The sequence below is a fragment of the Heterocephalus glaber genome, unplaced genomic scaffold (assembly GCF_053883595.1).
Source record: "Heterocephalus glaber isolate CG9 unplaced genomic scaffold, H.glaber_assembly_v1.0 deba00000943, whole genome shotgun sequence".
Taxonomy (NCBI): domain Eukaryota; kingdom Metazoa; phylum Chordata; class Mammalia; order Rodentia; family Bathyergidae; genus Heterocephalus; species Heterocephalus glaber.
The window spans coordinates 831,401-933,966 of NW_028258175.1; the positions used below are offsets into that span (position 1 = coordinate 831,401).

Below are 102,566 nucleotides of genomic sequence, written 5' to 3' on the forward strand. Positions count from 1 at the left end.
CTGGGTCCCAGCTCTTTCCCGTATTAACTCTATGCAGCAGGCTACTTAACTATGCCAGAGCTCCCACGGGAAGAACAATAGTACCAAACTCAAGGGTTACTCTAAAAATTAGATGAGATGATACAAGTGAATGGAGCAGTGTCTGCTATGCAGTAGTGCTGTGCACATGTTTGCTGTTGTATGATAGTGATGGTGGTGATGACCAGTGGCTGGATCTCCGTGTTCCACCCGCACCTGGGGACTCGCCTCCATCTAGTGATGCCTGCTTCAGGCTCTCTGGGGAGGGCAGCCTACACGCCTGACCCGGCCTTCCTCCCTGTCGAGGGCCTCCCACACCTGGGGCTTGGGACTGCCTGCCGGCCTGTTGTTGTTCCTCTTCCCTGTCCCTGTTTTCTTTGTCCCCAGAAGCCAAAGATGTCCACACATGTCTCGTGCAAGGGCCTGCATTCACCCTATGGACAGCTCCGAGGCCATCTCTGTGGCGAGCCCCGTGGGCCATGGAGACGGCACCTGGTGGGCCTCATCTCATGAGCATGTGTTTTGGTTTGGTTTGGTTTTGGCAGGGTCTTGCTCTGTAATCCAGGATAGCCATGAACTCAATATGTAGCCCAGGCTGGCCTCAAACTCATAACGATCCTCCTGCCTCAGCCTCCTGAGAACTGGGACTACAGGTGTGCGCCACCATGCCCAACTCATGAGCATGTTTGAGCCCTGAATTTGACCATTCCCTAGAGTTCTGAGACTTTCCCCTCTTCAAACTCTACACACATACTCACACTTTTTCTTTTAGATCTAACTCATGGGGTTCCCACTTAGCTACATCCCACCCCTTTTTATTTTTATTTTTTCCCCCTTTTTATTTTTTATTTTGAGACAAGGTCTCCCTAGACTGGGCTTGAACTTGCAGTCCTCCTCCTTCAGCCTCCTAGAGTACTGGGATTAAAGACATGCCACCATGCCTGCGTTCTACACACAGTCTTGTGACTGATGTCCCTATGGTGGTCTCCGAGTCTGTGTCTTCACCCCAGACTTTCTCCTGAGCTCAGACCTCCAACTCTGTTGGCTTCTGAGAGGTCATGCAGACATCTTGAGCTCACCAGGTACCAAACAGCTCCACCACCTTTCCTCAGAAACCTCCTACACTAGCTTTTCTTCCTCCTGTGCTTCTTCCCCACATGGGTGACACTGGGTCACTCACACCAGTATTTTGACTTTGAATGTTCGAAGTGAAAGGGGTTGGGGTGTAGTAGCCCAGCTACACCTAGTGTGTTGCCTGGCATGGGCAAGACTTTGGGTTCAATCCCAGCCTGCAAAAAGAAAAGATAACAGACATGAAGTTTGTCAGGGTACATACCTCAAGAAAATAAGGAGAAAATCTTTCATGGCTCTTGGAGTGAGGAAGGCTATAAGAGAAAAGATTAATACATTTGTCTCAACTAGACATAGTGGTGCAAGGCCAGGGATTTAGCTCAGTGGTTTTGCCACCTGCTGTGCAAGCGCAAGGACCTGAGTTCGATCCCTGGTACCGCAAAAAAAAAAAAAAAAAAAAGACATAGTGGTGCATGCCTGTAATCTCAACACTCTGGGAGGCTGAGGCAGAAGGATTAAAAGTCAGACCCCAGTTTGGACAACTTAGTGATTTAGCAAAACCCTGTCACAAAATTTTAAAAATGTAAAAAAGACTAGGGATATAGCACATTGGGAAGGCCTGAGTTCAATCTCCAGTAGCCCCCCCCCCCGCCCCGAGTACATTTGTCTGTAAAACGTTCTGTGTATCCAAAACATCATAAGCAAAATCAAAAGGGCCGGGGATTTAGCTCAGTGGTTCTGCCACCTGCCTCTCAAGCACAAGGTCCGGAGTTTGATCCCCGGTACCAAAAAAAAAAAAATCAAAAGACAAACTAGGAAAGATATTTGCAATTCTTTTTTTTTTTTGATGTTTGCAATTCTTATCATATACAAACACCTAATCTCCCTACCAGTTAGATTTTCCATATATTGATAAGAGAGACCAGCAGTGTACAGGCAAAGAACATGGCGGGTCCGGCATGGTGGCTAACACCTAATCCCAGGACTCTGGGAGGCCGAGGCAAGAAGGCCGCAAGTTTGAGCTCAGCACGAGCGATTTGCCGACAGAGCAAGGCCCTGGTGAAAATTTAAAAATAAAAAGGGCAGGAGGAGGGGCCGGGGATGTAGCACAGTGGTTCCGGCACCTGCCTCATAAGCACAAGGTCCCGAGTTGGATGCCCTGTACCAAACAAAAAAGGGCTGGGAGGTGGCAGAGAAGGGCTGGGGGTGCTGCTCAGCATGAAGGGCCTGAGTTAAATCCCCAGTACTACAAAACAAAAAACAAACCATGAGGCCTTAAACATAGGCAGATGTCTTTTTTTCAGTACCAGGAATCAAACTCAGGACCTTGAGCATGCCAGGCAGGTGTGGTGCCACTGAGCTACATCCCCGGCCCTCAACTACTATTTTTTATTGATCATATTAGTTTAAGTCTGTAAGTTTGAAAGACACTTTTTGTGGTAAAGCAGGTACTTTCACACATTGCTGGTGGAATAGCAAAATGATACAACCCGGAAGATCATGCACGTGTGCTTGAACCAACAGTCCCACTTCTGAAACCCTAGAAGATCTTCCTGCTGGGTTAGTTAGTTACTGCTGCGTAAGAAATCACCCCCCAGATTTGGAGTGAATTACTGGACTAAAACTACCATTTACTGTTATTCCAGATTCTGAGGATGGCTGTGTTTTCCTGCTGGTCTGGCCTTGATTATGCAAGTGGCTCTAGTCAGCTGATGGCTCTGCTGGGGCTGGATGACCCATCACGGGCCCAGGAACACTCATGTGTGGGCTCTTGGCTAAGCTGGCGGGGTGGCTGACCCACTCTGTCCATGTGATCTTTTATCCTGGGCTTATTCACAGGACAGTGACCTCAGGGTTCCCCAAGGGCAGAGGAGGAAGCTGCAGTACCCTTGAGACCCTGCTCGGAGTCTACACATTACCTCCAATGTACTGCATTCAAAGAAGTCACAAGTCTATGCCAACTTCAAGGGGTGGGGAAATAGAATTTTAACTCACTACATCTATTTGTTTGTTTGTTTGATTGGTTGGTTTTTTGAGACAGGGTCTCCCTGTGTAGTTCAGGCTGAACTTGAACTCACCCTGACCCAGGCTAGCTTCAAACTCATACTGATCCTGTCTCAGCCTCCTGAGTGCTAGGATTACAGGCATGTGCCACCATGCCCAGCTTTACTACATCAGTATTTTTTATATTGTTTGCAATACCAGAAACTTGTCCATCAGTAGATACAAAGATTTGTCAAAAAGAATTAGGGTTGGATATAGTGATCCATGCCTGTAATCCTAGCTACTCAGGAGACTGAGTCAGGAGGATCACAAGTTCCAGTCTGGCTTGGACAACTTAGCAAGTGTTGTCTCAAAATAAAATAAATAAAAAGAGATGTGGGCCGGGGATTTAGCTCAGTGGTTCCTCTGCCTGCCTGGAAAGCACAAAGTCCCGAGTCCAATCCCTGGTACCAAAAAACCAAAAACAACCAAACTAAACCAAACAAAAAAGAGATGTAACTCAGTGCTCCCTCGGTTAACTCCCCAGTGCCCTCCCCTCCCAAAAGAATGAGAAACCTCACTAGGTAAAGGGCCAGGTGTGGTGGCACACACTAGGTATAAACATGAAATATTTGCTAAATATGAAGGTGCAGAATAAGTATATCATGTCTAGTGTGGCAAGGGAGAAAAGCTGTGTGCTCTATGCAGGGGAGCAGGTCAGGCTGGGGGCAGGCGCTCCCAGGAGGGCGGCTTTTCTCCTTGTTCCGGGCCTGCACTGTCCTATCCTCAAGACTAGAAGATGCGTTCTGACATGAATGTGCAAAGAAGGTGATGAAGACTCATGGGCACTGTAGCAGGTGAGGAGAAGCTGCCTGGTTTGAACACACACTAGCAGGCCAGAATATACCCCCAAGATAGGGCACTTTTGCATATGATATTGAAGGCAATTGCCAAGAAGCAGTTACAAGGAAAGCTGTCTGCCTTCCTGCTGTTTGCCAAAAAGCATGGCGTGTTTACACAGGTCCTCCTCCCTTCTCTACCGGAAGGACAAGTGGCGGGGAGAGCCTGCAGCTAGATTGCCTTGCACCCCAGTAATCACTGCACGGTGCTCCAGCCATCCTTGGGTCCCCGCTGCCTCGAGGACAGACTTATTAAGAATTGAGCTAATAGAGTACAGTTCAGTTTTGCTTTAATTAATAGATCTTTTTTTTGAACTGGTTTCAGGTTTACAGAAAAACTGAGCTGAAGGCATAGAGTCCTCATGATACCCCATCCAGCTTCTCCTGTTATTAACGTCTCGCATTAGTGTACTACATTTGTTTTTTTGTTGTTGTTGTTGTTTTTTTGGTACCAGGGATCGAACTCGGGTCCTTGCGCTTGCGAGGCAGGCGACGGAACCACTGGGCTAAATCCCCGGCCCTACATTTGTTACAATTGAGCAATCAGAAGTAATACATTACTAAAAAAAAAAAAAAAGAAGTAATACATTACTACTGGCTAAAGTCCATAGTTTATATTAGGTTTCATTCTTTGTGTTGTACGTTCTGTGGGTTTTGACAAATATATAAGGACTTGTATCCAACATAGTATCACACAGAATATCTGTACTGCCCTAAAAATCCCAATACTTCATTTTTTCATTCCTCTCCCAAGCCCTGGAGACCTTGTCTCCATAGTTTTGCCTTCTCCAGAATGTCATATACTTGAAATCACCCAGTATGCGGTCTTGGCAGATTGGCTTTCACATGACGATATGCACTTAACTTTCCTCCACGTCCTTTCATGGCTCGATAGTTCTTTGCAGTGCTGATTAGTATTCCATTATCTGGATGTATCACAGTTATTCATTCACCTACGGAAGCACATCTTGGTTGCTTCCAAGTTTGGGCAATTATTTAAAAAGTTGCAGGGCCAGGGATTTAGCTCAGTGGTTTCGCTGCCTGCTGTGCAAGTGCAAGGACTGGAATTTGATCCCCGGTACCAAAAAAAAAGGTTGCTATAAACTTTTCTTGGGGGGGTACTGGGGATTGAACTCAGGAACTTGTGCTTGTGAGGCAGGTGCGGGCAACACTGAGCTACATCCCTGGCCTGCTACAAACTTTTAAAAAGAGAAAAAAGGTGCATGTGTGTTTGCTTATATCCTCATGAAATCTTGAAAAGTTACATAAGAAACTAATATAACTTCCCTAGGGGTGGTTTGTGGGAACAAAATGGTTAGTACAGTTGTTAGAGTAAGAATTTTACTGCACACCTCTTACATTATTTCACTGTTTGAACCATATAAAAATATGGCCTAATTAAAGAAGGCCCGGTGTGATGCTGTGTACTCATAATCCTGCTTCTTGGGAGGCTGAGGCAAGAGCATTGTGAGTGCAAAGCCAGCTCGACAACTTAGCGAGACCCCATTGGGGAAAAAATAAAAGTAAAGGAGGGGGGGAGAGAAACCCTAGTGAAAGAATGGTAAGGAGAGCCTACAGGTGTAGTTCAGGGGCAAAAGCACAGGTGAGACATGGGTGTGATCCCTACCACTACCACCAAACACAAAAGCAAAAATGAAGTGGTACTCGGAGTAATTGTAAGTCAAGGGATATGTTTCATTCAGCTTGAGCGCTCCTCTAACAAAATCCCATGCACTGGAGAGGTCCACCATACACCACAGATGCTGTCTCTACCAACTCTAGAGACTGGTAAGTCCAAGATCAAGACCAAGGCGACGGCAGATTCACTTCCTGCAGAGGCCTCACTTCCTGGGTTCCAGAGGCCACCTTTCTGTTGTGTCAGCACAGGCGGACAGGAAGCTCTGGCCCCACTCTTTCTTGTAAGGACACTAATCTCATCATGGACACTCCACCTTCACATCTAAACCTAATTCCCTCCCAAAGGCTGAAGCTCCTAATATCCTCACGACTATTCGACTGTCAACATATAGATGGGGGGCCGGGGTTGTGAGCATTCCATCCATGACAGAATATCATCCTCAGGCCTTCCTTTTACAAAACTCCTGCCAGTGGCCACGTGCTGGGTCATCACAGATGTCTGTGGTGGCGTGTGCTGCATGGAGCACACATCGGAGGACACCATTCATGACCTGCGCATTGTGCATTTGAAGATGTGTTAGTTACAACTGTCAGGCCGAGCAGAGCATTGTGAGGAAGGGAGACCTTGGCTAGTTGGCAGAAAAGTGTGCTTCAGGACATGCAGTAGCTCCAGCTCTGTGAGGAATCACAGTGGGAGATCAGTGAGGAGTGGCCCCAGGCCAAAAATAACTAGGCTTACGAGGATGCCTGGAGGAGGAGATGAAACATTTACAGAGGAGATAGGATATAGAAGCTGGACGTGGAGGCACACACCTGAAATCCCAGCACTCTGGGAGGATGAGGCAGGGTAATCACAAGTTCTGAACCCAGCCTGGGCAATTCAGCAACTTAGCAAGACCCTGTCTCAAAATAAAAATAAAACGGGCTGGGGATGTAGCTCAGTGCGAAGGTTCTGGGTTCAATCCTCAGAGGAGGGGAGGGGCATGAAGAGATGGAATCTATCAGACAGGGATGCAGGCTGAAGGTATGAGGAGCAGTCAGGCCTAGGTCACCCTGGGTCTCCGGCTCAGTCTGTGTGTGCAGTTACGTTTGCTCCAATCTAGAAAGATTTTAGATAAGTTTCCTTTATAAGCCATGGCAACAAATTATCAGGAAATGTAAAAGAAAACACACCAATTGTGAATGTATAGCACCTAGAATACATCTAAAAGGACTGGGTTTTATTTGTTTTATTTTTTTATTTTTTTTTTGGTACCGGGGATTGAACTTGGGACCTTGCGCTTGAGAGGCAGGCGCTGGAACCACTGAGCTGAATCCCCGGCCCAGGACTGGGTTTTATTACACTGCCTCAGTCTCTCACGTAGCTGGGACTCATGTATGGCAATGTACCTGGCTGACATTTTTCTACTTTATTGAGAAACTGTAAGGAAAGTTCCAAGTTAGTGGATACACCATGTAAGTGGACAGGAAACTCAGTGTGGTGGGGCATCAGTTCCCTAATTATACCGCAGCAGCAGCACAGTCATCCGGTCTGCTGCGTGATGCTGACTCTGGCTCTGGTGGAGAATCGGCCTGGGTGAGCCCTCAGGGGAGCAGAAGCCAGTTAGCCAGGTCATGGTAGTTTTGGGATTTCTCTTTGGATTGATGGCAGCCTGTGCATCGAGCGTATCACTCACTCTTTGTCCCTTGGTTTCTTCGTTTGTCAGTGGAGGTAATGATTGCAGTAGGCTGAGGTAGTCATTGCGATGGAAAATGGGTCTGTACCAATAAAACCCCAAGGCAAAGCTTGGCATACAAAATTAGCTGTCTTCAGCCTGGTACAGTGGCTCACAACTGTAATCTTGGTTGAGAGGCTGAGGCAGGAGGATTGCAAGTTTTGCTACTGAGGGCACCCTGGGCAATTTAGCAAGACCTTGTCTAAAAATTTAAAAAAGAAAAAGGTTGAAGAATGTAGCTCAGTGGTTGAAAATTAGTTGTTGTTAATGCTATTCACATTATTAACATTATTTTCACTTTACAGGTTCTTGATGATTAGACTAGGCAGTGCGAATACTGAGGGGGGGGATATTCCCAGGGCTTAATGAGATCAAACCTGAATCCTGGATGGGACAGGAAGGGCCACGCACCAGAATATCAGCGCTCATTGAATCCTCCCTCCATGCCTGAGTAGTGGGTTTTAGGGCCATTTTACAGATTTGGAAACTAGGTCACTGGCCCCATGAGGACAGCACTTATGTTTGCTTTGTACACCACATCTCCAGCACCAGAGCATGGTCCTAGCATGGAGTCGTGCCTCAAGAAACACTGGCTAATGGAGAGGTTTTCACTTATTTGTCCCTGGACACAGCAGGTACAATGGGTCCTGTGGCATGGAGGAAGCAGAGATGAACTAGCTGGGTCCTTAAGCATAAGAAGCCAAGCATCCAGCATGTTGGATTTCTGCTTAAATTTCAAAACTAGGAGTAGAGAGTCTTCCTTAAGAACAGGTCCTCTGGGAAGCAAGACAACTGACTACAAAAATAAATCTCTGTTATATTAAATTGCTGATATTTGGGAGATGTGCATTACAATGAGAGCAAAAACTGTTCCCCAGTGTAAAAATGAACAACTGTCAGTTAAATGTGTAACTGTGCTTGCTGAGAAAGATACATTGTAACTGTAGTCAGTACTGTAATGCAAACTCACTAGAGAAAGGCCTCTCAGAAAGCCCTGTCAAACCTCCTGCTCCCCCTTCACTGCCCCTTTGCTTATGTAATTATGTTTAGATTGATGGCTGTTTCCCCGCTGATTACGGCTGCTGTTTCCCCCTCCCATGGAAACATAAAGATATAAAAATGAGAGTAAACTTCTGTTTGACGCTTTCAAGGTGATTCGAATCCCTGGAAGCCGCTGGCAATAAAGCTGATTTTTTTTTTTTGGTACCAGAGTTCGAACTCGGGACCTTGCGCTTACAAGGCAGGTAGCGGAACCACTGAGCTAAATCCCCAGCCCTAAAGCTGATTTTTGCTCCTACTCATGTGGTCAGTGGTCTGTCCAGAGACCCAAGTGGTCACGCTTCATTTGGTGAGCCAGCCAGGAGGTTTTGGGTCCATACAGCCACCCATGGCTGACTGCCTCCCCCCAGGCAAAGCAGTCCTACCAGCAGATGGCAAGCCCACAGACTTCTGAATCAAGGTAAGGTTGAGGGACCCCACTTTGAAGAGGAGATCCAAGGAGGAGTCTCCAAAAGAGGACTGATCACCCCGTGTGTTCCCAGAGTAACTGCCAGGGATCAGTGAACCGGAACACTTTAGGCTACTGGAAGCCGGGTTTGGCCACTGCTGTTGGTGGGTGGGAGTATTTGTTTGGTTAAGTCTGTGAGTGCTTATGTGTGAATGAGATGGACATCGCATTCCTGACTCCAGTCAGGGTGCACAGTGTCGGGCCAAGTGCAGAGTCCTAAACCGCAGTTCCAGGGCTACCTCACATGGCTTACGGCAGCACTGCAGTGATAGCCAGGCTCACTGGCTGCCAGTGCTAAGACAGCCTGAGATATCTCTGAGAGGAGACAGGCCAGGGATGGATGAAGGGCTTGGTGTCCTGTTTGTCATTCATTTCTGTGGGAGAAAACCTATGGGTGGGAACCATAGCAAAAACACTTTAAAAAGAGATTTACTGGAGATTATGGTCAAAAACTTACTCCAGGGAAACTCAAAACCCTTTATGAGATAAAATGACCATCCTTTCAGGTTGGATGGCCCCCATAAGAATCACTAAAAAAACCGACAAAAACCTTAGTCCAAAAAATGTGACTTATCAGGTTATTATAAAAACCCCCAGACACCCAGATCAGTTCTCTTATGTGGACTCAGAGTTACAACTAGTTGTTTGTCCACCTCCTTGGGTGAGGGAACCCCTCTCCTGAGTTCGGGTCGCCACAACAGCCCTCCCAACAGGCAAAGACCTGCCAAAGTTCCGTTCATTTTTGAGGGTGATCCAGATGATTTGGCCTGCGATGTATTGAGCGTCCTGCTCCTGGACCAACTTCCCCCTTACGGGCAGCAGATACCAGCCCCAGCTTCAGGACCCTCGGCACCTCCAGTGTCAGGCCCTTCAGTTCCAGGATGGCCCTGTGCCAGCTGTGTCCTCAGAGCCCCCTCTCCATTCTGACTCGCCTGCATATCTGGTCTGACCTCTGGTTTGGCCCCAAATTCCTGGTCCCTACTGCGACCCCGCTTCTTCCACAAGGCTTCATCGTGCTGAAACTCCCCAGACCTAATCGATACGAGAACGAACCACTCGATTATGACAGTCTCCACTGGGCCTCAGCCATAAGACAACTGACATCAAGGGGGCCTCAGGACAAACTAAGGCATAAGTCTTTTTCCAGGCATGGATTTGGGAAATCGGGGGCCACAAAGTGGTCCATCAGTTCTTGTATATGCCTGACTGTCCAGTTCCCCTCTTAGGGCCGAAATTGATTTTTTGGACAGAAAAATCCATTTTGAACTGCCACTTCCATGGTTGATCCTGGCCCTGACTGTCCCCAGAAAAAATAAAGGCTCCATGACCGGCCAATTCAGATGGCCCCCAAGGGGGATTGGGACTCCATCCAAAACTGGCCCTGGATGTGAACAAAAGACAATTTTGAGAGTTCTTAAGAACATCAGGTGGGGCAATCCAGTTTCCAGTCCCCCTTCTGTCTTTCTTAGGCAGAAGCTTTCTTTCTCCCAATAAATTTTTCCTACTCTAAAGAAAAAAAGAACATCAGGCTTTTGGGTCAGGGATTTAGCCCAGTGGCACCATGCCTGCCTCGCAAGCACAAGGTCCTGAGTTTGATCACTGGTACCAAAAAAAGAGAACATCAGGCTTTTATAAGATACGGATTCTTAACTATGCCATCCTAGCTAAGACCCTCTATAAAGCCACAAAGTGGGGAGAAATAAAACAGCCCCTCAGAAAGCTTCAGCACTCGGTCTCTCTGGCCTAAACAAACCTTTCACCTTAAGCCCTCAAATCAGGATGAAGTCTCTAACAACCTAAGCCCAGCTACCCTCCTTCCCCAGCTAAAAGGGCCCATACATGATTGTGAGGAGGCCATAGAACAGGTTTACTCCAGCCGGCAAAATCTGTGAGACCAACCTCTCCACTGGCCTTAATTGGAGTTCTTTGTGGACAGGAGTAGCCACATAGATGAGACTGGGAAACAGAGGGCTGGCTACGCAGCCCTAGAAGGGATTGTAGAGTCCCGATCACTACCCCAAGGGACTTCAGCTCAGAGGGCTGAGCTTATTGCCCTAACTCATGCATTAGAGTTAGGAAAAGGAAAGAAACTAAATGTCTACCCAGACTCCATGTTCACATTCCTGTGTGTGGTTTTTGGGGTTTATTTGGTACCAGGGATCAAACTCTGGACCTTGCGCTTGCGAGGCAGGCGGCGAAACCACTGAGCTAAATCCCCGGCCCAACGTTCACATTCTAACTCTACATGTACATGGGGCCCACCAAGAAAGAGTTACTTACAACAGAAAAAAAAAAAATATTCACAGGACATACTGTGACTCCTATAAGCAGTCTGGGCTCCTAAGAAAGTTACAGTAATCCACTACTGAGGACATCAAAAAGAAGGGTTCAAGGAACAGCTGGACAATGACAGGGCAGACCAAGAGGCCAAGGCCACAAGTTTATGGCCAGATGCCATGCTTTTTCCCTCGGTACCCTGGGGGGAAACAACGAGAAACCAGCGCACACCTCAGAGGAGATCCAATAGATATCTCAAGAGGGGGAAATTAAGAAAAAAGACAGATGGCCAGGGATTTAGCTCAGTGGTTCCGGCATCTGCCTTGCAAGCACAAGGTCCCAAGTTCGATCCCCAGTACCCCCCCCCCAAAAAAGAAGGAAAAAGACAGATGGTGCCAGCTTCCAGATGGCCAATTTGTGGTACCTTACATGTGGGGCCTCGATCAGTACAAGCTACACGTAAGACCACCCACCCAGGAAAAAAAATTAGAGGCTCTGTTCGACCGTTACTTCTACATCCCCCAATTGACATCCCTGACCAAACTGTCCGTGTATGACTTATGCTCAACATAATCCAAAGATAACATCAGGTGTCCCAGAGGGAGTCCAAAGGAGAGGGCCAGTGCCTTTTAAAGATATCCGAGTCAACTTCACAGAACTGCCCAAATGTAAAAGACTTCATTGCCCCTTGGTCATGGTCTGTACTTACTCCAACTGGGTAGAGACGTTCCCTTGTTGGACAGAAAAAGCCCAAGAAGTGACACGGAAACTGCTACAAAAAATCATCCCCTGCCATGGGCCTGCACTGAACATAGAGTCAGACAAGGGTCCTGCATTTGTGGCAGTAGCAGTCTAAGGGGTGGCAAAGGCATTGGGGAGTAATTGGAATTTACATGCGGCCTGTCGGCCCCAGAGCTCAGGAAAGGTAGAGGATAAATAGAACCCTAAAAGTGGGGTTAGAAAAACTCTGCCAAGAGGCTGGCCTAACCTGTGTCCAGGCCTTACCTATTGTGCTTCTCCACACACATTGCACTCCCCACAAGAGCACAGGCTGTTCACCCTCTGAGCTTCTGTTTGCCAGGGCACCCCTGTCCTGAGAGGACCAGAACACAGTATAGGGACAGTAGGAGAAGCTACCTTAGGAAGACAATTGATTGAGCTAGGAAAGCTCTCCCAAAAGATAACCTCTTGGGCCTTAGAAAGGGCCCCTGTTAGCATTTCTAGTCCACTCCACCCCTTCTCTCCAGGAGATTCAGTTTGGGTAAAGGACTGGAGACAAGGCAGCCTTAACCCCAAATGGAAGGGTCCATTAAGTCATTCTGACTACTCCCACAGCAGTCCAAGTAGAAGGAGTCCCCAGGTGGGTCCACCATAGTTGGGTGAAGAAGGCTGCGACACCAGAGTGGAGGTGTTTGCTCCAGAGACCCTCATCATGGCACCAAGATCATCCTGACTTGGAGGGAAACCAAGAAAAAGCCAGCAGAGGACATCAGCCCTGCTCCAGTCCCTCCGGGGCTGAGTAGGCTACGCACACAGAAGCCTGGGGACCCCGCCAAAGCCAGGACTGCATACCTTTGTTCCTAACTGACATGAGCTGTCATGCCTTGCTTTAAACTGTGTTAGGATTTCTTTCCCTGCTTTTTGCCATAGACTTTGCTGACACTACCCCAGCTGACGGAAATTGGGACAAAAAAAATGTCTGATAGTCCTCACCTTCCTTTTGTGGGTAGGATGTTTTACTGATATTAGTTGCTTTTATTAAGGGTCTTATCTCCTCCACTCCAGGAGTGACATCCGGGGGAGTAATTCCTACAGGGGAACCAGCAGCTGTGACCCCTGCCTGCATGTCACTCGGACAGGAGCTTCTGTTAGACTATTTTGCTTTTCCATACTTACTATGTTTATAAAGAGAGGTCATAAAAACCTGCACCCTAATTTGACTACGGATAAGATCTGTAAGCCTAAAGATGGTACCCCACCCATTTGCTTTAACCCAAAAATAAGAACTGCTTGAGAGTTTAAAATCCCAAGTGTGGGCCGGGGATTTAGCTCAGTGGTTTCGCCACCTGCTGTGCAAGCGCAAGGACCCAAGTTTGATCCCCGGTACCAAAAAAAAAAAAAAAAAAAAAAAATCCCAAGTGTGTCTCACACCAGAGACAAATTGAGATCCTTGATAAATAAAACCACAAAATTAAGGCCTGGAGAGCTAATTTTTTTTGATGCCTCGGCAGCTATCAATTTCACCTTTAAAGCTAATCAAATGGGGCCAGGGATTTAGCTCAGTGGTTTCGGCGCCTGCCTCACAAGTGCAAGGTCCTGAGTTCGATCTCCGGTGCCAAAAACAAAAGCTAATCAAATGTTTCCCCCTAGGTATGGAATGATCCACTTTCCTTTCATGTCATGCGGGGGCACACACTGGGAAAAAAGTATAGCAATAATGACAAGCATATATGTGTCTGGAAAAATAACCTATGGGATTGGTGTAGATCCACCACCAGCCAGTGGTTGCTCCTATTATCTTATGTGAAATGGGGCACCTGGCGGACAGTTTTCTCCTTCAAAGAAACAGAGACCCTCAGCCCCTTGTGGCCCCAGGGTCTGTAATCCAGTCACTGTCAATATCAGAGACCCCAGGACCCAAAGTAGGAGGAGGACAAAGACTTTAGACTACAGATAAACGGGTGAGGTTATGACCCTGAGACACTGACCCACATCAGGAGGTGTGCTTTTGCCCTAGCCAACCTCCAGTTTCAGACTCTTTCATTCCTTCTATAGAGATGGTCCAACCTCTGCCACAGGTTCCTATGGTGACCCAAAACCTGTTCATGGGTCTAACAAAAAACATGGCCCACTCACTAAATGTCACCTCATGCTATGTGTGTGGAGGAACTCTGATGGGGGATCAATGGCCATGGGAGACAAAAACATGGGATCCCACCAAAAAGAACACAGAGTGGTGGGAAAATAAAACATTAACCCCTTGGCTCAATTTCTTAATCTGAGCCTAGGATAGAAAAACCTATCTGCCTCCATCCACTAGTCAGCCCCTAAAAGATTATATTGCATATGCAGAAACAGGGCATATGCCAACTTCCCTATAATTGGGAAAAAGCAGAAAAACGCAAGAGGTAGCCCATGTACCAGTCCAGGCCTGGAAAGGGTGGGATGCCAGAGAAGTGTTTAAAAGATGGTTCTCAGCTCTAGGGGCTTTAGGACAATGATAGAAAGGTTTATCGCTGTTACTGGAATCTGCTCACTTATCCCTTGCTTGATACCCATAGTGATCAGGGCTCTGCACACCATGACAGAGACCACTGTAGAACGGAAAACACCCTCCAAGGTCTTATGGGCTAAAGGATATCAGTCTATAAAAAGTTTATGCAGACAGATTTTGATAATAAAAGTTGATATAAAAAGTGAGGCTCTTCAATCAGAGCCTCAAAGGGGGAAACGAGCAAAAACTGTCCCCCAGTGTAAAAATGGACAACTATGGGTTAACTGTGTAACTGTGCTTGCTGAGAAAGATACATTGTAACTGTAGTCACTACTGTAATGCAAACTCACTAGAGCAAGGCATCTCAGAAAGCCCTGCCAAACCTCCTGCTCCCCCTTCATTTTTTTTCTTTTTCTTTTTTGGTACCGGAGATCGAACTCGGGACCTCGCGCTTGCGAGGCAGGCGCTGGAACCACTGAGCTAAATCCCTGGCCCTCCTGCTCCCCTTCACTGCCCCTTTGCTTATGTAATTATGTTTAGATTGATGGCTGTTTCCCCAGTGATTACAGCTGCTGTTTCCCACTCCCATAGAAACTCAAGGATATAAAAATGAGAGTAAACTTAAGGATATAAAAATGAGAGTAAACTTCTGTTTGACGCTTTCAAGGTGATTCGAATCCCTGGAAGCTGCCGGCAATAAAGCTGATTTTGCTCCTACTTGTGTGGTTGGTGGTCTGTCCGGAGACCACCAAGTGGTCACATTCCAACACAGCATAAGCCAGCCTAGCCTACCTAATATGCTATGATTCCCCAATATGAAAACAAGAATTGTGAGAGGTATTTCCTAAAAACCCAGATTCCAGGCTGAATCTACTGAATCAGAATTTGTGGTAAAGAGGCCCAGTAATCTGTATATTTAAGAGGCTTTCCCTCCATCTTCAGGAGTGAAGAAATCTGCAGCAGCTCAACTTGAAAAGACATGAAGGGGAAGAAGGTCCCAGAGGACAGGAGCAACAGGAGGAAAGGCATGGAGGTGAGAAAATGCAAGGAACGCCGGGCTGGGTGGGCACACCTGTGATCCCAGCACTCAGTAGGCTGAGGCAGGAAGATCGCTGCAAGTTCAAGGCCAGCCTGGGCTACAAAGCAAGACCCTGTCTCAAAAAAATAGAAAATGCAGAGAATGATTTGGGAGTAGAATCGCAGGGTGCATGAGAAACAGTGGCCCGTGCTAAAGTAGAAAGCCATGTTAGGAAGTCTGGGCTTTGTCTACAGGGACTGCCTCAATTTTACATTTTTGTTTTGTTTTGTTTGGTCCCGGGGATCAAACTCAGAACCTTGCACCTTCGACGCAGGGGGTAGAACCACTGAGCTAAATCCCCGGCCTCAGTTTGATACTTGAGAATGCGTAGGAAACCGCTGCATGATTCAGGCTCACCTTGCAAGGTTGTCTGTGAGATCTGAAGCGATAGGTCAAAGTCATGGGGTACAGGTTTTGCCTGCCATATTCGAAGCCTTGGGTTCCATGGCCAGCACTACGAAAACAACAAACCAGCATTAAGATCACTGGACAACAATGGAAATCACCCTTGTCCTGACACCACACGGTCTGTGTCCATCTTCAGAGCCACAGCCAGGTCTGAGTTGTGCACCTTTCACTCATTCATTCATTCACCAAATACTGAGCACCTGCTATGTTCCACAGAGGCTGCCACTGGAGAACTGGCAATGAACAAAACAGATGACAGTCTCCGCCTTCAGAGAGTTTCTTTTCTTTCTTTCTTTTTTTTTAGACAGAATCTCGTTAAGTAGCCCAGGCTCCTGGTGATCCTGCCTCGGCCTCTCGAATGCTGGGACTACAGGCATGCGCCACAGTGCCTGGCCCGTGGAGTTAATTTTCATTGTCTTTATGCCTGGGTAAAGGTGTAAAGAGATACACCATTCATTCATTCATTCATTCATTCAGATTCTTAGCCAACGGGCCGAGGATTTAGCTGAGTGGTTTCGCTGCCTGCTGTGCAAGCGCAAGGACCTGAGTTCGATCCCCAGTACCAAAAAAAAAAAAAAGCAGATTCTTAGCCAGCAACTACTTTGTGCAAGCAGACACTAGTCAGCCCACCTTAGGCTGGTGGGGAAGCAGGCTCAGCCTGCTTGTAGCGAGGCTGTCTGGTGTCTGCCTGCCCAGACTGTGGGCCTTGAAGGATGAAAAGTCTGTCACAAAGCTCAGCCGTATTCCAGGCAGAGCAAAGCGGTAGTGAGGTGTCTGGAGGTGCCTGGAGTCCGTGGTTCGTCGCCATGATTAAGGACAAGGTCCATGGTATGGGGACAGCGGAGGAGAGAAGAGGCGACAGTGGGAGTCAAAGTCAGAGCAGGCGGTCAAGGGTCGGGGCGGTGATAGCAAAGGGTGTTAAATCTATCATGTTTATTTGGGGACAGTGACCCTAGGGGTCAGGAAGGAGGGTGGATATGAAGGAAAGGAGCCTCAAGTTGGGAGACCAGGGAGGAAACTGTCCTGGACGGCACGGCCCCAGGAGCCAGCTCTGGATGTGGCAGCTGAGAGAGGAGCTCTAGCTGTGGTTTTAGGAGTGGACTCCGCGATCAAAAGCTGCAGACGAGAGTCTTCCTGTGAACACCTGGACACGTTACCTAACCACCCAAGGTCCCTGATCTGTACCTTGGGATAATAACAGCAGTCGCTGCTGTGAGCTCAGAGGGTTTACAGGAGCTACCAGTGTCTTGGGTGACACATGGAGGCTGCTCTGAACATGGGAGCGGTATTATGATGGGGAAGAAGTCAACGACAGCCTTGCGTTGGCAGTGAGTGGCTGAGCGGACAGAGCACAGAGGAGCAGCACCGTAGGGAGGCCCGGCCAGCATGGTGTTGGGGCCCCAGAAGGGGCCCGGCCTTGTTCACCACAGGTATGGATCTGCTTGCGTCTCTGACAGCGTGCCTTGTCTCTGTGTTCCTGGTGTCCAGCTCAGACACAGTAGAAGCTTTCTTCTCGTTTTTTCTCTTTTTAAGGACTTTCTCAGAGGGGAGGAATATGAATTGCAGAGACAGATGTGGATACTGAAGGCATGCAGGTGCAGAAAGGTGCATGTAGAGAAAGTGGAGACCCTGGGAGAGAGTACAGGGGCACTGAGGTTGAAGGGTTCTAGGAGAAAGGAGTGGCCTGGAAAGAGGATGGAAGACAAGAGCCAGAGTTTGGGGGCAGCAGGCAGGCAGGGAGTCAAGGAGGGGACGGTTTCGGACAACAGAGGTCATTGGGGTCAAGTGCTGCTGAAAGGTCAAAGAGGAGAGGGGCTGAGCAGTGGGTGATGAATCTGGTATCAAGCAGCTGGCTGGGTACTTAGCAAAAGCACAGTCCCCCATCAGGGGCCAGAGGCCCATTGCTGGGGCAGGGAGAGGATGAGGAGATGGGAGGAAAGGGAAGAGCATGCAGGGTAACTCGGACCTTCCAGGGCTCCCGATTTGCTCTCCCAAACATTTTTCTTTCCTTCTGCCTACTAGGGATAGAACCCAGGGCCTGGCATGGGCTAAGCAAGTGCTCTATCACTTCGCTACCTCCCTGGCCCCAGACAAATTTCATTTTTAACCGTCAGAGCCACCTCAAGACGGCCAGCGGTCCTGTCGGGGCACCTTGTCCCTGGAGGGGCAGGCAGAACTCCCAGACCCAGCACTGCCGGGCTCGCGCGTAGGTTGAGGAAGGCCGTGCCAATAAGCCCTACATCCTTCTCAGCAAGCGACTGGCTGGTTCCTCTCATCAAAAAGCCGCGCGGAGGGTCAGTCTGTATCCCCAGTGTCCAGAGAGCCAGCCTCCTTCAGGGACACTCGCACGGCGGTGGTCGCGCGGCTCCTACCGAGGCGGGCGCGAAACAATCTGTGCGCATCTCTGGGTGTAAGGGACCGCACGCCCTCCCTGGCCCCCGCCTCTGCCCGCCTCCCGCGCGCCCCTCGCGGACTACAAGCCCCAGGCGCCCCCGGCCCGGCTGCGCATGCCCCCTGCCTCCGCCGCGCTCCCGCCCCCCCCCACGCGCGCCCGCGCCCGCGCCCGCGCCCGCATCCCTCATCCCGCGGGTGCCGCAGCCGCATCGCCACCGCAGCCCGGCGGAGCGGATCGGAGCGGAGCGGCCTCTGCCCGGCCCCGCCTCGCCCACAGGACCCCTCGTGACCCGGCCGCCCCGGGCGCCCCAGACCCGGCCTGCAGCACCGCGGTGGGAAGCAGGGAGCAGCGGCGGAGGCCGAGGCCGAGGAGGGGGAGGAGCCGTCGCAGGATGAAGGATCGGACTCAGGAGCTGCGGAGTGTGAGCCTCCGGGGGAGGTGGGGCGGGACCCAGGAGGTGGGGAGCGCGCGGGGGCGCGGAGCACGAGGCGGCGGGAGTCGGCGGGACCGAGCGGCGTCTCCCCCTCTCCGGGCGAGCGCTCCCGGGAGGAGGGGCGGGCTGCCGACGGGAGGGTGCGGCGCTGACCGGCCAGGCCGCGTCTCGGGACCCAGGTTCGGGTGCTGCGGGAGGGCACAGCTGAGACTGAGCCAGCGCCGGGCAGTGAATGAAAGTGTGCGTGTGTCCGTGTGTGCACTCGCATGTCGGCCCCACGGGAGGGAAGCGGCGGCCCCGGAGACCGGCGGGGGGCCGAGGCCCGGGTGGGTGACCCCGGTGGGAGGAGAGGGGGACCACGCTCCCCGGGAACTGGGGCCCCGAGCGCCCGGCAGGCCCGGGCCGCAGGCCGAGGGGGAGGCCGAGGAGGAGGCGGGCAGCTGGGTGTCGGGAGGGGGGCGGCCCGCGGTGCACGGGCAGCTGTCTTCGGAGGGGCTGGGGAAGGGACTCGGGCGGGAATGGCTGGGGAGGCGGGGAGGATGCTGGAGCATTGCAGAAGCGAGGGAGGAGGCAGAGCTGGCCACTTGCTGTGTGTGTAATCGCCCTGTGCTGTTTCTCCACCAAAGTACCGGCCGCGGCCAGCGGCCAGTGTCCTCGCACCGGGTCTCTACCAGCAGCCTGCTGGGTGTTACCCCACTTGACGGGTAGGGAAACTGAGGTTCAGAGATGAGAAGGGACTTGCCCAAGGTCATCAAGCAAATGGGGGAACAGGCTGGAATCTGAGTCTCCCATCTGCTGAATCAGTGTGGGTCTGCTTTTCTTGCCTTAACTAGAAGTCTTGACACTAGAGGTAAAGAGCAATCTTTGGAGAGACCCCTGTATTTGGGGGTGGGGACACAACCTGGAGCCAAGTGATAGCCGTCTCTGCCTTCTCTGGGGAGACAAGCTAGCAAGTAAGAAAGAAAGGAAGGTAGAAGGAGGGAATTGGAAGGTTTATTTTCATTTGTTTGTTTTTTATGGTACTAGACATTGAACCCGGGGTCTTGGTACTGAGCTACATCCCCACCCAGTGTTTTTCTTTTCTTTTTTTTTCGTTTTCGTTTTGAAACAGGGTTTTGCTAAGTTGCGTGGGGTAGCCCTGAACTCATAATTCTCTTGGCTCCCAGAATGCACCTGGGATCCCAGGCATGCATCTGATTAGATTTATTTCTTAACTTTTACTGCATATATACTCAGGCAAAAAGGAAATAATAACCAACACTATTTTGAGCATTTTATACATGTAAATCATTGACTTGGGTGTGGTGGTGCACACCTGTGATCCCAGCGCTCAGGAGACTGAGGCAGGAGGATCGCTGTAAGTGCAAGGCCAGCCTGGGGTACACAGTGAGACACCGTCTCAGAACAAACAAAATCAGTCAGTCATTTTGATCCTCTCAAGTATGAGGCTGGTGCTAGTATTCTCTCTCTCTCTCTCTCTCTCTCTCTCTCTCTCTCTCTCTCTCTCTCTCTCTCTTTGGTACTGGGAGTTGAACTCAGGGCCTCGTGCTTGCCAGGCAGACGCTGTGCCCCTGAGCTACGTCCCCCGCCCAGTATTAGCTCATTTTATAGATAAGGAAACCAGAAAGGTTAAGTAACTTGACCAAAGTCACACAGCAGAAAAAGGGAGGGGAGGGGTGCCAAGGGTGGGAGCTCCCTGAGGGGCCAGGGTGCCTGTCCAGAGGTTTGGGCACTGCTGGCAGGGCTGCCGGGGATTGGGGGGGGAGAGGCCGGAGGGGGCTGAACGCTGCTGGCTTTGGTGTTAGTCACAGACAGCTCAGGGAGGGTGGAAATTTGGGAGGGGGCAGAAAGAAGCTGCCAGATGCAAGAAGCAAGTAAGGGTCTCCCTGCCAGGGCTCAGGGTGGGGGCTGGGGGCCGGTGTGGGGAGCCCAGAGGAGCTCTCTGAGATGGAAAGAAGCCTGCTGGGCCTGTTTGTCTTTCCAGCAGGGCCCCCATCCCAGTGGTGGCTACGTCTGCTGACCACACAGTTATGGCGGGCACAGATTTGGGACCCAGACCGTCTGGGCTCAAACCCTCACTGTGCTCCTTCCTGTGTGACCTGGGGCAGGCACCTTACCCTGGTCTGGCCCAGCCTTCCTTCCTGTGTGTGCTGGGAGCAATGTGAGGACCTGATCCGAGCTGTCCTGAGTGGGATTAAGAGTAGTCCGAGCACAGAGTGCCGGCTCCCTGCAGCTGGCTCTTCGAGGACTCCATGTTGCTCTTGAGCCTCGCTTAGGCCCCTGAGGTGGGCAGGATGTGACCCCTGATTTATTTTGGGGTTAACTGAAGACCAGTGGGAAAAAGAAAGCTGACTTGCTGAAGGTGACACAGCTCTTACTGGCAGAGCTGGGGTCCAACCAGGGTTTCTGTCTCCAGCTCACCAAGTGTCCTGAGCTGGAAACTGGGAGGCCCTGGGCTGGTCCTGCTGGGGAGTTGGAGTAAGCAAGCCTGGGCTGGAGAGCAGAGGGGAGTGAATGGGCCAGAGGAAGCAGAGCGGGAGCGAGGCCAGGAGAGGACACAGGGACAGGCAGGGGAAAGCAGGAGGGGTGGGGTTTCAGCTGCACGGAGCTTCTGTCTGCCTCTCAAGCATATCAGACACATTATACCCTTCTTCAGAGTCTTTGCCCTTGTTTCCTTTGCTCAGAACACTGTTCCTTCCCCCCTAGAATGCTGTTCCCTCTGCCTCATATTCAGTTCCCTCCACACTGTAGTGCAGTGACTCTTCAGGACTCAGCGCAAATGTCAGAAAGGCCTTCCCTAACCCGCCATGTGGCCTGGCATGCTGGTGCACACCCTGGAATCCCAGCACTTGGGAGGCTGAGACAGGATGATTGCTGTGAGTGTGAGGTCAGCAGACAGTACACAGCGAGTCTGGTCTCAAAAACAAAACAACAGAAAACCCAAACTAACCACCCATGGGAAGCCTCCCCACACCTGCTTCTGGTCTCTGCTTCCTGTCCCTCCTGCCATCGGCACCTTGGGGCTCTCTCTCCCATCTCACTGCCAGTCCTGTTCGCCACTACATTCCTGGCTCACCGGGAGGGTGGTGCAGAAGGCAAGGAGAGGCGACAGATGGACTAGGCGGCTGCTGCCTGCACCCAGGAGCGAGGGTGAGTGTGTGTCAGTGTGCCCGGGCACTCGTGTGCTCACACACGCCCCCTGTGACTTCCCCACCGCCCAGTTCCATCTTGGTCGCCATCTGTCTCTCTGGTCACTCACTCGCTGGCTCCGGTTGGCTCTCTCCTCTTCCCATTTGGGAATCTGCCCTTGTCCTCTACACACGCACACGCACAGGAGGGATGTGTCTCCAGGTGCCAGCCTGGCCTGTGAGGGGCCTGCAAGGCGGCTCCAGGAGGTGTTTGCTGCTACCACCTGCAGCCCTCATAAGCATGTGAGCAGCCGTGGGCAGCCAGGAGCAGAGGGCTGGGTCCAGCCCTAGGCATAGCCACCCCCTGGCCCGTGGCTGGGCCCTCCTGGGCAGGTTACTCACTTGCGGCAAACCTCATCTGTCAAACGGGGTGAGAGCAGAACCTGCCGCGGGAGGCCCTGAGGATCCTAGCAGACACAAAGCCCGGGTGCCTGTCTCTACCTCCCCACCCTTCATGGTGGGACAGACAGATCATCCGCCATAGCCCAGTGGGCACATTTGATCCTCTTCCTGGGGTCTCCTTTGCCCACGCCTGCCCGCCTGCTTGCTCTGTCTCTCGCCATCGGTCTCTCTCGCTCTTTCTCTCTCTCTCTCTGGTACTGGAGAGTGAACACGGAGCTGCAGTTCCAGTCCTTTTTTTTTTTTTTTTTTTGGTACTGGAGATCGAACTCAGGTCCTTGCACTTGCAAGGCAGGCAGCGAAACCACTGAGCTAAATCCTCGGCCCTCCCAGTCCTTTTTTAAAAGAAATTTTTAGCCAAGTGTGGTGGCACATGCCTGCGATCCCAGCACTCGGTGGGCTGAGGCAGGAGGCCAGCCTGGGTTACATGGCGATGTTTTTGTTCATTTTGGAGCCGGGGTCTCAGTGGATCCTCGCAATCGTCCTGCCTTGGCCTGCCAGGGTTCTGTTACAAGGCTGTGCCTGACTTCTCTCAGGCTGTCCGACTTCTTCCAGGAATGGGGGCTGTGCTCATGTCAAACCCACGCACCTCAGAGCAGGAAGGGTGTGTGCCGAACGCTTGCCTTGGGCCTGCGAACCTCCCACAGGAGGGTCCAGCGCCCAGAGTGCTGCCTCCAGTCAGAGCAAGGCCGGCAGAGGCAGGAGGCCTGGCTTCCTGTCTGGGCCCTGGGCTCTTCCTACAGCCTTGGCCCCTCTGACAGCTCTCTGCCCTGGCTGTGGAGCGCAGAAGCACTGAGTACACCACAGGGTGGGCCCTTTGGGACCAGGCAGGGACAGAGGGACTCCCATCCAGCAGCAGGATGGGTGGAAAAGCCTGGGATTCAGCAGTCCTGGGTTCAAATTCCACCTCTGCCTTTATTTTCTGTGGCGCCGTAGGCAGGTCAGGCAAGCCTTCTGAGCTCTCCTCGTGTGTACCCTGGGATGGGCAGGAGGTGACAGCCCCACTGAGCGTGTTCTTTGCAGCATGAGGCACTTCCCCTGGTCTCTGCATTATGTCCTCTTGCCCTCCACATGGGTTGGACATTACTGCCACAGCAAATGCACAGACCGACGCCCAGAGAGGAGTCAAATTGTCTGAAACTGCTCATCCGAGGCTGATTTTCTTTTTCTTTCTTTCTTTTTTTTTTTGAGACAGGGTCTCACTGTGTAGCCCAGGCTGACCTCAGACTTACCAGGATCCTCCTGCCTCAGCCCCCTGAGTGCTGGGGTCACAGGCATGTGCCACCACACCCGGCCATGGTCTTGTTCTTTTACCTCTGTCTGTCTCAGTTTCCCTGTCTACAAAAGGGTTTATAAGCTGGGCGTGATGACACAGCCTGTAATCCCATCACTGGGGGGGCTGAAGCAGGAGGATCTCAGTGAGTTCAAGGCCAGCCTGGGCCACATAGCAAGACCGTGTCTCAAACACCAAACCAAAAAATAGATGGGGCTTATAATAATCCCTACCTCACGGCTGTAAGCATGAAATGGATAAATATATATGCAGAGTCCATAAAGCAGCTCATGGCACATTGTAAAACATATTTAAATGTTTGCCATAATTGCCATTAGGTTGGCCAGTGGCCCTTACAGAGTCTTAATGAAGCTTAAAAGAGATAGCAAGAGGGCAGGCGCACTGAGTGATGGCAGTTTGCTCGGTTTCGGGGCTCAGGCCTCTCTCTCCCTGACTCCCTGAGCGGGCTGGGCAGGAGCCAGCCTGGAGGAAGTGGGCAGGGGGCCGACAGTCCTGGGTGCCCAGTGTCCCTGCCCTGCCCCCCGCCTGTGACATGGGGTGATGGTGTTTGCTCATTTTCTCATGGGGCTGTGGTGGAGGATAAAAGGGGTCATGGGTATAAGAGTGCAAATGAAGAGGATTATTAGTCCTCAGCTCTCTTAATAATTATGACACTAAAAGCGACCTTAGGCCCTCTGCCTTCTCTCTCAAGGGCAGGTGAACAGGTAGCCTGGGGTGCTCTGGGGTCGAATCCAAGGGGATAGCTCTGGGAACCGCAGGAGAAGTGAAGAGAGGCTTGGAGAGGACTCCTAAAGTCGGCCTGGGGAAGGGGAGAGGCAGAGCAGGGAGTTCCCAGGTGCCCGGCCACGCGTGTTGAGGCGGTGAGTGGGCGAAGGGAGAAGCGGGGCAGAGGAAGGCTGTGGGCTTGCTCGGGCTCGGCGGTGGGAGGTCCCAGGGCGGCTGGGGTTTGTGACCGGGAAGTAGAGCCACTGTGGGAGGCTGCAGTGCTCACAGATGAGCCCGAATCTCAGAGAAAGCAGCTATGCCCTCCGGGTCCCCAGCACTCACCTGTGCCACCCTCCTGTGTGGGCGGCATGGGTGAAACAGCCACCCTTTCCTGGCAGAGATGGGACGTCTGCGTCTGAGCACATGCTGGCCAGGGGTGGCTCCTGTCTGTCCTGTCCACAGGACGGAGGGAGGCCGAGCAGCTTGGGCCAAATGTGGTGCCGGCTCTCCCAGGGCAGTGGGGCCTGCCCATTCCCATTTGAGTTCTCTAGGCTGTGTGGGCTGCATTCGGGTCCCACAGCTCTGTCTAGATTTAAGCTGAGCTGTCTGGGACCTGGCTGAGCCTGGTCCAGTCCAGCCTGAGCTGTCTGCTCAGTCTTCTGGGTCGCAGCTGGCTGCACCCCAGGCAGAGGCTGTTTGGATCCTGCCTTGGTTTCGTTCAGGCTCTCCAGTCTAGATTCTGCCTGAGCTCTACCCAGATTCTTTCTGGAAATCAGGATGAGCTGTTTAAATTTCCACTGGGCCTGATTAGGGCTCCAGATGCAATTAAGCTTCATGGGCTCGGGTTGGTTTTTTTTTTTTGGTTCCGGCGATCGAACTCAGGAGCTTGCGCTTGTGAGGCAGGCACGGTGCCACTGAGCTACATCCCCGGCCCATGGGCTCGGATTTTGTCCTCAGACCCCTGTCCCAGCAGAGAGGAGTGTGAAGTCAGGCGTGGGAAGCCTGGGAAGGCCTCCCTGCCCCCTCTTCCCAGCTCTGGGTATGCACCGGGACCTCAGCTCATGCGTGTGCATGTCAGCGCACTTCGCCATTAGTCTGTGTGCAAGTGCACATCAGCACGCCAGGGTCCGTGGGCGTCAGGCCTATTTCTGTGCCTGTGTCAGCTCTTCTGTCTGTGTCACTGGTCTGTCTGTCGGCGGTGGTGGTGTGGGTGGGCAAATCCCTTTGTGTCTTGGCTCTGCGGGTGGAGGGCTGAGCAGCTGCAGGTTGCAAGTGGGAAATCCGAACAAGGGAGAGTGGGTGTGTGTGTGGTGGAAGGGGCTGGGTGAGAGTGAGTGAAAGCAGAGAAGAGCCGCTGCCGGGAGGGTCAGGAGTGGGCGGGAGAGGGAGCACTGACAACAGAGCGCTTGCTGCCTGCAGCCCTCCGGCCCTCCCAGCCTGGCTGTGCTTGCTCGGCCTGGCTGTGCTTGCTCACTGGGCCCTGCTGTCGGGCACATGGCTGGGTGTGGGGCAGCAAGGGAGAGAACAGGAGCAAATCAAGACCTGGGCAGGTTTGCTAGAGATTGCCGACGAGGTCCAGGCTCCTGGGACACCATTCAAGGCTCCTTGTTGCAAGGCTGACATTTAGTACTTGGTGGTTAAAATACTGACATGCAGGGGCCGGGGATTTAGCTCAGTGGAGCCGTGCCTGCCTTGCAAGTGCAAGGTCCTCAGTTCGATCCCTGGTACCTGAAAAAAAAATACTGAAATGCATCCATAGCGGTTGGTCAGTGGCAGCTGGTCTGAATACCATCCCCTTCCTGGATAAGTCTGACCCACAAGACAGGCAGCCCAGAGATGATTTTTGCTTAATTCCTCGAGAGCCCTTTGGCCTGAGAGCTGTCTTGGCCTCCAGAGCCTTGCTTCACAGGACAGTCCAGTCTTCATTCTGACTTTTGATGCTCTCAGCGTCCCTCTGCCCATGGTCCTCCCCAAGAGCCCTCTCTCAGCCTGGAACTGAGGGGTGGGTAGCAGGTAGAGGGTTAGCATGCTCAAGTGCCCGTCTTGGGGGTCCGGGTTGGGGCTGCTCACGGATCTAGCCTTCCTTTGCCTCCAGGCGAAAGACAGTGACGATGAGGAGGAGGTGGTTCACGTGGATCGGGACCACTTTATGGATGAGTTCTTTGAACAGGTAATGAGTTCCCAGGGCCCCAGGCCCAGGACCTGTCCCCTCGCCAGCTGCTTCCTTTTCCCCATGCAGCCTTCTCTGCCCCTGCACCCACCTCGGCCTCTTAGAACCCTCTGGGTCAGGCTCGTTTCCCCTTTGGATCCCCTCACCCGACCCAGCAACTTGGCTGAGTGTTGCCAATGTTCTGCCCCAGGTAGAAGAGATCCGAGGCTGCATTGAGAAACTGTCGGAAGATGTGGAGCAGGTGAAAAAGCAGCACAGTGCCATCCTGGCCGCCCCCAACCCGGATGAGAGTGCGTCCCGATGCTGGGCTGCTGGGGGCCGGGGGGCTGGGGTCCCACCCTGGCTCCTCACTCCTGCCCTCCCCACCGCAGAGACCAAGCAGGAGCTGGAGGACCTCACCGCCGACATCAAGAAGACAGCCAACAAGGTGCGGTCCAAGTTGAAAGGTGAGCAGTGTGGGCTGCTGATAGCTCGGGAAGCGCTCGGGCCTCTGGGGGCCACGGTGGGCCTTGCTCGAGGAGAGTCCACTGACTCCCACAGCCAGGCTCCTTGGCAGTGGGGCAGGGCAGCGCTGAGGCCTGCCCGCTGAGCCAGATTCTCTGCAGAAGGACAGGGTGGGGCAGAGGGAGAGGAGGGTTGCTGTCACAACCGCATCTGAGTCCTGCTGGCTCCGAGTATGAAGATCCGTCAGAGAGGCAGGGGATGCAGCTCAGTGGTAGCACCACCTGCCTTGCAAGCACAAGGTCCCGAGTTCGATCCCCGGTACCAAAAAAGTAAAGATCCATCAGAGAAATACTGTCTTCCACGAGGCTCTGGTTTCCTCCTCATTTCTCCTGAACATGTCTGCAGCATACCACTGTGCACCCAGGGGGCTCGGCGAATTCATGAGTTGGTTTCCTCGGCTCAGGACAGATTGGACCACGTGGCTGGCATCAGGGCTGGCAGGCTCTTAGGGGCCTTGCCAGGTGCTCACAAAGTCATTCTCATTAAAGACTTGGGTGCTGGTAATAGCCACCTTCGCCCAGGGCACTGTGGGCCGGGAACCTCCTTGTGGCTGTGCCGGGGACTCACAGCATTGCCGTGGTGCTGATTCGTGTGTGCTTGCTAATTCCACATGAGAAAACAGCTGCCTGGCGCTCACCATGCCGGAAGCCCACTGCCGGGCTTGGGGGAGGAGCTTTATCTGCTGAGCACTGACCTCGGCCCAGGCGGACAGGGACAGGGACAGGGACAGAAGCTCCCGGGCAGGCCGGATGGGAGCCGAGCCTGCTGAAGTGGAGAACACCCTGACCTGGGGCAACGGTGCAGCGGCCCAGGCCTTCCCCGCCCTCAGCTTGCTCCTCAGTGCAGTAAGAGAGACGGAAGCGATTTCAAAGCCCCCCCAAATCTTTTTCTCCAAATGAAATCTTACAGTGATCCCAGTATATAAAACAAACCTGCCGGGCGTGGGGGTGCACGCCTGTAATCCAGCACTCAGGAGGCTGAGGCAGGAGGATCGCCATGAGTTCGAGGACAGCCGGGGATCCATAGTGACTTCAAGGCCAGCCTGAACTAACAGCAAGACCTTGTCTCAACAACAACAAAACCCAGTATATAAAACAGAAAAGCCAGGTTGTTCTGGCTAAACTGGGGTTGGGAGGCCCTGCCCACGGGCCTCCCCTTCCCTCCCTGCAAGAGCCCCTGAGGTCAGAGCACACAATCTGACTACTCCTAGGCTCACTGTTTCCTTGGCCCACTGAGCTCTGGCCTTGAACTCTCTGTAGAAGATGGGAGGAGAGCTCTGTGGTTTGGGGGTTCAGGAATAGACCCAGGAAGAAGACAAGAAAACTGGCAGTAGTTTGAGACGCTGGCCTTCAGGAAAAGAGAAAAGATTCTCCTCTTCTCCGTCCCCTTCCACTTGGTGGCGTGAGCTGAGGTTTTGAGTGTGACCTGGAGAGAGTCGGTCCACTATTTGTAAGCTGGGCTGGTGTCGCTGAGCCCCAGATTGTTGTGGACAGTTGACGAGGTCCAGTAAAGATGCTCCGTCCAGGCTTGGGCTGGGCTGGACCCAGACACTGGCATCCCTGGGTTTGTGAGCCTCAGTCCGCTGGGCCATGACCGCCATTGAGTCGCTGTGCCCATGTCACTGGTGGGAGGCCTTGGGGTGCGTCCAGCGCCACACCTCCCCACTGCCGAGAACAGAGAAGCGAGTTCTCAGGGTGCCCGGGAGGCCCTGAGGTCTCAGCCGCACTGGTGATTTTCTGCTGCATTTTCTGATGTTGCTGAGGTAGATCTCACTGCAAGCTCTTTTTCAGAAAATCTGAATGATAGTGTCAGGAGCACATAGTTCAAAAGCAGGAATCCCACGTAATCTGCACCCTTCTCCCAAGCACCCTGCAGGAGTGGGAGCTCCTGGGACAGGAGTCGCCTGGCAGGGCAGGGGAAGGGCTGTTTTCTCTGTTGGAGCATCCATCCATCTGCCCTGAAACTTCTCAGGAAAAGAGTGACCCCCAGAGCCTGACCAGCTGGAGCCCACTTCCCCCAAAATCACAGGGCCACCTCGCATGGTGGCCCGTGCCTGTGGTCACAGCTACTTGAGAGGTGGAAGCCCGAGCCCAGGAGCTCCAGGAAATAGCAAAACAGAATCCCCACTTGGGTTTTTGCCCCTGTCCAGGGCCGGTGGGGAAGTGGAGACTTCACTCCCATTAATGGACGGGGCCCACATCCCCTCCCGGGCTGGCGCTTTCCAAGAGAGACCCAGTCCTTCCACCAGAGCAGAGAGCTGCTTCTGCCTGGCAACACCTGACCCACAGGCTCTGGCTTCGCACCTGTCAGACACTGCCCCACCCCGCCCTGGCCTGGCGTCTCTTTCTAGGCCCAGACCCTGCCTTGGGGTGTTGCCCCAGACCCCACCCTACAGCCCCAGGTCTCCTGCCAGTCACTGTGCCCTTCTCCTGCAGCGATCGAGCAGAGCATTGAACAGGAGGAGGGGCTGAACCGGTCCTCGGCAGACCTGCGCATCCGAAAGACCCAGGTTGGGGGCCAGGCCTGGGGTGGGGGCTGTGTGTGGGCTGAGGCCCCTCGGGTGGGCCTGAGCCTTCTGGGAGGAGGGTGCAGGCCACACTGGAGGAAGGGCTGTAAACTAACGAGCTGTGCTGTTCCCGCCACACTCCCGCTCCTACCCCAGCACTCCACGCTCTCCCGGAAGTTTGTGGAGGTGATGACGGAGTATAATGCCACGCAGTCCAAGTACCGGGACCGCTGCAAGGACCGGATCCAGCGGCAGCTGGAGATCAGTGCGTGGCTCTCTGCGGCTTTGCCCGCCCTCCCTTTGCGGCTGGGAGGGTGGCGCTCGGGTCCCTGCCCGTCCCCGCTGCACAGCCAGAGGCCCAGGCCCTGACTCCCTTCTCTTCCCAGCCGGCAGGACCACGACCAACGAGGAGCTGGAGGACATGCTGGAGAGCGGGAAGCTGGCCATCTTCACCGACGACGTGAGCCCGGGGCAGGGCTGGCAGAGGGGCATCGCCCTCCTCCCCAAGCCCAGGTTGAGCAGTGGGCAGCCGGACTGGGGCCCGGGGAGTTCCACGGAGCAGGGCAGGAAGGCCGCCTGGATAGGTGCCACACAGCGCCCGACAGCGCCGGCCATGTCGGCCTCTGCAGCCCGAGGGGAGGCTGCTTCACAGAGGGGAAGCCTCGGGCCTCTGGGCAGGGCAGGCTCTGAATCCTGTTCTAGCGTCAGACTCCGCAGGCCTGAGACCCAGCCTGCCCACCCCCTTCCGGGAATCCCAGCATACCCCACGAGACTCATTTGTCTGCATTTCGGAGTTTTTTTGAAAAATCAGTTTTACTTTTGCTTAAGTTTTACACACTGCACTTGTTTACCTGTGGGTGAGTGGACTTTGCCCTGAGTAGAGCTCTTCCTTCTCCTTTGGACTTTTGTCCTAACCCATCTGTTTAGTGCTCTGCTGCGAAATATTTCTGGGTAATGCTTTCACCCAGGTTTAAAGTAGGTACAATGATTGTCTAATAGTACTCAGTGAATTGTTATTTGGATAACTGGTCTTTGCTGAATTAATTTTGGGCAGACTGATTGTGAGCCAGTCAGGGTGGAACCCCCCCAGACACCGCCCAGGCTGTCTTCCGTCTGTGTGGGAATGCAGGAAGCCTGGTGGGCAGTGCCCAGGGCCTCTCCGGTGGACACAAGCTGACCCGAGCCGTTGGCCCACTGTCGGCGTGGCGGAAACCACCCTCATAGAGCAGGGTGGTCGGACCTTAGCAGAGGCTGTGCAGACCGCAGGGGAGACCCAAGTGTGAGTCAGGGCGAGTAACTGTGTTGTCAAGGCTCCCGACGGGAGGTGTCACTGAGCTGCGCCTTGGGAGACAGGAGTTCTGGACTTGGGGACACAGCAGAGCACAGGCTGGGCAAAGACGGGACCCTTGCTAAGTGGCCATTGGGTGCTTTTGGTTCTCATAGGGTGAGCAGGAGCAACGGGCAGAACAGGAGACAGGGCCTTGGCTGCTGGAGTGCAGGTGTGTGGCCCGGATGCTGGGCGCTCTGGCGGGACTCTCAGTAAAGGAGTGGCTCTGAGTGGGCACCGAGAGGAACAGGGAGGCCTGCCGTGACCCCAGGGCCCAGGCACAGTGGGCTCCTCCCTCCCTCGGGCCATAGCCTGCCTGCCGCTTCTCACCCGCTCGAACCCTGGCTGCCTTGGGTCATTTCTCTCGCTGGGTGTCTGGTGTGTGTGCTGGAGGAGGCCTTGGGGCAAGGTGGCAGAGCTCTGAGAGTTTTAGTTCTGGTAATTAAGAGACTTCTCTTTAGCGCCCACTGTGTACCAGGTGGTGTTCCAATTGAGGTGCTCACATAACTCACTCCGCTTGCGTAATAACCCTGTGAAGTGGAGACTGTCATGCCCATATTTTCTAGGTGGGGAAACTGAGGCCTGGAGAGGCTAAATAATTTGCTTGTGGTTACAGCTAGTCAGCGATACCCAGATTTGAAGCCAGAAACTGGCTGCTGAGTTGAAGCTCATATAGGGGCAAAGCGTGACCACTCCCCCCATTGCCCTAGATCAAAATGGACTCACAGATGACAAAGCAGGCCTTGAACGAGATTGAGACGAGGCACAATGAGATCATCAAGCTGGAAACCAGCATCCGCGAGCTGCATGACATGTTTGTGGACATGGCCATGCTGGTGGAGAGCCAGGTACGGGCTCCGGCCTCCCCCAGGTGCCTCCCGCGGCTCCCTCACCCTCCGCCGGCCCACAGCTCCCTCTTCCAGCCCCATTCCCCCTCCCCACCGCTCATCTGTCCCTAGGGTGAGATGATCGACCGCATCGAGTACAACGTGGAGCATTCCGTGGACTACGTGGAGCGAGCTGTGTCCGACACCAAGAAAGCTGTGAAATACCAGAGCAAGGCGCGGAGGGTGAGCCAGGGCCTGGGGGCGGGGCTGTGGGGCTGGGCTCAGACCAGGGCTGAGGGTGAGGAAGCGGGGTGAGGCCTAACCTCCGGCTCTGACCTCTTCCTATTTCTGTTTTCTTTCCCTCCTTTTCCTCACCCTCTCCATCTGTCGGTTTGTCTCCCTTGTCACTCCATCTGTTTCTCTGTCTCACTCTTTCCTACCTGCAGAAGAAAATCATGATCATCATTTGCTGTGTGGTGCTGGGGGTGGTGTTGGCATCGTCCATTGGGGGGACGCTGGGCTTGTAGGCCCCTGCCCTGCCCTTCCAGGCCCTCCCCACCACGCTGGGAGCAATACCCCCACTGCCCGTTCCCTCGCTCCCCACTCCAAGCTCACCCCCAAAACAGACCCAGCAGCCCCTCTCCCTGTTCCCCCACGGCAGACCCTGGACTGCCCTCTGCCCCGCACGTAGATAGCAGCAGGCGTGATTACACATGCACACCAACATGCATGCTGCCGGCACATGCTCGAGACGTGTGGACACCAGCGTGTGTGTGCGTGTGGATGTGTGCAATCCATCTTCCCTCTACCCCCGCCTGGAGTCTGTGCGGCCTGAGCTTCCTCGTCACGGGGACTGTGGTGTCGACAGCCCGCCACACCCCTTGCTTTCTGTGAATAGGTGTGTTCGCGTCTGTATGTGGCCAAAAATCCATGGACACACAACCTGAGTACATGAAGTTTTGTGTTCGAGTGCTTGAAACTCCTGTGACATCAGTTCCTCCCCAGACCTCCTCCCCATCTGCTCTGAAGCAGCGGGCAGTGTGTGCGGATGTCCACATTCTCAGGGGACCCAGGGAGCCCCAGAGACACAGGCCGTCGCAGACACCCCACGTGACGTAGAACAAGCCTCCTGGCCAGTGCCTGCAGGGGCTGCTGTGTGTCCTCGTGTGTGGGTGTTGGGGTTGGGCTGTGGAGGTGAGGGGAAATGGCCAAGCTTGGTCTGTAGACTTGTGTTTTCCTAGCAGATGTGAGGGGCAGTGGTGTACATGTGCATGTGTGTGCTAGCTCACACACTGAGAGTGTTGATAGGAGCCCTCCGCATCGTGCACCAGTCACCTGTGGAGGGTGGATGCAGATATCTCCATTTCTGTGCTACCTAGGACACAGCTCTGACTCGTGTGTGTGTGTGTGTGTGTGTGTGTGTGTGTGTGTGTATTTGGAGGCTGCATATCACACACACATGCCCCAGCACTGAACACTCCAGGGCTGTTTCGCCAGGTTGATTTGACCCCGGCCCCTTTTCAGCGCCCTGACCGGTACCTGATGTTGCTGCCCACACCGCTCCATCAGCATTGTGCAGCTGGAGCTTCCTGGCCTGCCAGATGCAGGCCCTTTGCACACAAGCTTTTGTCCTTATCTTTTCTGTCTGTCCAGGGACAGGTCTGAGTGTGTGTCAGCTTAAGATGGCTATGCCAGGCATGCACACGTGTGCCCTAGGGCACTCACACATACTTTGTCAGTGTGGTGTTCCCGCAGGCCTGCACTCGAATGCCATCTGGAAGGCCTGTTTGTGGAGCTGTGACTGAGGGCAGAATGACAAGGCTGCCCAGACTAGCGGACAGTCAGGACATTGTCCTTCCTGCCTCCCGTACTCTCCTGGGACCTGGAAGAAGCCAGAGTTCTGTCTCACTGCCCCATTCAGTGCCCTAGGCTCTCCTACTGGAGTGGATGGTTGTGGCAGTGGTTGAGACTGAGGACACAAGCCTGGGGTTGGTGGTGAGGGAAGGCCTGGCACCTAGCATGAGGTGGAGACAGCATGCATAGTTTGTGGGTGCAGGGCAAGAAGATGACGTTGAATGCCCCCACTCCATGACCCAGGAGCAGGTGGGGTGAGCACCCGGGTGCGTGAAGTGGGTGGGCCATCCGTATGTACTGGGTGGTGGACTCGTGTATGTGTGCAGCCCCGTCAGCTCCACATATGACATGTGTGCATGCACATGTAGGGAGCAAGGAGACTGCAAGTGTGACCTTCTGAATGCCATTCCCAGCCCCTCCCAGCCAACCTGTCCTGTTGTGGCCGGCGAGGCCCCCTGTACCTGACCCCCAGGTCAGTTGTTCTGAGGAGGGAGGCTGCTTGCTCATCCCCAGGTGCACTTTACAGGGCAGGAAGTCCGGCCGTGGTCTGCAGCCTTCCTGCTCCCAGCCCAGGCTTCTTTGGAGACGTCAGTGTGGGCCCAGCACGCCTTCCTTCCTGCCATCCATCCAGGACCTTTCAGCCCACAAAGGAAGGGCGGAGCTGAAGCTGGAGTGCTGCTCCTGCCCCCGTGGTGGCATTAGGCCCTTAGCTGCCCATCTTGGCCTGAGGTGGACCGGGGGTCCCTGAGGGTCTAATGCCCCAGCTTTCCACAAGTCATGTACATTGTATAATGGGTTTGCTTGTTGATGCTGTGTGCACGTGTGTGTGTCCCAAGTGTGGTCTGGGGCTGGTGTCTTCCATGTTCTCAGACGGGTGTGCTGTCCACCTTCCACGCCTCTACAGCCATCAAGACCAGGTGCACCCCGTGGTGGTCCTGGGCCTGGCCAGGGCGCGTCGCCCTACGCCTCCCTCTCACAAAGCACATTGCGTGACCATCCCATGTGCCCATGGGTCGACCCATGCTCTTGCCACGCCTCGAGCGTGTACACATGATGTGTTCTATGCATTCCCCCTGCCTCCCCAGCCTGCCCCGCAGAGGTCAAGATGGGTGGCCCTGGCTCCCTTCTCCCCTCCCGCCCCTTCCTGCTGTGCAGCCGTGTGCGTTGGCGTGTGTTTCTGTGTCGCTGGTGTGTCACGTGATGTAGCCGTGTTTGCTGACATGAGCCCCTGACCCTTCTGTTTCTCCGTTGGTTTCTAGAGCTCTCTCCCTCCCCTTCCCGGAGGGGACAGGACTCCTGGGGCCTGGTTGGGGGCCAGAGCCACGCCGCCCTCTCCTGTTAGCCCTCAGTCTCATTTCTCTATTGGTGACCAAGTTGCAAATGGATAAAACACAGGAAATTTTGCCCCCCACCCCAGCCCTGCATGTCCTGTCCCCAGAGCCCCCCAACCCCATCTGGGCCAGGTCGGGTCCCATGGGACAGGAGAAATAGCAACCAATCCAACAGCGGGTGTCCTGTGTGCTCACTTCCTTCCGTCCCGTGCGGGTGGCGTCATGAGGAGGCGAGGTCTGTGGTGGGGGTGGAGAGCGACAGACAGATGGACACAGGCTTGGACAAGGATTTTATTCTGGAGGTTGGCCAGGAACACCATCACTGGGGGCTCCTCAGGCAGACAGCCAACACAGCTGCAGGCCCTGAATTGGGTGGAGGGTCACTGACTTCCTCTGCTCTCTGGAGGGGAATTAAAGATACGTTCTAAAGGTGATACTCCTTTTCTTAAGCAGTGGGAAGATAAGCCCGAGGAGGGAGGATGGTGCAGGAGGATGGTGCAGGAGGAGCTGGAGAAGCCTCTTCACTCTGGACATTGCCCTGGCTGCAGCCTGAGGCCCCTTGCTCCCATAAGCAGAGCAGTGGGCAGTGAGGGGAGGTCTGGCCTGCAGGCCTGGGCTGAGTCAGGCTGCTCCTGTCTCCAGACTCTGCCGTGGAACTTGGGAGGTTGGGGCAACTCAGATGCCAGGCTATGGACTTCAGGTGTAGAGGCCACAGGACAGCCAGCCCTGCACAGAGCGCCCAGCTCTGAAAGGAAACCGCCCCTCCCTGGCCTGGGAGCTGGCCCCACTGTCACTGGGCTGAGCCCTCCTTGCCCTGCAGCCAGAGGATGGTGCGCGCCCGGCTGACCTCCCACGAGAACAGGGGCTTGTAGCCAAAATGGCGCTGAGCCTTGTTGGTGCTGACAGTGAAGGTGGTGTTGGCCATGGCTAGCGTGTAGGGATTGAGCAGAGGTGCGTAGAGCACCAGTGGGCGTAGCAGCCACTGCAGCAGGGTGTTGAGGGCAGTCAGGAGCACCAGCAGCCAGTGAGGTAGCAGTGGGCGGGTGCCCACCAGCCGCAGTCCACAGGGGCCCAGGAACTCCATGTTGAAATCCTCGTAGCTCTTATAGGGTGACTGGTCGTAGCAGAAGTACACTTGGCCGCCCATGAGCGCTGCCCGCTGCTCCAGCTCCCGGGCCACCAGCACGTGCATCCAGGCCACATTGCCTGCCGGGCGGGGCGAGGGGGGTCCGTGTGCTCCCGAGGGCCCTTCCCACCCTGCTAGTGCTGCTGTCCCGGCCCACGCAGCTGCCCCACTGCAGCCCGGTAAAGGCCGATTCTCCTGTCATGGTAGCCACTGCACCCACACTGCTAGTCCTGGGAGACACTGCTCCCTCCCGCTGGGGAGCCTGTGACCCAGTGTCCATGTCAGTCCTCCCAGCTTACACAGATACCATTTCCTCTGCGGCCCGTGCAGACCACGCTCACATAACCATGGTCCATGCAGACCTGAGCCCTCTTCTGGCTGAAGCACTCAGGACCCTTCCCAGAGCCGCATGGAGCCTGCTGCTCCCACAGCAGGCCCTCCTGTCCTGTGTGCGGCCTCCCCACCCAGCCCGGTCCTTACCTACATACACCCGGCCATGCTCCACCGAGGCTGGGACAGCCCTGAAGAGCCGGCCACCCAGGCGCAGGCCCTGGCGGTAGAAGTCCCTCATGATCTGATGGCCTTCACCGTAGATGCCCGTGGGGCGGAGGGCACATGTCACCAGGGTCAGGCCCCCGCGGACCTGTTGGCAAAATGCAAGCATTGCCAGGACCTAGGCCCAGCAGCTGCCTCTCAGGCTGCAGGTGGGAGGGAGGGAGGCGACGGCAGAACAGAGCAGTGGGGTGGGCTCCGGCCTGTCTGTGCGGGCCACACCTCGGCTCACTCGTCCGAAGTCTCACCTCCCTTCCATTGGCCTCTAGGACCAGCCGCTCGGCTTGGGCCTTGCTCTGAGGGTAGGGGTGCTTGTGCACAGCCTCATACGGAGTGTCCTCATCACCCCTAAGGAAGGGAAGATGACTCAGTGCTGGGGGAGAACGGGCCCCAAAAGTCACGGGCACCTCCGCTCACCTGTGGAAGGGCTGGCCTTTGATGTTGGGCCCCACAACCTCCATGCTGCTCGTGTGGACCAGGAACCGGGTCCCCATCTGCACACAAGCCTCAATGACGTTCTGCGTCCCTGGGGAGAGCGGTATCCAAGCTGAGGCTCCCTTCTCTGCATCTGTCCTCTCCCGTCCCAGGCAAGATGAAAAACCATGCGGACAGGGCAAGCCATCCCAAAGCCACAAGAAGTTAAGGGCAAAGGGAGGGGGACAGACAGGTAAGAGCAGGCCATGTGCCAGGGGACAGCGGTCCAGGCGGGCGCCTCACCCTGCACGTTGACCTTGTAGATGGTCTCGGGGCTGACCCTCCCAAACACGTCCACCACCCCTGCTGTGTGGATGACTACGTGGGCTCCAGACACAGCTGCTGCCACCTCGTGAGCCTGGGTCACGTCCCCCTGGATGGCGGTCACCTGCACCGGCCCTGGTGGTGTGAGAGGAGGCCAGAGGCAGCGTCAGGCGGGGCACTGCTAGCTTCGGGTTCGGCCTCCACCCTCAGGGCCACATGTTCCCAGTGTGACTCACTCAGCCCTTGTAGACTGGAGAACGTAAACAGGCATCATCTTTTCCAGCTGGGGAGGGTCGGGTGGCCACACCCTCCTTCCCAAAACCTCCCCACCAGTCACCTGTCTTAAGCTCCTCCAGCCAGGGACTCAGGCGCAGGTCAAACACACGCAGCTCACGGAGTCGTGGCTCCTGCTCCAGTAACATTCGCACCACGTGTTCGCCCAGGAATCCACAGCCACCCGTGACCAGGTAGACCAGTTCTGGGGCCTCTGCACACGCGGCCATTCTCGCTGCAGGAAGACTTGGGTTCACCTGGGTTGCCCGGGGCCACCTGTCCCAACTACCTGGTTTTCAAGGGGCCTGGTGGCCTTGCAGACAGGAGCCCAGTGCCACGAGCAGGAGTGAGCTGTTCCTGGAAGCTGCAGCCTCTGGGCTACCTGACCCTGGGCCTGTGAACCCCAACTGGGGAGTCACTGAGGGGTAAGAGCCTGGGCACGGGGAGAGGTCTGGGGTAGCAGAGAAGGGGAAGTGCAGGTGGGGGAGAAGGGTACAGGAAGATGGGAAGGGCTGCCTGGGCTCTGGTGTCACCTCCACCTACCTGCAGCTACTGTCCCAGGACGCCCGCGCTGGCCACTGGAGAGGCTGCCTCCCGGACTGGCCGGCCCTCCACACCGCCGTCTTCCTTCCGCTCGCTTCTCCTCCCTCCTGGCCCGTTCCAGGAACGGAGCCCAGCCCAGCCCCCGTGCCCTCTGCCCCCCGCCCCGGCTGCCGCAGCGCCCCCTGGTGGCCACTTGGCAGTCCACCGGCATCTGGCTCCAGCACCGCACCTGGGAGAGGAGCCAAAGGCTGCTGGGGTGGGGGCCGCAGCAGAGGCCGCAGCGACCTCAGCCCCCTCAGCGCCCGGCGTGACTCAGTCCTCGCCTCCTGCCGATTTCCCAGGATGCCGGAGCCCCGGCAGCAGCTGCGGCCCTGGGGAAGGAAGGCAGCCTGGCCTTGGCCCAGCCCGGCTGGCTTGTGGGGAGCCCTGCGCGGCCATCACGGCCCGGCCCGGCAGCTGGGCAACTGCATCTGCAGGTCCAGGCTCTGGCCTGAGCCCCTCTGCCCACTGCAATCCTCGGGCCGCCCATCTTCTCCTCCGTCGCGCTCCGTCCTGGGTCCTCAGCCCGGGCCCCAGCCTGCTCTTCCCCAGAGATACTGACCAAGCGCTTTTGTACAATAAAGTTTAATCACAATTATAAAAATGTGGTGGAGTCTGCACTATTAACATATGTACAACCCGGCCCGACAAGGGCCCACCCCACCATCCTGCTGGCTGGGCGGGAGCCCCCAGACAACAGGGTGGGAGGGTGACCGCAGGGTCTGGCGGGAGGAGGATGAGGCAGGGTTCCAGGCACGGAGTCCCCGGGATGGGGGCACAGGCCCCCCGGGAAGAACATGGCCACTGCCCCTAGAGACCCCTGAACCGGGGAGGGGCGCACGCGGGGCACAAAGGGAAACCCCCGTAACACAAAGCAAGGGGGCGCTGCAGCCCCCAAGGACAGGGTCTGTACAGGCCGGCACCCAGGTTTCCACAGGAAACAGCTGCTGGCAACTACAACACATTTACAGCTTCTTCTCCGCAAAGAAAAGGGGCGGGGCGGGGCGGGGCGGGGCTCGGCTCCCCGAGGCCCCGCCCACACCCCCCCTGCGACTGGGCCCGCCGAGCCCACTAAGGCCGGGGTGCTGGAGCTCAGCGCACCGAGGGGACAAGTGACCGGGCCCCGCTCAGTTGAGCGAGCCACGGCAGCTCTCGGCGCCGCACAGGCACGGGATCTTGCTGTCCTCCAGCGGGAACTTGTAGTCGTAGGTGATCTCCTCATCCACCCCGATGGGCTGCTTGGAGTAGATCACGATCTTCTTCTGCGACTCGATGGTGATCACCTTGGCGTAGCAGTTGGGCTGCAGAGGGAGGCGCGTGAGCCGCGCCCGCGCCCCGCCCCCACCCCGCCCGGCCCCAGCGCACCGTGCAGCAGTGGTTGATGAACCTCGCCAGGTTGCCACACTTGGTGGCATCGATGATGGTGTCGTGGTCCACCCGGAACAGGTAGCTGCTGCCGATGCCCTCCTGCACGTAGCGCTTCTCCCGCATGTCGGCCACCATCTGCCACGCGGACACGGAGGTCACGCCGGCCTCTCCAGGCCTGGCCTGGGCCCGGCCCTCTTCTCCCAGCGCCGTGGACCGGACGGCCTCCACGCGAACTAGAGCCCCCGCTCGTACTACCTCTGCTTTGAGACCTGTCTTGCTAAGTCCTAGTAGCCCGGGCTGGGCTCAAACTTGTGATTCTCCTGAACGAAGGGAACAAGGGAACTCGGCCTCCCAGAGTGCTGGGTTAGAGGCCTGTGCCGCCACAGCTGGCTGGCCGCCCTTCGGGCTCTGCCACCCGCACGGAGACTCCAGGGAACCCTGCACCAGCTCCTCTGAGACCGTCTGCCTGGCCACTGCGGGGCGGGGGCTGGGCAGTTCCTGAAGGGACACCTGAGCCCCACCACCTCTTCTAGGACCCTCCCTCCCAAGCACGCACACCGCTGGCTGCTGGCGCAGCGGCAGATCACGTGTGTGTGAGGAGAGGCAACTGTTACTTTCCGGCAAGAGACAAGCCGCTCTGCACTCTCTCCTTGGTGACCCCACTCCCAGTGCTGCAGCCACCACTAACAAGTGGGGAGTCCCCCCAAAGGCCCATGTCCAGCCCAACTACTGCAGGTGAGCTGCTGGCTGCTAACCACTAGAGGTCCCCAGGGCTCTGCAGCCTCACACTTGTGACTGGAACTCCTCCTGCGCTTCCTCCTCGCTCATTCAAGGAAGCCCCATCACTCCGAGAAGCCAGCAGCAGCACCCCAAGGAAGGGCTCACCTTCCCCTCTGTTCCCACGCCCCACCACCCCGCTGCTTGGGCCTGCAAAGCCTTGGATCCAGAGCAGACTCCTGTCGCCTCTGTGCCACTGCCTAGTCCAGGCCACCCTCACCTCGGCCTGGATCTCTGCAACAGCCCCATCTTCAGCCCAGACCAGTTCTCTCTCCAGTGTAGCCAGGAGTTTACGGACCGCTAGGTCTCCTGCTTAGCTTCCCAGAAGCCCCTCTCACACAGGCCCACACTACAAATGTGGCTCCTCAGCGCCGCAGATCCTGGGCGCCATCCGCCCCTCCGGACTCCCATCCCTGCCACTGGGCCCTGTTTTTCCGCCTAGCCATACTGATCTCATCCTTACGTGACCGCTCTATCTCCAGGGCTTTGTCCGTGCCGTCCTGACACGGAAGCATGCCCCACTACACGCCTCCCACCCTTCAGCTCTCGGTTCCTAGGATGACCCCCTACTGCCCTTGCCTTCCAAGCATCCCCTTTAATATCAAACACTGCCCTTCACTGCTACTTGTCTCATGTTCCCCACATTCTTAAAGGGAGCAAGAGTTCCAGTGCTGATTCCTGTGGGACCACTGACATGTTTACCTGTACAGGAGATCACTGAGAGTTTGAGGCCAGCCTGGGCTATGCAGTGAGACCCTGTCTCAAAATCAAACAAATGCCCTAATGAAGGATGCAGCAAGGACCCAGGTTTTACTGGCTGCCTTGGAGCTGGAAGGGAAGTGAGGCTTTGTGCAGTCAATTGGTACTTGTGAAATCCCGTGCTGCCCGGTGTCAAAGCACAGTCGGGCCCGGGGCTGGGCATGGAGCCTCACCTGGCGGATGTTCTGACCCACATACTCGATGACCATCTCGTCAGCTGCAATGGGCTCCATGGCAAACAGACCCCATTCGTGGATCCGGCTCCGGCCAAATCGGAGCTTCTTCTTCCGGAACTGGGGAGCAGAGGGAGACTACTGCTGGATGTGGTCTCTGGCACTCGCGCATGGCCTTTCCTGCAGACCTCCCCGGATGGAGGGTGTCTGTGCCTCCCGCCTCCCAATGCCAGGGCACAGGATGTCGGCCTGTCCACGGAGCCTGCTCCCCTCCAGGTCCCACGTCTCACCTTGAGCTGGTTCAGCTTCAGCAGGTCACTGTCCACGATGGCTGAGGTGCCAATGGCACTCAGCAGCCGCCGCTGCTCAGACCGGCGCTCAGAAAGCACACGATTCGTCCCCTGTGAGGAGGACAGGGGAGGTGACTGGCGCGGTGGGAAGGAGGCAGCAGTGGGCAGAGGAGCAGGGCAGGGCCCCACCTGAGTGTCCACTCCTTCCAGCTGCCGGGCTGAGACAGGGCACACATCCAGGTACTTGTCCTTCTCCTTCTTGCTGATGGGGTAATAACCTTCACTGCGCGCGGAGCCTGTCTGGTGCTCTCGGGGCCCATCCTGGGGCCGCCGCTTGCGCTTTGGAGTGCTCAGGTTGGTGAGTGCGGGGCGTTAAGGAAGAGAATGGGTCCCCGGCCCAATCCCTGGGGCCCACTCCTCTCTGTTCACCCCAACCCCGGCTATGAGCTGGTGGGCACTCAGAGTGAGGGGACAGGAGATGACGGAGCTCAGGCTGACTCAGAAACTTGGGAGGCAGAAAAGAGGCACTGAGGCAGAGGGAAAAGACGGTGGGTAGCCAGGAGGGAAACTCGCAAGCGCAACAGGGTGTAGCAAGCTGAAGACGGGGGCTGAGGGATGGGGAGGCCGTGCAGCGGGGACACTGCCCACCCGTCTTCCCATCCTGCACAGGCAGGCCGCACCGGGACTCAGGATATTTGTATGGTGGACCCAGTGGGTGTCATTAAGCCAGTCGGCCCCACTGGTCTGCTGCAGCAGCCGCTCGTACGTGAGCCGCAGGTAGCTCATGTCTTCCAAGTCCAGGCCCGAGTTCCAAATGTCATATAGGATGGTCATCTGCTCAAACTCGCTTCGGGGCTCGAAGGAGGGTGGCGGCGGTGGCGGTGGGAGCACTGGCCGCCAGCGCCGGGCATGGGAGCGAAGGCTGCGCCTCTGGCCACCCCCAGCCCCAGCCCCAGCCCCGGCCCCAGCCCTGGCCCCATCGCTGCTGCTGCTGCTGCTGCTGCTCTCCGAGGACTCGGACTCCTCCTCTTCCTCCTCCTCTTCCTCCCCCTCCTCCTGCTGCACCTGCACTTGCTGCTGTGGCTTTGGCTCCTCTGCTTCAGCCACCACCACCTCAGGGGCCTCCAGGACCTCATCTGCCGGGGAGCTGAAGAGGGCGGCAGGGGCTGGGACGGGCTCCGGGGGCCTCGGGGCCGGGGTGGAGGGTGTGGGCTTGACAGCCAGGGCGTAGTTGTGCTCCAGGAAGATGTGGCTGAGCGGGGGCCCCAGGCGATCAGCTTCATCCGAGGTCTCCGTGGCCTCCGAGTCGTCACCAGGGGGCAGGGCGGCCAGTGAGCGCTGGGCTAGGGCCAGGGCTGGGGCCAGGGCCAGGTCAGCCAGCACAGCCAGGTCCACGTCTGTGCCGGGCTCCACCTCTTCCTCCTCAGCGGGGCGGCCTCGGCCCCCAGCGCGGCTGCGGCCTCCTCGGGACACCTCCTCGGGCCAGCTCCTCACCAGAGACGCGTGGTCCAGGGGCAGGTTTCGAATGGTCCTCTCGGCACCCCGGGGGCCTTTCCGAGACACCGCGCCGGGGGGCTTGGCCTGTGGGAGGGCGGCCAGGGGCGGCTCTGGGGCCCGCACCTCCTCCATGGCAGAGAAGGACACGGTCTTCCGACGCTTCTTGGGTGGAGGCAGAAGGGGGATAGGAGAAGAGGGGCGTTCATCCAGGCAGGGTGGAGGGGCGGGGGGCCCGGCGAGTGGCTCTGGGGGCAGCTGGGGCACACTGCGGGTGGGTTCCTCGGTGGGGCCTGGGGAGGGAAGCACACGGGGAGAGGCCTCAGCTCCCAGGCAGCCTCGGCCTCAGGCTGTGTGCAGTGTGCCGGAAAACTCAGGCCACCCACCCCGTGGCAGACTTCCGCCAGGCACTGGGCTCCCTTCACGGTGTGGATTTCTGCACCTGCACACGTACCGAGCCCTAGCAGGTTAGGGCAGCGGAAGCTCTGGCCGGGGAGCTACTCCACATGCTCAGGGGCTCTTGGTCCAGTGGGGAGGCAGCACAAACCAAGTGCAGACACACTGGAAGAGGGCATGCTGGGCTGAGGCTTCTCTTAGTCCTGCCAGTGGCAGACACGCAGCCAAAGACTAGGCCCTGACCAAGATGGGGTTTCTGGTACTGGGGATCGAACTCAAGTCCTTCCACTTGCCAGGCAGGAAGTGAAACCACTGAGCGAAATCCCTGGCCCTGCTCCTTACTTTCAATACACTTGTCCCATCATTCCTGCCACTTTCTTTTTTTTAAAAAAAATACATTTATTGGCACATTTTAGGTATACAATTACGTTTATCATTGGGTGCTTGTACCTCAACATGATGTATCTTAGTTATTTTTCCATTACCTGTGCGCCCTTCACCCCCTCCACCCTTCCCTATTTACACAGACTTTGTTTCCTTTTTTTTTCTTTCTCATAATTTTTCCTTTCCTTTCTTCCCTTTCCCCTTTCCCTCCCGCCACCCCTATCCCTTTGGACCTTTTCCTATTTCAGATTATCAATTATTCATTTTATTTACATCCTTATTTACACTCTCAGTTTCTCACACTAGAGAAACTATTCGGTATTTACACATGTGTGTCCTATTTATTTCTCTTAAGAGGATGGCCTCAATATGCATCCATTTAGCTATAAATGACTCTAGTTCTCGTTCTTTATGGCTGAGTAGTACTCCATTTTATGAAAAAACCACATCTTCTTTATCCAGTTTCCAGCTGATGGGCACTTGGGCTGCTTCTAAGCTTTAGCTATTACAAACCATGCCGCTATGAACATGGGTGCACATATATCACTGTGGTATGATTCTAATTCTTTGGGGAAGATTCCCAGTAGGTGAATAGCTGGGTCAAATGGGACCTCTAGCCCTGGTTCTTTGAGGAATCTCCATACTGATTTCCACAGTGGTTGCACCAGTCTGCACTCCCACCAACAATGGAGGAGGGTTCCTTTCTCCCCACAACCCCGCCAGCATCATTCCTGCCACTTTCTCAAGTAGCTCTAGAAGTGATCTTTCCTGACAGTCCACCTCACTGTCCTAAAACTGATTTAAAATGTTTACCTCCATGGTCATTTTGACACTGGGGAAGTGCCAGAAGTTGCACAGTGCCAGATCTGGTGATTATGATGGATGAAGACACACATTTTTTTTTGGTACCAGGGATCCAACTCAGGACCTTGTGCTTGCGAGGCTGGCAGCGGCATCACTGAGCTAAATCCCCGCCCCCACCCTCAAAAAAAAGAGAAGTAAGGGGCACACAGCATCGGGCCGGGCCTCAGGGGGCTAGGGTCACCCTGTGTCCAAAGCCCCAAGTGACACCCTGAGGAAAGCCCCTGACCTATAGAGCTGGGCTCTGGATGTCACCTGGGGTCTCAGCTAGTGGCAATCCACACCTGGAAGCTAGCAGAAGCCCATACTCAGTCTGGGCCCTCCAGGTTCTGAGTCTTCTCCCCTTTTCTCTCTGCCAGGCTTGGGCAGCCTGGTCCCCTGTCCTCCAAAAGCCTGGCTGTCGAGGACAGCAAATTCTCCTCTGAGCAAGGGTTTTCCACACACATTTCCCTGAGCTCTTCCACCTGGTAGACGTTTGCCCACCCCTTTCATGTAGGAGATGGGGTGGGGGCTGCCTAGTCATATAACTCCCACCTTTCTGCAAGAGCTGCTCTCCCAGTGCCCTCAGATCTACAGGGCTAGAAGCCAGCTTGTACTGTACAACCAGTAGCTGAGACCACTAAGGTGGGGCCCTGGCCCACCCCTGCCCCATTGGAAACTTCTCGTGCATAGGGACCTAGGAGGGAGGCTGGTGTGGACCCACTGTGCTAGAATGGAGAAGAGGTGGCATCTGCAGCGGGGTGAAAGTGCAGCAGACTGGAAGGGAGGAGAAAAACAGGACCCAAAGGTGCACACAGCTCCTGTCTCCCCACTCACACACACTTGCATCAGGCCCTCCTCTGGCTTCCCAGGACGCCACTTCAGTGGGATCTGTCCCTCTGTCTGTCCATCCACCTGTCCCCTCTTCCCTTCACACCAACATTTCGCCGACTCCGAAAAGCTAAACCCTGCACCAACCCTGCATTTGCTTCCTGCTGTCTCTCCCTAAGCCTGCAGCTTCTCTGTAAAGTAGCAATGGCAAAAACGTCACATGCACTGAACAAGTTTCCAACGTGCTGTGTGTGCCTCAAGCCTGGCACACAGGAAGTACTGCCAAGTGTCATCACGGCTCCCAACTGTTTGCTCGGCAAGGCCAACCTACCTCTCCACAGAGTACTACGTTTGTTACCCCCTCACTCGTGGCTTGGCTTCAATCTGAACCCCTCCAGTGAAATTTGAAGCGCCACATCCAACATTTATCCTGTCTTACACCTCTTGCGACCTGATGATACAGACCACCACTCCTTTTAAATCTGTGCTTCCCTTCGTGTTCAAAACACACTCGCTGGTTCCGCCCCCTTCCCTGATCATGGCTTTTCCTGCCTCCCTGGATTCCTATCCACCTCTTACAAGACTTTCAGGCTCTGGATTTCTCCCTCATGTGCTCGAACACAGGAAGCTCACACCCTTAAGGATCAATATATGATCCAACTGCCAATGTTTCTGCCTGGAGGTCCCAGAGGCACCTCAGACTCAAGCCAACCAAACTAACTTCACCAGCTTTCTTCTTTTGGCGGGGGAGGGAGGGGGAGTACTGGGGATCAAACGCATGACCTTGTGCTTGAGAGACAGGCACGATGCCACTGAGTTGCATCCCTGGCCCAGCTTTCTTCTTAATCCTGGTTTACTTTCCAGAGTTCCCTTTCCTGGTCAGGAGCTTTCCCAAACTCATCCTCTCTCTCCTTCTCTCTCCGTCTCTCCTGCAGCTCCTTAGAACCGCCCTACGTGGTTCCTGCCTGTATCCTACTTGCACCCCATCAAACACTCTTCTCTGCTGGAGACAGGGTCCTGCCATGCAGCTCAGGCTGGCCTCCAACTCTCAATGATCGTCCTGCTGGACCTGAGGCTTGTGCCGCCACAGCCAACCATACACTGTCATCCTGCCTTCTGCCTCACCTCTTCCAAATCTCCCCTCCTGCCAGATGGCCCTTTTCAAACACAGATGTGGCCATACCCACTCCTTCCTGAGAGAGAAAAGCTGCTAAGATGATGTCCTCTGAGCTGCCTTGGCTTCACAGGCTCTGCTGCTACCTGAATAACTGAGTTCCAACCAAGAGAGGCTCAACACATCTTGTGGGCTCTGGACTCAAACAGCGTGCACCAGTACTTGGTCTTCCTGTGGTTCCTGCCCAACTTGGGCCAAGGATTCTCAGTGACATCCAAGTATGGAGGCCTCGTGTGTCTCTGAAGTGCATCTTAAGAGTAGGCAAATTTACTGGGGAATAAGAATGTGGAATAAGAATAGCTCCTTAAGGGCTGGAGATTTAGCTCAGTGGCACCACGCCTGCCTGGCAAGTGCAAGGTTGAATTCAATCCCAGGTACCACAAAAAAAAAAAAAAGCAAAAACTCCCGAAGGGGTGGGGGGTGTACACACCTGTAATCCCAGCACTTGGGAGGCTGAGGCAGGAGGATTGCCTCGAGTTTGAGGCCAGCCTGTACTGAACTTCATCCTGAGACAGGAGGGGTCCCGAATGGGCTGCCCTCTGAAATGTGTCTTGAGAGGTAACTTATTTCTTTCCTTACTGCACAGCCTCTGAACAGGCCCTTCATTAAACTAGCCCCTCTCCAACTTCTCTGCACTGCATCTTTTCAGATCACAAACCTAGTCATGTCGCTTCTCCAGGGCCTTCTAGTGCTCTCGAGACAAAGACCAAATTCATACATAACCTACGCACTTGGCATGGCCTGGCCCTACTCACCCCCCAAGTTCTAGCCACCTCGTGTCGCTAACCCTACCTCTCAACCCACTTTCTTCCCACTTTCTTCCAACCTGCTGGTGATCCTGCCTTGGGGCCTTTGTACCTGATCATCCTTCCTTCCTATCTGCTTTGTCTGGATTTCACCCCAGCTATGCTTCAACGGGATGGTGTTAAGAGGCTTGCAGATGCACCCAAGTTCTGTACCCTGTGCTCTTCCTTCATGAGAGTTACCAGTTTGCAGCCACAGATTTTCCTATGCATTTACTATGAAAGTGTCCTGTCTCTCTACGTAGACTGTACGCTCTATAGGGTGAGAACAGTGTCTGCAGGAAACATCATCATATCCCTTGGACTACTACTAGCTGTGCTAAGTACTCAATATCTACTGGCCAAACAAACATTTTCCACAGTAGGATACACTTCATGCATGTGGTATGTACAATGATATGAAGAAAGCAAAAGTATTTGATCCCCGGTACCAAAAAAAAAACAAGAAAGCAAAAGTAGAACTAAATTCTGAGATGTTAATATTTGCCCATTTAATAGCCTGCACATAAGCCCACTGAAGGAATGGGCTTAAGGAAAATGAGGGGTAATTTATTAAATTGGAAATTTTTCTACCAAACTTACTTGGGAAGAGACGATCCTGTTTTAGGGTAGCAGGAGCCAAACACCGTAGTTTGGCTCCGTAAATCACTATGGCAAAACAATTTGAGTGTTAGGCCATTACGTTCCCAAGGAGGGAAAGGACAAGAGAAAATGACTTTCTTTGTATGTTTTCAAATCACGAATCTGCTAACACTCCTGAGGGCTTTCCACTGCTCTCAATATAAAACCAACAAAGTCACACACACTTGTATAAAATTAATTACAGCAAGTTCCACTGCTCTTCAGACCCAGACTCATACACAAAAACTGATTCACCTGTCCTGCACCACCTACCTGCAGGCCTCGATGGAGACTTCTCCTGCTCAGGAAGAGGTGCCACGGGGGAGCCGGCTGCCCCCTCTGGCTCTGGCTCCTCGACAGGTGCCGGGAGGGGCTCTGGGACATCCCTGGGGGGTGGTGAGGCTGAGGGAATGGCTGCTGCCTGCTCCTCTTCCTCTTCCTCTTCAGAGGAGGACTCCGATGATGAAGAGGATGATGAAGATGATGAGGAAGATGAGGTGCTGCTCTCAGAGTCCGACGTGCTGCCATTTTCACCATCTGAGTCGGCATACAGAGAACATTTGGACGACGAATCGCTTTCCTCATCCTCCCCTGGAAATTCAGAAGGGGCAATCAGACGAAGTAGGAAGACCCTCCCTTGGTCAAGCTGGGGGTTCATTCACTGACTCACTACTCTGGATGTCTGGCTCTATACCAGATGGATGCAAGCTTGCTATGTCAAGGAGCTGGACAAGCAAACACCTGTTCACAAGGTGACAAATACCAGTACAAGGGGCTGGAGATTCCGCAGAAGCAAGCCCTGGATTCTGCCCGGATGAGCAAAGCAAGGAAGGCATCTCTGAGATGGAGATGTTGAAACTGAGAAGGAAAGGGAGTCATCTCACCACGCAAGCATGGGATGTCACGCCTAACAGGCGTCAAGCAGCAATGTTAAAGACCAACAAGCAGTGTGCTCTTACTACTAAAGCTTTTCCCAAAATGGATCTTATTTTTGTTTTGTATGTTTTGAGGCAGGGTCTCGCTACATAGCCCAGCTGGCCTCGACTCAGCAATCCTACTGCCTCAGCCTCCTGAGTGCTGGGATTATAGGTGTGCACAACATCAGCTTTCCCAAGAAGGATCTTAAGGGCCGTCTGGATGATGATCTCTGTGGGAAAGGGCTCTGGGATGAAATAAGCTATGAAAATGTAACGTGCTCTACATGCTTAGGTGATCAGTAATGTATGAGACAGGCCCTAAGGTATCTAAGAGCTCTACGATCTCTGAGGAACATAATTGGGAAAATCAGAGTAGAAAATAATAGGTGGGGAGGGAGCTAAAGAGGCGAGATGGAGCTGAGTGGCGAGCAGGGGCTGGATTATAAAGCCTCCCAGTGTGTCAGGCTGTAGGAAAGGAGGAAGCCGGAGACTGTGTGAAGAAAAGGAGTGCATTCTAGGGAAGATAACTGCACTAGCAGTCTGGAAGGCAGAACAGAATGGAGGGAGAAGAATGGAAATAGAGACAAAAATTAGTCCAAGATCGCTCCAAGAATCTAAGTGACAAAGGCAGGGTACCAGGAGGGCAGAGATGACAAATTCAAGAAGCTACCAGAAGGTAAGACTGACGGGAAGAGGTGGTCAACACGCTGAGGAGGGCCTGCACCCCACTCTCCACAGAAAACCGAGGCTTCTGCTGGGGAGGGACTCTGCACAGAAACAGTCCATCCTTCCCCAGCACCTCAATCTGTTTCTCTCCACCCCAGTCCTCTATTTAACCTTCTTCAAAACAGTTGTACTGCAGTGACAAGATTTGTTCATTTGTTTGTTAAGCCTCCACCTCCCTCCAACAAGCTCTCAAAAGTGGAACCACATCTGTCCTGGCCATAGCAATGTCCTAAGTACCCCAAACAGCACCTGCCACAAAGAAGGGGTTCAATATATACTTCTGAATGAATAAGAAACCAAGCCACCTTCCCAATACCTGACAGACCACGGGGAGCCAAAAGGTGTTGACCTGGACAGAAGAGAGCCCAGGTGCACAGCTGTGAGGAACGTTAGAGTGGGGCACACTGTGGGCCCTGGGCCTCACAGGAAGAGAGCAGTGTTCAGAGGTGGGAAGTGTGAGCCGGCTGCACCAATGGACAGAAGAGAACAGATTTCCTAGCTCTAGGGCCTTGGAAAACGAACAGATTTTGCTCAGGTGTCCTCAGAAAAAGAGCTAAGCTGTGAGTACCAGGCGTAAAGTACCCAAAGGGCCAGTGCCTCAATGACATGGCTAAACAGTTGCCCTGTGGAGGGCCAAGTGGAGAGTAAGTCCTGCAGAAAGGTTCTCAGGGCTCAGGAAAGGACAAGCCAGGTAACTGAATCCCTTCCTCCCCAAGCCAGAGTTCTACTCAACTCTGTGCTCACCATCTGACACTGCTGTCTCCTTCTTAGTGGTATCCACAGCTTCCTCTTGCTCTTCATCTTCCTCATCTTCCTCATCATCATCCTCATCCTTAAGGAAAAGAACAAACGGGGATTAACAGGAAAGCAACAACTATTTCTCCCTGAGGCACAGCTGCCTGGGTTTTAGGTCAGAGAGCAGATGGCTATGAACAAACATCTGGGAAACAGGCTTCCAGCAGGGACTGCACACCCTGGCCCTTACCTTGTCGGAGGAGGACTCCTGGGATGCCTCTTCCCCTTCGCTGTCCAAAGCAAAGGACTTACGGTGCTTGCCCTGGGTCTTTCCTCGATCTTCATCTCGCTTTGGGGGCTTGGTCCCCGGACGTCCTGGCTCTCCAACCTCCTTGTCTCGTTCGGAATCTGGGCCAGTTGAGCAGAGGTTAGGAAAATTCCCACCAACAATAAATCATTGCTCCCCCACCACGTGCAAGGAGCTTCCCATACACTACTGCTGACCTTCCTGACGGCCCTGTTTATAGCTAGGAAGCTGAAGCTCAGTAGAGAAACACAAATAGCTCAGCTACGTAACATTTTATAGTTCTTAGCACATCCACCCTTTTATCTCTCGCCCTTTTCTGAGTTGGGTGGAAGAGGGAAGGGGTCCACCTGTTACGCCTGCCCCAGAAAAAGAGCAGAGGCAGTGGGACTCCAGAGAAGTCAATCGGACTCCACAAGGAAGTTTCCCAGCCATGTGAGCTTTCAGCCAACAGCTCAGGCTTGACAGGCTGCAGGGAAAGCTCCAGAGGAATGGAAGCATTAGATGTCAGACTTGAATAGACGACTTGTTTAACCTCGGAGTTCTGTGATCCTACATACTGAAGTTATTACTTTTGCAGGTGGTTTAAGATACAGAAAAACAGGGCCGGGGATTTAGCTCAGTGGTTCCGCCGCCTGCCTCGCAAGCAGAAGGACCCGAGTTCGATCACCGGTACCAAAAAAAAAAAAAAAAAAAGATACAGAAAAACATAAATCAGCATACTTTAGTAATAATCACAACTACAATGCAGGGAGAACCCTAGAGGATGCTTCTGACACCTCTCAGAAGTGCTTGCTATGTAGTTCAGATTGGCCTTGAACTCATGGTGATCTTCCTGCCTCAGCCTCCCAAGTGCCAGGATTACAGGCGTGCGCCAGCAAGCTTTCTTTTAACCTTCTACCAAGATCTCTACTTGGCTCCTTGACCTAAGACACCCTGATCCTTTTGTCTCAGCTTCCCGCCGTCCTATCAGAATCTACAGAGTCCACTCCCTTTCCCCTTCTGTCTGACCTCCCACTCACCATCTTCATCTTCTTCAGCTGGAGTGGAGGGCCGGGGCCTCTTTTCTTCACTGGCCTCTGAAATTTCTGAGGGTTCTTTCCGTTTTACCTGGGGGACAGGCAACGGATGAGGCCCACTTAGACCTCAAACATTCACAGTTCCCAAACAACCGTAGCCCGAGGACAGCAGGCCCTCTCCCCACTCCGAATCTACTTAACAAGACCAGTTCTGGATACCTTAAATGAAGGCAGCCGCAGGGCCCCTCGCAGCCCTGACCCAAAGGTGAAGGCCTCGATGCCTGTGGTACCCCCACTCTTGGCCCAGTCTACGAGGGACAGCATGCCAGGTTCTTTCAGCTTTGTCTTCTCTTTTTCCTCCTCCTTGGCTTGCTGTTTGGCTGCATTTTGGAATGGCTGCAAGCAGCAGGGGACTGAGATTGCAGGCATTCCCTCCCGCCTGGGACCCACTTCCAGGTCCCAGGACCACAGAAATGCATTCACTTGCTCTCCCACTTGACACTATTTCTGTTATACTTCTACCAGCCGCTTATGGGCATTTTTCTCAAAAATCTGTTTATTTAGCTTATAAACCTTGGGAAACAACTAGGATCTTTCCAATTTACAAGCGGCAGCAATGGGGCCTAAACGACGTTCTTCTGACTCTCAGGCCCAGGCGTACCTGCTGCACTGTGTCCAACTTCCCTCCAAACTGACGTGTCCTGCGAGTCCCCTCAGCCTCACCTCCACTTGCCTTGAGCCTTCCCCTCCTATCTTCAGCTGTGTGGCTGCAGAAGCCGAGGTCTACTGTGTCCAGAAGTCCCAAGAACCCTAATCTCAGGCACTGGCTCTCACCTTGGCCTTCTCCTCCTTGCTTTCCCACCACTGATCAAAGGCCCCAAAGGCCACATTCTCCACCATCTTGCGGTTGAGGTCTCGCTGCATGATGCTCTTCATCTCCTGGACGAGGGTGGCCAGCACACAGCCCACAGTGCCTGCTGATGGCAGGGCCTTGCCTTCTGCCAGCTCAGCTTCCTCCCTGGGAGGCAGCCGGGCCTCTTCTCCTGAGACTGAGGAGGAGGGCAGGGGCTCAGCTGCCATGGGCAAAGGCAGGTGGTAGGCCTCCCGGGAGTATGCCGCCCGGCCTTCTTGCCCTTGTGTATACAAAGCATAGGGCAAACCATAGGCTGCCTCTTGAGGAGGTGGGAAAGGCAGGAACGCTTCCCCAAAAGCCCCACCAGGAGGACCAGCTGAGGCTGCAGTCAATCCCTTGCCCTGCCGCAGCTGGTGGAGCCGCGTTAACATCTGGGTCTGCATCTGGAAGGACATGGGCATCCCTCCCCACTGAGCCCCAAGTCGATCCATAAGCTCCAAGGAGTTCACAAAGTCATAGATGTGGGGGGGTGGGGGGTACTCAGGGGGCGGGGGCCCGTCTGGGCGGGGCGGGAGGAGGTAGGCAGGTTGGTGGGGAGGGTAACCAAGGGGAAGGGAGGCCAGGTAAGGTGGGGGCGGGGGCTGTTGGGGGGGGGCGGGGGCTGGAGGGGGCGAGCCACCCCTGTCATCATCGGAGATCTCCATGTCCTCTCCAGAAGAGCATGGAGAAGCCTGTGGGGGAGAGAGGAGGGTCACAGGAAGCTGCTGCCCGTTCCTGGTCTTCTCCTCAAACCCATTTTCTTCTCTGGTTCACTCCCCTCTCCCCAAGGGTCCAGCCCTGCCTCCCAGAACCCAGGTACCTTCTCCGGCTGAGCCCAACATCACCTGGTTCTGTCCATTGGCCTTGGGAGACTCCCGGGTGGCCCCTGGCTCCCCATTCCCTGTAGGTACCACATCCTCAAAATTAGCTGGGGCTGGAGGAGGCGTGCAAGGCCCATGACCTGACCCAGAAGGCACCTCACTCCCAGGGTCTCGGGCCCCTGGGCCAGCACTGCTGTTCTCTTCCTCCTCCTCCGTGTCAGAGGCCAGGAAAGAAAACTTGGAGCGCTGTTCCTTCAGCAGCATTTCAATGCGGGAATCCAGGCTGCTGTGCTGGGCGAAGGGCACACTCTCATTGGTGGTCTCTGGAACCGGGGAGCCAGAGCGGGCAGGGGAGGCTGGGCGAGGGGAGGTCCGAGCTTCTTCTCTCTCAGGGCTGGGTCCTCCACCACCCCCAGCTCCACCTGGTTCAGGGGGCTCCGGGGGTGGGGCCTCTGAGGCAGGAGGCCGGTAGTCTTGGTCAGCGGGCCGGCTGGGCTCAGGGGGCAAGTACGAGGTGTAGGAGGGTGGGAAGCGTTCAGCAGTACTTTCAGAAAAAGGGGCACCAGAGGGCTCCTCTCGAGCTGCCCGGCGTGGAGGATAGGAAGTATGACGCTGGTAGCGATTCCAGCTTTCATAATATGCTGGGTAGTTTGAATCCGAACCACGAAACTGAGAGGACGAGGAAGAGGACGATGACGAAGAGGATGAGGAGGAGGAAGAGGAGGACACGGCAGTGGCTGCAGTGGTGGCAGAGATGGCTGTGGAGGCAGTCGTGGGGGCTGCGGACGCTGAGAAATGGCGGCGGGAAAAGGAATCTTGGTAGCTGTTTTCTGACCGCCGGGGCTTGAAGGAGGCTGAAGTGCTGCTGGAAAAGAAGCGTGAGAGTTAACTGGGCTCATCTCTACACGACCAAGCCTGACCACCCCAGTTCTCATACCCAAAGCCTCTCTATACTGCCCTCAGAAGAGCTACGCATCATTTCTACAGTGTCCCTGCAGACAGCAACTCGTTGGCTCAGTCTACAGAGAGCAGGCCAGATGGCTTCCAGTCCCCTCGGAGAGCTCTGGGCTTCTTCCTGATGGCAGCTCCCAGGGCCTGATGCCCAGGCCTCTGTGGTGTGCTCTGTACCTGCTGGAGTAGGCGGAGTCCTGAGAGTAAGGGGTGCTGCCCCGAGGTGTGTAGGGGGTTCCTTGGGAGGACTGAGGGGTGAACTGGCCAAAGGAAGTGGGGGTATCTTGTCGGCTGCTGGAAAAACTTGCATCCTGGGAGCAGGGGGTACCATTGCCAGGGGTGCCCACCACAGCAGTGCCTGATGGGTAGGCAGCTGTGTCAGAGCATGAGCGGCGGCGGGATTCAGTCTGGAGAGAGAGTAGGGCAAGGAGAGAAGAAAAAGATCAGGCACCATTCAAAAGCTTGCCGTGCTCCAGAAGAACCCTAGATCCCTGTACCCTGAAAGTTTCTATGCATCTTTTCTTGGCTCTTCCTAAGCTTCACAATAAAGGCTAGAACCTCCCAAAGGTGGCTCCTGCTCCTGGCAATCAGGCAGTGTCCACATGGCTAGGGCTGTGGTAGCCACAAGCTTCTCACCGTCTCAGTGGCTGCACCAGAACCCTGGAACTTCTCACTCAGCGCCTTGCCCCCCGTGGGCACAGTCTGAGGGGTGTAGGAACCATTGACAATCAACTCATAGTACTTCATTCGCTGTTGTCCTATGTGAGAGGAACAAGAACAGTCAGTCAGAAGGAAAAACAATGCCTAGCCAGGCACAGTGACACATCCCTGAAATCCTAGCTTCTCAGAAAGCCAAGGAAGGGGGATCATAAGTACACGGCCTGCCTGAGCAATTTAGTGAGATCCTGCCTCAAAATAAAAAATAAAAATACAAAAGAGATGTATTTCAGTGGTAAAACATCCCAGTGTATTGAAAAAGAACAACAAAACTCCTTTCTGATTTGGGAAGCCTGTTTCTTAGGCCTCATGTTTCCTACAATTTCTTAAAATCTGGGGTTTGGGGATTTTAGTTCTCCTACCTTATCTCTATCTTTGAGAACATCTATCTCATCTCTACCAATTAACTACTACAAGCTACATATTCTCTGGCACTTCCTAGTTTGTAAATGTACATCTACCCATATTATTACAATGGATGATCCACAGGAGAGAAAATTGTCCCTTTAAAACAATTAAAGAAAATTTACCTGCACAAAGTCACAAAATTGGTCAGTGGAAGAACTGGAATTCAAATCTAGCTTCTCTGAGGCTAAATCCCTCCATACTCCTTATCCTATAGACTGTAACATGGGCTGGGGATTTAACTCAGTGGTTCTGCTGCCTGCCTTGAAAGCGCAAGGTCCCAAGTTCGATCCCCAGTACCAAAAAAACCCCACAAAAAACCAAAAAAAACCTGTAACATGGCAACCTGAAAACTAAATCCAGCCTATAATTGAATTTCATTCGCCTTGCATGATAGCTTAAAAAAATCCTGGGAGGACCCAGGCATAGTGGTTGCACCGGTAATCCCAACACTTTGGGAGACTGAGGCAGGAAGACTGATGAAAGTTTGAGCCCAGCCTGGACAACTTAAACAACCTTGTCTCAAGACAGAAAATTTAAAAAATGGTTGGGGATGTATCTCAGTGTGAAAGCCCTGGGTTCAATTACCAGTACTGCAAGGGAAAAAAAAAAATCTTAAAAGGAGCCAGGTATGATGCAAGGCTGTTAATTCCAGTACTTGGGAGGCAGAGGTAAGAGGGCTGTTAAGTTCAAGGCCACCCTGGACTATGTAGTAAGAACATCTCAAAAAATAAAAGACAAAAAAAAATGGAAGAAATATAATACTTAAAATTCATAAGGTTATATACAAAAATCTAGTCTTCTGGCTTGTAAAAATCAAATCTGGGGGCTGGGGATTTAGCTCAGTGGCACTGCACCTGCCTTGTAAGCACAAGGTCCTGAGTTTAATCCCAGGTACCAAAAAAAACAAATTTGGGCTGAGCATGGCAGTGCATGCCTATAGTTCCAGCACACAGGAGGCTGAGGCAGGAGGACCATCTCAAGTTTGAGGCCAGCCTGGACCACACAGCAAGGCCCTGTTGCCACTCCTCTTTTCCTTGCAAACTGACTGACGCCAACTCACAGCTGCCTCCTTAGCGCTGTAACTTACAGCCTGCCATGACCCCACTCTTCCCTACTGCTCCTTAATAAGGCAATCTGGACTGTTTTGTCTTCACAGGTCTTCTTCTTAGAATTTTTTTGGTAGTCGTAGGAATTGAACTAAAGGCTTTGAACATGGTAAGTATGTGCTCTACCACTAAGCTCTACCTCCAGCCCTATGTTTTTCATTTTTTTAAATTTTTGAGGCTGGGCATGATGGCACACGCCTGTAATTCCAACACTCAGGAGGCTGAGGCAGGAGGATCACCTCAAGTTTGAGGCCAGCCTGGGCTCCATTAAAACCTGCCTCACAAGCGCAAGGACCAGAGTTCCATCCCCGGTACCAAAAAAAAAAAAAAAAAAAAAGGGCTCGGGATTTAGCTCAGTGGTTCCGCCGCCTGCGTCACCAAGTGCAAGGTCCCAAGTTTGATCCCCAGTACCAAAAAATTTTTTAAAAAAACAAGAAAATAAATGCATTTATTTTTTATTTGATTTTTAGTGGTACTGACACTTGAATTCAGGGCCTTCCCACTGAGCTAATCGTCATACTTTTTTTGTATTTTCTATTTTGAGACAAGGTCTCACTAAGTCACTAAGTTCCCCAGGCTGAACTGAAACTTGTGATCCCCCTGCCTTGGCAGTGCTGGGATCACAGCCCTGTGCCACCACACTTGGCTCTTTATTTTTGGTGCTGGGGATCAAATCCAAGGCCTCACATAAACCAGGCAAAAACTCTACCACGGAGCTATTCCCTCAATCCTCAAAAGCTTCATATTGGGCCGGGGATTTAGCTCAGTGGTTTTGCCGCCTGCTGCGCAAGCTCAAGGACCCAAGTTCGATCCCTGGTACCAAAAAAAACCACTTCATATATAAAATTTTAAAATAAAAAACTGGAAAATCTAGCATTTTTTAAAATTTGGTATTAAAATCTGTCTTGATTTACTACAATAACTTTATTCACTCTATTCTTCATATAATTTCTTATGGATATAGTCATGGGTTTGACTATAGGATACTGCCCTGACAATGCTGGCAATGATACAAAAAACATCATATATGTACCATAATTCTCAAGAAAACTTGAGTTCAGAAACACATCTAACCCCAACTTTACATAAGTAATTGTGACCTTGATTACGTGCCTGGCCTCAATGAATATTAGCATGTACGCTTTCAACTGAAGACCAACCTTGAGCAGCAGGCAAGGGAGCCCTCACCTTTGATGTCAAGCTGGGCATGGATGATGTTGCCCATGACGGAGGTAAGGTGGAGGTTTTTGACTGTTTCCTTGGCACCCCGAGTGCTGGTGAAGAGCACACGGGCCAGGCCCAGGTGCTTGCGAGTACGGGGGTGAAGAAGGATCTCTACCTCTTCCACCTCGCCATACTTTCGGCACATGTCCTTCAGGAAGGTTTCCCGCACGTTGTCGTTCAGCCTTGCAAAAGTCACTTCCTTCAGTGGGATCTGCCCAATGTAGAACTCATCCAGCTGTGGAGAAGACAGGAGTTGGTCTGGAGATTCTATGCCAGGGGTGGCAAACCTATGGCTTGTTGTTACTTGCTTTTTTTTTAATACAAAAGATGTTAATGTATGAGTTGTTTTTTCTGAACTAAAACCTCATTTAGATTTAGTTGGGCTTAAGTGGGTTTTGGATTGAAGTTTGGCCACTTGTCTCTAAAAGGTTCACCATCACTGCTCTATACCAAACACTGTTCCTTTGCCCTTTGAGAAAATATAGCAAGATCTATGAGGTCAAGAGAGAGGGGTCTGGGAGACTGAAGGGTAAGGGAAAGCCGCCACGGCTGGGGCTACATCGGTCCTGACCCTTCTCTCCCTGAATTCCTCTTACCACAGACTAGCAAGAACCAAGAAGAGAAATGCACAACTCAGGAATAAACACACAAATAAGGAACCAGTTGTAAGGAGATAATCTACTAGCCCCAAGAGTTACTAACATGAGATAGGCACTAGAAATACAAAGATGGAAAAAGACATTCACACTCGGGAAAATAGACAAAACAGACATAATCAGTGTGCCACAGTGTCAAGAAAACTCTAGACAGTGTGTTTGGGAGCCCAGAGAAGGAAATTTTTGTGCAGAGTAGAATCAGGAAAGGATTCATAAAGATGATATCATTCTTACTGTGCTTTTTGGCTATACAGGAATTCACCAAAATAACAAGGACTTTCAGGACATAAAAACTATAGAACAGGCTGGGTGTGGTGGCTCACGCCTGTAATCCCAGCACTCTGGAGGCTGAGACAGGGGGATGGATCACTTCAAGTTTGAGGCCAGAGTTCAAGGACAGCTTGAACTACATAGTGAGAGCCTGTCTCAAAACACAAACAAGAAAAAAAAAGAAGAAAAAGAAACTACAGAACTTGGCATTTTCAAAAACTGCAAGCTGTGTGGTGTGGGTGAAACACAGGAATAGTGTGAAGGCAGAGAATAAGGGTTGGCCAGATCAATAACCATATATGCCGATACCCTGAAAACAGACTTGGCAAAAAAATAACAGTAAAGGGGCCGGGGATTTACCTCAGTGGTGCCGCTGCCTGCCTCGCAAGCGCAAGGTCCTGAGTTCGATCCCCGGTACCAAAAAAAAAAAAAAGAACAGTAAAATCAAAGAAATAAGTAACAGCAGAATTGAGTATGAAAATAGCGTGGAAGCAAGAAAACCATGTAAAATTAATACAAGAATCTGTATTAACGAAATTGCAATGAGAACAGAAGGATTAACATAAAAATAAAACAAAGAAATATTGGGTGCCTCCCTGTGTAATTCAGTAGATACTGTCATTTATTAGTAAAGAGAATATGAAAGGGAGAGCAGGATTGATGGAATAAATTGATGGATTAAATTTAGAGAGTGTCAGATGTCTATGGGGCATCCAAATAGAACTGTCCCTCTACCAGGCATACAGGGTCTGGAGTTTGAGACTGATGTAGTCTGGAAACAGATATTCAGAAGTCATCAAGGGGGCCAGGGATTTAGTTCAGTGGTCCACCACCTGCCTTGCAAACACAAGGACCCGAGTTCGATCCCCAGTACCAAAAAAGAAAAAAAAAGAAGTCATCAAGGGCCAGGGATTTAGCCTATCGGCACAGCGCCTGCCTGGCAAGCATGAGGTCCTGAGTTCCATCCCCAGTACCAAAAAATGAAATAAATAGAAGTCATCAACACCAAGGCAATAGTCAAAACCATAGGTATGAAAGAGAATGTGCACGGAAAATGTACAAAATAAAATCAGACCCCAAAAACTACTTAGGGCAGAATTAATGAGGAAAAACAAAGAATGAGTGAAGAAAACTAAGAACCCGTAGTTTTTTAAGTTTAGTCCAAGGCCTGATGACTATCCCACCTACATGGGGAAATGGGAATGCTCTTAGGAACCAAGATGGAGGATCATGTGGCCAAATGAGAAGTGAAGAAAGAAGACTCCAGGGAAGCGGTGGCCTTGTCACTCACCTTTATTACTAAGAAATTAAACTATCTTACTGTTGTGCTGTATACTATCCAGGAACACACAGCGAGACATACAGCAGTTAAACCTGTCCTTAACTCATCCTTGAAGAATCAACACCCTTACCAGGGACATACTTGGGGCACCTTTGCTGTACAAGTGCACCTTCCATCCAGAACACTTCTGTCTCATAGACTCGGGTTGTGAGATCTGGCTTTCAGTCTTTCAGTGGACTGCCCCTTTTACTGGACTATCTGAAGAGCAGAGTGACAGTACCCTCGATACTCTCCAAGGATCATACCAGCAGACACCTACCTTAAACTTAGGGACTGGAAGGGAAAAGTCTCTGTTTTTGGACCTGACATGGCAACGGGGGTCTTGGAGGTCTTCCACCGGTATGTACTTTGAGTCCTAGTAAGGAAAGCAGGAACAGAAAGATTGTTTAGGATGGAACCAGGTTGCTAAGCTCTAAGAAGCCCATTTGGAGATCTGCAAGAGAGCTGGGTTCACTCATTTTTGACAAGGCAAGCTATGGGTACGGGAGTTCTTGGTGCTGAATAGGGTAACAGAGGAAAGGAGGACCTGGCATTCCCCAGAAGGCTCGGAAGGATGTGTGGCACTCACGTTGACACTGAAGTGGACTCCGTCATAACGGTACACCTTCTGAGAAGGCCTGCGCAAGGCAGGGTCCAAGGCAGGATCCACGATGAGCTTGTAGTTCCGCCACTGGAAGCTTGGGGCTTTCTGCCCATCTCCCCCACCTTCCTGATCCATCTTCGCTCATTTACACTGTTAGGAAAGAGGAATACGCAAAAGGGGTCCAGAGCTTAGGCCTGACTCCCTTGCTGTCCCCTCATTGGCTAGCCCAGACTCCAGGCTCTCCCATCACTCGTTTCCACACCTCACCAGGACCCGGGGCTCCCTCAGATTTTGCCCCAGTGCCCTGTTTCGCATAACACCCCATTCTCTCCCCACTTCCCAACTCCACCCCGCGGCTCCCAGGCCCATCTCGCGCCCGCTTCCCTTCCCGTTCTCCCCAGCGCGCGCCCCACTCTGCCTCCAAGCAGGACCCCTCCCCCGCCCCCTGGCAGGCCCCGCCCCCTCCCGCCTCCTCACCGGCCAGCGGCCCGGGCCAAGCCCGGCTCCCGCTCCCACACCGCCGCTCCCGTCCCCGCGCCCCGACCCTCCTGCTGAGAGGTGGCACCTCTTCGGGGCGTTGGAAACACCGCGAGACCGAGCCCGAGACCCGGCTTCAGCCCCGGATTCGGGCGGGGGGTGGAGGGAAAGCGCGCCGCTACCCTCTCCCGCCCCGGCGCGTTCTGCACCCCCCTCCTCGTCTCCGCGCACGCGCGCCGCGGGCCTACTCACCCGCCCGTGGCTCCCCCTCCCCCCACCCCGCGCGGCACCTCAGTGGCGCGAGGCGGCGGCGGCGGCGGCGGCAGCGCGACACCCGGCCCCGCAGCGGTGGCGGCGGCGGCGCCCCCCCCACCACCTCCCCGGCGCGCGCACCAAACACCACCGCCACCTGCGCGAGGTCTAGCGGGCACAGCGTCTGCATTCGCACTTTCGCCACGGGCACTGCCCGGAGATCTCCGAAGCCGAGGTTAGCGGCTTTGCCTCGGCCAGTGCCTTGGAAGGCTCTGAAATTGCGGCCAAGGGAACCTGGAGATTGGCCGCATTCCCTGGAGAGTAGGCTTCGCCAGTGGTACCTAGCTAATCCCGTCTGGGGTTCTTGACGAATCGACGGCGGCGAAAGCTGCGACTAGGCCATGAGGGAAAGGGGGCGGGGCGGAGGGAAGGAGGCTAGCTAGGGCTCAGGAGGCGTGAGTGGCGCGTTGAATAGACGCAGATTCGTTACGCGGGCGGGGCGACTCAGTTAATAGGATGCAGGCTCCTTTGCCTGTCTTCCTTGCCCCTTCCTTGCGCGGCCAAAGGTCTAAGAGGCTGCAGATTCGCCACTGTTCCTGTCTTCAGCCGGTTCCTTCCTTCACCTGCCTTGGTGGAATCAAGAAAATAAGTCCCGGTCAACCAAGCCCTGCCGAAGGTGGCAGATTCGGCCACTTTTCTGGATCTCCTTACTAGAACAACTCAGGGGACAGCCTACTTCCGCTCCAGAGGGAAATGACTACAACCCAAAAGTCCTCTTAGAATCTAAATGAGAATTTTCAAGCAAGAAGTATTCGTATAATCCCGAGGACCCGGCCTAGCGAATCTGCGGATCTCGCTGGAGGCGGGCCCAATGCGCCGCGCGCGAAGGGGCGTGGCCAGAGTGCGGAGCCCGGCGGTGCGAGGCGCTTCCTGTGGGACTCGCGAACCCGGGCGGCGGGACGGGCGCTCACCGGGAGGAGAGCTTCCGCCGGCGCAGCACCGGTGATTCAGGCCGTTGTTGAGCCTCTCACGTAACGGACGGAGCGTTTCCTTCCCGTTATTTCGCTTGGCCTTTAAAAAATATCCATTTGACAGGTATGGGGAGATGTGCGGTGCTCCGCCTGCCACTGGTGGTTCAACCCGAGGTGGTCGCGGGGTTCTCTGATAAGTTTAAGTGGGACCTAAAGACCCTTACGTGAGACCTGTACAAAAGGAGGGTCCTCCGGGAATCCCCGCGTCGTCGCTACAGCTCTGGCTTTCTTCTCTGGCGCTCACTAGAACCACAGGATCTTGCCGCTAGGGCTGAAGTCGCCCTCCAGCGGAATCCGGTGTGACCACAGGCACCCTGGCCTCTGGGAAAGTGGATGATGCCCCGAGCTCCTGACGTCTCTACAACTGTCCCTCGCAGTATAACCTTATACAAGCCATTGACCGACCGCTCTTTTCAAATAAAAAATTCTGGCCCGGGGATTTAGCTCAGTGGTTTCTAGCCTGCTGCGCAAGCTGAAGGACCCGAGTTCGATCCCCGGAACCAAAAAAACCCAAACAAATTAAAAATTCTTCCTCCATGGATGGTAATTGCAGGGACGCAGGACTTATGGAAGACACCAGAACAGTGCAACAAAAGGCCCTTGGAGCCGGGTTTACGCAAATTCACCGTTTTAATGAATAAAGGGACGAAGGGGATTTGTCCAAAGTTTCCCACCACAAGAACAGATGGCAGGATTAGGACTCTTGAAAATTATGAAAATGAGGCCGAAAAAATACATGTACATGGAGCCATAGGATGAAACCAAGTTCCCTTTTCCCCCCCAGATGAAAGGTACTGTTTCCTTTTTCCAATCAGAAAGTTTCCCATGTGATGGTAAAGTCTCACTGACTAGCTAGTGGTTTGGGGCAAGCTCATCAGCTTTCCTGAGCCTCGGCTTCCTTATCTCTGAAATAAAAGTGATAAATACTTGTCACTTGAGATGGTTGTGAGGGTTAAATGAGATAACCATGAAAAGCCCCTAGGACACAGTCTCAAGAAAGAAATTTAGGGCCAGGGATTTAGCTCAGTGGTTTCAACGCCTGCTGTGCAAACGCAAGGACCCAAGTTTGATCCCCGGTACCAAAAAAAAAAAAATTTATACTCAGGCATACTGGTGCACACCTGTGATGCCAGCACTTGGGAGGCTGAAGCAAGAGAATCCCTGCAAGTTTGAGGCCAGCCTGAACTACATAGCAAGACCCTGTCTCAAAAAATAAACTTATAGGAAATCCTTAATGGAAGAAAATAGAGATCTTGAGCTCAACAAGGTACACACCTGTAATCCCAACAGTTGGGAGGCTGAGGCAAGAGGATCAGAGGACAGCCTTGGTAATTTAGTGAGATGCTGTCTCAAAAAATTCAAAGGCCTATAGCCTTGAAATAACTTGTCTCCCTATTCAGAAGCTATTGCCCCCTTGTCAGCACCTAATGGGGTCATACTTGGAACCCACTCCCCATCAGGTACACTTGCCTCCACCTGACTCTTAAGAATAAAACTGTCCAGGGCCGGGGATTTAGCTCAGTGGTTTCGCCGCCTGCCGCGCAAGCGCAAGGACCTGATTTCGATCCCCAGTACCACACACCCACACACAAGAATAAAACTTTCCAGATGTGATAAACCCTGCAATCCTACTACACTGGCAGGCGGAGGCAGGAAGATCTCAACTTCAAGCCCAGCCCGGGCAACTTAGTACTGGATGATATCTGTCTCAAAAATTTAAAAGGGCTGGGGAAAAAAAAAAAAAGGCTGGGGCTGTGGCACAATGCAAAGGTCCTAGTTTCAATCCCCAGCACCATAGAAAATCAGTGACCTTACCCAAGAAGCCCTCCCCTCCACCCCATTCACAGCCACAGGGACATCTGTGAAATACAATTTATTAAACAAGGTGCATCAAAAATTCAGTGTCAAAAGAGCTCTTCAGTCTAAGGGCTGGGAACTGGCCCTTCTCTCTTAAAATATCCTCCCTAAACCCGTTCTAAGGATCCAGGCCATGCACACAGGTACTCAGTCTTCAAAGACTACCCCCGCCCCCAGCGTGGGCCCACTGTGATAGAAAGGTGAGTGACCCTAGGACAGTGCTGCAGGCACTGTCCCTTCCATATGTGGCCACAGGTCATCATCAGTGGGGAGTTGGCTTGAATCTCCAGAAACAGGAAGGCTTCTAGGAAAGGCTGGACCTGTGCCTGTTGTGGGAACACTCAAATGCCCACAGCAACCAAAGCAATAATATGGAACCCATCAAAATTTGGGGATGGGGAAAACCTTGCCCCAAAATTCAAACCATTAAATAGACTTCACTCAAATATAACAAGGGTGACAGCATTCGGGGGGCAACTGTGTGGGCATGTAACCTGGCCTCCACATTCCACAGAGGGACAAGCAGCTGAGGCTCAGCACCAGAGATCCCACAAAGGCCCCCCTGCCTCCCTTGTATCTGCCCCAGCATCCTCAGATTGAAGAAGTTCCACAGTCTCCCAGCCTAGGTGTAGAGCTTGCAAAACCCATGGAACGGACTGACAGGGAACGTGGGACGCTGTGGGCAGGAATCTGGTCTCTACCTGAGAGTGGCCACAGGAAGTGGCTCCAGCCAGGAGTAGGAAATGAGGCCTGCAGGCCCCTGGGGCCTCTTGCAGACCCCAGGGAGGCAATGCTGACAGCAGAAGCTAACAGCTGCTCACACAGCCTGCAGCTCCCCCTGCAGGCGACTCAGCTCTTCTAGCTCCTGCTTGTGGCGGTCTGTCTTGTGGTTGACCAAGGATCGGTAGAAATGCAGAGCAAAGGCCACAAACACGAGTCCTACAGGTACCATGATTGCTGTGGAGGCCACTGCTGCTGGCCAGCCTGGCCCATGGATCCCATCACTACCACACGCTTGCCGGGGTGGGCAGGCCTCAGAAGGCTCAGCCTGTGATGGGGCCACAGGAGCAGAGGATGGCGGGAGGCTGGAAGCTGGACCAAGGGAGGCAGCCACTGGGGGCAGAGTCCCAGGCACCTGGGACGGAGGTATCAAGGGGGCTGGTGTGTCTAAGGGGGCCCCAATGGGGACAAATTTGACCCAGCCCACCAGGACAACTTCAGCCAGGAAGAGAAATGTGCCCAAGGCAGTGGAGAAGCCCCAGGCCAGTTCCACATAGCGGTGGAGCCGTTGGTGTGGAGACTGGTGGACAGAGTTGAGGTTGTGGATGTTGCTCACAGCTTCGATGTGGGGCAGTAGACATGTGGAGACCATGAGTGCGAACAGGTGTACAGCCACTAGCACGGTGGTACAGGCACTAAAGGCTACCAGCAGGCCTGGTGGGTATTCATGGTTGTTCTCTAGCTGTACCTCCACCATGGCCACCTGTGGGCACAAGAGGGAACAGATTGAGTGTGGTGTCCTCCTTCACAGTAGAGGGTGTGTTGTTTTGTTTTGTTGCCTATTAGGACATACCACTCATATCTCTAGAACCATGTGCCTGGCAAAATGAAAGCTCTCGGTCTTAAAAGACTCTGTCCTCTCCTGGGTCTTGGTTTCCCCATCTAGCTATCAAGAGGGCTACTGGGCATGGTGGAACATACCTACACTTCTCCCTCAGAGCCTGAGGCAGGAGGACCTAGTTTGAAGCCAGCCTGGACTACGTAGTGAAGCCCTGTCTCAGAAAGCCAAAACAAACACACACACACAAGCAGGGCATGGTAGCACATGCCCTTAATCTCAGCACTGTAGGAGGCTGAGGCAGGAGGCTGGCAAGCCTGAGCCCAGTCTAGGCAGCTTAGTGAGACCCTGTCTCAAAATAAAAAGACCTGGGGATGTAGTTCAGTGCAAAGCCCGTGGGTTCAATCTTCAATAAAACACACACACACGCAGACTAGCTGACATATTTCTGACAGTTTCACCTTTTATTATGTTACCTTTTATTAACATAAAGACATAGACTGTGGGCCACCTAGGTTTATTCTCAGGTCTACAAACTCCAGGGGGTTTTGAGATGGGCTCTTGCCATTGCCCAGGATGGCTCTTCCTGCCTCAGCCTCCTGAGTAGCTGGAATTACAGGTGTGCATCACCAGGCTTGGTAAACTGTCCTTTTTGCAGGTGTGTGGTCTAGATTGAACCATAATCTACCACTGAGCTATCTCCCCAGCCCCAGGTGTGTAATCTTGAGCAAGTGATTTAGTTCTCCTTGTGCCTCAATTTCCTATCTGGAAAATGGGGATTAAAAATAGTACCTAGGGGCTGGGGATTTAGCTCAATGGTGCCGCTGCCTGCCTCGCAAGCAGAAGGTCCCTCCCGAGTTTGATCCTCAGCACCAAAAAAAAAAAAGTAGTACCTACCTGGGCTGGGGATTTAGCTCAGTGGTACCGGCTGCCTCGAAAGCACAAGGTCCCAAGTTTGATCCCTGGTACCAAAAAAAAAAAAAAAAGAAAAAAAAAGTACCTATCTGCCTTATGTGGTTGTTGGAAAAATTAAATGAGATAATACACATTGAGTGCTACAAATAGTGCTGGGAATGTGGTAGGCACTAAGTATTTGTTGGTTTATTATACCTGATGCTAAACTCCAAGGCCAGAATTTGCAAACTGACACATCATGAACCGAAGCCAGCTAGCAGACATGTTTTGCTCACAGAGTGCGCTTTTTAAAAAACTGAATAAATTGCCAACTTTTTTGTTTTTTGCTTTTTGTTTTTTGAGACAGGGTCTCACTATGTAGTCCAGGCTGGCCTTGAACTCATGGCAATCCTCCTGCCTCAGGCTCCTGAGTGCTAGATTATAGGTATGCACTACCATGCCCAGCAAAATTGCCAACATTTTTGTTTTTAAAAAAGCAACCTTGGGCCAGGGATTTAGCTCAGTGGTTTCTCCCCCTGCCTCGCAAGCGCAAGGACCTGAGTTCGATCCCCGGTACCAAAAAAAAAAAAAAAAAAAAAAAAAGCATGTTGCTTTTTTTTTGGTACCGGGGATCGAACTCAGGTTCTTGCGCTTGCGCGGCAGGCGGCGAAACCACTGAGTTAAATCCCCAGCCCTTTTTTTTTTTTAAAATATCAAAGTTATCATGACAAAAAAGTAAAAAACTTTATTGGACTTTGTTACATTATTTTACAGGTTAGTATTGCTTTTATTTTGAATTATATAAGGTGGAGAGATGGGACACTAGAATTTTAAAAAAAATTTTTTTAGTATATGTGCTGCCGAAGCGAGCACGTTTTTTAAAAATTTTATGACACTAGAATTTTTTGAAGTTTAATACCTTCAGTGTTTTTACTGTAGCTCCCCTGCTGTGAAGGAAAGTAGGAGAGATTGAGGGCCAAACCTATCGGCCCTGCAAATCCTTTGCAACTTTATCTCTGCATGTAAACCTACCATAAACCACTGGAGTAAAGAACGGTGTTTCCAACAATTCACATCAAGTGCTGCTTCCCTACCTCCCACCTCTGCTCCAACTGAGACTGCCCCTCTTCATTCTGTAAGACAACCTCTAATCTAACCTCCATCACCTTCTGAACATCACTGGCCTTTGTATCACCAGTCTCATATTAACCCACACTAAAATTAGCAGCCACTGTCAGAGTACTTAAAGTGGGTTAAGCATTTTGCAAAATAGCTGTCTTCTTCAAACAGCCTATGTATAAGGTACTAATACTGAGACAGAGATGTAGAGTCATTTTGCCCAGGATCACAAAGCATACTATATATTCGGTATTAGCCGACCAGTTTAACATCTAGAAAATAGCAAAGCTGGGATGCAAATCCAAAAGATCTATTAAACTATTAGCCTATTAACTATTCCTAAGGGACCACTTTCTTCTCTGTAACACAATATGGGCGTCTTCCTGCTTCCCATCTAAATACAGTGGACCTTCGAGTTACAACCAGCCTGACATACAAACAACTTGGGTTGTGACCAGAATTTTAGTTGTTTTTTGGTTTTGTTTTTTTTGGTACTAGGGATCAAACTTGGGTCCTTGCACTTGCGAGGCAGGTGACAGAACCACTGAGCTACATCCCTGGCCCCAAAATTTTAGTTTTAACTTATGACCAAAGTCTTGAGTTACGACCCATATGCCGGGCACTTGTGCTTCCAGATGGTCTCAGATACAGATTTAACCCTTAAAGAGTTCTTGAAGGAGCATGATAACATCTTCTCCTATGTGGGGTTAATTGAGAAATCCTGGGCCAGTCTGGAAGCCTCTTTTGAAGGACGAGATAGGAAGGCGTGTGTGTGGGTAACGTAGAAGGACTCTACAGGACAGGGCACACACCAAAGGGCTGCAGGGTTGGGTCCTGAGCAAACAGCACTGCCACAGTGCACTTAAATCATGAACTGCCACTTTTAAAACTCAAGAGCTGGTGGCACATGCCAGTAAGCCCAGCACTCAGGAGGGTGGGGCAGGAGATCACCATGAGTTTGAGGCCATCCTGGGCTACATAGCAAGAACCTGTCTCAACCCCCCCCCCAAAAAGAGTTGAATTATTGTCCTTTCCTTTGGATAGGTCATGGGGACTTTTGATCGAGTCCTCAGTCGGCCAACTTGGCATTCATATGACCTGCCTGGCCTTTGCAAACATGTGTTTGTTTTGGTACCAGGGATCGATCGAACTCGGGTCCTTGCACTTGTGCAGCAGGCGGCGAAACCACTGAGCTAAATCCCCGGCCTTTGCAAACATTTGAATTGATGACCTTGTTCTAGGCATGTATAAGCTTGGACTCTAGAGCCACACTGCTTAAATACAAATCTTGCCCCTTATTTACTATGGGACCTTGGGTAGGTATCTTAACCTGTCTGACTTAGTTTGGCCACTGTACTGGTACTGATTTCATTAGGTAACAGAAAGGTGATGCACATACCTCTGGGCACAGTTCCTGGCACTTAGTGACAGCTGAATATAGTTTATGTGGTGTTTTCTAACTCAGGCTGCCTGAGTTTCAGAATCTGGATCTTTCTCCTTCCCTGCTTCTTACAGAATCCATTCAATTGCTCTGGGGCCGGGGCTGGGAGGAGATGTGAGGTACCCAACTTGCAGGAGATGGCAGGAGGACAAGGCTGAATATTTTGGGAAATTGGGCCATGGTATACGTCAGCAAGAGTTTTCCAGAAAAAGGGATCTAGGCCAAGGTTCTTCGTCCTAGTCTCTCCCAGGGCCTGGACCATGGAGCTGACCCCCTCAGCTAGGTTCACGGGTGATGGTTCCCTTTCCTGTGTGGTCTGTACAGATGAAGAGACCCAACTCCCAGTCCCAGGATATCCTGTTCTAGTCCTAACCCCCACCAAACATGTAGCTCTAGGACAGTGGTGGTGGACATTTTAGAGCTTTCAATGACACAGACAGCCTGCTGCTGCAGCACATGTCCCATAGGTTCACACCACTGATCCAGGATGACCCCTAGGGTTATAGACCTCTGTCATGCCTGTCAGACCCAAAGGCTGGGCACAGAAGGGCAGGGGCTAACCCAAGTCACCTAGTGCTATGACTCCCATTTCAGCTGTCTCTGATATTCACCCCCACAGGAGCAGACTCCTAAATGACCTCCCTCAGTCTGGTCTGCTTTCTCCTCCTCCCTGTGATAACAGTGGGGAAATCATAGACGATGGCGAGCCTAGGGCACGTGTGGCATAGCGAGCTGTTCATCATTGAAAGCACTCAAGGGTTTGCCATCTCTACCCTAGACAAGCAGGGTTTCATTTTGTAACCGCCCCTGCTAAGAATCCTTGGCAGAGCCTCAGTTCACACCTGTCCAGCTGGCAAGTAGGTCCAAGCCACACCCAGTATGTAGGTCTTGCTCTGACGCACCTGGATCTAGGGTTCCTGATGACAAGAGTCACAGCTCATGCCGGCCGGGTGCTTGGCAGGCTGCAGATGCACCCTACCTACATGATCGCTCAACTTCCCACTGGCCAGTGAGGGAGTGGAGGCGCCAGGTCACACTGCTGGCCACTTGCAGTGAGGAGCCTGGACTGAACATCTGTTGATTCTGCACCCCAAGACGAGACCTTCAATTCCACTTCCTGAGGCCACTGCTGGGACCGTTAGCGGCTATCACCCTCCCATACCTGCAGTTTATCAGCTCGAGTATCAGTCATCAGCTTCCTACCCAGCAGGTTCCCCACAGGCATCACCTCTGCCCTGGAGTAGTCCCCTTCCTTGGGATGGGCCCTCCTTCAGCTGAGTGACCCTTCCCTGCAGATTATTCTTCCCGAGCTCCGGTTCTGTTGACACCGCCCTCACCCAGCTCCGCTCTCCCTTTGAAACGCTCAGGATTTAGCAACCACTTCTGCCGGGATTTACCGCCCTTCCCCACATCTTTAGGGAAACCCTCCTATGCTCCGGGGTCCTGTTTATGCCCCTGCTCCAGCAGAAAAGGACTTCTTCAGTCCCTTGGGCCCCTTTGCTCCCTTTACCCTCTTAAGGAACCGCCTTTCCCTTTACTCTGCCTTCTCTTCCTTGAGTCCCGTTCACTTCGCCCGGACCCTGTGCCCCCACTCTGCGGCCCCTCACCATGGCGAAGCCCGACAGCAGGGCGGACGTGCGGCTGGAGGCCTTCAGCTTGGCCCGGCTGAGGTAGAGGCGGCGCCAGCTGAGCGCCCGCAGCGAGTGCTGACTGGCCCCCACGAGGTCCAGGTAGCCGCGATGCACGAACTCCCGGTACGCGGCCGAACCTGCGGGGCTCTCGACCTCGGGGTTCAGCGGGACCTGCTCGGCCGCGTCCCCCTCGCCGCCCCTCATTCTGGGGGTGGTCACGGCGGGGCCAAAGCACCTCGGGGGCACCCAGAGGCTCGGCCCAAGCCGGGGGAACGCCCCATTCCCGGAGGGCGGGCGGAGGTGCAGCGGCACGCGCCCCCGCGGAACGGAGCCGGCGTCGGCGTCTCCGGGCTGCCCCGATGGCCGGAGCCGGACGGCCGCGTTCGAAACAGGAACTGGGACAGAGGCGGAGCCCGCGACCACATGACGGGGCGGAGCCGGGACGAGACCCCGCGGTCCGAGGCAGCAGCCCCAAGGGGCCCGGCGCTCCCACCCGCCAAGGACATCCAGGCGCCTACGCCCCGCGGAGGCGACCGCCCCGGCCCGGCGCTCCCGGGGCAGGGGACACCCGCACATCATCAGGTACCCAGGACCCCAAGCCTACCCCAGTGGACCTCCGCACGACGGCAGAGGGTCACCTCCAAGAGCCGCACCACACACACACTCGGCGGCCCCGGCTGGAAGTTTGTGTTTTATAGCAAACCATTTTGTACAGACCTGGGACCCAGGGGCCCAACCCGGCAGGGTAAGCCCTAGCCCTCAGCGGGCGGCCTCCTCAAACCTTCCGCCGTCCCCGGGCCCCTCCCCTCCAGCCTTTGGTCCGCCCAGCCCCTCCCCCCACCCTCGCGCCTCCCAGTTACCTGAGGTATGTGGATAGATCCCCCCATGGTACAACCCGGCTCCCCCCAAGCCCAGGCTGGGGGGCGGGACCTGGCCCCGACCTCCCCACCCCCTCAATGGAGTAAGGGGTGGGAAAGCCAAGAGTCTGTCACTAAGTTCCCATGGCAACTGAGGGGCCATTTCCAGCCTTAGCACTGGCATAGGGAGGTGTCCATTGGCTGCTGTTTCCACGGCAACCAGCACTGACAGGTCCCTGGGCAAATGGGTTACATGTTTCTGTGACGATGAAAACGTGGGAAGAGCCAAGCTGGAGGAGTCCCATCTTCCCCATCCTTGGGCTGCCACACCCCATCCCCAACTCAAGTCAGGAGGGGTACGCTGCTCCAGAGCGCGCCGGGGTGGCACGGTCCAAACTAGGCGCCCACCGGTCCAGTCAGTCCACGCTGGTCTCGCCTCATCCCACTCCGGCTCCCCCAGGTCCGAGGTCCCCCGGTTCAAGTAACACTTCAGTACGGATGAATGTTCAAGTATTGTGCGGAGAGGCGGGCGGGGCTGGGTACCCCTCGAACTCCCCTGGGCCGCGAGCTCAACAGCAGGTAGGCCCGCACCCACCCCCCGCGATAGCTGCCGTTTTCAGTGACGTCCAAGGAGTCAAGGCGGGGAAGAAGGGGTGGCCCCGCTGGGCTCCTGCCCCTCCCCCAAGGACGCCAGAGCCCCTGCTCCTCTGCCTCCCCTCCGCCCACCCCCCAAGTATCTGGTCTTTGCTTCCTGCCCCCCTCCACCTCCCGGCCCGCGCCCCTCTCCCATCTCCCTCCCGAAGACTTGCACTGTAACCCCCCCGCCCACCATCCCATTGGCTCAGCTCCCCAGGGGACGGAAGAGAAGCGGGTGGGGGGGGTGGAGGCCCCCGGAGATCAGTGCAGGGGGAGAGGCGCTCGGTCGGGGGGTGGGGGGTGGGGTGACCTGGCCTCCCAGCCGGGGTGCACGAAGGCCCGGGGTCCAGGCTCCTGACGAGTCCTGGGGGAGGGCGGGCACCCAACTAGCTGTCCTTGAGAAGCAGCTTCTCCTCTGGGCAGCGGAAGGGGCCAGGGGGCCCAGCGGCTGCCAGCCGGGCACAAGCTTCAGGTGAGAGCTGGCGGCAGGAGCGCAGGTCTAGGCGGCGGAGACGTGGGCAGCGGCGGAAGAGCGGGAGGCAGTGGTCGGTGAGGCGGTGGCAACCTGCGGAGGGCCAGGGGCAGTGGAGACCAGGTAGGTGAGTAGGCAGCTGACTCTGGGGGCCGGCCATGGCCTTCTGCCTGCTCCCTGCTCCCCCAGACTAGACCGAGGCACCGCCCCAGGAGGGCTGCACTGTGACCCTCCCTGTCCCCTTCCTCCGCATGCCCTATGGATCGCGAAACCACCAAACCACCACGCTGAGTCCACCTAGGCCAAGCAGCACTACTTCCCCTCCCCTCCTGTTTGCCTCCCACTATAGATACAGAGTGTGGGGCTCAGCCATTAGCTGCCCACGAGCTATGGTTCCACCTGGTCCCAACTTCCCGTAATACTCTTTTTCTTCCTTTCTGCTTCATCTCCCACCGCTCTCCCCGGCTTCCGACCCTACGCTGTGCCGTCGAGGCAGACCAACAACCAGGCTTGCAATCTTACCGGCAAGATTGAGGTGGACCAGGGTCTCTCGGAGCGGGGAAGTGGGAGCTGTGAGGAGGTGGACGCTGGGGTCTCCAACATGGGCACAGTGGCTCAGATCCAGGGCGCTCAGCTGGGGTGCATGGCGTAGCAGGAGCCGCAGGGAGGCGTCTGTCAGCTCCAGGCCCGCCAGGCGCAGCTCGGCCACCCCCTGCAGCCGCCCGCGGCTCTCCGTTTGCCCTGGGCAGACAGAGGAAGCGATGAGCACTCCTGGCCACTCCCATGCTGCACCCAGGCCACTGTGTCTCCCACTCATGATCCTCCTCAGCACCCCCAAACCTGCTCCTGCAATATAGGAGCCTCAAGTGGCTGTGTTCTCTAAATGGTTTGCTCTTCTCCCCGCTCCCACACCACCTGTCCACGGCTCTCACCACCTCAGGAGACTCAGAATTTGGACTATTCCTCACACTTCCATCCCTTCCCTGTACCCCCTTAGTATCTGGCGTATTACACATATTCTTTCATACTACTCTTCCTCTCCCCCCATGGGAATGTGAAGTCCATGAGGGCAGGACTTTTTCTACACTGCTCCAGCCCTAACAACTGAGAAAGAGCAGGGTGTCTACCGTATTTTCATCTACTCACCCAACACGTGAACCCCTACAGGGAGCCACCCCACGCTCCACTTCCTCGGCTCCATGGTTAGTAAAGTCACCATCTGGAGCTCTCCGGTCCCCTTGGTCACCTCTAGGTCCACAACACCTTTCCGAACTGCTCCCGTCTTTTCACTCCTTCCAGTCTCTTTCCTGGCACTCAGAGGGAGCTTGTTTCAAATACAAATGGGGCAATGCCTCTCCTCCACTAGAAACTAACAAGAGCAACTCAAAGAAATCCAGTCTCCTCAGCAGAACATTCCATTTCCCATCGGGTCTCATCCCTGCCTCAGCTCCTAACTCCTCTCCCTCACCCCTACACAGTGAGACCACAGCCCATGAGTGACTCTGCAAGCGACGGCCTATGGCCACTGTGCCCAGCTTTCAGGACTGAGCTCAGGTGAGCAGCTCTCTGCCTCCTCCTGAACCCAAGGCACAGTCTGCACTCTGCCTTTCTCCTCTGCCCTGGGAGGCTGGTCTCTGGCCCCAACCCAGAGTTGTAACAGTGGCTACTGCAAACCCTTAGGGTTGGGTCTTCTTTTTATTTATTTATTAATTTTGGGACAGGGTCTCACTATGTAGTTCAGGCTGGCCTTGAACTAACGGTGATCCTGCTTCAGCCTCCCGAGTGCTGGGACTACAGGTGTGCGCTGCCAAACCTGGCAGGGTTTGGTTTTCTGAAAAGTTCTCCTAATATTGATGCCACTGGGCCAGAGAACAAACTGTAAGAACACCAGCCTTGGGAGACAAGTTCTCTGATCATCATCCCTGTTAATGGACAAGAAAATTGAGGCTGTGTCATAAGGCCTTCTGTCCAAGGTCATGCAATTAAGAAATAAGGGAGCCAGGAGACCCAGGCCTGGTGACTGCCCCCAACTCCCCCAACGGGGGGTGGAACTCAGGACCCTGCGCTTGCCGGGCAGGCATGGCACCACTGAGCTACATCCCCGGCCCTGCATCCAAACTCTTACCACAAGGTTACCTGCCTGCCTGACAGCAGCCCGGCCCTGACAAGCTCCATCGGATGTCAGATTCACGAAAACTGCCTTCAAGCGTTTTATAGAATCTGCACAGCACTAAAATTTCCTTAAATAACTGTTAGACGTGGCAGCACTGGACCCCCAGCCCACCTGGTGAGCACTGCCTATAGCAGGCCCACTAGTGCCTCTCCCTGACTCCCTGCTCCAGACATCTCTTCTGTTACCTAACAGGCCACCTGTGTGTGCTCAACTTGGCACACCCTAGATCAGCGGTGGCAAGCCTATGGCACTGCCATCACTGCCCTAGATTCTACTCCCCCTTCTTGGTAATAGGAGCTGAGAACCTGAAGAGGGGAACATTAACAGATTCCCTTAACCTTGACCACAGCTAAAGGCCATTAGAGCAAAGAGAGGTCACTTCTGGCTTGGCCATGGGGAGTGGGCATCAGTGAGGAAGTGGTGGCACCTGAGCTGGGCCTTCAAGGGTTTACAGTGTACCAGTGTGGGAGAATACACCAGGCAGAGGGCAAAAGCCAGGAAGTAGAATTTTAAGTCTTGCTATGGGATCCTGCTGGAGGCCAGGGAGTCAGGAGAGCAAAGGTGGGTGTGAAGCCCTATTTGCACAACAGGGCTGAGGGACAGGAAAGCTCCTTTTTGCAAGCTCCAGACAAAGGGCTTGAACTGAACTGAGACAACAGGCGAAGAGGTGCTGGTGTAGCCCACTGGCGCTCCAATCCCGAGCACATCACCCTCCTATCTTTCTGGCTCAGTCCAGTTCCAGTAAGAGTGGAGAACAGGTGAGCACTCAGGCCTGGCTCCGCCTAGGCGGCTTGCGGCTGACAATAATCACTCAGCCTGGGCCAGGGATTTAGCTCAGTAGTTCCGAGGCAGGTGCCTCGAAAGCACAAGGTCCCGAGTTTGATCCCCGATACCAAAAAAAACACAAAATAATCACTCAACCACTTGCTCAGTCAACTGGGTCTCAGCACCGTATTTAGAAAATGGGAAGAATCCTGGATCCCTACTCCCCTTCAAGGGCCGCTGTGAAAGGCAGTGGGGCAAGAAGAAGGGACCAGAAAAAGGGAGCTGTGAGAAGGAGGATCCTTTCATTCTCTTTATTTCAGGGCCCAGTAAATGCCCTTTGGGAAATCTCTCAAGCTGATCTCTCCCATCCTGACTGTCTACTTGTTCACTCAATTCTTCCTTTCAAGATATTTACTGAGCACAACACTAAGTAAGGTGCTGGGGTGAGCAGACAGTCCTTGCCTGACCGAGGAGCCTCGTGGGGAGGAAACTGATCTTCATCAGGCCCCTCCCACCTGCAGTGATATGTCAGGAGGAAGGGGTGGGGCCTTCTAGGAAGGGGCATTTATGCTGAGGCCTGACAGGTTTTGATGTCCATTAGACAGAGGGGAGGAAGATGCAAAGAGGAAAGGGGCAAGGCCTTAGGCTACAAGGCAGAGAGAGAGTCAGTGGGAGCCAGACCATACTAGGTTTCATCAACTGGGCTAAAAATACTGGTCTTTTGAGTGGATAAAGAAGATGTGAGCCGGGGACTTAGCTCAGTGGCACCGCACCAGCCTCGCAAGCACAATCCCAGGTACCAAAAAACAAGAAAAAACAAAAAAACAAAAAAAAGAAGGGCCTTTACTATTTTCCAAAATAAAAGAAATACAGTAAAAAAAAATGTAATTTTTATACAACGGAACACTACTCTGCCATAAAGAAAGATGAGCTTCAGACATTTCTAGCTAAATGGCCGCACCTTGAGAACATATTCTTAATTACAGTAAGTCAGACGCACGTGTTTAAACACCGCATTGTTTCTCTGGTGCGAGAAACTGAAAGTGGAAATGAGGACTGAGATGCATAATGATGTTGGGCAATGGGAAGAAAGTGTCCAAATGGGAAGGGGAACAAGGAGGAGGGAGGGGGACAGGAAGGAAGGGACAAGGAAAAAAGTGAAAATAGAAGGAAAAAATGGAAACAAAGCTTCTGTGCATAGGGAGGGGAGGGGGCCTGAGGGGGGAATGGGATAAAATTTATTTAAAAAAAAATACTGGTCTTTATCCAAGGAGTACTAGGGACAATGGCAGTTTAGAGCACTAGGGTGGACATGGGCAGGGATGCCCTCCTGGATGATGAAAAGACTGAGAGCTAGAGAGGACTGTAGCTGGTATCCCATCTCCTGGCTTCGTGTGGCCTCAATGCCCATCCCTCCGCCTCCGGATGAGCCCCAAGCTCCTCAGGCCTCTGCTCCCAGCACCCTCTTCTGCCAACACAGGCCGCCTGCCCCACCAATCTGCTCATACCATGCCTCATACTCCCTGGGAAAACACCATCCTTTCAAGACTCAGTTCAAAGCGCACACCACATGAATGAATGAACAAACAGTACCAGGAAGGGCCTCCCTATTCAACTCATGTGCTCTTCCCTTCTTCCAATCCTTCGACATCCAGCACGAGTCATGAGAGGCCTCAAAGGACTTTACCCCATCTTTCCAACTTGTTCCACAGATGAGCACAGAGGCCCCACCTGGTTTGGTGTCTGGTGGAGGCAACAGCAGCTCTCGGAGCTGGGAGTCCTTAACATCCTCAATCCAGCGCAGGTCCAGGAGCCGCAGGGCTGGCAGTGGGGCTGAGCCCAGGGCAGAGACAGAGAGCCAGGAGCAGCCGGAGAGCACCAACTCCTGCAGGCCTGGTGTGTGTGGGGAGTCAGAAAGCAATACTTTAAGTCCCCAACTTAAAAGGATTCGAGCTGCAAAGTTTTACAGATATGAATGGACCTCACTTTGGGGTTTTTTTTGCTTTACATTGTATATCTGTGTCAAAGGTGTACAGGACTCTCTTTGTCAGACTTATGAAAAAATCCAACTTACGAATGTTCTCCCAGAATGGAACTCATAAGTCAGGGACTCCATCCGAGGCCCGTCCCTGCCCCTACCCTATCCTGACTCAGCACCCCACCCTACCTTGCAGTCGGTTCAGAAGCCACATGAGCTGCTTCTTGGAGACACCTGTCCAGCTGAGGTCCAGGGCACGGGGCTGGCGGCGAACCACCCCACTGAGCATGGGTGGTGTCAGTGACTTCCGCCGGCTCAGGTCCATTCGAGGCCACAGACGCTTGTCGTAGCACCTGCCAGCCACAGGGAGGAGACAGAGACAACCTCAGCTCCTGGGGAAACCACAATTCCCACACTCCCCACAGTTCACACAGTTCTTTCCTGGCATTGAGAAGCTCCAGGCTGGGGCCAAGAGCACTGGGTTTGGGACCCAACTCCATCACTGACTGGATGCAAGACCCTGGGCAAGTCTATTCCTCTCCCTGAGCCTCAAAGGTCTCCTTTATAAAACAAAAATAATAACCCAGACTGCCCCATAAAGGTGCAGTAAGATCAAATGAGGTAATTACACATTGCAGGCCTTAAAGGGGCCTATAAAGAGTTTTGCCAAATAACTACACAAACACCAGCACACAATTTGATCTGATGCCAAAGGGATCTGTGGCCAGCCCCCAGCTCCCTGCTTCTGGGCTCCTTGATTTCCGTCACAACTTAAGGTGCCTCACAGACAGGTCTCATCTCCTCTACTAATCTCCGCCACCTCGACAGCCAGTGCCCAATGCTGGACTCACAGCCCTGATATGTTCTTTCTGTGTTCCTCCAATTAGAATGTAAACTCCACAAGGGTAGATTTGGCTTTTTTCCCTTCTGCATGTTCAATATCCAAACACTACCGGGTGCAAAATACAGGTTATTTGTTGCACATTTCCGAAGAGAATGAATTAAGCCAGTGTAAACTGCTTAAAGCTTCCACTGAGCACTCCCCTTGACAATTCCTTTGCAGCTTTGCATTTACTCACTCAATGTTTATTTATGGAGGGCCTGGTAGGTCCCAGGTACTGAAGCTACAAAAAGAAATGAGGTGTGAACAAAGTTAAACAGCTTTGCTAACTCCAGCACGCCCAAAGCCTCAACCAGTCTAATACTCTGTGAAAGAGAGGGTTTCCCATACTTACTTCACCATGGAACCCTCTCCACCTCTCCTACGGTGGCCAGCATTAGTATTAACATTCTACAGCACGCTAAAGTACAGAACTGTCTTCTAGTTCTGTGTAGTCAGGAGACTCTCACTGAACTAAATGAGCTGTCAGAGCCAACAAGTGGGGCCTAGGAAGACCTATATTCCCTCCCTCAGGCTCCTCAAGAGTCTAAAGGACTTTCCCATTCAGCCCTGGGCTGGAGCAGAGATGTCCAAACTCCACTCATTTGCTCTCCTCTTATCTGCAGAACATGAAATTTACTTTCAAATCATCTACTCTTCACTTAAAACCAGTTGGGTTGTTTTCCTTTTTTTTGGTACCAGGGATCGAACTCAAGACCTTGAACTTGCAAGGGAGGCACGGTGCCACTGAGCTACATCCCGGCCCAAGCAGTTATTATTTTGAAAATGGACAGGAGTAAGCCATGAGTTTGAGTCACTTAAAACTGCCAACCAGCCACACAGTGGTGGTGCACGCCTGTGATCACAGCGCTTGGGAGGCTGAGGCAGGAGGATTGTCACAAGTTCAAGGCCAGCCTGGGCTACATAGTGAGACCTTGTCTCAAAAAAACCAAATAAAGGGCCGGGGATTTAGCTCAGTGGTTCCACCGCCTGCTTCGCAAGTGCAAGGTCCCGTGTACAATCCCTGGTACAAACAACAACAACAACAAAAGAATAAAAAAACGCCAGGTAGCTAGGCAAGGTAGCATGCACTCGTAGTCCCAGCTACTCAGGAACCATGAGGCAGGAACCATGAGTTTGGGCCAGATTGGGTACACATGAAGACTGACGCAAAAACAAAAACTGCCAGGCACACTCCAGCGCCCTTATGCGACATTTTAGTGACTACTAGATGTATACACCAAGGCTTCAGTCTGAATAAAACCCCTCTGCTACTCACTCTCCTGTCCCTTCCTAACACGTCCCACCCCATCCCCACTACTCTCCTCTCTCCTCCTGATTCCCTGCACTCAATGAACATTTGCAAATCTTTCCAATTTTAAGAATGAAAAGGAAAGCCAGGCACAGTAGCGGATGCCTATAATCCCAGCACTCTGGAGGCTGAGGCAGGAGGCCTGCTCCAAGTTCGAGGCCAGCCTGTGCTACATAGTGAGTTCAAGGTCAGCCTGAACTACATATGAAGACACTGTCTCAAAAATAAAAAAGAATGAAGGGTAGAGGAAAAAACTCGATCTCAACCTGGCCTCTATTCCTTTTCTCTTTCCATTTAGTGAACTCCTGCTTGATGCAAACCCTCTCTCTGCCCCGACTGAGCCCTCAGCCCTTGGCTCATATGCTACCACTTCCTCGAAGCCCTCCTGGATTATCTTTACCTGGGAGGGAACCTCTCTCCTGGAAGAGACTATCGAGTCCCTAATTGTGTTTTTGGACCATACTCCACAAAAGCCAGGCCAAACCATCTGCCTGCCTACAGACAAGCAATGCTGTCTGGGGCCAACACATTCTGGCACACACAGTGCCGCTGCTGAAAAGGCCATCGGGGCTCAGCTCAGTGCCTCTGCTCTGCAAGTCTCCCCGAGCCCGTGTGCTCTCTGTGCTACTGCAGCTGGGCCTAGGACACCGGGGTTAGACATTAGCAGCAGCCAATAATCATTGAAAGGTCCACTGATAACAAGTGTCCAGCTTCACTGCCTGACAGAGAGCAGGTAAAGATGGCAGGGTTGTTGCTATTCAAGTAGTAAAGACACAATTTAAGGTAACTGAGGCAGAAAGAGATACAGGAAGAATCAACTCAAGGACCAGGACAGGAAGCATCCTGGGAGATGGGGCCTGAGCCGTGAGGAGAGCAGCTGCCATGCCATTATTCCAGCAAGGAGGAGGAGGAGGAGGAGGAAGGGTGGAGACTGTGTCCAGGTGCACGACAGTCTAGAGAGAGCTCCGGGAACCTGAGGCAGCAGGAACCAAGGGCAGCTCATTCTCCTGACTAAAGCATGAATGATGAGTTCTCCAAGGCTTACTACAGGCCAGGTACTGTTCTTTAAGCATTTAGCCCCATAACAGCCCAAGAAGACCATTTCACCTTTTTTCTTCTTCTCCCATATACTTTCAAACATCCCTAGATTACTTATGATACCCAATATAAATGCTACATAAATAATGAGTACTGTTGAGAGAAACCACCAAAAAAGATCTGTTTATGTTCAATACAGATGCCTAGTGTTCTATCACTATGCTACACCCCCAGCCCTTTACACCACCCCACCCGCATACCAGGGATCAAACTCAGGACCTTACACTTTCAAGGCAGGCGGGGGAACCACTGAGCTAAATCCCGGGCCCCATTTTTTTTTTTTCTTTTGGTACCGGGGATCAAACTTGGTACCTTGCACTTGTGAGGCAGGCACCGGAACCACTGAGCTAAATCCCCAGCCCGTCCTACATTTTATTTTGAGACAGGGTCTCACTAAATTACCCAGGCTTGGCCAACTTCAACTTGCAATACTCCTGGTTCAGCCTCCTGAGTCCTGAGTTGAGTATTTTTAATCTATAGTGGTGGCAGATGTAGAACCCATGGATGTGGAGGGCCAACTGTATTTACTTGATGCAGATTAAATGAGGTGATTCCTGCAAAACACTTAGCACAGTGCCTGCCTGAAGGGTACAAAACACTCAATAATTAAGGGCAAGGCAGAGCAGGACCTACAGGGATCAGAGTATGGGACAAGTCAGGAGCTTTTGCCAGGTTGGCCATAGTAACAGGTGCAGTGAGGCAGGGCTTGGGTTGAGAACTCTAAGAAAGGGAATGGCTTGGATGCTGTGATATGTGAACCCCCATGTTGGGCTATGGGGGTAACTGGAAATCTCCACTGAGTTTTAGCCTAGGAGCTGGATGGGAGCAGTGGTCTTCCCCAGGCTTGGGGATCAGAGGAATGGGTTCCAGGGGAAAATGAAGAGCTCAGGTTTGACCTCTGAAAGGCAGGTGGGGCAGTCAGATGATGCAGGAACAGCACCTGGAGCTGCTGATCCAGTGCTCAAGAGAAAGATATATGTGGGGGAGTTTTCAGCCTAGAGGTAGCAGCTTTATGGAGAGAGGATAGGCAGGATTATCAGTGTTTGTAAGTTAGAGAAAGAACAACCCAAGAATTAGAGGAGATCAAGGATAGAGATGTGTTGTAAACAGGGGAAAGGGTGGGTGAGCAGCAGTAGATACTGGTGAGGGGTCATGGGAGATCAAGGTGCAGGAGGTGGGAGTGAATTTTGCTACAAAAAGGTCTTGGGAGTAAATGGGACCAAAGCCAGACTGCACGGACTTCAGCCTCACTTCTTTTGAGTTCCAGCTCTCTGCCCAGACCAGCTACTCCTTAGTAGCTGCAGGACCTTGAACAAATGTTTTGCTTTTTTTCCTTTTTGAGACAGGGTCTTACTATGTAGCCCAGGCTGGTCTTGAACTCATACTGACCTGCCTGCCTCAGCCTCTCAAGTGCTGGCACTACAGGCATGTGCCACAGACCAGGCACCACTATTTTTTTTTTTGGGTACCAGAGATGGAACTCGGGTCCTTGCACTTTTGCAGCAGGTGGCAAAACCACTGAGCTAAATCCCTGGCCCCCGCCACCACTATATTAAAACGACCCCAAACTACAAATGAGAAAACTAGGGTCTTTCGAGGCTTAGCCATAGAGATCACAACTGATGAAACTTATAGGTGCCAGGTTCCAGGGCTCATGCTGGAAACCACTGTGCGGTCCAGCCTCTCTGTTTTGTTCACAGGTCTCTCTCTGAGGCAGAAATTAGGTCCTTTTTAGTTCGGGGTCCCACATGCCAAGTTCAGAGCTGGCCTTGAAGGGGGCTCACAAACATTGTCTCAATTAATACATGAGGAAGGTAGTAATCCCCAGCAACTTCTGTAACTATCTGCTTCTATACTGCAGACTGACTGGAAGCACTTCAATGGCACAGATCTATGTTCCAAGGGCTGGAAGGCTGACTTTCAATCCGTACTTGTAGCTGAATGAATAACAATGACCACAGTTAAGGCCCTGAACATTTTCTACTTCCCATGTAGCCTAACCAGGTCTTTATGTGCCCCAGCTCACAAAATCACTATGGAGTGACAGCTTTGATTATTCTGGGTTTACAGATAAAGAAACTGAGGCATGGGGAAGTTAAGGAGCCAACCCAGGGCATACAGCTCCTCAGAGGAAGAACAAGAGTCTTCCACAAGCAATCTGCCTCCAGAACTTGCACTCTAGTCCCCTGGGCTCTGAAGAGATCAGCAAGCAAGCTCTAGGCCTCTAGCGCTGGTCCCCAAAAGAGGGCTGGAGTTAGGGTTCAGCCACTACCTTGTACTGTGGTTTCAGGCGTCCCTTGTTCCCTCACAGGGCTGTTATCATGAGGAACAAATCAGCTAACATCTGTGAGGTGCTCAACAGGAAGCTTAATCCACAGTGAGCATAGGCAAAGAGCTTGGATTTTCTCATTTAACATTTCCTGAGCATCTACGCTCCTCTTTGTCCTGTGCTAAGGACATCAAGAGCAGACAGACATAGTATCCATGCCCTGAAAACAGGTAATGGAATGAAGGCCTGTGTGTGCTCGGGTAGAGGAAAAGAGTGCAGAGAGAGTTTCTGTAATCCCGTTGGGGGCAGGGTCAGAGAGAAAGACAAGAGGTTTGGGAGGATGACAGACATTTCTGAACAAGGTCCAGGAGGCAGTGTGGGTGTGGGGCAGGGGCTACCCCAGTAAAGGACTTTCCCACATGAAAAGCGATCAATAGTCAGACTGTCCTCAGAAGAGGGAGCATGAAAAGTGAGAAAAAATGTTACAGCACACATCACAACATTTAACAGTATGCGTGGCACATACTAACCACTCAATATAAACAGCTGATATTAAGGGGAAGGATTCTGGAGCCAGAGAGCTTAGGTTCAAGGTTCTGGACTGGGGATTTAGTTCAGTGGTGCCATGAATGCCTCATAAATGCAAGGTCCCAAGTTCAATCCCCAGTAGCAGAAAAAAAAAATTTCGGTTTCTGCCACTTTCCTTTCCACATGACTTTGGGCCTCAGCTTCATCTCAAATGAGGGACTAACATCCTCCTCACAAAGTTGCTGTGAGGGTTATGGGAGTTCATAAACAGAAAGCAGCCTGTGCACAGTAAATATGAAAGCATACACTACGATATGCACTGTAGAAGCACAAGCCCCACAGAGGATTAGATACCTGTCGCAGGTCCCACAGCCAAGTGAGAAGTGTGTCAGCAATGGAACTCAGGCCTGTCCAGCCACTTACCAGCGGCTCCAAGTCCGGCAGACTCGCATGCAGACACACAGCTCTCGGGGCCCAAGGTGCTGGAAGACACGAAGCCAGGCAGCCCGGGGCAGAGGGTGGTCGGATCCAGCAGCCAAAGGCAGTGTGTCAGGCTCAGGGCTCCGAGGGGGGGGGCGTACCACGTGCCGCTCCAGCTGTGGGGGCCGGGGTGGTGGAGCCGGGCCCAGGGGCCAGCTGAGCAGGGGTCCCCCACTGCCAGGGCGCACGGCCCGCCGCCCCCCACGGTTCTCCTTCTCGCCAGAGCTGCCCCGGGCTGGCCGTCGCCCATTCCGGGCCTCGCCAGGGGCCTCATCCTCACTCAGCGATGTGCCTGATGAGTCTGAGTCGGAGTCTGAGTCCGAAGAGGAAGAAGAAGTGTCAGGCACCCGCTCCAGCAGCTGGCACATTCGCTTGAATCGTTCTAGCTTCTCCCTCTGGGGTGATGGGGATGGCACCACTGGGCCCTCAGCAGAGGCCAAAGGTGGCTTTGGTTTCTGCAAAGAGACAGGTTGAGGCTGTTCGAGGGTCTAGGACACACTTTCCTAACCCCTTACCCATGAGGAGTCACCAGGGGAAGAACAGCCCAAGGGACAGTCCTGAGTTCCACACTGCTCCCAGTGTGAGACCCTGGCCATCTCTGGACTTCAGTTTCCTTATCTGGACGAGGAAGGTGTCAATGCCAAGGATTTAGAGGCTTATGGCTTTTGATGACGTGTGAATGTCCCAAAGCAGAAAGGTACAGAGAAGAGTTTTGAGTGCTGGCCTGCCCATCAATTGATTGGCCCTGAGAAGCCCCTGCTGCACCAGCTATGACATGCAAGGCTACACCCCACAGTTCTGAATGTCTACTAAACAACATGAGAGTAACATGATCATCTGGCCCTGTGTGGAGCATGAACTCTCACTGACTCATTAAGTTCTCAAAGTGAACTAAAATACTGGCTATGTGAGCTACTCTTTTTAGACATGGGAAACCGAGACTCCAAGAGACTGCATGAATTGTCCAAGTTAAAAATTGGCAAATGGTAGAGAGCAGGGTTTGAACACAACAATCAGGTAAACCCTTGCATTTAGTGAGTGCAAAGTAGTATCTGAATTCTGTCCTGTGTGGCACTGGGCAATACTCTTAACCTCTCTGGGTCTCATTCCTCTTGAATCCAGGTAAACGTTATAGTTTACAAAGTTCATTTACTTTCATGATCCCATTAGATTTATACAGTGCTCTGGGATAGGTAGGTCATGGTGTGCAGCTTCATCTCCATTTTACAGATGAGGAAATGGAGGCTCAGAACCACTGAGAAGCTGCCAAGATCAAGCGAAACAGTAGCTGGGCAGGAATTTGAACTCAGCTCTTTCCCCTTTAAAGCTTGGAGAGATGAAGCAAATGGGGGAGAAGACATCTTAGGTGTTCTTGGGAGGTGAGAGATTCTTGCAGCCTGGACTCAACCCACTCTCCCACCCAACTCTGCCCAGGGGTCCAGACACCCACAGGGAGTCACACGGGGCTGGGACAGGACAAGGGGAGCAGGAAGGGTCAGAGCTTAATAACCATGGTGGAGGGTGGGGTCAGGGAAGGTAGGAGGGGGTGGGAGGAGGTCCCTGGCACACCTCCCAGTTCTCGGGAGGGAGCCCAGGGTGGCAGGACGAGAATGCCTGGCTCGGATTCAGAACCCTGGGGGGCAGAAGGCCTGGGCCGCCTGGGTCCGATCCTCGGAGGAGGCAGGCGTCTCCACCCACCTTCTTCAGGTGCCTCTCTCTGCCTCCTTTCACCTACCAGAGCAAGAGGGAGATATGGGGGAAGGGACAGACCCCATTAGGCCCCCAATGCCTGCAAAACTAAGGTCCACGCCCTCCTAAGACTACAAATCCCAGAAGCCCCCATCCCAGGGTGAACGCTGAGCATGCTCACCTTACAATCAGTGTCTTGGCTTACTGAGCATGCTCTCATCTTCTCTTTCTTCGCCCTCAGGCTCTTTCCAACCCCTCCCTCCTCTGTAGCAGTTTGAGCACGCTCTCTCTTTCCTCCCTAACCCACCCAGGCAGGGCTCCCAAGGCTTCCTGGTCGGTACCAGTTCCCCCTCACCTGTATTTCTTCACAGGAAGCATGCTCTACCTCTGAACTACTGAACTACATTTCCCAACATCTCCTCCTTGGAGGAACTCAAGGAGGCTGTTTCCCAGGCCCACCCACAACAGAAAAATAAAGGGGAGGGCAGAACTACAGCTCCCAGAATCCCTTAGGCTGGACCTAGTGAGCATGTCCCATGGCTCACCTTTTTTCTTGGGGTGGGGGGCTCATTCCCTGCCTCCCTCTCCTTTCGTTTGGGGGGCCCAGGCACGTCCTCAGGCGGGGGGCCAGCAGGTAGAGGGCCCTTGCGCCTGGGTGGAGGCGGCGGAAGTGGCGGCTCCTCCGTCAGCTTCCATCCACTCCCAAGGCTGGCACCCTCCTCACCGTTGTCAGCCCTGCGGCGGCCTGGCCCCTCACCTGAATCCTGGGGAAAGGGAAGCCGGGGGTGAGGCTTGTATACCTCCCCAATCCCCTACCTGCCCAGAAGGCAGCACTCAGCCCAGCTCTGCCCTACCTTGCTGGTTCGGCCTTCCTGGGTACAGCGAGGGCACTCCCAGCAGTTGGGGATCTCCGCATTGATGACGCCCTCAGCCTTCCCCATCTGTAGGCAAGAGGATAGGGAGTGGATGGAGGGTCCTGGTAGTCCCAGGGGGATGTGGCCCACCCCCTTGCTCCCTGACAGTCGGCCCCAGCCCAGACTCCAGGGTCCCCACAGCTATCACCTTCAGGCAGCCAGGGTGGACGATCTCGTTGCAGATTGTACACTCCATGAGGCTCAAACCAAATTTCTCTTCCTCTCCCTCCACTGTGTCCTCCTTCCCAGCCTCCCCACACAAGAGGCACACAGCTGTGTGTGGGAGCACGGGCTGTTGGGGGAGAGGGTACATCAGGGACCCCAAAAGCAAACAACAGGGGAAGGACTTCCTTCTGGGGACCCCGGCCAGCTTCTTGAGATTCAGAACCCATACGCAAAGCTGAGTGAAATCTTGAATTTGTTTCTTTTGGCAGTATGACCTCCCAGCCACTGATTGAACCTCAAGTCTGTTTCTGCATCTGTAAAATGGCGCTAAGAATCTCCCTTATAAGGCTGTTGTAAGGACAAGATAATGTGTGAAAGACACTTGATACATAGTTGTTATTATCACTGCTGTGATTGTTACAGCTGGATCCAAGGCCAGTGTGACCCTGAAATTATAGCTGGCTTTAGGGAGAGGCAAATATGACAATAATATTCAGAGAAAGCTGGGGAAGATGCAGCAGCAGCTTGGGGGCGATCCTGACGAGCAGCCTAAGGGTGGCTCTGATCCTACAGTGAACCTGAGAACACTAAAGGCAGCTGCCTAATCCTGGGGGAAATGGGTGCAGTCTTCAAACAATGAGACTTTGGGGAAGACAATGGTGATACTGCATCACAGGAGAGATGAAGGTTGTGAGACAGGAGCAAGGAAAGAGCAGGTAGGAAGAGAAGAGATTAGCAAGTGAAGCAAGGGGTCAGGAGACCGAGGAAGAGAGGTACTGTGGGGTGAAAAGTCCAAGCCAGGAAAGAGTGGCAGGAGGAAGAGAGGGAGGTGGTGGTGTGGGAGGGGGATGCAGGATGCAGCTGGCTCCTCAGGGCTGTCAGAGCCTGGGGCCACTCTCAGAAGCCTGGGGCCTCTCAAAAGCTGGGAAGGCAGGGAGGAAGCTCACGTTTCCCTCATACCTACTCTGTGCTGGCCTTGTGGTATTTGTTTAATCTTTACAACTTAGCAAAGGAAATATTTTATTTTATTATTATTTTTTTGGTACTGGGGATCGAACTCAGGTCCTTGCGCTTGGGCAGCAGGTGGCGAAACCACTGAGGTAAATCCCCAGCCCAAGGAAATATTTTAAAAAGAAGGTACCTGGGGTTCAAAATGACCTGCTCAAGGTCAAACAAAGAGGGAGCCTGGTCTCAAATTCAAGACTACCCTGATGGGGAAGGATGAGGCCAGAGAAAGGCAAGAGGTCTTCCTAGGAGACAGGTCTGGGAACAGACTTTTCACGCATAAGTAACTGGGGAGCAAGAGCAGGGGCTGAGCCTTCCACAGGCCTGTGCTTCTGACAGCTGGAGAGAGGAAAGGCAGGGGCTGGGTCAGGTCCTTCCGTGCACCTTAACACTGCCCCCCAACTTGGAGATAAGAGGAAAAATGGACATTTAAACAGACCAGCAACCGAATACAGGAAGTGAGTGAATAAACAGCAACTCTGGGAAGCAGTCACCAGCCACCCCAAAAGGCACACGTGCCAGTGTGAAAGATGTTCTGGGGAAGTGGGCCCAGAGCTTCAAAGGGGCCCAACAGTGGCGGGGGCAGAACTCACAGCAGTGCACTGCCGGAGCAGGCACGACTGCTTCATGCGCCCGGGCCCCCCGAACTTCTTCATGTCTCGGCAGAAGTGGCAGTCCCCGCACTCAGTTCGCACACAGGCCCGGCAGCGACGGCAGCGGGTTCGGCGTCGGCGCGCTCCGGCCCCCGGCCCCCGGCTGCTCGACGACATTGGGGGCGTCAGCAACGCCGAGGGCTGTGGGTAGATGGTGGCAGGGTTAAATGGGCCCACTGGGGCCCTGGCCTGGGAGATTACTGGCAGCTCAGCCCCAACCCTGGGCAGTCCAAGCTTGCCCTCCTACCTAGGGGGACAAGGAGGTCATCCCTCCCATGTGTGTTTCTGTGTTGGGGTGGGGACCACTCTCGATTCAAGGTCTCTCCCTCTTTTAGCAGCTTACCCAGTTTCTCAGAGAGCCATCAGAACTGGCTTCCCAACCTCACTCCTCCTCTACCACTTCCTCAGTGCCCCTTCCCTAGCTCAGGATAAAGGGTTACTGGGGCCACTCCCCCGACATTCCCAAGCTCAAGCTCTTTGCAAAAGCCAGAGGCTCCCTGTCTAGCGTTATGTCAGAGAGGTTCCAACTCTTCCCATTACCCAAATGTAGAACACTCCAGACTCTCACCAATCTAAAATTCCCCAGATTCACCTCCAAGACTCCAAATTCGTAAGCAGAAGCACCAGACCTTTTCTCTCTCTCTCCTTTCTCCTTCTCATAGGTAACAGCCATCCAATCTTTTTCTCCCAGATTTCAGCATCCTCGTCAGACCCAATGGGATCCTCACCCTCATCCCTAATGACCCACTCTGCCCCTCCAACTTCCCAAGACTGACACCTCTGAGATGTTTCTTCAGAATCCCTCTTCAGGCCAGGATCTCAACTCCTCTGTTCCTCACAGAGTCCCCTCACATCCTCTAGGATCCCTCACGTCAACCTGGGCAATCTCCCAGATTCCCTGGGATTCTAGAATCCAGCCTGATGTCTCCACAGAACTCAGGATGGGCTCCGTCTTAGATTCCCCCAGCTTCCCAGGCTGCTTTCCATACCTAATTGTCTGGAATCCCTGGGGCTCCCCTCCCCATGGAAACCAGATCCTCCAAGATCCCACAGGGACTCAGCAGGCCTGGAGGGTCTCTTCCCAGTCAGTCTTACCCCAGATTCCCCTTTCCAGGGACCTATCCACCGGGGTAAGGGACCCTCCAGCGGTCCGGGGGGAGGGGCCTAGAGGGCGGCGACCGCAGGGGGCAGGTAGAGGGGTCTGTAAGGGGAAGCAGGGTCTGGGGAGGAAGGCCAGTTCCCCGGGCTGAGAGGTTAGAGGAAGGAGAGCTGGAGGAGTTTGGAGCAGAGGGAGGGTGAGGCCAGGGGCGAAGGTAGAGAGGCTGGGCTGAGGATGAATGGGAGTGGGAGCTGCCCGGGTCTGGGGGTGAGGAGGAGCCGCATGAACCCACCTCACACGTGTCCCGGGAGCCATCTCTCCCTTCTCGGCAGCTCCCGGCGGGTCGGCGGCCATCGGCAGCGGGGGGGCCGGGCGGCGCGGGGCGCGGAACGCTCAGAACGCCGGGGTCCACGGCCCCCCGAGGGCGCTCGGCCCCTCCCTCCGGTGGAGGCCGGGACGGCGGCGAGTGGAGATGGGGGGCGCCGGGGGCGAGGCCCTCCCACGGGCTGCGGCGCGGCCCTTCCAGGGGGAGGTCCTCCTCTGGGGGGCTCAGTCCCTCAGCCCCCCCAGGCCAACGGGGGCTCCCCGGGCGCAGGGTGCTCAGCTTCTGCCCGGCCCCGCTCAGTCCCGGGTCCGAATCCCAGCTCCCCTCCCCCCGCCCCGTCCCGCCTCTCCCGGAGCCCCCGGCCCTTTAACTGGCCCCTTCCCGGTTCCCACTGCCCAGGGGTCCAGGGACTGGCCTGCGCCCCCCACCGTTTCCGGGGTTCAAGCCCCGCCCACCGCCGGTTCCCGGGGAGGGGGGGGTCGCTGTAACCTGCCCCCCTCCCCTGGGCCCGCCCCTGGACTGCGCCCCCTGCTCTACGGCGACCGGGCGAGCGGAGGGGGCGAAGGAAGCCGCTCGGCCCCGCCCCCCAGCCAGCGCGCGCCCCCGCCCTCCCCCTCCCCCAGCGCGCGACCCTCTGAAGCTAGGAATTTAAATAAAATTTGAATAAACCCCCTCCTCGAGCGGGAGCGTGGGAGGAAGGGAGCGTGGGGCAGGGAAGGACAGGGGGCAGCCGGGGGGTCTCAGCCCCCCTGGTCCCACGGCCCCGCGCTGCTCCGGCCCGGGGCCCTGGCCGCCTCTCTCATCCCTGCTCAGCTCTTCCTCCTTCCTCCTCTCTCGCCCTCCCTCCTTCCCTCCCTCCCTCCCCCTCGCCTCCTCCTCCCCCTCTACTCCCTCCTTCTCCCAGAGGAACCGCCCCCTGCCCCGGCCTCCCGCCACCTCCTCGCTTTCCAGGATGAACGCGCGCGCGAAGCACGCCGAGAGTTGTAGTTCTGCGGGCGCCGGCGCTACTGCGGAAACAAGGGCGCGCCGGGCCGGCGGGCACTACAAACAAGATGGCGAGGCGCGCAGACCCGGGCGCCGAGGACGCCGGGAGTGTTAGTCCGGCTGGCCCGAGGCGCCCCGCTGCCGAGCATAGAAAAGGAGCGGGAGCGAGGACTACAAACAAGATGGCCTCCCCCCCACCCCCACCCCGACCTCCTTCCCAGGCGCTCACGCGCCCTCCTATCCACAACCCTCCGCGTGTGTAGTACCTGACGGGAGTCGCAGTCCATCTGCTGCCTTCCCGCTGCCATTTCTACTCGTCAGGAACAATGGAAAGGTGAAAAGGAAAGAGGACTACAAACAAGATGGCGGAAGAGGGGCGTACACCTGACTAGCCGTCGAGCTCATGAGGTGCGTTGGGAATAGTAGTTTTCTAGCCGTCTACTGTTCCTTAAGAATGGCGGGACCAGGAGAATAAAGAGACTACCGTAAAGATGGCAGGCTCCCTGGCCTCTCCTGGGCGCCTCATTCAACCACCTTGGGTGCCTCGCCCGCCTCTCAAAATCCCGCACCCGGCGGCGCAAAGCCCGACGGGAGTTGCAGTCTTCCCGCCGCCTCAGCGCCTCAGCGGAGACAATGGCCGGGAGGGCCGGGGCGGGGACTGCAGCAAGATGGTGGCCAGAGGAAAGGGGCGGCGACTTGGGAATTGTAGTCCGGGCGCTACGGCATTCCCTGCGGAAACGCGGAGAAGGACTACAACAGAGATGGTGGCCGCCACTCGCCCTGTGCGCCAGCGCCTGCTGGGGGACGTAGTCCCTCCTGAGCGCTGCGGGAGAGCACGTGGGCTGCAGAAACGGGCACCGCGGACGAGCCGCACTGCGAGCCGCCGGAAGCGGAAGTCTCTCCGCGCCACCTTTCTGGACGGCCTGTAGGGAAATGTAGTCCCAAGCGGGCACTCGCCAGTGAAGGAGAACTGGTGTCACCAGCGGGCATCAGTGCGGGAGAGGGAGAAGTGCCCGGGACCTGTGTGGTGAGGATTTCATATTCGAGGGAAGTCCCTTAAAGGAAAGCGACATTAATCAGTACTGACGCGACCAGGGAGACGCAGCTGTCGCCGAGAAGTGCACTCACGCCGTGGACGCTTGGAAAGCTGCGGCATCTCCCACACGATGCTTGTTCCCCCTCGTACTTTACGGGTCGTGAGGGCCCCAGAGGAGACGCTGCGGTCATAGACACATCCCTGCCCCGCCCTGGGAAGTCACCAAACCTCGGTTTTCTCACCTGAAAAATGGGGCTGATGACACCCACCTGGAAGCAGAGTCGGGAATGGTAATTGCTCGCCCAAGTTCCCAGCTTTGGTACGGGGCACGTGACGGTAGTTACTTTTTCACGGTCTCTTCCACCCCAGCCTTTCTGGGAGCCCGGACAGAGTTAGCTTTTGTGAAAAGAAACTGCCAGGCAAGCTACCCCCCGTCTTGAGCTGCCCCCAGCCCTTCTTATGTGGGTCATCCGCCTCCACTACCGAACGCTGCTCCCAGGGGGCGCACCATCTCCATTTGACTGAGCTCTTGCAAACTGGCCAAATTCCCCAACCTGAAGTTACAGGCGCTGCCTCTTGCCCTTCCAGATTTCCAGTCCGCTGCCCTGGACCCTCAGCTGGCAACGCGAATGGAAGTGCTCCTCACCACGGTGCTATCTTACTTGGCTTCTTCCTGCTCCGCTGGGAAAGCTGCTCGCTGTTGACCCCTCGCCAGCCCCTCTCCTTCCCTCTCCTGTGTTTGGGGGCCCTGCGGAATATTTGGTGGGTGTGGTTTCTCTGTCAGGAAGTTACCTCTGGCCAGTGTAGTGTGAAGTCCCTAGTTGGCAGGGCTGAGGTCCGTATAGCTCACACGATCAGAAGTCAGGAAATCCTTGGCTTCCAGAGAATTCTGTCTCCTTGTTCTCACTGCTGTAGCTTGCAGGGTTGCGTTAGGGGTTTCTCAAGAATTGTTTCCTGGGCCTGTTGTACTCTACTCCACTTCCCATCTAACCTCTCCAACCAGTTAATTGTTGCTTTCAGGTCCCTATGTATTTATTTATTTATTTTATTTTATTTTTTTGGTACCGGGGATCGAACTCGGGTCCTTCCGCTTGCTCAGCAGGCAGCGAAACCTCTGAGCTAAATCCTCGGGCCCTCAGGTCCCTGTTTAAATGCGTCTGTCCCGACATGTAAATACCAAATAGCTTCTCTGGTGTGAGAAACTGAAAGTGTAAATAAGAATCAAAATGTGTAACAGATAATGTGAAACAGGAAGAAAAGGTCTAAAGGGGAGGAGGAAGTGGGGGGGTAGGGGAAAGGAAAGAAGGGAAAGGAAAAAATTTGAGAAAAGGAAAAAATGGAAACACAGTCTTTGTAAATAGGGAGGGGTGGAGGGGTTGAAGGGAAGGGAGGGGAATGGGGAAAAAATAAGAACCAAGATGTATCATGTAAAGGTACAAATTCCCAATGATGAATGTCATTATATTATATACCTAAAATGCACCAATAAACTTAAGGAAAAAAAAATAAATGCTTCTGTCCCAAGGAAGGTTTCTTGTAATTCCCAGCTGAGGCTCATGTATTATTGTCTGTTCCAATAACTTGTAAGCTTTATAAGGCATCCATCTCACATGTTACCAAGTGATCACATCTGTGTCTTTCGATGTCCCATGTGATCCTTATAAAAATCCTACAAGGTTGAATTCCATTGTATAGAGGCAGAGAACTTGGGCACCTCAACTATACACAACGGATAAGTGACAGAACTAGAATGCATTCTGCAGAATTCAGAGCCTTTGCTCAGAACTACAACGTTCAGAGACTGGTAAGTCCAGCCACCTGTGTTTGATTTTTGGTTTGGGGGGAGGGGTTTATCTGTTTGTTTGAGATGTTCTCACTAGTCCAGGCTGGCCTCCAGCCATATGTGTTTAGCATAGCAACAAAAACAATTTCTCATGGAAAAATGAATTTGATTGTCATTTTCTCTTGGAAAATCCTTAAATATAGTAATACTGGATCTGTATTTCTCGAACAAGAAACACCTGGAGCAGTTCAGTGGCTCGCCCTGTTGGACAAGATATACACTTCCTACATCTCACAGTCTTCACTTGGCTTTCTTCCTCTTAATGTAACCATGGTGAGCCCAACTCCATCACCTGAGGCACTCAGAATAAACCTATTGAGAGTCCAAACACTTTCTTATACTCATAGGTGGGTGGGAAGGAGGATGGTAGAATAAGGCTGCAAATAAAGAAAAACTTTTACTCTTCACTTTAAAATCTTTGTCATCTGGGCCGGGGATTTAGCTCAGTGGTTCCGTCGCCTGCCTCGCAAGCTCAAGGACCCAAATTCAATTCCCGGTAACCCCCCCAAAAAATTTTTATCATGAGCAGACATTATTTGTATACTTAAAATGTGAGTTGAAAAATACTATCATATAGCCACATTCACATTGCAATATACAAACAACAGACCTCAGACATAAGTAAACTCAGGGAATATAACACCAATGAGCCCCAATCAGTTCTTTTTTCTTTCTAGAAAAAAGTTATTTGGAACTGGGCTTGGTGCTGCACAGCTACAATCCCAGCTATCTGGGAGGGAGGAGGGTCACTTGAGCCCAAGAGTTAGAGGCCAGCCTTGCCAACACAGATGATACATAGATAGATAGATTTTTCTAGAGCCTTGTTCATCTTATTTGTTATTTCCCCTGTTACCACTTCAGAGAGTCCAGGTGAGTGGTTTTTGGATTATTCCAACTCATTGCCCCCTGAATTTGCCTTTGCTAAGCTGGAAGTCGGGGGAGGGGGGGATTGCATCTTGTTTAGGTGTCTTCTCATTTTCTTTCTTTTTTTTTTTTTTAAAGCTTAATTGCTGGGTTGATACTATAAATTGCTTATGGCAAGTAGCTTTAATGCCAGTATTCCAAACCCTTAGGAAATGACTACTTCTCAGAGGTGTCTTCCAGACATAGCTGGCTTTTGGGTTTTTCAGTCTGATGCAAGATCCTATTTCTTTAATTTATTGAGGATGAGAAGTTTCTCCCTCCTTGGCCCAGTCGCTGATTCTTTGGGACTGCCCTATAGTTTTGTTTTTTTGTTTGTTTGTTTTTTCGGTACTGGGAATCAAACTCAGGACGTTGTGCTTGTTTCGAGGCAGGCGTGGTGCCACTGAGCTAAATCCCTGGCCCCTGTTTTTGTTTTCTTTTAAGACCCTTAGACATTCTCAGTCTTGATATACCAGGAAGAACAACTGATTAGCACAATTATGTCACCTTGGCTAAAGTAGTACAATCAGCAATAACAATAGGATCAAATACAGCCTATAAAATGACAAACTGTGGTAACTATTAATTTGCCACTTTTAATCATCTGAACTAGATTTGTGGTTATATAACAAAATCTAAGGGCCGGGGATTTAGCTCAGTGGTTTCACCGCCTGCTGTCCAAGCACAAGGACCCGAGTTCGATCCCTGGTACCAAAAAAAAAAAACAAAAAAAATCTAAAACAAACCAGAAAATAGCATGCAATAAATAAGCCCTTAATACATTGATTTTATCCTTCAGGGAGAAGATTTAAGAGGGGTTATGGGGAAAAGATAGAGAGAAGAAAAGGAAGAGATTAGAAGCAATGCTGGAGGACCAAGGAGGATTGTACAAACATTGGGAAACTGGTGAAGAAGACAGGAGGGAAAAAGAAAAGAAGAAACAAGAACAGATCAACACAACAACAAAAAACAGAAACCATGTTCAAACAATCAAGAAAAAAAATAAAACAAATCAAGAACAAGAACTAGAAAAGAGGGGAAAAGAAAGAAAAAAGAAAAGGAAAAAGAAAAAAACAGTCCAATTCAAGATGTGTCTCTGCTGTCACTGGTAGACAATGTGGGTAGATGGTCCAGTGCTGAACTGATTAATCCCAGCAACCCAGCCATAGCTTTACAGTGGGGTAGTGGATAATCCCAGCCAGCCAGCACCTTTAGTTCCACTGAAGTTCAGGCTGGTTTCTGACTATGAGGCTGCAACCAGGTGTTTTGAGTTTGCCAAAGTCCATGTGCCTTCTGCCGACTTGCACTCCACTCCCTAACCTCCCACTGACTTGAACTCGGCATCCTCTCCAAGACACCAGGAGCCACTAGATGGAGTCGCCCCATCGCTGTTTTGAGTGCTGAGCTCAGTTTGCCCCTCTCCAAGATGGCTATTGGTCAATGGCCCTCTCTCCTGGGGGATGTCTGAACCTGAATAACTCGGCAGCCACTGCACACTGCTGCATCCACTGCTCCATTCCACAGGTCCATTTCTCTGTGGCAGCCTCTGGGGTCACCAGTAGTCACTGTGGGTTTGCAGATTTGAGCCACCGTTCCCACACTGTTGAGTCCAGGCTCTGGGAGAGAGAGCTGCTTGTTATCTCCCTCCTCTTCATTGAAGTCTCTCTTTGCTCTCCCTGTGGACTTCAGTTCTTACTTCAGATCCTTCCTGGATCCCAGGGACCCACTTCCCTCCTTCTCCTCATCCTCCTAGATAGAGAGATAGAGAGATAGATAGTTTTGTTTCCTTTATGCATTTTTTAAATTTCATCCTGTTTTTTTGAGACAGAGTTTCTCTATGTAGTTCAGGTTGGCTTTGAACTCACTATGTGGCACAGGCTGGCCTCAAACTCAATAATCCTCCTGTTTCAGCCTGCCAAGTGCTGGGATTACAGCCATGTGCCTCCATATCCAACATATTCAGCTTTAAGAACCTTTGAAGGGTGGTTTAGGATCATTCAGTACTGATGATTTCCTGCATGAAACCACATAGGAAATCACATGGGGTGGTGGAGCTGAAGATCAGTTTCAGAAGCTGGTCATATGACTCAGTCTTCAGAGCGGAGCTGCTAGAAGGACGGGAAAGAGGCACATCCCTGCTTTCAGAACTGTCTGCTGCTTCTGAATGTGTGCACTGAGTTCAGTAGATGGACCACCTCCTCACCCTGAGCTTCCTTTTTAGCTGTTCTTCCTTTTCAGTCTCTTCTGGTCTCTGTAGAAGTCTACAGTTTTCACATCAGCCAGTGTAGGCTGGGGTGTGCTGCAGTAACAACACCTGAGCGTCTAACAACAAAGCTCCAGTGTGGGTCATTGGTGGCAGTCTGCTCCTTGTCACTCAAGGAATAAGGCAGAGGAGAGAGGCTCCATCTCCATGTGCACTTCCATGATTATCGTTAGAAACAAGATTAAAAAGAAAAGAGGCCTGGGGATGTAGCTCAGTGGTGCTGCACTTGCCTGAGAAGTGCAAGGTTCTGAGTTTGATCCCCCATACAGGGGCCGGGGGTGGGGGGAGTTAAAAAGGAAAGAAAGAAAGAAAGAAAGAAAGAAAACTTGGTGAAACACACGGGGTCTTTTTTTTTTTTTTTTTTTTTTGGTGCCAGGGATCAAACTTGGGACCTTGTGCTTGTGAGGCAGGCGGTGGAACCACTGAGCTAAATCCCCAGCCCTACTTTTTTGTGTGTGTGGTACCCGGGATCGAACTCAGGACCTTGTACTTGTGAGGCAGGGTGCAGTGCCACTGAGCTAAATCCCCAGGCCCACACTGGCTTTTATACCTCTGCTCACTAGTGACACTTGACAATTCTCACATTTAATTAGTCACAGCCATACTTAAAAGAGATCAGAGATGGAACTCTTTCCACGTGTCTGGAAGGAGAGGAACTGGAAAGCTTGTAGACACTAATGACAAAGTACAGCTTCCTGTGGGTCCCAGAGGAAGTTAATGCCACCATACAGAGTACCAGAACCATTTTTTGGTTTAGTACTCACTGGAGACACCCACTAAAGGAACTCTTGTCACTTGGGTTGGCACTGTTCCCATAGAGCACGTGAGTCTCACTTACATTAGTAGGGAAGGCAAGTGAAGAGGAAAGTTTCTCTGAGAAGTTGTGGTCAATTCTGAGATTGGTACTCACCAAAAGCAAGGTTACCAAAAAGCTCCTGGGTTCCGATTAGTGTCATCCAAGAAGAGAATACCCAGCAGTGTGAGTGGCTTCAGGTGGCCCCAGCACCCTTCAGTGGAACTCCTTGGTCAGTGTTCTGGAGGATCAGATGTCAGCAGTAGCTGGGTTTCTGCTACCAGCAGAAATTTCTGTGTGAATGCTTCACGTTTATGATGTAGGTAATATTACATTTCTTTTTACAGATGTACCTTTTTGTTTAAGAACCAGGATCAGTGCTCTAAGGGGGGTTCTGGAACAAAGGCTGTGGACATTGTAAAAGTTTCCTTTTTTAAGGTGGTGAATTTTATACGGGTTCCTTTTCTTTTATTTCCTTTTCTTTTCTCCCTTGGTGGTACTGAGGATTTGAACAAAGGGCCTTTGCACTGAGCTACAGTCCCATCTGTATTTATTTATTTATTTATTTATTTATTTTTGAGACAGGGTTTCACCAAGTTGCCCAGAGTGGGCTTGAACTTGTAGTCTTCCTGCCTTCACCTCCCAGAGGGCTGGGATTACAGCCATATATCACCATGCCCAAATGAGTTCTTTTTGTTTGGTTTGTTTTGTTTCAGTGCTAGAGACTGAACCCAGCACCTCATACATGCTAGGCAAGTGTTGAGTTATATCCCCAGCCATATATTGTGTTTTTATCACAATTTAATTAGACATAAATTCTTTTTTTTTTGGTACTGGGGATCGAACTTGGGTCCAAAAACAAAAAAAGTTTCACTCAAAAGTAAGAGGCTGAGGATGTAGCTCAGTGTGAATGCTCTGGGTTCAATCTCCCATACCAAAAAAAAGTTATTATTTTTTAAAGGTTATTTTTTTCCTTTAAACAATTTATTTAACTGAAATGTCATACATTGACTTCCACTTATTTTGATATATCTTTTCCCCATGGTGATAGAGAATCTTCAAGCCAATATAAAATCTCATAAATATTGGCCATTTGGATACACACCTGCATGATACCTCACACCTTCAGCAAGAAAAATACTTAATAGTAAAGACCTGACACATTAGCTGGGTATAATGAGAATCTGCTCCAAATATTTGTTTTTCTGAGGTAGAGGCACCACACACCTGTTCAATTAGGAGAACCACCTGTACAACACAGGACCATATTTTTTGGTTATTTATTTATTCATTCATTTTGGTACCAGGGATCGAACTTCTGACCTTGCGCTTTCGAGGCATGTGGCAGAACCACCGAGCTAAATCTCCGGCCCAGGACCGGTTCTATTTTTAAGCAGAGCCTCAATCTTAGCTGCTAACTAGGTGCTGCATGGCAGAGCTACACCCCAGCTTACGCCATGATTCCATAGGGAACAGGTCCCAGCAACTCAGGCTCCTTCCCGTTGGTTCTCACAAAGTGTGGTTCTCCGAGTGGGGCAGACAGACACTCAGCTGAACCCAGGTACCTTTCTCTTTGGCTTTCTTCTTTTACTGGTCATTTTCCTTGACCCGTTTCAGGAAGCTATCTCGGCTCTGAGTGTTTAATATGCTCAATACGCACATTAATCCTCTTGGCAAGTATCTCGCCCTTAACTTGGTTTTCACAGTGCACTTTTACCAGGGTAACATGTGTGTGGCATTCCTTTGTGAACAGTACCCATTCCCTTGATGTCTGCAATATCACCCTTTTGTAGAGTTCCATATATGCGGCCATGTTTTCTAAAAGGCCTAGAGAACATACACCAGGTTCCTCTGCTCTTTCCCTTTGTGTTTGTCATTTTGGAAAATTACTGGAAGATGGTGGTTCCAGCTGAAAGCTGAAGTTTCTCTTTATGTTAGTTCAGGAAGTAGGTTCAACGCAGAATAGACTCCTTGCTTGTTAGTATGAAAAGCTCATGATCCTTTCTTGATAAAGCTCGTTTTAGATAAAATCCAGCCAAGTAAAATATGAGTCAAATTGTTTTAAAAAACTGTTGGATACTATGGGGTGCAGTGGTCTGTACCTGTAATTGCAGCTACTGGAGATGCTAAGGCAGGAGGATTCAAAGTTTGAATCCCATCTGGGAATCTCAGAGAGATCCTGTCTCAAAATGAAAGTTTTAAAAGGGCAGGGGCTGGGCATGGTGGTGCATGGCTATAGTCCCAGCACTCAGGAGGCTGAAGCAGGAAGATCACCAAGAGTTTGAGGCCAGCTTGGGCTACATAATGAGTTCAAAGCCTCCTGAACTACATAGACCTTGGAGATTCAATCTCCAGTACCACACACAAACATGTACACATACATACACAAATTATTGGTTACTATTGAAAATACTTAAATATTAATCTAAGACTAAATAATTTAGAAAAATCGGTGTTCCAGAATAGAATATACTATAAAATGTTATGCATAATAATATAACCAACGAAAATCTGGATGTAGGGGAAAGCAGTGAAAGAAATGTCAAGAATTGCAAAAATTGGGAGTGATTAACGTGGGCAGTATTCAGCTGTCAGTGTCTACCTCCGAAACATGTGATTAGTAAATCATAACAAGTCCATCCTCCAAATTTCATATTTTTCTTTTTCTATTTCTCTCATTATGTAGCCCAGGCTGGCCTCAAACTCATGGCACTCCTGCCTCAGCCTCCTGAGTGCTGAGATTACAGGTGTGCATCACCAAGCCCAGCTCCATGTTTTTCAAAGTGGGGGAACAACCTAGAAGATGGAACACCCCACCACTGAGCTACTCTCTCAGCTCAAAATATGTTTTTCTGGACCAGGGATTAGGCTCAGTGGCACCTCGCCTGCCTGGTAATCACAAGGTCCTGAGTTGGATCCCTGGTACCAAACAAATAAACAAACAAAAAGTGATTTTTCTTAGCTGCATGTGGTGGCACACACCTGTACCCTGGCACTTGGGAAGCTGAGTTGGGAGATTTGCCCCGGGTTAGAGGCCAGCCTGGGCTACATAGCGAGACCCTGCCTCAAAAAACCAAAACCAGAACCAAACAAAACAAAAACCTCTTAAAAAATATTTTTAAATATATATATTTTTTCCTTAACCTGGGAAGAATATTCCAGGAGGTAATATCATTCATCTGAAAGTCCTCAATTCTTTCAGTTTTACTTCTATTTCTTTTTCTTCTGTTAAATTCAAATAAAGTTAAATATAATGTCTTTGTTTTAGTCTATTTCTTTTTGGTTTTTTTTGGTACCGGGAATTGAACACAGGACCTTGCACTTGCGAGGCAGGCGGCGGCACCACTGAGCTAAATCCCCAGCTGTTTTTGTTTTAAAATAGAACATAATATGATTGAATATTGTAAAATTTTACAAAATTTTAGCCTGGCGTGCTGGCGCATGCCTGTAATCCCAGCACTTGGCAGACTGAGGTAGGAGGATTTCTATGAGTTCAAGGCCAGCCTGGGCTATATACTGAATTCGAGTCTCACCTAGACAACACAGCAAAACCTGGCCTCTAAATAAATAAATTTTAAAACACTGCATTCTCCTCATATTTGATTTGTCACATTTATCACAACCCAAGTTCCTATGCATGTACATGGGTCTGTTCCTGGCCTTCCTATGTTGTCCTATTGACCTGCTCGTCTGATTCTGTGTGTGTGTGTGTGCGCGCACGCGCGCGCACCTGTATGTGTGTGTCTTTTGTGGTGCTAGGGATCAAACCCAAGACCTCTTACATTCGAGGCAAGAGCTCCAGCACTACCCTGCCCCTTAGTGTAACTGGAACTGAGGATTGAACCTAAAGCCACCCCCTTTTTTTTGTACCAGGAATTGAACTCTAGGCCTTGTGCTTGCCAGGCAGGTGCTTTGCTGCTGAGCTGCATCTCTGGCCCTAAAGCCCTTTTCGTTTCTTTTGTTTTTGTTTTTGAGACAGGGTTTCATTATGTGGCCATTCTGACCTTGAACGCATTATATGTCCCAGGCTGGCTTCAAATTTGTGTGATCGTCCTGCCTTAGCCTCCAGAGTACTAGGATTATAGGTATGCACCACCACACCCAGCTCTCAGTCCTTTTTAATTTTTTTTGTTTTTAATTTTGAGACAGGTCACCAAGCCACTATGTTGCCCAGGATGGGCTCTCAGAGTGCTGGGATTACAGGGGTGCACCTGGCCCAGGGTTCTGCCACTGATCTATACTTCCAGCCCTCACACACTGTTTTATTTAGTACAGCTCAAGGGTAGCTTTTCTTGCTTGGGAAGAGCCACTCATCTGGTTAGGCTGTGTTTGAGTGCCACTTCCTTGGGAAGTCCAGGACATGCAGTTGCCATGCAGCATGGAATCGCTGGGTAGAGGGCAGTCCGGCGGGGTTTAATTCCACTGTCTCCCAGGTGCTTGCCAGACTCATGTTGGGGCTGTCGGGGGCTTGTTAGCCCGCACCCTGGGCCTCGCCATACCCAGGGCTGTTCATGAAGCAGAGGCAAAGCTCAGCTGGACCTCGACAGTGGCCCAAGTCCGAGTTGAGGCTGGGTTAGGTGTGCACTGACCACT

At 52.9% G+C, this 102,566-nt stretch overlaps 6 protein-coding genes and 2 long non-coding RNA genes across 27 annotated transcripts in view; 4 read left to right on the forward strand and 4 right to left on the reverse strand.

Annotated features, from left to right (window-relative positions):
• The window catches only part of LOC147828614 (uncharacterized), a 5,795-nt gene extending 2,707 nt beyond the window's left edge, over positions 1-3,088 (forward strand). The window contains exons 2-3 of the mRNA XM_087208792.1: positions 406-513; positions 2,736-3,088. Coding sequence (XP_087064918.1) covers positions 406-513; positions 2,736-2,776 — 149 coding nt within the window. The 3' untranslated portion in view covers positions 2,777-3,088. The remainder of the gene's footprint in view (positions 1-405; positions 514-2,735) is intronic.
• A 15,281-nt stretch (positions 3,089-18,369) lies between these two features.
• Positions 18,370-38,616, forward strand: Stx1b (syntaxin 1B). Of its 6 annotated transcripts, none has more exons than XR_015450348.1 (12): positions 18,372-18,624; positions 26,318-26,392; positions 26,583-26,682; positions 26,764-26,838; positions 29,332-29,405; positions 29,559-29,667; positions 29,789-29,862; positions 31,440-31,577; positions 31,689-31,799; positions 37,007-37,624; positions 37,732-37,855; positions 37,980-38,616. XR_015450348.1 is itself a non-coding variant. In XM_021237200.2 (10 exons), the coding sequence occupies exons 1-10, from the start codon at positions 18,595-18,597 to the stop codon at positions 34,156-34,158; spliced, it is 1,008 nt and encodes a 335-aa protein (XP_021092859.1). In that variant the 5' UTR covers positions 18,370-18,594; the 3' UTR covers positions 34,159-34,913.
• On the reverse strand, positions 35,019-38,184 carry Hsd3b7 (hydroxy-delta-5-steroid dehydrogenase, 3 beta- and steroid delta-isomerase 7). The gene is made up of 7 exons (XM_004856210.4): positions 37,974-38,184; positions 37,495-37,665; positions 37,137-37,292; positions 36,837-36,945; positions 36,668-36,767; positions 36,348-36,510; positions 35,019-35,947 (listed from the first exon to the last, which is right to left on the reverse strand). The coding sequence occupies exons 1-7, from the start codon at positions 38,182-38,184 to the stop codon at positions 35,532-35,534; spliced, it is 1,326 nt and encodes a 441-aa protein (XP_004856267.1). The 3' UTR covers positions 35,019-35,531.
• On the reverse strand, positions 38,582-61,836 carry Setd1a (SET domain containing 1A, histone lysine methyltransferase). 9 transcript variants are annotated; one of them, XM_087208771.1, is made up of 19 exons: positions 61,664-61,836; positions 60,579-60,743; positions 60,270-60,365; positions 57,707-57,977; positions 54,924-55,045; positions 54,465-54,694; positions 53,361-54,201; positions 52,458-53,207; positions 51,843-52,019; positions 51,627-51,714; positions 50,551-50,708; positions 50,310-50,397; positions 48,196-48,513; positions 42,075-43,166; positions 41,569-41,741; positions 41,380-41,490; positions 41,090-41,209; positions 39,400-39,515; positions 38,582-39,313 (listed from the first exon to the last, which is right to left on the reverse strand). In XM_087208771.1, the coding sequence occupies exons 2-19, from the start codon at positions 60,726-60,728 to the stop codon at positions 39,292-39,294; spliced, it is 4,923 nt and encodes a 1,640-aa protein (XP_087064897.1). In that variant the 5' UTR covers positions 60,729-60,743; positions 61,664-61,836; the 3' UTR covers positions 38,582-39,291. The 9 variants fall into 9 exon arrangements, with proteins under 9 accessions (XP_087064897.1, XP_021093139.1, XP_087064895.1 ...); XM_021237480.2 differs by having other exon boundaries at positions 39,378-39,515; XM_087208769.1 differs by having other exon boundaries at positions 39,378-39,515; positions 41,380-41,741; positions 53,361-54,198.
• A 424-nt stretch (positions 61,837-62,260) lies between these two features.
• Positions 62,261-63,291, forward strand: LOC101706163 (uncharacterized). Its single transcript, XR_205727.3, has 2 exons — positions 62,261-62,417; positions 62,601-63,291. It is a non-coding gene; the product is annotated as an uncharacterized LOC101706163 (long non-coding RNA).
• A 920-nt stretch (positions 63,292-64,211) lies between these two features.
• Positions 64,212-71,432, reverse strand: Orai3 (ORAI calcium release-activated calcium modulator 3). The gene is made up of 2 exons (XM_004856199.4): positions 70,830-71,432; positions 64,212-65,693 (listed from the first exon to the last, which is right to left on the reverse strand). The coding sequence occupies exons 1-2, from the start codon at positions 71,430-71,432 to the stop codon at positions 65,028-65,030; spliced, it is 1,269 nt and encodes a 422-aa protein (XP_004856256.2). The 3' UTR covers positions 64,212-65,027.
• A 93-nt stretch (positions 71,433-71,525) lies between these two features.
• Fbxl19 (F-box and leucine rich repeat protein 19) lies at positions 71,526-90,490 on the reverse strand. Of its 7 annotated transcripts, none has more exons than XM_087208774.1 (11): positions 90,119-90,490; positions 88,668-88,868; positions 87,053-87,196; positions 86,845-86,931; positions 86,536-86,754; positions 86,000-86,032; positions 84,245-84,756; positions 77,924-78,087; positions 77,488-77,649; positions 73,341-73,559; positions 71,526-72,911 (listed from the first exon to the last, which is right to left on the reverse strand). In XM_087208774.1, exons 2-11 carry the CDS (start codon positions 88,842-88,844, stop codon positions 72,733-72,735), a joined length of 1,896 nt encoding a protein of 631 aa, XP_087064900.1. In that variant the 5' UTR covers positions 88,845-88,868; positions 90,119-90,490; the 3' UTR covers positions 71,526-72,732. The 7 variants fall into 7 exon arrangements, 6 of the variants coding, with proteins under 6 accessions (XP_087064900.1, XP_004856253.1, XP_087064899.1 ...); XM_004856196.4 differs by having other exon boundaries at positions 85,871-86,032; XR_002386620.2 differs by lacking the exon at positions 71,526-72,911 and adding an exon at positions 73,965-74,125 and having other exon boundaries at positions 73,424-73,559; positions 85,871-86,032; positions 90,119-90,253.
• Positions 90,491-91,340: 850 nt separating this feature from the next.
• LOC147828615 (uncharacterized) lies at positions 91,341-93,681 on the forward strand. Its single transcript, XR_015450352.1, has 2 exons — positions 91,341-92,461; positions 92,760-93,681. It is a non-coding gene; the product is annotated as an uncharacterized LOC147828615 (long non-coding RNA).
• Positions 93,682-102,566: the final 8,885 nt, after the last annotated feature.

Coding starts and splice junctions, on each gene's coding strand:
- Hsd3b7 (XM_004856210.4), bottom strand. CDS start 38,184: ATGCCGGTGGACTGCCAAGTGGCCACCAGGGGGCGCTGCGGCAGCCGG. Junction 37,666..37,973: donor TCCTGGGACAGTAGCTGCAG/GTAGGTGGAGGT, acceptor GTCTTCCTGCAG/CGAGAATGGCCGCGTGTGCA. Junction 36,511..36,667: donor TAGAGGCCAATGGAAGGGAG/GTGAGACTTCGG, acceptor TTTTGCCAACAG/GTCCGCGGGGGCCTGACCCT.
- Stx1b (XM_021237200.2), top strand. CDS start 18,595: ATGAAGGATCGGACTCAGGAGCTGCGGAGT. Junction 26,683..26,763: donor CGCCCCCAACCCGGATGAGA/GTGCGTCCCGAT, acceptor TCCCCACCGCAG/AGACCAAGCAGGAGCTGGAG. Junction 29,406..29,558: donor TGCGCATCCGAAAGACCCAG/GTTGGGGGCCAG, acceptor CTCCTACCCCAG/CACTCCACGCTCTCCCGGAA.
- Fbxl19 (XM_004856196.4), bottom strand. CDS start 88,844: ATGTCGTCGAGCAGCCGGGGGCCGGGGGCCGGAGCGCGCCGACGCCGA. Junction 86,755..86,844: donor AGGAAGGCCGAACCAGCAAG/GTAGGGCAGAGC, acceptor CCCTTTCCCCAG/GATTCAGGTGAGGGGCCAGG. Junction 77,650..77,923: donor GCTTCTGAACCGACTGCAAG/GTAGGGTGGGGT, acceptor CACACACACCAG/GCCTGCAGGAGTTGGTGCTC.
- Setd1a (XM_087208767.1), bottom strand. CDS start 60,728: ATGGATCAGGAAGGTGGGGGAGATGGGCAGAAAGCCCCAAGCTTCCAG. Junction 57,978..60,269: donor TTCCAGTCCCTAAGTTTAAG/GTAGGTGTCTGC, acceptor TCTTCTCCACAG/CTGGATGAGTTCTACATTGG. Junction 50,709..51,626: donor AGCTGAAGAAGATGAAGATG/GTGAGTGGGAGG, acceptor CAACTGGCCCAG/ATTCCGAACGAGACAAGGAG.
- Orai3 (XM_004856199.4), bottom strand. CDS start 71,432: ATGATGTGCGGGTGTCCCCTGCCCCGGGAGCGCCGGGCCGGGGCGGTC. Junction 65,694..70,829: donor TGCTGTCGGGCTTCGCCATG/GTGAGGGGCCGC, acceptor TTGTGCCCACAG/GTGGCCATGGTGGAGGTACA.